General features: G+C 44.9%; 3 protein-coding genes across 5 annotated transcripts in view; all 3 read right to left on the reverse strand.

The window, feature by feature from the left end:
- Positions 1–13538: 13538 nt before the first annotated feature.
- On the reverse strand, positions 13539–20550 carry Fignl1 (fidgetin like 1). 2 transcript variants are annotated; one of them, XM_050141411.1, is made up of 3 exons: positions 20494–20550; positions 18906–19063; positions 13539–15912 (listed from the first exon to the last, which is right to left on the reverse strand). In XM_050141411.1, the coding sequence occupies exon 3, from the start codon at positions 15900–15902 to the stop codon at positions 13881–13883; it is 2022 nt and encodes a 673-aa protein (XP_049997368.1). In that variant the 5' UTR covers positions 15903–15912; positions 18906–19063; positions 20494–20550; the 3' UTR covers positions 13539–13880. The 2 variants fall into 2 exon arrangements, with proteins under 2 accessions (XP_049997368.1, XP_049997367.1); XM_050141410.1 differs by lacking the exon at positions 20494–20550 and adding an exon at positions 20187–20440.
- A 5985-nt stretch (positions 20551–26535) lies between these two features.
- On the reverse strand, positions 26536–115636 carry Ddc (dopa decarboxylase). The gene is made up of 15 exons (XM_050141229.1): positions 115487–115636; positions 96125–96333; positions 91527–91640; positions 88564–88683; positions 80643–80777; positions 79227–79370; positions 59449–59515; positions 50505–50599; positions 46832–46899; positions 40840–40916; positions 37032–37051; positions 33929–34027; positions 31435–31536; positions 27819–28036; positions 26536–26939 (listed from the first exon to the last, which is right to left on the reverse strand). The coding sequence occupies exons 2-14, from the start codon at positions 96323–96325 to the stop codon at positions 27836–27838; spliced, it is 1443 nt and encodes a 480-aa protein (XP_049997186.1). The 5' UTR covers positions 96326–96333; positions 115487–115636; the 3' UTR covers positions 26536–26939; positions 27819–27835.
- A 20801-nt stretch (positions 115637–136437) lies between these two features.
- Positions 136438–144179, reverse strand: part of Grb10 (growth factor receptor bound protein 10) — a 120700-nt gene continuing 112958 nt past the window's right edge. For both annotated transcript variants that reach the window (XM_050141116.1, XM_050141115.1), the window contains exons 12-17: positions 144113–144179; positions 143412–143528; positions 142634–142700; positions 142360–142447; positions 139820–139913; positions 136438–139552 (exon numbers count right to left, since the gene is read on the reverse strand). The exon at positions 144113–144179 is cut by the window's right edge and continues 11 nt beyond it. In XM_050141116.1, coding sequence (XP_049997073.1) covers positions 139406–139552; positions 139820–139913; positions 142360–142447; positions 142634–142700; positions 143412–143528; positions 144113–144179 — 580 coding nt within the window. In that variant the 3' untranslated portion in view covers positions 136438–139405. The remainder of the gene's footprint in view (positions 139553–139819; positions 139914–142359; positions 142448–142633; positions 142701–143411; positions 143529–144112) is intronic.

The raw sequence follows: 144179 nt of genomic DNA on the forward strand, positions 1-144179 counted from the left end.
GGTCCTATGCTGGTTCCTTCCCTGTCCGGCTGGAGTTGGTGAGCTCCCATTAGCTCAGGTAGACTATTTCAGTAGGTGTCTGTGGGGCATTTTCTTGGTTAATGGATTGATGTGAGAGGAGCCCAATTGACCATGGATGGTACCATCCCTGGGCACGTGGTCCTGAGTTAGCTAAAAAAAACAAGCTGGATGAGCCACAAAGAGCAAGCCAGGAAGCAGTGTTCCTCCATGGCCACTGCTTGGGTCCCTGCCTCCAGATACCTGCCTTGAGTTCTTGCCCTGACCTCTCTTAACAATGGCCTGTGATGAGGAAGGGTAAGTCAAATAAAGCCTTTCCTCCCTCAAGCTGCTTTTAGTCATGATGTTTGTCGTAGCAACAGAAAGCAAACTAACACTTACCGTTTAGATGGAATATCTTTCCATGGCCTCAGAACATCCCCAAAGGGCATGTGTGTACCTTGCATGTACTGGCGACTAATTGTTAGAAAGAGAATTTTTCAACCCTCCCTCTTGCTTAACATAACCCTGCTAACATTACCATGTGTCAGGCTGCCCACTGGGGGCTTGGGGTGACGAAAGGTGTGGCTTCCACTAGAAGGGAGAGCTCAGATGTGATCCTCTTCTCTCTAAGGAACAAGGGTAATAGCTCCCTTGTCACGAGTTATTGTCATCAACCTCACAAACATGCTACACTTTTCTCTGTGTTTGTCCCAGACAGATGTTCATGCTGTGACTGCATCAGCGTCCACCAGGAAGTGTTCTGATTCTTCAGATGGTATGAGACAGGGTTCACCCCTGGGCAAGGCTGTGTTAGGAAGGCAGGGCTGGAGAGATGGCTTGGTGGTTAAGAACACTGACTGCTCTTCCAGAGGCCCTAAGTTAAATTCCCAGCAACCACATGGTGGTTCACAACCATTTCTAATAGAATCTGGTGCCCTCTTCTAGCATGTAGAGCACTCATACATAAAATATAAATAAATGAAGTTTAAAAAAATACAGAGAGCTGAGAAAATAATGCCTGACAGGAGAAAACAGCAATCCTATCTTGACTTGATGTCAGAAGATAAGGATGCTATTCATCCAACCACTATAACACGGGGTACCAGAATGACAGGGAAGAACATTTATTTCCTTCCCCACATAGAGCTTCTCTTATAACAATGCTGTGCCTTTGACACGAACCATGTGTGCTATTTAAACTTAATTAAAATTAATTGGAAGAGAAGATCCAGCCTTTTGGCTGCAAACATTCTGGGTAATCAATAAGCTGGATTTGGCTCTGGCTATGACTGCCATCCACTCTTGAATCACACAAACAAGGGGCGCGCCCATCCATGAAGCAAGCTTGCCTTGCTCCTTGGGGTTCCCCAGTGTCTAGCATGGTGCATGGCACAGGAGGTGCCTGTACCTGTAGAGCCTGAGTTTCCTCCTGAAGTAAACCTTGCCCTCTCAGTGATTCCCCGCAGGCCATTCCTGAGCTACTGTGTGCAACTTTCACTTCTGTTTGTGAACGGACTCTTCCCTCCGCCTGGGAGGAAAATGACATTTGCTTAAGGTCCTGTGTGTTTTGCCAGCGTGTTCACACTGATCCGATTCAAAGTGCTGATGATGGAGGCGACCCGGGGATAGCCCAGAGTGCTGCATCTCCCTTTAAGTCTGAGCCCTAGTGGGTTCCAGTGACCTCCAGACCCTCCCACAAGCTAGCAACCTGCAAAACAGAAACTCTGATGGGCAGCAGCGGAGGGTGGGATCTCCAGAAATAGGGAAGAACAGGCTACGCCCTCCTGGCCAGTTCTTGCAGGATCATCCTCCTCCCAGGAGAGAAAGAGGAAAGGAAGGCAAATCACTTTCCACTTGCTTCTGCTTCTCCTAAATAAACTGCTTGCCTAATTTCCTCTGCAGCTAGAGAAATGATCCTTGTGCAAGCCTCTGTTTCCACACATTCAAACCCTGTGGACCCCAGCGGCCTCCCAGAGGCATTTGCATTTCCAGTCTCCCTGGGTCCCTCCGTCCCAGAGGCTTTAGCTGTCTCAGGAGCTTTGTTGGAAGACAAAAATCAACAGCAAGTCACACTGACTGCAATCAGCAGATCCTTCCACAGAGTATTCTGGCTCCACTGGGCTGTAGAGGAGGGCAGAAAGAGCTTCTAGAAGGTTCCATCTTGAGACTCAAGCCCCAGTAGTATGGCCACAAATGCATCCCCAAATGGTGCCGGTTTCTTGGAGGTCCTGCAGCAAAAGGATTTAAGAAAGTCAAATCAATCTAGTTACTCAGACCACAGCAGTAAAGCCTTCTTTCTAACCCAAGTCTGTACCTGGAGAGCCTGTGGGTTGCAGAGAGTTCTCATTTAGCTAATAAAGCATCACTTCTTTCATGGTAAAAACACATCAAATACACTCAGGCTACCGAAGATTAGAACCCTTCCACCTCTGGAGCTGTGAAGGAAGTGCTCATGAAATACCTGGCAGGGAAAATGCAGTCTTGAGTGAGGTTCATCTGTGTGCTGAGGGCTGTGCTGTCAGAGAAACCTTGAACATGTGTTTGCTGAATTAGCAGGCCACTCCCTCCTTCCCATATCACCACAATCCTATCCCCTTGATCTGAAGAGAACAATTCACTCAGACCGGATTCAAAGCACTTTTCGGCGTTTATAGAAACAACATCCAGGGAAAAGCACCCCAGCTGAAAAGCTCACATGGAATAAACACAAGGTGCATGTTGTTAGGGAGTAGAGGACCTGGGTTTTGAGCATGTTCTCCTCTGCATCATCACCACCGAAGCAATCCTCCTGCTTCAGTCTACCAAGCAACTGCAATTACAGACACTTACAATTTCACCAGAATGAAGGACAAATGTAAAAGTTAGATGGAAATCTGTGATCTTATGATCCAAGTAGAAAATACAATTAGGTTCTGTGTGGTGGCGAACACCTTTAATCCCAGTACCTGGAAGGTACAGGCAGGAGGATCTCTATGAGTTCTTGGCCAGCCTGGTGTATATAACAAATTCCAGGACAGCTAGGGTTCCATAGTGAGACCTTGTTTTTCAAAAAGAAAAAATAAAATATAATCAGAAGGAGTAATAGGCCAAAGGTAACAAGTTTTAAGTGGGGAGGGGGACAGGGTGATGAGAACGGAGGAGACGGGAGAAGGAAGCCTGAAGAAGCCTTATGAAAGTCCACAAGTTTGTAAGCTAATTAGAGAATAAAATAAAATACTTTGCTAAAAAAAAAAAAACCTTTCCACGATAAAAACATATTAAAGGAATTTGTGACCAGCAAGCCAGCTTTACACAGGATATCCGAAAGATTACTTAGGTTTAATAAACCCACCTCACCATCAAGTAAAAACAGTACCAAGCTGGGTGTGGTAGTGCACGCCTTTAATGCCAGCACTCAGGAAGCAGAGGCTGGTGGAGTTCTGAGTTCAAGGCCAGCCTGGTGTGTGAAGAGGTTCCAGGACAGTCAGGGCTACTCAGAGAAACCCTGTTTTAGGGGGCAGGGAAAGACAGTACCTTAGGGTAAAGGAATGGCAAAGGGAATTCCAAGCAAATGGAACTAAGAAACATACAGGTGCAGCTATTATAATGTTTGACGGAATGACTTCAAAGCAAATCTAGTCAGATAAGGAAGGCCACTCCACACTCACCAAAGGAAAGACCAGCCAAGAGCATACCACAATTCTGAGCCCACAGACTTGTGCTGCTCCCAACTTTGATTTCTTTTGGCAGTGAGTAGTGGTTAACACCAGCTCTCATGACTTGTCAAAGTACCGCAGATAAGTAATTGTTAGGTTCAGCCTCCTCCATCCAGGGCTCAGGGACCATCACAGAAGAGTGGGCAGCAAGAATGTTAGAGCTGATGGGTGAAGAGAGCTGGGAAATATCGGCTCCTGGACACGCCAGGGCTGCCAAACACATCAGCTAAAGCAGCTGGGGTTACCTGCGCAAGATCTACCCAAGATCAAGCCAGCAAAAATTTCAGCAAAGAAGAGACCCCCGAGGTCCCACCTTAGCGGGGGAGCCATTAGCAGCTGAGGACTGTCGAGGTAGCAGCACTCTACAGAACGACCCCACCCACTTGCATGTGGACAGCAGAGTGGACTCAGGAGCTTTCAAAATAAAACAAGAACAAAAAAGAGTCCGTGAAGTTGAGAGGGTGCTGGGGTGAAGACCACTAGGGAGAGCTGGAGGGAAGTAGCAATGGATGGATATGGTCAAACTGCATTGTTTAAATGTATAGAGATACAATTATTTTTAAAGTTTTATGAGAATTTTAAAGCATCTAAATTCACTGCTAAGATATGAAGAAACTCCCAAACCTGAGGTTTTTTTTTTTTTTTTTAGCAAATCAATGAACTGAAATTTTCCAACGTCCGAGTTGCAATTCCTTGCAAGGGTACCAAAACTCAAACTTTTTTCCAGGGAAGGATGTATAGACCTTCCGGAGCCTTGGCCGAGCCCTGGCGAAAATCTGAGAGGCGCTCGCCCCCTAGTGGCCACGGCAGGCAAGACCAGGAAGTCGATTTCACTGACCATCCCAGTTTCCAGACATCTTAAAGGTAGGGAGAGCGCAGCGTCCACCACCAGGGGGCCCACACAGGATTACCGCCCGAAGTAAATGTGTTTTATCTGCGTCCTTTACTTGTGGGTTGATTTTGAAATGACCTTTAGAACTCAACAGTCGTGTCTTCTGAAACCAATTCTTGTATAAACTCTGATCACGCTAAGCCCACAAGAGCTATGGACACCCTCACTCTGAAGCCCAAAGGCCTCTTGTTCCCCCAACTCTCACCTATGGACAACACTGACCTCTGCTGGTCAGAGTAGGTGGAGTCGGCCTTCCGCAAGAACTTAGCTCGCAGCTGGCTGCTTACCACAATGCAGATACCGGCGAGCTCCCCTGGCCAGTGACACAGACCAAGCCACGAGGGAGAATGACAGGAAATGAAAAGATGTTAACATATCTGAGCTCAAATTCCAAACGAGCAAATCTTAGCTTAGGTGAGCCGTTAGAGGGTTTCACTGCTCCTCTGACTCCAGGGTGGCCTTAGGGAGGCTGAGACGCAGTGATGTAGGAAATCACAGCCAGGTGCACAGAAGGCCTTCTGAAGAGTCGCTCCCTTCCAGAAGTCATTCAAATCTGAGCACTGCTCAGAGTCTGTCATATAGTTATCAAAATGAACTTCACAGTGAAGAGACCCAGAGTTAGAAGGAAGACAAACACCCACTTGGAGTATCGGGTACCAACGCTATCTTCTGGAAGCATTTTCTTGCCATGTTACCCCATTTACTCACGATGGCTCTTGTACATTTTTGAATAGGCACCTGAATTTACACTAGTCATTCAGCTCTGTTTTTCCCAGTTATGTTTGTAAGCTGGAAAATCCCAATATCCATCAATGTGGATAGATTTATTTAAAAAGAAAAAGAAACAACAAAAGAAAGCTGTGATCTATCCATATCGTGGATACTATTCAAGAAAAATGAACTACTCTACATGCACCAACGTACTAATTACATTCCCTCGATGTGTCAAATAAGAGAATATAGTGTCTGATTCTATTTATGACAATTTTTGTAAGAGGGGAGCCGCTTGTTTGTCCCAGCCACTCAGAACCGAAATAACCACACAGAAGTTGTATTAATTAAATCACTGCTTGGCCCATTAGTTCTAACTTCTTATTGGCTAACTCTTACATCTTAATTTATTTCTATTGATCTGTGCATCATCACGAGGTCGTGGCTACCAGCGAAGTTCCAGCATGTCTATCTCTGGCAGTGGATCCATGGCGTCTCTGTGACTCCACCCTACTCCCACCCAGCATTCAGTTCCGTCTTCCCTGCCTACCCTATCAACAGGCCAAGGCAGTTTCTTTATTCATTAACCAAGAAAAGCAACACGGAGACAGAAGGACCTCCCACACCAAATTTTAGCAAATGCAAGCTAATATTTGGGGATTTTTTTTTTTGGCTTGAGTTTTTTTCTGTTTTTGGCCTTTTAAGACAGGGTGTCCCTGTATAGACCAGGCTGGTCTCGAACTCACAGAGATCCACCTTCCTCTGCCTTCTGGGTGCTAAGATTAAAGGCGAGCATCACCACTGTCTAGTGCAAACTAGTATTTATTATGTTAAAGAGCAGTTCAGTAGCTACCCGGTGTTGCTAGGAGACTGGGAGCAGTGAGTAGAATTACAAAAGAACACACAGGTGCTTTTCAGAGTGGTGATATAACGGTAAGCTTGACTGGATGAGGAACACGTGTCGGTGCATCTGTGAGGGCATGCCAGGGGTATGTATACACAGGCTTGGCTGGATGAGGAGCACCTCTCGGTGCATCTGTGAGGGCATGCCAGGGGTAGACAAAGGCTTGGCTGGATGAGGAACATGTCTTGGTGCATCTGTGAGGGCATGCCAGGGGTAGACACAGAGAGGTCAATCTTCTCCAAGTGGTGCATGGAGGGGCTGGGCCAGAATGAAATGAAAGGAGAAGATTAAGTCCATTGCTTTTCAGGCATTCTCTCTCTCTCTCTCTCTCTCTCTCTCTCTCTCTCTCTCTCTCTCTCTCTCTCTCTCTCTCCTTGCTCGCCTCCATGAAACAACCTGCTCTTTCCTACCACGTCCTCACTGCCATGACAGACTGAGACTTCTGAAACTATTTATCAAAATAAATCTTTCCTGCTCAGGTATCTGGTCACAGAGACACAAAGTCTCACTATTATGTTTGTAAATGAACATTCAAAAAAAAAAAAAACCTGTGTCTGCAAAGCCTAATTGACTGGTTGAAACATAAATGGTGGGGGGCTGGAGAGATGGCTCAGCGGTTAAGAGCATTGCCTGCTCTTCCAGAGGTCCTGAGTTCAATTCCCAGTAACCACATGGTGGTTCACAAACACCCATAATGAGATCTGGTGCCCTCTTCTGGCCTGCAGGCAGACATACAGGCAGAACACTGCATAATAAATGATTGTTTTTTAAAAAGCATATATGGTATAATGGTGTGAAGAAGTCGGACTGTTGCTGTTTGAAGAGGCTAGGGACAATTTTTTTCTAGGTGATCTCTGGCCTACTAAATAGCTATTCCCTGCTCCCATCTGTGTTGGACCTAACATCCTGACAGACTTTTTAAAAAATTAGAATGTATTAACAAAACCATAGATTTTCAGTGTTCAAAGGGTTAAGAATATTGTCAGTTAGCATCCACTTCATGGCCTATGGCAGAGTTCTGCCCACCTTGCTATAAGGCCCTACCTGATGTACCCATTAATGTATTGAAGAGTGTCTTTACAAGATTTCCTGAGTAAGTTGGGAGTGGTGTGGGGTCACGGGGGAGGACAGAAGTGGAGAGGGGAGGAAGGGACGGGAGTGGAGAAAAAATGTATAGCTCAATAAAAAACAATTTTAAAAACAAAGCGAAACAAACAGAAAAAGAAAAATGTCTTGATGTGTGGCTTTCTTTGTTCTTATATTTTAAAAAGCTTATGAAATTACTACCTCCTTAGAACGTGGTGTTTGGGGATCTAACTCTATGATCCCAGGCCATGGTCATTCATATTTGCCTCCAGAACAAACCGTATCTTTTATTCGTTTGAGGTAAAACTATTTCTTTCCCCAACTACATACATCTATTAAAAGTAATTAAATTGTACACTCTGTGTATGTGCAGTTATTGTATTTCTATTTTACCTTAAGAAAGCTGTTTTAAAGTCTAAGAAGTCTGGGATTAAATTATTTTGAAACTTCCAAACATTTTTAGGAGTTTTACTCCGAATGCTACCGGATTTCTCATCAGCCATGGTGATTCTCGATACCTTTGTGCTATGATCTGAAGAACTCGTAGTGGACTTTAGTGGCCGTGTGGTGCACTAGGAAGTGATTAGGCCATGTGTGTTCCGTGCTCACAAGTTCTCAAGAGTTCATTCCATTGCCCAGGAGCAGGACAAGGATGTCCCAGCCCTGTGGTCCTCATGTTGCCATCCACTTCCCAGGGGTGTCCAGCCCTGTCCGGCCTTCTACCGTGCTGCCGAGCAGCTAGAAAGCTCTCACCAGAGGTGAAATCTTGGATTTCCCCTTCAAAAATAAGAGAAATAAATTTATTTTCCATATGAATTACTGTATGTGTATTCTATTACTGCACAAGAAAACTAAGAAACCACGATGTCCTGGGAGCTACTCAGAGGCTAACAATGCACAGCTATGAAGCCCCCCCCCCCCCAGTTCCTTTTCTCCTTACCCTATCTCCCCTTTTCCTCTCTCCAGGCCCAGGCCTACTCCTCCATATGCCCCTCCGGCATGCCCCCTTCCCAGTCCTTAATATGTTTCTCTCTTTATCAGCATAGAGAACCTGTTTCAAATACCATCCCAAGAAAGAGAAACTACAAAAGAAAACTGGCTGGGCGAGCAAAAAACAACTCATTCTTCCATCTATATAAATATTGGGCCAGAAAACTGACTGGCTTAGCAGGTAAAGGCATTTACCACCAAGTGTGATCCATCTCTAGGACCCACAGAGTTGACAAACTGATTCTTACAAGTCGTCCTTTCATCACCACACACGTCATGGCACATGTACGCCCACGTGCACACGCACATACAATGAAATAAGTACAATAATAAAACTTTTTTTAAAAAAAGAATTACACATTTTAAACATCAATATCAAGACTAAAAAGCTAGATCAAATGATGAAAGTGAGACAAGTACACATCACACACACATCCAAACAGATGCAGATATATGCCCACACACGTATATACACAGTCATACATATACACATGAATACATGTGCACATATATACACAAGTATATACACACATGCGTACATACATATACATATATACACACATACACATTCATGCACATATATACGTATACACACACACACACGTGTCTAAACTCCTTAGCAAATATTTCCAGTTCCAAGAGTCCCTGAATTTAGAATTGAGCATACAGAACACTTACAAAGGCATTCATTTCTTTGGGGGTCTTCAAATCAGAGGCCTGTATATGTTTAATTGAACTTCTAGCCCTACTTGTAAATTAGGATCCACAATAAACATTTATAAATACTAAAGCTTGGCCTGGGAGTGTAGCTCTGTGGAGTAGCACTAGCCATCATATGTCAGGTCCCACATTCTATCCCCAGCACCCAAACCCTAATGCTAAGGCAGTTAAAGTTCAGGTTTGTCAATTATTACATTTCTTTTTGCTACTTGGAAGCTGATAGCCAGTTCTAAAGGGCCTCATTTATCTTAAACTGATATCATTGACCCATTTTCTGGAAAATATGTTTGGTTTGTTTTTTTTTTCTTTTTTACTTATCTATTTAATAAAATATTACAGGATTGATTTATACTTTTTCAAAATTTATGTGGATGTATCTGTAAGAATTTATGCCACACAACTGCAAGGACCCAGAGACCACCCAATATGGGTGCTAGAAACCAAACTCTAATCCTCCCAGAGTAGCAAGCATACTTACCACTGAGCCAGCACTCCACCCCCTTGTTGGCTTTGTCAAGTGGTGTGTTTTCTCTATAGCCTCATAAACTGCACACATTACAGGACAGCATTCCATAAAGGAAGCATATCAGAGACCCCCAAACTTGCGGAGGAGTTTCAGCAGGCCCTTTTGCAATATATTTTAACTCTACCTCTTTTTAATCTCTCTGCGCTGTACAGGTTGCAATAAGTACACATATGTCTTAATATTACTGCTCAATAAACTACAAATCATCAAGTTGGCAAGTACCATGGCCTTGTAAGGGAATCTGGGTTGGGCTCATCACCATTGCTCTTTTGACTGGGCAACAATATCAGTTTAGTCTAATGTATTTTTTAAATGAAATTATTGACTCTACTATGAAGGGATTCATTCATTCAAAAGAGAACTGTGAACTCCATCCAGTGGTGAGCACTGATCGCCTAGGCAACGCCGGACAAGAATGGTGCAGAGGAGATTATGTGGTGCAACTGAAGTACAACAGAGCCTTTGAAATCAATTATACACTAGGATCAAGCTTTTCCAAGGTACTAGCTTGGCTAGGAAAACAGTTTTTCATTTCTTTGTATACAGCGCTGGGGTAGATAGTGTGCATTTTTTCCACTCTAATTTGGGCAAGTTGAGAGGAATAAATAATGAAGCACTGACATACTTATTTTGCATCAACTAAACTTATCCATTAAAATAGATTTATCTGCATCATTTCCCTTAAATTGTAATAATGCCCTCGATTTTAGAGCAATTTTTGATATTCTGTGAAATTATGTCCACAGGTGCTTATCATGCATTGGGGGTTGTGTTGTTGCTCTGGGTCAGAAGCTTGCATACAGCCAAGAGATTTCTGAGAGCTCACAGAAATCTGTACCCAAACTTGGATGAAATAGAATTTATCCACTTCTGTAGTCACAGATGTAATGTTATGCATATATGTTGCTTGCTCAAATATTCCTTTGTAAAATGGGTTTCTGAACATTCAATTTCTTAAAATGCAGATGAAATCCATCTTTGCCTCACATTTACTTTTTAAAGCCGGTTTGATTGTTTTGCTCAGTTTGGAGCTGGATGAATGACTCTCAGCTATGGATTCTGATTCTTAGGTTTACTTTAAAATACAGTATTATATATGTGCAAAACATAGAGACTTTAAACCTGTTTTTTAAAAAGATTCATCTTCAGTTCAGTCAACCTTTTTCCAGCCCTATTTTCTATAGGTAATGTGAAATGTTCCTCACTTCAACCCCCACTTCTCCCTTAGATATCAACATGCAATGCTCTAATTTTAAAAATTATTCATGCCCAATAGTTTAAAAATAACCTTGTGTGATTTCCTTTTTAAATGGAGCACATTACCATTGTGAACAATAACTGCACTGTGTGTGTAAACTCAAATACTGCTTCCCTAGAGCTGGGATTCAAGGTCTGCACCACCACTGTTGCTGCCGTGTGATCTTAGATTAAGATAAAATGCACCCAGGCTGCAGTACAGTGTTCAGTGCTGGTGGCTGAGTTTTAAATGCCAGTGCCCGACTCTGCAGAAAGAGCACGATGACTGGCGTGAAGCTGCTCAGAAGTCAGCCTGTTTCCATGAAGCTCAGTTCTACAGAGCAAAATCCAAACTTGCGCTTCAAAGGTCTACAAATAATTTCCTGGTTAAAAGTAACAGGGTACAGTGATACAGATTCCCCAAGCTCATTTTCTTAGCTGGACAAACAACTGGATAAACAAATGTCTGGTAAAGACAGGAGACTGAACACTGGAGAAGGCCAAAGTTTTGCAGTAAGACTGCAAGTTCAAGTTCAGTAAACTGATTTTGGGTTGAATGCTTTTTGTTTTTGTTTGTTTAGTTTTGGTTTGGGGTTCTTTGTTTATTCGTTTATTTCTTTTTTTAATTTTTTTTTAATTTTTCGAGACATTGTTTTTCTGTAGCTTTGGAGCCTGTCCTGGAACTAGCTCTTTTAGACCAGGCTGGTCTCGAACTCACAAAGATCTGACTGCCTCTGCCTCCCAGGTGCTGGGATTAAAGGCGTGCGCCACCACCGCCCAGCTTCATTTTATTTCTTTGATATCTGCCTGCCTGCTGCCTCTGGGATTACAACCATGTACCACCATGCCCAGCTTTGTTGAATGTTTTATAGAACCCTTGGATCCTTCCCTTTCCCCTCCTGGTCCTGTTTTGATCCCCACTGCCAACCCATCTTCCCACCACTTTTTTCTTGCAATGTCCTCTGGGAACAAGCAATGACCACCTCACTTTCTTTGTTTACCTATGTCTAACTCTTCCTCAGAAAGTCTGCCATGATATAAATGGACCAAAAGGAAACCGCTTTGCTTCATTATAAATACCACTGGTTGGGGGCGGGGGGAGGGGGGGCGGGTGGGGGAGGGGGTTGCTTTCTGTGCACCACTTGCCTGCCTATCCTCTTGTATCCTCAGAGGCCAGGAATCCCGACACTGGAATTACAGATGGTTATTAGCTGTCATGTGGGTGCTGGGGATCAAACCTGAGTGAGCCTTTAAAATGAAGTAGAGGCCTTACCTCTTAAAAGTTTCTAGAACCTTTCAAAATAGCACCACTATCTGGGCCAGTGACTGAACATATGAGCCTGTGAGGAACATTTCATACTCAAATCCTACAAGGATAAAGTATTGGATGTTAGGAGACATTTTAAGACGTTAGAAAATAAAAACTGCTGGGTACTGGTGGCACATGTCTTTAATCCCAACATTGAGGAGGCAGAGGCAGCTAGATCTGAGTTCAAGGCCAGCCAGGTATATAGAGCTAGTTCCAGGACAGCCAGGGTTACACAGTGAAACACTGTCTTGAAAAACCAAAAGAAAAGAAAAATAAAAATTGAAAACAGTAACTTAAGTTCTAATGAGACAATTACACATTTCACAGGGGAAACGAAAATCAAGTTTTTAAAGCAGCAATGTATAAATAAAAGGTAAATGAAAAGGATGATATATACTCTATCAAAGAGTACAAACTTTTTAAAAAAAATTTAGATTTTATGTATAAATAAAATGATTGAATTTCTTTGCCTGCATGTGTGCATATTCACCATGTGTGTGGATGCTGCCAGCTGAAGTCAGGAACTGGAGTTACAGATTGTTGTGAGTCACCATGAAGTACAAACTTTCTAAACTCGCTCACTAAAAGTGTTTCAAATTCCATTTTAAGATGCCATGTCACAAGACAAAAATATCAACTCTTGTGTTAATTAAAGCCCATCTGTAACATGGGCTCCCAAACAGAAAATTACTGTAGATATGTATGATGACATGCAAAATGATGACATACTTTTAGAAAAAGGAACTGGCTAACTGGGCATGGTAGCACAGATCTGTAATCACTGCAGTTAGAAGAATGAGGCAGGGAGATTGCTTCATGCCAACATGGCTGCATACCAGTCAGAGGGGAAAAGAAAACAAAACGAAACAAGACTATAGAAGGAAATGCATAGTAAAATCACAGTACTGTATAAAACAAAATGAGCTGTCCCCCTCAAAGTAGTAATAAGCAAACAACTATTTTTATTCTTTTTGCTTCTGTCTTCTGAAGTTTCCACAACGAACATGTTTTACAAAACAAAATGATAACAATTTTAAAACATCTATTAGCTTTGAAAGAGGGTGAAATAATAGGCTTTAAAATGGTATCAGATAAAATATTAAGGGAGAACATTCCAGACTCCTAGAAAAAAAAACACACACTGTCTCCTGTTTGGAGCAATAGGTGATACATTGCTGATACCAGATTACATCTTGCTATTTCTAAACATGTTTTTATCAGTTAATTTTGATAGAAAAAAAAACCCACAAAACAGGTTACAAACCAGCACAAGTTAATGTGGCTTAGTTGGTTTGGGGTTCTTTGTTTATTCGTTTATTTCTTTTTTTAATTTTTTTTTAATTTTTCGAGACATTGTTTTTCTGTAGCTTTGGAGCCTGTTCTGGAACTAGCTCTTTTAGACCAGGCTGGTCTCGAACTCACAAAGATCTGACTGCCTCTGCCTCCCAGGTGCTGGGATTAAAGGCTTAGTTTCTGGTGCCTTTGCTAAGATCTTAATTAATTGTATCTAAGCCAGACCACACTAGCAGTTTATTATTACCAAACTAAAATCCTAATGTGAACTCACTTAGAAATAAATGGTCATTCTATTTAAATGAAATGAGCTTACACACCACATAACAAATGGAAGGCAAATACAAGATACTAATATAAGATATAACAATCGGGAGTTAAACTGTTATCATTCTAACCTGAGGCATAGCATTCAGGCTATACAACACAACAATGAAGTAGCACACCCCAAGCTTCCTATGCTAAAGGTAAAAGAACTGTTACTATTAGATGCCAGCTTCTCATTTCAATTGCTGTGTTCACTTTCCACAACCAAATGTTTCATTCCAGTTTTCATAAAGCTCTAAGTCTTTTGGAGACACACTAGGTCGCACAGTTCTAAAAGCACTTTCAAAATCAATATAAGCTATTGCTCGGACTTGATCTGGGCTTATGGTAGCAATGTCAGCAGTGCACAAACTGCGAATAGGACCAAGAGAAGCCTCTCTGCAAAGCTGTGTCATATCTGCTCCAGAAAACCCATCAGACTGCTGCACCACCAGTTCAATTTCTTCATCACTAAGGCAACACTGCTCCTTGGACATGAGATTAACTACTATCTGTTTCCTGGCTGAAGGTTCTGGAAGGGGAATATAAAGTCTTTTCGCCAATCTTCTCCGGGCAGCCTCATCAATCTCTTGGGGCCGATTTGTGGCTCCCACCACAAGAATACGGTCTTCAGAACATGTGGTTGCTCCATCTAACTGAACTAAAAATTCTGTTTTTATCCTTCTAGAAGATTCATGCTCACCATCTCCTCTTTGAGACAACAGAGAGTCAATTTCATCAATAAATATCACAGCTGGCTGCTGACACCTTGCAACAGCAAACAACGCACGGACCATTTTCTCCCCCTCACCTACCCACTTAGAAGTCAAAGATGAAGCAGAGATGCTGAAGAATGTCGCTCCAGACTGACTAGCAATGCACTTGCCAATCAGAGTTTTACCAGTCCCTGGAGGGCCAAAGAGGAGAATTCCTTTAGGGGGCCCTCGTAATCCAGTAAAGATATCTGGCCTCATCATGGGCCACACAACAATTTCCTTTATTGTGGCTTTTGCAAATTCTACTCCAGCAATATCTTCCCAATGTACTGGAGGCCCGTGGTCCATAATTTCATTCATAATAAGCTCAATCATCTTTGGGTCCACATTCTTCAGACGGTCATCAGTGGGGTGTACTGCTGACTCTGCCCTAGTAGACTTGCACTGCGCTCTTTCATTCTGCTCATCTCCATCTTGCTTAGGCACTGGAGGAACAAACTTTCCAAATATTCCTCTCGATTTCCCTGCTCCCAAAGACCTTTTCATACCACCATATGAAGATTTTGATATATGCTGGGATTTGTAGCACTTTTGTTTTTGATCTGCCCATAACTGTTCTTTTGCAGTTTTAAAGGAAGGCAGGCTATTGTCGTCCCTTTGGTCACCATCTTCTGTTTTACTAGAAACCTTTTTCAGTATTGGGTTAGGAAGGTTGTCAATGGTGCCAGAGTCAGATAAAACCTTCCTTTTTTGTGTAGTCTCACAGCCAGAAGGAAAACAAGACAGATTGTATACAGACATATTTGGTCCTGTGTTGGTTTTAGGAGAGCTGTGATTTTCATTTCTGGTATTTCCGAATAATGGTGTAGTGTGAAATGTTGCAGTGGCTGACTCACCTAAAGGAGTTGAGGAGGTGGGACAAGCCTTTGTGGTACTAGCTGTCAAAGGCAGCCGAGCACTCTGAAACCGCGAATGTCTCAAACTGCTGCCTGGGATGGCTTGAATCCTATCTGTGTCATTGGATAGAAAGTCGCCCTCTCCAGAACCTCCACAAACACTAAATTTAGAAGGCTCAGAGACAGTGGGCTCTTTACCGATGACTACTGATGATGCATCAGCAGGTTCCAGCAGGGACTCCTTCCACTTCTTTCCAGCTTGCATCATCTCCTGTACCTTACTCATTTTAAAAATATTATTTACTGACAATCCAGACTGCCACTTGTTACTGTCAGCCTGTTTAGATCCTGCCAAAGCTAAAATGCCCTCTGCATAGTTATTCAAGCCAGTTTCAACATTGTCAGAATCAATAATTGCAGAATATTTTTCTGTATACCTTTTAAACAGTTTGGTAGCACAGACCTGAGAGATCTCAGCGTTGGCCCATGCATACTGAATGTGTAGTATCTGTGCACGGTATGCATCTGCCTTCTGTCCTGGTGTACATGTGCCAGATGTAACTACAAAGTAATTCTTCTGCCAATTGTCCAGTTTCACAGACCTAGAACTGGAATTCTCCATGTCAGAAATTCTGTAACACAAGACAAAATTGAAGACAAATCAGTATCAAGAAAAAAAAACAAGGGCTGGAGAGATGGCTCAGAGGTTAAGAGCACTGATTGTTCTTCCAGAGGTCCTGAGTTCAATTCCCAGCAACCACATGGTGGCTCACAGCCATCTGTAATGAGATCTGGTGCCCTCTTCTGGCCAACAAGCATACAGACAGACAGAACACTGTAAACATAAATAAATATTTAAAAGAAAAAAAAAAGCAAGAATAAAAAACCTCTGTTAAGAAAGGTACACTAGGCCTGGCAGTGGTGGTGCACGCCTTTAATCCCAGCTCTTGGAGGCAGAGGCAGGTGGATCTCTGTGGGTTCAAGACCAGCCTGGTCTACAAGAGCTAGTTCTAGGACAGGCTCCAAAGCTACAGAGAAAGCCTGTCTCGAAAAAAAGTATTTATTTACGTTTCATTTATAAAGATGTATTTGTAAAAGATATATTTATTTAATCATATATTTCAAGCACTCATGACACAAAGATACACTGATAATAGTTTTCAAGATTAAGGACAACCTAACGATGACTTCTTAGATGTTAAAGTGTCTTATTTATAAAATAATTTTTTCTACAAAGAAAACATTCACCAGGTGGTGGTGGCACACACCTTTAATCCCAGTACTCAAGAGGCAGAGACAGGCAGATCTCTGTGAGTTCAAGGCCAGCCTGGTCTACTAAGTGAGTTCCAGGACAGGCTCCAAAGCTACAGAGAAACCCTGTCTTGAAGAAAAGGAAGAAGAAAAAGAAATAAAGAAACTACTCATGGGTTTTAGCAGAAAGGATTTAAAGGTAATGAAAGAAAGGGGTTGGGAAATGTGACTCAGGTGGTAAAGTGCTTACTAACATACCCAAATCCTTATGATTAATCACCAGTACACATATACAGGGTATAACTATGCATGCCTAGACTCCTAACATTTGGGCGGTGGATTCACCACCCTTAGTTACAAAGTTTAAAGCCAAAGTCAGACAGTGGTGATGCATGCCTTTAATCCCTACTTGCGGCAGCCTAGACAACCATCAACATATGAATGGATATGTAAATACATAATGGAGATGTATGCAGCCATAAAGAAAAATAAAATCCAACCTTTACAGAAAATTGGAATCAACTAAATCATACGCTACAGAAAATAAGCCAGACTCAGAAAGACAAATACCTCATTTTTCCTCCTGCAGAAATTAGATTTAGAAATTGTGTGTGTGTATGTGGTATGCATGCATTTACATATATGTTTGTAGAACATGGAATAGAAGATGATCATGAAAGGAAGTAATCTTTAGAGAGGTGGGAAATGGGCTAATAGAACATGTAATAGGAAAGCAGAAAGGATCTACTGAGAAGGAAGGGAACCAGGGTAAAGGGTAGAGAGCAGGAGGCAACACTGAGGGGAATATATCAGAACACAGTTTAATGATATATATATCTATGAAGATGCCCTGATGAAGCTTTAAATCTTAAGCATGCTTTCTAAGAAAAATACTAAGCAAGTCATTTACAATTTCTGGGTCTTCAGATTTTATCTGAAGGAACCATGTGAGAATCAAATGTGTTGATCGTGAAAATAATGTGGTAACTGTTATCCCTGCTGTACAAATGTAGAAACTGAGACTAACAGAATAAAAAAAACTTTAGCGAGAACTCAGCTGATTATGACCAATGTGAGAAGTCAGGTCCAAAGTTCCACATTACTATGTACTGAATACTACTTGATGCTATCAGTGCAGATTGAGCTGCATGAAACATAAATATGAATGATGACATATTTAATATTTTTAATGATTTATCCTGCATAAACACTTGAAAGATGATGCCACAAATCTTCCAAACTTTCCTATTTCTCACAGTGTTAAAATTTAATAATACGCTGAGTGGTGGTGATACACTCTTTAATCACAGAACTCGGGAGGCAGAGGCAGAGAGATCTCAATGAGTTCGAGGCCAGCCTGGTCTACAGAGTAAGTTCTAGGACAGCCAGAGCAACAGAGAAACTGTCTTAAGAAAAAAATTAAAACTTAGCAAAGATGAACTGCAAGAACAAGCCAAACAGTCTACTAGTAAAGGAGTTTTATGCCAGGTTTCCCACAAGATATTCTCATAAACCCTTCACAGTTTTATTCAAGAATCTTAGGAAAATATACAATTGGGCTGAGAGATAACTTAGTACAAGAAGGCACCTGCTTTCAAGCCTGTCAACCTAAATTCTCAAGACCTACATGGTTTCTGAAAATAGTCCCCTGACATCCACATGCACAGTTTGGCACAAATGTGCCCCCACTCACCACTAAATAATGTAAAAAACTATTTTTGTAATGTAAAATCTGCCTACACACTAGCAAGAAAAAATCTTAAGAAAACCTTTTGGTTTCCTAAGATGTATTATGATAAAGTAAAAAGACCAGCTACATTTTAAATTTACTTCCAATTTATCTGGAAGTATAGCTTAATAACCAATACTTCTTATGTATGTGAGCTATATTTAATATAGCTTTGTGGGGGGTGAGACAGGGTTTCTCTGTGTAGCCCTGGTTGTCCTGGAACTCAACTCTGTAGACCAGGCTGGCCTTGAACTCAGAGACTTGCTTGTCTCTGCTCCCAAGGGCCATCACCACAACCTGGCTTAACATAGCTTTTTATGTCCCACAATGCTGTGGAAAGAATTTACCACATTATAGATAGGCATACATAAATCTTTGTTTATAATAGGAAACTTAACATCTAGTAAAACTATAACTTAAACCTAACCTAGTATCAACACTAGAACAACAGTTCTGGGGCAAGCAGCCCTGCTTTCATCTGTTTTAACCCTATTTTAATCTCCATTATACGACACCAGAAATAAGAAACCTAACAGGAGGTGACCTGGAAAATATGAAAACTAAAGTCACCAATTCTCGTCACCTTCTCAAAATTATCTCTCCCACCGCCATCTTTCTAATCAATATTCATCTCCCAAGTTTTACCTCTTTTCCACTTGGTCGTGTCCTGACACTGACAACCAAAAGCTGTCACCACTGCTCAATGGTCTACCACTTCCAAGTTATTTCATGGGACTGGGGATTTAGTTCGGTGGTAGAGCACTTCCCTAGCAAGCACCAGGCCCTGGGTTCGGTCCTCAGCTCTAGAAAAAAAAAAAAAAAAAAAAAAAAAAGACAAAATACCAAGTTATTTCAACAAGTCTAGTCTTGGGAAAACCTATAAATTATGGTAAATGAGTAGGCATCAGAGTTGCATTTCAATCTTCTTAACTTTTTTAATTTTCTGATTAAGCAAGCTACTTGTTCAAACTGGACAGTTGGCTTCTGCAAGCAAGAACTATGTTTTTTTTTAATTGTATTTAGATATTCTTCAGTACCTAGACCATGGTACCCACTAATATATGATTAAAGACCGGAGTGCCTACTATATACCAGACATCATGTTTGACCTTTACATAACTCTATTAGTGGGAAAGTAGCATAGGAATTTAGAGGACAGGATCTAAAGGCGGAGCCTGGACATAAAAGTTTTAACTTTTTTAATTAATTGTATTTATTGGGAAGGGTCCAGGTCTAGGTCTGAGGGCAACTTGCAGGAACCGGGTTTTCTCTTTTCACTTGGGTTCTCAAAGATCCTAGACCTAAGGTTCCCAAACTCAAAAGCTTTTACTGGCTAAGCCATGTCCCACTAAACCATTTCCCTGGCCCGTAAGTGGATGCATGATTTGTTCTTTCAGCAGTGACTTGGAGTCTATCTCTTAAGCTATGTAGGTTTTCATCTGGAAAAAAAAAAACAGCAGCGTGAAACATTATTTAGCTGACAAGTTTGTGAAATCACTGGAAGCACTAAAGAGTACACAGAACTTAGAAATGTCAGATAAGAGATTGTGAATTAATATTCCTTTCCTTTGGAAGGTTTCCTCAGGTCTTAGTGCATGGCCTGGAACCAGCTACCTAATCACACCTGACAAATATCCCTGCCCCAAATGCTTGGAGTCAGAAGCGCGTCTGATTTCCTGATATTAGCACAGATATTAGGTAGGGGACTTCACTCTAAACACAAGACTCACAATATTTAGTATATACCTTAGCCACATAACCGGAAGGTTAATTTATATATTTTAAATAATTCTGTACAGGGCTGAATGATTTAAAAAAAAAAATCTTTAAGTTTGAGTTAAGTGTCATTTCCCCTTGTGATGTTACATTTGCTTCGAGAAGTTCAGATGTCAGGGGAGTTTGGATTTTCGGATTAGGGAAAGTCACCTGTTGTTAGCACTGACAAAAGCACGCTACTCAACGTGAGGAAATTCGGGGGGCAAACCTGCTCCGGCCTTCCTCACAATCGTGGCGGGAGGCGGCGGCTGCCGACCTGACCCCAGGACCGTCCCGCCCACCCGCACGTCCCTCAACCCGGGCCGCCGCCGGGAGCAAGAGCAGCGCCCTCGGCTTCGCAGCCCCCCCTCCCCGCGCTAACAACCGGGGCCGACAAAACGAAACAAGACACCAAAAACACGGCCGAGCCGGCGTCCACGGCCTCGGCCCGCGGCCCTGACGGAAACCAGCCGCCTACCGAGGCCCACCAGCGCTGCCTGCTCCGCCCGCAACCACCGAAAAGCGCGCCCTTCGCACTGCGCCTGCGCCGCGAGTGACGCGCTCGGCCAGCGCCGCGCCTGCGCGTAGGAATAGGGGCCCGAGGGGCGCGCGCGGCGTGAGGGCGGGGCCTGGCGGCCTGGCGGTCTCCGGCCGGACCCTGTGGCGGGAATTCGGTTTTCCCGCCCGCGGTCTGGAAGGGTGGGAGGCTGATCCCGCGTTCTGGCGCTATGGCGCTAGTTTTTTCCAAGCACGCCATTGGCTTTCGCTTCACGTCAGGTTTCGGTGGTTCTTTTTGCAGTGCTAGATGCTGCGAAATAGACAGAGGCAGTGAGAGACGGGGAGAACTAACTGTTAAGGAAGGCGGAGAGCAGGACTCCCGCTGGGAGGCCCAGAGCACCCCCGAAATCGGGGTCCGCCCGCTTCTTCGTTCTCCAGCCCTATCCAGTTCATCAGCAGCTATCAAATAATAAGTCTCGAATTCAGGCAGCTTTGGTAAAGACGACAGCCAGCGTCAGACGTAATACCAAAATTACCAAAGCAGTTGCTGGCGGGGATCCAGTATCAACTGAATAGCTTATGTGGTTACTCATCATAGGTAGCTAAACAGATAGTGACAAGCTTGGCAGTCGCTGATGGACCGTCCCCCCTCATAAACAGCTTCGGACCCCACCTCCCATCTCCCTATTACCAGCTAAAACATCTTGCAATTTGGGTGAGGTCACTAAAGGTTAGGTTCTTAATTGATTGTTTAGGGCATAAGCCACTGGGTCAGGCTCCAAGCAGTCGGGAGCTGATTGTCAGAGAGTGGGGTGGGGGAGTGGGGGTTGCTCTTTATTTTTGTCTCTTTGTCTACAACCCTCATTGCTAAGCCCGCCTGTTTTCACTGAGAAAACTTATCTTTTCTTTCCTTCATTTTATCTTCCTCTTCAGACACTGACCAAAATCCCAGCCCTGCTCGCCCTAGGGTTCTGGGCATTTTCGCTCTGAAGACCTTCCCTACCCCTACGCAGCCTCCCAGGCCTGCCTTGCTGAGCCTGCGCTCCTCTGACCTTTAACTCCCAAAGCCTGGCCTTCCCTTCTCCTCTTATCCCTCTCTCTCCTCCCAGAGACGTCTAGATTTCTTTATTATTTTCTGCTAAGCTCAAAACTGTCTTCCAGTTTCCTATAGAGTCTGTTTTTAAATTCTTATGTTTTTTAGACCAGGAACCCTGCAAAAGGCAACATGATTCCCCATGCAGTTTGAACCCTTACGCTATGTAGAGGCTTCCATCTTCTAAAAATTGTCTTTGTTAGAATTACAACCCAGGGCAGAGTGTGAACAAGTTTAAGGCTTAAGTTATGCAAGGAATAAATTTGCTGAGAGCACAAACTGCTTGATAGACACTTTCTCGTGTCAGATGCTGCATGTGTATAGTCCAGTTAGCTGATTTGTTTTGAGCAGAGAGAGAAAATGATCCCAAATAATGTGCATCCTTTTTGCCAGGGAAAATGTGTTTGGGGGCTAGCAAGATGTCTCAGGTAAAAGTGCTTACTGTATAAGCCTAGTGGCCTTCGGTTGCACTCCAGAACCCGCGAAAACATGGAAGGAGAAAACCAGCTCCATACAGTTGTCCTTTGACCCCTTGGCACATGGGCCTTTTCCACCCATCATACACAAACACGCATTAAGAAATGTTTTTTAAAATATGTTTATAGGCAAGTGTGAAAAAGTAGGAAAAAAGATGGTAAAGAATCAAGCCTGGCTCTTTCTGAGATTTCCTGAGTGTGGTTGGATTTTAGCCAACTGCCACATCTTTCCCCTCCCGGTCTACCTTGGTGAAAGAGGCCCAGGGAACATGGGGGATGTACCCAGCCATCCTGTGGATATGCAGTCTATGGCAACCTAACGTGAACGGAACACAAGAGTTCCGGTGAAGTTTTAATTAGATGGCGCTCTCCCCTACGACCAGAGGCAGGATTTTAACAAGTCTGAGTTCTAATTATATTTAATTAGCCTTTATATTCATGAACAGAGCAGCCGCCGCTCCACAAAATGAAATGAGAACCTGTACTGGGCAAAAGTAGAAGGGTGACTTTTGTAAAGCAGGGAGGCGAGACTCTTGGAGAGGAGCGGCTGGGCTGGTAGCCGCTCACTTCAGCTCTCTTTTCTTCTGAGACCAAAGCAGAAGAACTTCATCAAGGGGAGGTGGCTTGGGCTCTGGCTGCTGTGAATTTCCTGTGTTTGGGGAAAACTTGTCCACGTGTGGATCCCTCTGCTTCCTTGAGTATCCGTTTGAGCTGGCTATGGGGTACATTCCTGTAATCTTGCCCTGACTGTCCGTTGCATGTCTGCTTTTGAGAACCATGCAAGTTTCTTTAAAATGGTCGTTCCAGATATTCCCAGTTTATGCAAGCGACTTGTATAACTCTCAAGTGTTGTAGCACTTTTCCCACTCCTTATTCCTAGTCTGTGTTATGGCACACACAGAAAGGTGCCCAGGAAACAGATTTCGATACCAAGGTAGTGAAAACTGTTAATATTTGGGAGTTTATATGATTCACATAAAACCATAAAGCTATCCTTAGGCCGAAATGCTACTGGGCAAGTACCATGTTCCCTTAACTGCAAACTTTCTGGATAAAATGCTAGTAGGACCATTTTCTAGTTTTTGCCATCAATTGGATTCCCTAGTTAAAAGTTTAATCCTGCCTTCCCTTGGGGTCTTGTCCTTTATCCCTTTTCTGTGTTTCCCTTAAGATGATGAGGTCCCACCTGTGACATCTCCCTGTCCTTCTGCCGTGGGGTTCTCTGCATGCTGACTGGTATGTGGTCAGCCTGACTCGGATCTCTGGTTCCTGGAACGCTGCTCTTTGCTGCACTCTAGACAAGAGATGTTCCTGGATAAGTCTTTTGTCTGCTGTCTGCTGTGTCCAGATAAGTCTAGGGCTTGCCCAACACCAAGAGCAAGTGCCTGAAATCAGCAAAGACCCGAGGCCCTACAGGCAGCATCTAGTACCAGTGCCACCAGAGGTCAGTGTGCTCTAATATGATACTGTATTGGGCACAGATTTAAATACTTGTTGACTATGGGGTAGTCTTAATCCAGGCATACTGGATTCTTGTTTGTTTGGTTTTGGGTTTTTTTTTTTTTTTCAAGACAAGGTTTCTCTTTGTAGCCCTGGGTGTCTTGAACTCAGAGATCCAACTACTTCTAGTTCCCTAGTGCTGGGATTAAAGGTGTGTGCTACCATGCCCGGCTTTGGCAAACTGAATTCCAGTAGATAATGTTTAGGTGGGGTCAGAGACAAGATTTATCTAGGCAGATAAAGATGGAACTTGTCCCGTAAGCACCAAATGTCCCCACTCCCACTTTGCCTAAGAAAATGTGTCCTAGTTTGCTTTCTGTTGTCATAAATATCATGATCAGAAGCAACTTGGGGAGGAGAGGGTTTATTTGGTGTTACAACCTGCAGTCCATCATGAAGAGAATTCTAGTCAGGAACTCAAAGCAAGAACGAGAGGCAGGAACTGAAGCAGAGGCCGTGGAGGAACACTACTCACTGGCTTGGTTTCATGGCTAACTCAGGTGGCGTTTCTATACAACCTAGGGCCACCTGCACAGGCTGCACCATAGCCGGCTGGGCCCTCCCACACCTATCATTAATCGAGAATTTACTACACACACTTACACACAGGCAACCTGAGGGAGGCATCTTCTCCTTTGAGGTCCCCTCCTCCCTCCTACTTTGTGTCAAATTGACAAAAAACAAACAAAAAAACAACACATTAACCAACCCAAAGTTAGGCTTGGGGAGTCCATGGCACAGGTGGCCATACGGTTTTACAGTTTTACAGGAGAGAAGGTGGATTCTGGAGCCCGACTTCCTAGACAGCATCCATTCCTCAGTTTCCTCATCCGTACAAGAGAGGTAGCAGTACAGCTTATCTTGGGGAAATGTTAAGATGAGTATTAAATTGAGCATTTCAAATACAGGTAACAGCGCCTGTCACAGAGTAAGAGCTGGTGTATAGTTTGGTTAACTGGGAGGAAACTCTTCTTCCTGTTTCTAGGAGTGAGTGTTTTGGAGTCTGAGCACAAAGTTGAAGAAATGCCTGGAGAGGCCAGTATATGGGTGTGCTGGCATTGGCTAGACACAACCTACAGACATTTGGCAAGAGAAAACTTCAAATGAGAAAATACTCTTAACTTGGTAAGCCTGTAGGACATTTTCTTGATTGAAGATTGATATGGGAAGGCCTAGTTCATGGGAGGCGATGCCACCCGTGGTGAACCTCATTACTGTAAGGAAACAAAAATGAGCAAAAAGCCCTGCAACATTACTCCCTCTTTGTCAGTTCCTGCCTTGAGTTACACCCTTCACCTCTTTCTGTGATGGGCTGTGATGGGAAGTGTAGCCAAGTCAACCCTTTCCTCCTCAAGTTGATATTTCATCACAGCAATAGAAACTCTGACATGATAGTAAATAAACTAAAACTGAGCTTTAGTTAGACAAGATTACATCCTGAGGTCTTAGACTCTATTCCCTAAGGATTCAGACAGTTTCAGAAAGAAATACTCCAGCCTTTCAGAGAACCCCTGCCTCCCATTTGTACGACGTGTCCTCTGCTGCACGTTCCCCAATGACTTGCTCACACTAACGTCTCAACCATCTTGCCCAAGTTAAAGACCATGCTGACTAGAGCTCTTTCTGCAGCAGAAGAGGGGGATCATGTCAACGGCGGCAGTAGCTCCTCTTGGACAGCGTACACAAGGGCACACTGAGAAGAGAAAAGCAATCATTGTAAAATGTAGGCACATCAACCTCGGCTCAGTAATTGGAGTGTTTCATACTCCTGTGGTGCTATCACAGATGGTTTTGGTGGCCTCAGTATACTTACTGTCCCTTGCCTCCACATCGGGACAAAACCAAATCTGGTTCATCTATAAACAAAGGTCCTGCCCAAATAAGATAGAGAACATGCATGAAAAGCACCAAGCTTTCTGAAGAACAGATTGTACCACCCTGGTACATTTACACAAATGTTAGAGGCATCAGAAATTCAGACTATACCTGCTGCCTTACTCTCTCCTGTTGCTGTGATCAAAACTACCCTGACAAAAGCAACCTACGGGACCACAGGTGTGATAGGCCTGGCAGTTCGAGGATGTGGTCCATCGCGGAAGGAAAGCCAGAGTTACAGGAGTCAACTGTGCTGCATCCAGTCTGGAAGCAGAGACCTGTGACTGCTGTGCTCAGCGAGCCATCTTCTATTTCTGCAGTCTAGGTCTCAAGTCCAGGAAATGATGCCACCCACGTTGGAGGTAGGTCTCACCACCTCAAGTAACCCAATCAAAATAATTCCTCACGGGCATGGCCACAGGCAATCTAATCTAGAAATCCCTTCACACACAGAGGCTTGTCCCCTAGATGAGTTTAGGTCCTATCAAGTGGACACTCAATGTGGACCACCACACGTGCTAATAATCCAGGGACTCCTTTTGAATGTCATTGCCATTTCTAAATGCTCCAAAGGTTGCTAATTAGTCTTGGGGTAAAAACGCATATGTTGGACCTAGAGAGGTAGCTAAGAGTGCACACTGCCCTCGTGGAAGACCCAAGTTTGATTTCTAATGCCCTCAATGAGGTGGCTCCCAACTACTGTCACTTTAGCTCTAGAGGGTCCAGTGGCTTCTTCTGGCCTCCTTGAGCACTGAATGCGCTCACACGCGCACGCGTGCCCACGACCCACGAACTTAAAAATAAATCTACAAAATTTTTTTTTCTAAAATCAGAATGATTCTATATAAAGATCAGAGATTATTCAAGTAAATGCCTAGAAACTGAGCTCATTTCTAAGCAGAACTTGAGTGTTGTTAATAAATCTGAACAGTGACTGACATATACCAGGCTTTTGTTAAACACACGCTGGCTAAATGAACGTGAACAAAGGCGGCGCGTTTGAAAGGGTAAGCCAAGCTCACAAGGAAGAGTCTGATACATTGTAAAACAAGATGCTTACTCAACCCAGTTAGTATTGCACATCAATTGTTTATTAAATGTTGAGCCACACAGAACAAGCTGACTGCCATAGATATAGTCTGAAGGTACGGCCAAAGACTACCCTGGAAAATAAAACAAGCCTTGCCTGCCACCAATGACTTTCTGAACACAAAGACATCTTTTTATCAACAAAAATCACAGCCAAACACAGAACAAAAGCTAGAGCCCCTGGCATCAGCTTTGCACACAGAAAACATTTCTCCCGGGATAAAACAGAAAATATGTCTTCATTGACAAGCCACTGAAAAGTCAATCGCAGGTTTCTGGTTAGTTTTGGAGACAGACACGAGGCCACATATATCCATGATTTCACGAAGGCAGGGTGGTGATTGTTTTTCTCTCATTCCACTTTGAAGTGTACTGCTTTTCAACTTTTGAGCTCTACAGGGAAAAAAAAAATAGCACAAATTTAGTGGCTAACTTAGAAAACCAAGAGAGCAGCAGCGTAGCTCAGTGGTGGTGCACCTGCCTAGAAGGCACAAGATCCTGGTTCCATTCCCGGTACCACATAAAAGAAAAGAAAATAATAAAAAGAAGAGACTTGTGTACTTCTAAATTGAGTAGGAAGAAGGAATATGCTATCTCTGCAGTGACACAATACAACCAATAGTTTTAACTCAAAAATTTAGGCGGGGCAGTGGTAGCACACACCTTTAATCCCAGCACTTGGGAGGCAGAGGCAGGCGGATCTCTGAATTTGAGGTCAGCCTGGTCTACAGCAAGAATTACAAGACAGGCAGGACTACACAGAAAAACCCTGTCCTGAAAAACAAACAAACAAACAAACAAAATGTTTATGTTGCCAATCCAAGATGTGTAATAATAGCTATCACTATAATTGTGCAGTCTGCCACGCTCTCCCCTCTGTAAGCAGCCTGGAGGCTTTGCCCTTCTTTAACATCACAATTTTGATCTTGCCTGCCCGAGTCAATCCGTCACATGACAGTCCCATTTATTGTTATCCTGTATCAAAAGCTTATTCTGATAGCTGCTTTGGTCAAAGCTGTTGGGGGGAGTCTGAGGGGAAAGCATAGAGCATCTCTACTTCGCCGTGTGTATCGTCACAGAAGTGAATACAAATTCGCTCTATGGAATCGTTCCGCGTAGCATTCTTTCTGCATCTCTCGACTGAACGGGGCTACAGCTTTCTCTTCCTTGCTTTACAGTGGAGCCCAGCCCCACAGCACCGAGTGGCCAAGCTGGAACTGAGCTGGAATCCTGCGGCCAGGAGGACAGCATGTTCCTGGCATAGCTGCTTACCTGCAGCGGCTCTGCTTTCACTCCTTCTGGGCTCTCAGCACGCTGCTTGCCAGCTCTCGGATGTGTTCCCAGGCCAGCTGCACGTGGGAAGACTCCACCTTGCGAGAGCACACGGCGAAGCGTAGCACGAACTTGTCTCGGAGACGGCACGGTACCAAGTGGATTTTTTTGGCGCTGTTTATTCTTTGTAAAAGAGTTTCATTCAGCTCGTTGGAGCCCTGGGGTAATTAGAAAGCAGATCCACCATATGACACAAAGTCTGGTAGATAACAAAGAAACCATCTTTACTTTTCATTTTCTATGTAAGAGGCCAGAGAGCTTGAGGACATGACTAACACAGGCTAATGGAACTTATGGGATCGCTTCTCCCCGTGACCCCACTTCTCTAGGATCTGTGTTATCAGAAATTAACCTTCCCATCCTCCAGTTTAGTTGAAGAGAGATGAAGGTCGCTAGAGGTATTGTCAGCACAAACAGGTGAGCGTAAACAACAGAACCGAATAGAGACCTTGGACCCGGCAGCAGGTCTCAACAACAAAGACCCTGGAACACCACAGTCAAGCTGGTGTGAGAATATGCAAAGGACATCTGTAAGTGCAGGAACAGGGAGTCAAGGATGATCTCTATACAACCTCTCTAGAAAGAAAATTGTCAACTAGCTGGGGACAGAGAGGCCAGAGTCCTCCACTCCCAATGACTGACCAGAGATAAGAAGGCCTTATCAGCCAACACACAGAAAACCTTTGCTTTCCATTAGGGCCCCAAGTAGATAGGCTGGTAGCTGTTCTCTGCCTAGCCCTTCATTCCTCTGCATATGCTGTCATGAAATGGCTCCCCATCCGCTAAGCCTTTCTGTCTAGCAAAATATAGAAGAGGGGTTGTCACGGGCTTCGCTCTGGAGTTCTAAGACCCACGCAGGGCTGGACCATTTATTCTGGACATTAAGGGTCAAGGTGTAAGAGGATGCATGGGAAGGAAAGTGTCCCCTCTACCTGAACAATGGTAGCTGAACACATTCTGGATACAGAAAACTGCTCTTCGCCTTGGATAGATTCACACACCTCTAGCTGTGGGTCTGAGTGTGACAACCAAGAAAATCTTAAGTGCACAGTGAAGGAACTACAGGCTATTTAGACTGTTGGTGTAAGTGCCATGTCTGGACAATGGGGTCCTATTCAAGGACGATGGAGACATGAGACGATAACACAGACAACAAAAACCAAGTAGTTAGGGGAAAGTTGAGTACCATTTTCAATTGGGTTTGGGTTAGACAGGACTTCCATCAAGTAGGAGCAGAAGGCAAACAGAAATGAGTAGAGAAGCAATAATGAAAAGGGCAAGAGTAAGCCAAGGAAGATTAGAGGAGTCTGGCCAGGGAGAAAAAAGCAACTATGTGATTGTGAGGTCACCTACTTTATGTTCAATAAGGGGCCACAGGACCAGAAATACAGCTTAGTGGCAGAGCACTTGCCTAGCACATGTGAGGCCCGGGTTCAAATCCCCGGTGACACAGAAATGGATATTGTAGAGTGGATGCTATTGTTAGCCAGCAGAGTGGTTCATGCCTGTAACTTTACCCCTTGAGAGATGAAGATGAGAGAATCAGTTCAAGATCTTCCTTGACTACACAGTCATTGTGAGGGTAGCCTGGGCTACACGAGATCCTGTCTCAATGAGTAAGTAGCCACAATACATTCTGGTTGAAGCCATCAAAGATGATGAAGATTGAAAACTCAAACTGGAGAAAATAAGGACAAGCAGAAAAATTACACTGTGTAGTTATATAGGCAGAAAAATAAGGAATAGCATTTGGCTAATGTGCTTCTTTAAGGAGAAAGGTGTAAGCCGGGAGGTGGTGGCACATGCCTTTGATCCCAGCACTAGAGAGGCAGAGGAAGGTGGATATCTGAGTTTGAGGCCAGCCTGGTCTACAGAAGCGAGTTCCAGGATAACCAGGGCTAAAAAGAGAAACCCTGTCTCAAAAAAAAAAAAAAATGAACGGAAAGAAAGAGGGAAGAAAGGAAGGAAGAAAGAAAGAAAAAGGAAAAAGAGAAAGCAAATGTGTAATCATGGGAAGAAGACAACAAAGAGGGTTTTGCATGTGAGGACTGTACACACTACCAGGCAAGTAAGAAGGAGCAGAAACTGAGGTAAAGTGTATTTGGTATTAATCTTAAATTATACATACTCAGTAATAATCTTAGCCTTGACAACGTCATGTCAAGACTGAAGGCAAAAGGCATTATTATATAGAGGTCTTTGGGGAAGACAAACATGCTCACAGCCCTGTAGTTAAAAGTAAATTACACCTCAATAAAACAATTAAAATAGAAGCATCCTACAAAACTGAAAAGATCCTATAGCAACATCCTACAGCAATGAAAATAAATACCTACTTGAGGGACAAAGAAGTCAACACAATGCCGACACCAATGTTGGTAGACCTGCCACATCCCATGGTCCACATGCCAAACCCCAGGGGCATGGATACCTTGAGGCATCCCATGTGTGTAGGCTACACATCTCCCCTAGACATTCTATTTCATACTTTCAGAGAGCATGGGGCTCCACTCTACCTCTCTCATCACAACACTAGTGCTTGCTGCTTCTAGGATTTCCCAGGGTTTGGAGTTCATCTCAAACTCTAAGAATCAAGATGAGGGGAGGAGATAGGACATGGAGGTGAAGCATCATGAAACTGATGTATCCCAGACTGCTCCTTCTTATGATTGCTGTCTAGACTCAGACAACGAGGTCTCCTGGCAAGACCTATCAGAAACTTCCAGTTGAGTGTCGTGGCATGCATCTGCAGACCTAGCCACTTGGGGGAATTGCAAGTTTCAGGTCAGCCTGAGTAACATCATGAGTTCCTTGTCTCTTATTTTTTGAAAAAAGGGGGGAGGGTGGATGGAGGCAGGGACTGTGGATGTAGCGTAGTGTAGGCTTGTCTAGTATGTGTTAAGTTCTGGGTTCCACCGTAGCACTGTAAAAAGGAGAAGAAGAAAGAGAAGAGGAAGAAAACAAAACATAAAACTGTTGGCCTATTAAAAGGCAGTTCTGTAATGGCCAGAGCATCTGGCTTCGTTTATAAGCCAGTGATGAGCAGGGGCCTTTTGAGTAACGTGGCTGTGTCAGTCTCTGCAAAGATAGCTTACTCCCTTGCCGGTCTTGGCAGGCTTCCCTCACAAAGTGAACACACAACCCAGGTGCCCCCTCTGTGCAGGAATCTTGCCGAGGTATATATAGCCAGATGACTGAGATCGTGAGGCTTGTTTATCTAACCAGTTCCCAGATGTGCTGATGCTGTGTGTCCACAGGTGACCTGGTTCCTGAGGCCACAGACAGCTCAGCAGAGGAGTACAGTTCCAGAGGTATTGGATGGACTCTTGGCCTTGGGTCAAGAGGAAAGCATCCAATCACATCTGAGGAAACTGGGCAACAAGTCCACGGAGGAAAGTCTACGGGACCAGTCAGCCAGCCAGCACCGCCTGCTAAGCACCGCGGGTCATGTTCTGTAGACCTTGGCAACTGGTACACAACTTTGTATGTGGATGTCATGAATAATACTTTATCTCATTCAGTGGAAACAAAGATGGCTGAAATCGGCATAACATACCTTTAACCGGAAGCAGACCAACCCAAGAATGACTTCCGTGCAGATCTCAAAGCGAGGGTCCTGCCGTACCAGAGACTCAAACTCATGAGACAGTGCCACGTGCTAGAAGCAGAGAAGGAAAACTTGCTGTCTTTCTCACCACAACTTCAGCCTAACCCTGGCCTCCCAGCACCTCACAGGACTGTACATCTGTTATTCATTCACATCTTCTGATCTCAAGCCTGTCCCCTCACCAGCATTTCCCATACCGGTCAGGAGGAAGCTCATCGGCCCTAAACTACAAGGTACGTCACAGTTCCCTCAGAAAAACACTCATTATCTTCTGTCCACGGTTCTATGTTTCCACCCCCATTTCTTTAATAATTTTATAGTAAACATCATAAGGAAGTTGTTGAAGATTTTAGAAGAAAGAAAGGCTACATCCTGTTGTCTTGCCTTCCTCGTGATAGCCTAAAATGTTGTGATCCAGAGGTTTTTACTTTACTAATTTGCAGATAGTAAACTGAGACTCAGAAAGAACAAGTGTCATAACCAAGGCCTGATGGCTATGCCTTGGCTCAGATGGGACTCACAGCAGCCGCCTAAGACTGGGACGTCACTTCCGTAGCAGGTTGGGCTGTGGTCTCAGCCTGATACAATGGCTGCCATATTCAAGAGCTTGCTATGTGCTCTCTGGCGTGGTGGTGCACAGCTTTAATCATGGCACCCAGGAGACCGAGGTAGGCAGACCTCTACGAGTCTGAGGCCGACCTGGTCTACATACTGAGCCTCAGGACAACCAATGCTGCATAGTGAGACCTTATCTCCTAAATAAAAAAATGAAGTTTTGTGCTCGCATTGAACACATAAGCCTATTTAATCTCTAGATGTTTATAGAACTCGAACGCTGATTAAAACCACGTACGAACTGCAGAGAACACACTCGATCACTGTCCGTGTGCACGGCTAGCTAATTGGAACCTGCTGGCACCCAGCTCTAGCTGCCACAGGGTCGACGCTTCAGAGGAGCTGAAGCACAGGAGGCTTGTTGGGACTGAAAGACCCGTTGAAGCGACTGTTCCTAGTCGTCACGCCAGGGGGCACCAAAGATTCAGGACTAAAGCTATCTTCTATTAGCTCAGGCCTAGGAAGGCCAGTTTTGACCGGTCTTCTGTCTCTTGTTAGGGCAGGATTTAGGCCTTTCCAGAAAGAGGTGTGGTGTGTTTTTAACCTGGCACAGCCTAATCTCAGTGAGTTGTCCTGAACTAAAAGTCATCGTCACCTTGGACTGATAAACCACTTTGGGACTTTTTCTCATTACACCAAGTTGACTCACTAGGATCAGGGATCCTAGAAATCCGCACACACCCTCAGTTTCTAGTTCTTTCCCCCCACGTAGCCTCTCACAGTGCTCGATGCCTGCAGACATTTCCTCACAACGGTTTTTGTGATCTGACGGATGCCGATTTGTAGCACGTGACGAGCACCCTGGAAATAAATGCTGTTCTGCACCCTTGTCACAGAAGAGGAGCCTGTAGACATTTGGCCCCTGCCTTTGGCTGCACATCTGGTGATGTAGTGGGTACTGGGACTTAAGGGGAAAGCTGTCACCACCCCAGGCTGGAAGCCACAGGCATGCTTGCCTCATCAAATTGATGCTGTGGCTTACAAAGGGCTCGGCTGAAGTCAGGGGGCCCTCTGCTTCTGGCTAAACGGGTGAACAAGTCCTGGCTCATATTCAGGCCTCAGCTTCCCCAGCTGTGTGTGTGTTGGGAGGAGAAGGGGGGAAGTAGGGTAGTAGGACTTGGAACCAATCAGTGGTTCCACGAAGTCACTTAGTGCCTATCGTAGTGATCTGCATGGCTTGTTGAAACAAGCTATGTACAGCCCAGGAAGCCTCCTTGAGACTGAGGGAACTAAATCGTATCCATCTCTCCCAACCAACTCGAAAGTTCTCTTAGTCCGGCTTTTAAAAAATTATTTATTTGCTTGTTTATTTAATTTATTTGGGGGGGGGCAGGGGGAGAAAAACACTGTATTCTCACTACTAGTATTGCTCAGTCAAACTCGCTGTTGACTAGATATGCGGAAAAATAAAATAAAATTTACACAGTGGGTTTAACTAACTTCCTGGAGCTGAAAATCTGTATTCTAACGAAAGTGTCTTAGAAGACACAAAAGGCCCAGTTTGTGGATGCCCTAACCTTAAAATCCCAAACTACACCCTGATTCCAAAATTATGCTTTAGATGCTGTTTCAGACAACAACAGACCACATATCCCTCTGTCCCAAAAGGCCTGTGTTTGCTAGGAAACTGTCTATCTCAGCTTGTATATAAAAATTCCAGTGTCTTCATGTTTAGGGAAACAGGGAAGCGCCTCACGATGGATTTCTCAGAACGTCCCCATTGTTAGGCAGTGTATGATGGCGTTTGCTCACTAAGACCCTTGAATTCATTTCTGAGTCTAAGACCATTACAACAGTACTCAGATAAACAAAGAAGGCGGTTGGTCACCTTGCGGATGTAGGCCTGCAGTCCCTTGACGCCATACATTCTGAAAACAAACCACATTTTCAGAGAGCGAAACCTCCGCCCCAGTGGGATCTGCCAGTGCTGCAGCAAAATATAAAGAAACACGTCAGTGAGAGAGAGGCGTGTTAGTAGCCAGGCTCCTTTCCAACTCCTCCGTTGGCCAGTTTCTTCTGGATGCGGTGTTTTTTACAGAATGCCCATTTCCCAGCCCGGATGGCAAAGACCTTGATGTGTGTGTTGAAGAGAGGAGAGGCAGGAGCCATTTTCTCATCCTGTGGAGATGCGGACAGAAGCCCTGGTTGGGAGGTCCTGACGTTTATTAGGCTCGCCAGACAGACTGAGCACACACCAAAGAAGGTACTAGATTGAGAAATAGAAGAGAGTGGTCCTTCCCTAGGGAGCTTCCATGGGGGCAGGGGGTCATCCGGGCAGAGAGGGGGGTGCAGAGCCCCCTGTGTGTCTGCCTTTCTCTGCCTGGATGCTCTGAAACTGCACTCTGAAGCAGTGTCAGCTCCTTTGTCTCCCTGACCTCTGGGAGTGACCCCAATACCCTTTCACCAAAGAAGCCTTCCTCTGCTTCTCCGAGCTCTCCCAGACGGTCAGCTGACTGGCTGTTCACACTGGCTCCTCACATTCTTCTTGATGGTGATGGATGAGGGTTGGAGATGCAATAAAAGCACGTAGGGAAGGACAGGGATGAGACACAGGCCAGTCAGGAGGACGGCCTTGCACCACTTCCTGGCTTTCTTTGAAATTCTCTACTTGAGCTTATAAAGGGCAGGCTGGGGGAGGGGAGCCCGTTGCTTCTTGTCCCTGGGCTCTGGCTCAGGCTCCCTGCTAGATTGGGAGATGCTGAGAGGCTGTTCTGGTTAGGGAGAGCACTCTAAACTCCACTGCTGTCTGCCACCGGAGATACAAGTCAGAGTTAGCCTCAAGTCAGGGTTTCTCAAGAAATAAAGATTTTTTTTTTAAAATACAGTTGTTTCTCCCTTAATCAGGAGGTGAGTTACAAAATCTCTCCTCTGTGGATGGATGGAATCTGGGACAACACCAAACGTACATGTGCTGTTTTTCCTAGACATATATGCCTACGGTGTAATTTCTTTTGTTTGGTTGGCTCTTTGAGACAGAGTCACATTATGTAGCCCGGGCTGATATGGACTCACTTGGTAGGCTAAGTTGGCCTCAAACTCATAGAGATCCTCGTAGTCCTGCCTCCAGAATGCTAGGGATTAAAGGTGTGCACCCTCATGCATGACTTTACTTCTTATTTTAATTCCTTACTATTAAAGTTTTCCATTTCTTTATTTATTCATTCATTTATTTATTTATTTTGAAGGCAATGATTTGAGACAGGGTTTCTTTGTGTAGCTCTGACTATCCTGGAATTCACTCTGTAGACCAGGCTGGCCTCAAACTCACAGAGATCCACCTATTTCTGCTTCCTACATGCTAGGATTAAAGGCCTGTGCCACCACCTGGCTTGAACTATCTCTCTCTCTCTCTCTCTCTTTTGGTTTTTCAAGACAGGGTTTCTCTGTGTAACAGCCCCATTTGTTCTGGAACTAGCTCTGTTGATCAGGCTGGCCTTGAATTCACAGAGATCTGCCTGCCTCTGCCCCCAAGTCCTGGGACTAAAGGCATGTACCACCAGTGACTGGATTGAACTATTTCTTGATGAAGGCTCTGCCTTTCCTGAGTTACTATGGAGTAGGCACACAATTACCACGCATATAAAATAAAAATGGGACAGTGAGGCCACAGGATGTGCAAAATTTGTGGTTTTTTAATTTTTCTTTAAATTTTGCCTTTGCACGGTTTAAGTATCATTTGGGGAAAAGCAGAGATCTGACCCCATGCCAAGTTCACTTAAAATAATGGAGGCTATGCTGACGATCGCTCACAGACTTGCCAAACTCCGGTTAGCGCAGATTGGGAGCTCTTTCTCAAAAGTCTGGCATTGTACTCCCACGAAGGCAATGCAAATCCAAAGCCCACAGCAGTGTCAGGATGAAGAGACTGGGAATGGTCTTCCCCTCAAACTACTTTTTAATATTATTCTCAAACTACCCCTTAATTAATGCTTTCTAAAAGGTAATTTGGATCCTAAATGAGGATTGTGTACACACAGTTAAATAAGATGAACTGTTCTCCTGGCCATACCCATATCTACACATGTCCTGGATTTTCCCCCATGGACAAGTTTCCCTGAAACTCTGTCCTGGGGGAGCTGTAATGAAGATTCCCTGGTGACCTGCACCTGCCAGCTTGCAGCTGTCACCAGAAGCGGGAAGGGTACTCTCTGTCTATGAGAGGTAATCCTGCTACCTTATTATCAGTGGCTGACATACTGCCCCAAGAATTTAGACACACCACTTCGGACAAGATGCTTTGATAATGTCCTGGGCTCACCATGCACACCCGCCTCCCCACCCAGCAAATGAGCCGGGTCATTTCTTGAGTCTGAGAAACGGCAGATGCAGAGGGCCCCTCGTATTCCGAGAGCAGCAACAGATGCAGTGGGCCCCCTTCATGTTCCCGGCCTGCTTGGCTTCTATTCTTGGAAGGAGCCTCCCAGCATTACTTGCGGTTCCAAATTCCTTTCCAGAGTAAAGCTGGGACAACCTGGTGTTTTCAAACTCCAGAAAACATTTGTGGCAAATAAAAAAAAAAAGGAGAAAGAAGTAAAGCAAGTCGAAGAGAGGCTGCCAAGGCGACAATCTCCTGTCCAAGAATCCAGCTCTTCCCTAACTCCGTTCTAGTACTCTTTAGGGTGCTGCCCCAATCACACCACAGCAGGCAAAAAAGAAGGCCATGGGCTATGAGGACAGACTCTTGCAGGAGCTAACATCAAATCTCCTTCCATTGTCTTAGAAGGCAGTTGGGGCTATGCCTTCTAAACTGGGACCTCTGATGGACTTGGCAGAGCTGCTTACCGCCAAGCCACCTAATATGTCTGCTGGAGCACACTTAGAAAGTGCCTCTTGTAGACTCCCGCTCAGGAGGTGGGGAACGCAGCAACCCCAGTAGAACCCCCCTGTCACTTGCTCAGTTTGGATTACAAAGGACAAAACCACCTACTTACCCTGTAGTCAGTGATGAGTCCTGGAGAAAAGAGAAAGACAAAGAGCGGCCATTAGAGAGGGGGATGTTGTAAATGATGTCTTCTGGGGGCAGACAAGAAACTACCCAAGGACCGGCTAAGGCTACGCTTCCTTTGTGGCTCAAGGTAACAGATTCAAGGGAAGTCCCTGAGAGCAGGATGCCCAGGGCACGTTTGGAAGGCTGCATTATTAATGGCTCTGGTGATACAGAAAAATGCTTCAAATAATAAGCAAGGTGGGGGGAGGTAGTTCACGGGGGTTGGCTGGCATCTGGTTTTGTGAATATATTCTTAGTCAGATTCCTCATCCTGGACTCAGTGTCCCCAGTTGGTTATGAAAAGGTGTTTTGCACTCTGGTGCCTAGAACCCTAGATCCCAGGACAGTGTGAAGAAGGCCGGTGGGGAGTCACAAACCAGTTTCTAGAGTGTCCTGGTCAGAGACTAGGGAGGAATGTTGAAAGGCTGTGCAGCTGGGCACAATATCCTCCACAAACCCAGGCTACAGTTTGTAAGGGTCCCTACTTTTTAGGCAATAGTCACTGCAGCATGGCCGTTTCTAATATACCCAGTATCCACTGCGCAGTAAAATTCGTATCCTATTTACAGGGCATCTAAAGCTGTTACCTGACTTCCATCCGGCCTCAGGAAAGTCTAGGTAAAAGTGGCCGTGTCGGGGGCCATGCATAACAGTCTCAGTCTATCTTCTGAATAACTCTGAGACAGAGCTTGCATTTTACGCAGGGTCCTCAGCTCCCATCCCACACTCTGACCTTTTCTTCGGAGCCTCTTGTCAGTAACGGAGCTATTAAACAAACCCGCCGGCGGTAGTGCGGTGTCAAAAATAACCCGATAGTGACTCACAAAGGCCCAAGGTACCTGGTAAGAGCTCCATGACTCATAAGTGACAATGAAGGGATGACATTTTCCTCCTCGGAGTGTTTATGTCTGAGCCATCTGATAGAGTCCCGCTAGCACCTTCGGCTACTTTAATCAAGTTGTTGTGTGAAACCAAAGGAAATTGAAAAGGTGGTTCTGCCAGATGAGCCATCTCTCAAGTGCCGTCCACTCACGGGGGGGGGGGGGGGNGGGTGGGGGGGTCGTGGCTGCCATGTGGAAAGCTTCCATGGGTGAAAATCTGCTTCTTCGTGAGTCTGTTTCACTGGGGAGGAGTGAGGACTGGTCTCCGCGCCTGAGCTCCTTGTCCAATCACTTAGTGCCAGCAGAAGCAATGGCCGACTCGTCCCCTCACCCAGCAAGCTCCTATGGCTATGGCTGTATCCACACTGCGGACTGCTTAATGTGCCTCACAGACATACTGCATCTCTAAACCCTCGTAATTTAATTCGGTGTGGGCAGCTTTTAAATGGAACATTAAAGCAATCAAATCAAGCAATGCTTAAAACTGTGAGAAATACAATATATTGACAATTGTGGTTTGAATGGCAAATGCCTCCCAAGGGCTCATAGAGTTGAACAGTTGGTCCCGAGCTGGTAGTGGTGTTTGGAGAGGTTATGGAACCTTTGGGAGGCAGAGCCTTCCTTGCCGGAGGAAGTACAAAACTGAGGGCAGGCTTTGTGGATTTATAGCCTGAGCCCACTTCCTGCCCCCTCTCTCTCTGCTCCTTATGGGGGGGGATGAAGTGTGACCAGGTATCTTTCTGTTCCTGTTGAGCCTTGCCTGTTGTCAGGCCTTTTTCTCACCACCATAGGCTCTCTCCCTCTGGAACTGTGAGCCACAGTTAACCCGTTTCTCTTCTAAGTTTCTTTTGTTCGTGATATGTTCTCATGGTAACAGAAAAATAACTAACACAGAAATATTTGCATTTGGAAGGCTGAGTTAGAAAATCTAATTTAGCATTGATTCTTTTCTACTTTGCAAAATGGGTCTCTATTAACACAGATTATATGTGAAAAGCCTACTTAATGAGAGCAATCATTTTCCCTCTTCCATCAACAGAAGCCAACATTTTCTGTTATATAAAAACCTCAGGCTGGAGATACAGGCTCGGTTGGTAAAGGGTTTACTTAGCATGCAAGAAAACCTAGATTTGAGCCCCAGAATCATAAACTGGGTGTGGAGACACATTTCTGTAACCCCAACTCTAGGGGGGAAGTGTAGAGGCAAGACCATCCTTGGCTACACGGTGGAGTAGAACTACTTGTCAGGGAAATCTGGGCTTCCACTCTCTTGGAGCCCCTCAGACCCAAGCCTACCCTGACTCATGATTTCGTACTGGGGGCTGTGGCCTACAAGGAAGGATAATAGTCACATAGAATGTAGTACTTCATGTTTTATAAGAATCCGGCTGCGTTGTTTACCAGGGTTTGATGAGGAGACACTGGCAGAATTTCCCCTCTCTCTCTTTGTCTCAGAGAGAGAACGCTCTGCAGTACTATGGGCCCTGCTATAATTTCAGCAGATCACGGCCTGCAGTGCTGCTATTGGGGGATGCTTCAGAGCCTCAAGAGGCAGGGCCTACCGGGCTGCATTTGGATCACTAGGGATGTACATTCAAAAGGAATTGTGATCACCTACCCGTTTTTCTCTTTCTCTCCTCTCCCCTCTTCTTCCCACTTCTGACGTATGAATATGCCACAGCGTGAGCACTTGTTTTACTATGGGATGCATTTATCTAATTAGTCTTTAACAATAAAAACTTGGGAGTCAGATATGGGGTAAGAAGCTGAAAAATGAGAGAAGCAGTGGAATAGTGATCAATGATCTCTCTCTCTTTCTCTATCTCTCTCTCTTTTCCCTCCCTCCCTCCCTCCCTCTCCCCTCCCTCCAAAAGGCCTGGGGGCTCTCTCTAAGTCCCACCCTACTACTTCCAGTGTCTCTCTTTCTGTCCTCAGTCCCCCAAAATCTCTCTGCTTAATTTCGGTTCACTAGTTCCTAGCTCTGCCCTCTGATTCAAAGCAAATTTTATAGGCAATTTTGAGAGCATCAGAACACAATCAAAATATCACAGAACAACTGCTTGTTCCTGCCAGGGTGTGCTTCCCTCATGAAGGTCCAACTCTACGGGGCTGTCTCGGACTTGAGCTTCTAGAAATATGAGTTAAGTGCCTCAGGCATCCCACGGTCGGAACAGGAGGCTCACTTATGCAGTCCTCGTGGCTCAAACACCTCATTGTGCCTGCTTTCTGTCCTGGTCTCTGGAAAGGACATGGCTAAATTACAGGCCACCCCTGTAACTGTGGGCCTCCTGCTATGGCTTCTGAGAGAAGTCTGTGTGCACGCTCTCACTACTGCTCCCGGCGCGCTGGTGCGGACACCGAGCCTCCTTAGCCGTGGCGCCATCAGCGCCAGGCACAGAACACAGAACCAAATGCCGGGGAGTGCATTGGTGCACAGGCCCCCCCCCCACACTTAAGTTTTCGCCGTATTTTCTCTCCATTCCCCTTCTCTACCCAGCCCTCTTCCTTGCCTCTTGTGACCGTCTTCGTGGTATGGATTGATGCTGTGGAACTCCCGTTTAGGAACGACAGCAGCATTGTCACTACTGTGTTTTCCTTCTTGGAAGACTTGCCTGTGCCTGTACTGCGGCGGGGCCGGTGGCCGCTCTCCTCCTGTCCCTGCCCCCACCCTGTGTAACTCGATGCTTCCAGGGTGAAAAGGAGCCTCAGCCGGAGAAATGCAGCCGCTGCCCTCAGCACAGTGTTGGGGGAGCTGTGAGGGTAAACCGGGGCAGCATGGAACCCCTCAAGCCCCGAGGAAGGCGCATTGCCAACGCAGCAGGCAAGAACACAAAACCCTGACCAGGCAGCAGAGGCGGACAGGCCTCTCACCTGAGTCCTGATGGCTGTGCTTCAGATAAACAGGGTCCATTTTGAAGGCGCCTGTTAAGTCAGTTCTCTTTTTCACCCTGATTTGAGAGAACAAAAGACAGGGCCTCTAAATCACAGCAGGAATAAAAATATTCTTTTTTTTTTCATTTGCACCCTTCCCTGTGGCTATCAGACTGTTAAGAACACCGATTGGATTTTCCCCAGGAATCTCGTGCTGGGAAAAGGAAAATGACAGAAGCCAGGGCCAGCCAGAGGGTAACTTGTCTCCCAGAAACAGGTTTCACTGAGTTCTGAGGACTTGTCAGGCCACTTTTGTAGGGGGACAGTGGAGCCAGGGCCATGATGGGCTGGACCACACATTGACCAGGGCTGCTTAGTTATGCAGATCCCTAGCTCTTTAGTTAAACCTGATTTCCATGTCAGTACCCAGAAAAGGAGGGTGGAAGTGTCGCCGGGCCTCTTTTTGTTTCTCTTCGCAGTGTGGCACACGGAAGAAACCCTTTTTTTCTGTTTAACATTACTATGCCTCTTAATTGGCATATTGAGGGTAGGTGGGCAAGCCTAGCTTGTTAGAGCTGCCGGAGTCCAGGCTCTGGCCCTAATAACTCAGGGGGCACACCTTGCTGGACAGACAGCACCACACTGGGCTCTCCACTGTACTGGCTTCCATGCTCTCACAGTTTGTATGGGGCCTTTGATTTCCAGCAATCGGTAGTGTTTCACTGTGGCTTTCTATGTGTGCATTTCAGCCCTGTTTTTTTTTTTTCTGCTATTGGTGATCAAGTCCAGGGCCTCGTTCATTCTAAGCAAGTGCTTTAATACAAACAGCTGGCTACACCACTAGCTCATCACTATGATTGGCCTTCATTTGCATTTCTGATAATGGATGGAACTGATTGCTTTCTACTAAAGAGGCCTTGTGTTGGACACTGCGTGTAAGCGGTACACATGCGCATCGCACACAATATAAATTAATAACTAATAAACAAGCAAATAAATAAATCTTTAAAAAATACAAACTTAGGGCCAGGCATAGTGTCATGTGCCTTTAGTTTTGTCCTGCAGGTGTATTGAATTTTACCTAATGCCTTTCCTGAACCTGATGGGATAACTCTGTTTCTCATTTTTCTTTAGCATGACAAACGACGTTTTCAAATCTCCTAATGTTCTAACACACACACACACACACACACACACACACTTGTGGGGGGGTACACATGGTCTGGTCCATTATGCTATTTTGTTAAGCACCACTGTGTCTTACTAACATCTGACTTAGAATTCAAACTTTTTAAGTTTGCGGGGTTATCCTATGTTTTTCTTTCCGGGCTTCTCACCTAAATTTGGAACCGAGCCGAAAGTAACATGATGACATAAGAGACGTTTGCTGTTCCCTATGAACTAACTGCATTTGTGCTTGGAACGACAACTCCCCCGATAGACCGCAGAAGGGCCAAATTCGATTGCGTTACAGACATAGTGTACGAGTTTTCTATTTATTCTTAAGTCAGTTATGGAGGGGAAAAAAACGTTTTCGTAGGATTGTATGTGTAGCTGTGGATGTTCTTGACATGACTTCTTCATTTGTGGTGCCGGGGAAGGAATCCAGGGCCTCCATGTGCTGATGGGGAGTCGGGGTTGGGCTGGAGGGAAGTGGGGGTGGGGTGGCAGTTACTGCATCCCAGCCCTTCTTTAATTTCTATTCATCTTTCCCAAGATCGTTTATCTAAGCAGACAGAACAGCAACCCGTATCTGACTTTGCCGGTCGTCCCTGAGGCTCTGATACGGAAGGGATGTTAAGGTCTGAGCAGATCACCTCAGACTTCCTTCCACGTGAAGGAGCCAGAGCACCCAATGAACAGTAAGAAGCTCAGGCACAAAATAATGAATTCATTTAGAGACGTATTTACTGTGCCTGTAGTGATGGCCAGATCCAGAAACCTCCATCATCTTGTCTATTATCGATATTTGAATAAGTCAACCGAAGTATTTACATTTACATTATGGGCAAGCCGTTGGAGAAGTCTCGTTGGAGGAAAGAGAGACGCTGCTGTTTTAAAGATTACACACGGAGCGCAAGACAAACAAACACAGAAATCCCACCTCAAACCAAACTATATTTGCTTCTTGTTTTAGTCGAATCTTAAACCGTATCTGTGAAAAATTATTAACCTGGGACTGTTGATCCGTGTCACATTTTGCAGGGTCTGAGGGTCAGGCACCTCAGAACTCTGGTGTTCGCTTACAGGTTTCCTGACGGCCTGTGCTGTGTTTTGACAGGGCAGATCACATTACTGCAATGATATCAGGGCTAGCAAAAGATTTCTTTCTGTTTAGCAGATAGATGTTCAGGACAGTGCAAAAGACCATTGAAAAAGGTCTCAGATTTCATCCTCTGAGTGACTCCCTGTCACCACCTTACGAGGCGCCATCTTCCCCTAAAGTCCTCTGCAAACACTCAGAAGGGAGCCCCCCTCCCCAGCATGCTCCACAGAACCCCTCCGTGAAGGCAGCTGGGCAGAGAAAGACAGGATGGGGATGTTATGTCTAGCTTGTGACCTTTTGCCTTCAGGCTGTACTTGCTGGGCTAAAATTCAGGGTCTTTTGTAGTGTTCAGAGAGAAAACACAGTCAACAACTGTTTGAACGAAAGTTGAAACAGAATGGCTGCCTAAGTCTGGCCCTCCCCTTCACCCAAACACAGCCCCTTTCTTCAGCTTCTTCTGGGCCCATGATGAATGACCCTGCTCGGTTCCCTGTGCACATCTCTGCATGGGTCTGTTAGATAACGCGCTGTTTCCTGTATCTGCTCCTCCGCGGCGGCATGCCTCGAAGCGCAGAATTCTGTCTTACTCTTTACTGGGGCTTGCGTTTTAAGACACCAGTCCCCCAGCCCTGATACAGATCGCTATGCGCCCTTTCATAAGAGAAAAACATTCCCCCCAGTGCCCCTAGCTCTCTCTACCTATCTCTCCGTCGCTCTGAAGGAATCTGTTTTGCTGCACAAGCTGGTTTCAAACTCCAGGCCTGACTGAAGTAAAGCTCTTATCTCAAATTCCTGAGTAGCTGAGACGGTAGGTGCATGCCACCACGTATTTCTGGATTAAGCCTTAAGCCCTAGCTTCCTCGCCCATAAAATAGGGAGGCAATTCCTAACCCGCAGAGCTATTGAGAGGGTGAGATAAACTGTGAAGTGCTGGAGAAAGAGCAGGCATTGCTCAGAAGGTAAAACTCTTAAGCAAAGCACCCTTATTGCAGTGAATGTCTGACATGGGGTTGTTTGTGGCAAGCCCTTCAGCACTTCGAGCAAGGACCAGAGAAGAGTAGAGGAATTCTGTCCATGCAGCCTGAGAACTCTGGTGTGTGCTACTTCTTGGCAGAAGTCTGTTATTGTCATCTAACTTGACATTGCCTTTCTTCAAGGCAAGGTTTGCTTTTCTGGGCACCTCGTACTTGCTTGGGTAGCTGACTTGTAGGGCTGTGTTGAATCTGAAAGCATGTGCCCTGCCCAGGGATACTCAGCAGTAACCCCTCCTAACGAGGAGAACGACATTTTGAAAAGAAACACATGTCTAGAAAACCACCCATTTTTAAATGTAGTAGCTTATTTGAAACAAATTCAAAACCATCTTCCAACAAGATGATCTGCAACTCTTTCAACCAAATCTGAGCTAGGCGGTGGGTTTGTTCTACCTCAGGGCCTTTGCACAAACTTTTTGACTCCTGCCTGTCCTTTCCCTATTCAGAGGTCTGGTCAAATGTCACTTCCCCAAAGGGCCTTCTTCTGACCTCCCTATCATAAATAACTGACCAGGGAATGAAAGAGCCAATTCATGGTGTCCTGGGCACTTTTCCTTCCTCATGTCAGCTCCCAGGCCCTCCTCACCCAAATATCTCTCCTCATCTTTCCCCAAAAATTCCCCTGATAGCATCCTAACCAAAGGCACTGAAGCCACCATGACCTCCATTTTATGTTCTGTCCCCCTCTATGCTATCTAGTTTTTTTTTTTTTAGCTTACACCAGTTATTATTTTATTTCCTGGCACTCCGTGGCTAAGAGCACTAGAGTATAAAACAATTTTGTTCTTGCTCTAACTTCATAATGCTCAGATTCAAGTGCACCTATATTAGAACAATGAATTTTCTTCTAGCTGCAATCTGAATGTTGACTGAAGTGATTAGAAGTTGTCAGAGACTTCGTGGTCACTAGGTCACGGTGGCGACCTTAATGGAATTACCAAATACCTCTCATAAAAGATCCTAGACAACCTCCTCACCCCTTCCACTAGGGGTGGACACACTAAGAAGAAACCGTGTGTGAAGAAACGAGCCCTAAATAACTCTGATATACCGAGTCTACTGTGGCCTTAACCTTAGGTTTTCAACCTCCTCCACAACTGCCAGAAGTAAACTTGTTAGTAATCTACCGATCCTGTAATATTTCGTTGGAGCAACGTAACTCTACTAACACGCCTGTGATGGTTTGGATGCGTGTGCCTCCAAAGGCCCAGAGAGACAGCTGCTCAACCTGTGGCAGTATTTGGAGTCGGTAGAGCCTTCCAGAGAGGAGGCCTAGCTGGAAATCTTCCAATGGTAAGCTGTGCTCTTTAAGGAAATCATAGGAGCCCAGGCCCTTCCTATCTCTTTGGTGTCTTGGCTGGCTGAGGCACAAACAGTTTCTACACCACGTGTTTCCTCCATGATATGCCGTCTCACCACAAGCCACAAGGCATGGGACCTATCGACCATAGACTGAAATCTCTGAAACTGTAAACCCAAACCTTTGTCTTCTTTCTACGATCATTCGCTTCAGTATTTTGTTCTAACGACAGAAGGCAGGATGGCCAAATGGGTAGAGGTGCTCCCCTACAGGCCTGGCAACCTGAGTTCAGTCCTCAGATTCCACAGGATGGCAGGAAATGGCAAACTCCTGAGTGTTGCCCTCTGACTTCTACACACATTCTAAGGCTTGTGCATGCCTGTATAAACAGACACACACACACCATACACTAAAATTAATAAATAAAATTTGTAGAAGGTTATTAAAAATCTTGGGTGAAAAGACTGTGACAAAAATGAATTTGCTTTTTATAGCTGTTAAAGGATTGCAGATAAGCTAATAAAACAATAAACCGATTATCTGGTAAACTGGGGGACTTGACATTACTTAAATTGAGTGAGAGATGGGTTCCTTCCCACTTTAAGGTAAAGTATCATCCGTTTAATTACATTATACACTGAGTAATTTTGCAAAGCAAGCATCTTGAAAACGTTAACCTTACTTGTTATATGAAAGTCAAACAAAGGTTTTCCCCCCTCTGCTTCTATGGAGTAATTAATCAATTTCTCACTCTGATGGTTTTTTTTTTTTTTTTTTTTTTTTTAGGAAACAAGTTTCTACTGTCCCTACATCACCTCCAGACATTATTTCTTAAAGCATCATTATGTGCTACAATATTATTTGATTTTTAAGCTTGTTTCTCTTACTTAAATATAGCCAAAGTGATTACTGCACTGTTACTAAGAATTTCCAGAGAGTTTTAAAGACATGGCTCTTTTATTTGTCCTCAGCAAGTACTCTTAAGCATTTAGGTTGTTTAAACTCAGAGCTAGTCAGAAAGACTGATGATAAAGCTAAGAATAAATACACAGAAGCAAAATAATTAAATATAAGTGCTGAAGTTCCCTTAGATTTGTTGTCTGCTCAGGAGCGATAAGTCAAACAGCAGGTCGGCTGTCTCCACTCTTCCCTCAAGCTAATCTGTTGCAACAATACATTCTAGATAAAAGTTTACAGCCAGAGTGAGGTTGAGCAAGAATTCCAACAGAGGTTCTTGAAATGGAAGTGACTGATGAACTAAGTGATTAGATGTGTTTTCTCTGCTCTCACCAGGGCCCTGGATGTGTTCTGGCAGGTAGCCCCCCCCCCCCCCATCTCTGCAGAGCAAGGGTCACCGCGGGCAATGAGTATCTGAACAACAAAGAAACTTACCACATGGCAGAGCAGTCAAAATTCACCAAAAGCCACTTGTGGGGATTAAAGTTAAAGGAATCTGCAAACTGCAGAGGAATAAGAACAAAAAGAAAAAAGAAAACAGTCACCACTCTTTAGGGATAAAGCAAGACCCTGTGCCTTCTAAGAGTTCATTACATACACTAATATCACACACGCTTCCCCAGTGCGAGCGTTCAAAGCCGTGGAAATCCAGAATATTTAATTTATAAGTACGATGTCCAGAAAAGACAGATTGGGCCTGCAAATACTTTATGCACACCATTTCTTCAACCACTCAAACTAGCAAAATCCACAGAATTTATGCATCATCGTGAGCCCAGGAAAGAGAAAAAATTTATAACTAAATCGACAGTGATTAGACATTCCCTTTTTATTTAACTGAAGGCTCATTTGCCAGCCAGACAACAAGATCCTACTTTCCACGTACTTAAGGGTTTTCTGCCTCGATTTGAAAGATGATGTCTAAGTTCCCTGAATTCCTGACAGTCCCCCGTTTCTTGACTGGGGGATCAGAGCTAACAGCTGCAGCCTCAGAGACCATGTTTTCAGGGCGAAAGTAGGTTTCAGCTACCGACAGCAGCTGACGGCTCCTGGGTTTCAGCTCTGCACACACAAACCCCAGAGCCTCACAAAGGCTGCTTTCTGCCTTTTCCCAAACGCAGGCCCCGGGTTCCCATGTGACTGATGAGAGGCAATGAGTCCTTCTGAATGTCAGGGATTTGGCCTCCGAGCTCAATTTAGATAGAAGTGAGGCTCAGTCTCGCCCAATTTCCTAAGGAGACATTTTTCAAACTTCCCAAGGCTTTGCGGTGGCTCCTCTTTATTTAATTCCAGGGACCCTCACGGAGGAGGCAGCAAAGCCCTAAGGGGCCTGATTGGTGTCAGCGATAGACTTGGGGCCAGCCAAGCAAGCTTCCATATGGACCCAAGCTGGAGGTGCCGATTCATTTCCTCCCAGGTTTCAGAAAAAGTAATTTTGAGAAGGAGACAGGAAATTACAGCAAGTTTCATTTGTTGATAAAAGGAAACAAAAGGTTAAAGAGGAGCATTGTTTGCTGGGGGATTTTATTAGTTCCTCCGCTGGGGCTGATCTGTTTAAACTTCTTTCATTACGGTACAGTGATATTTTCCTCCCGCTGACAGAGAGGACGGCCCTTATCTGCAAGGGTCGGGCCACAGCAGGATATTGCAGCCGCTTATCTGACCACGGAGCAGCCAAGCCCTCAGCCAGGCAAGGAGAGAGCGGTACCCCTAATGGAGGAAAAATTGCAGCGGCTCCTTGTCCCTGTGAGTGCCGCGAAAGCTGTCTACTGTTGATAGGATCTGGCTGCGGTGCCCATCGCTGTGGTGGTCTGTCTGTCCCGCACTCCTCTGTGAAAGGCGAAACTTTGGAGTTGTCGGTTCAGGCCAAAGAAGAGCCCTGGCCGATCAGGAAACCCTAAACCTGGACTCAGCAGCCTTCGGCCTCGGCCTGACTCTGGGAAAGAAGACGCGCGGCCCTTCTTCCCTCCACGAGGTTGAAGGACAAACGGGCTGAGTGTCCCTTATCTGAAATGCTTCTTTATATTTAAAAGTATTTGCACGTACAGAGTGAAGCTGATTAGCCACTGGCCCCGAAACTAAACATGAAATATAAGTGTCTGTTGGTTCAGCTTGGAGGTAGTTTTACTCAGTGTTTTTAAAATGTCGATGTATGAAATGAAGCTTCACGATATGGAATTTGCCTCTTTGGCATGAGTGCTCGGAAAGTTTCGGATTTTGGACGTTGGAGTTTGGCTTTGAAATGTCCACATATCATCAAGATTAGTGTTCATTTCTGAGACCCAAACACCCACAAAGCGAGCTGTGGGACATGAAAGGGGTTTGGCATCAGAATCACAGTATCAGAACTTCCCACATGTTAACGCACCCCTCAGTCCTTGGTGGTTTCAACCTCTTTCTGCTTCCTAGGATGGATCTAAGTTTAGCATGTGAGAAACACTCAATAAGGAATTACTGGCTGCCTGTGCGAACGAGTGAGTGCTGCACAGATAGAAACCACAGCGCGATTTTGTTCATTAGCAGGAAGGCGGGAGATTATTCTCTCCAAAGATGGGACAATTTGTATTCCGTACCTTTGATGCTCGCTTTTCTGTTATTACAGTCTTATGAGAATCCAAAGTAGTAATTAGAAAATTGATGGGCAAGCCTGATGTGCAAGCAGAAAGAGGTTTAGAGGTAGTTTCCTCAAGCCCTGGTGGAGAGTAGTGAAAACATCTAATGCGTGCTCACTCGCCTAAGCAGCAAACTGGTCTTAAACCCTCTAAGTGCGATTAGCACAGCCCCTCCTTAGGAGAAACCCAGGAGGAAATCCATTTTACGTGTGAGTAGAGGGTACCTGAACTGCCCAAGGTCACATGGTGATTCCAATCCAGGAGCCTAACGCTAAAGCCTGTGTGCTGATTCTGCTTCCCTTAGAAGGTGGGGGCTCAAGAAACCACGTCTTCCACGAAGAAAGCAATTCTTTCCTGGCTAAGGCACGGGCTCTTCTATTTTAGTATTGCCTCCCTTGGACACACTTCTGCACAAGGCCTCTTGGGGCTCTTTAGTGCATTCATCTGCTAGTTGCCAGGTAGAAAAGTTTCCTATCCTGTGGACTGCCAAACAGGAATTCTGCATGAGTCTGGAACGCTATGGGTGATACCTGTGGTAAGTCTGCACTGATTTATGTTCTGTAGTCCTGTGGAGAGAAGAGTCCTAGCTAAACTGTTTTGATTACACTTCTCAAGGAAAAGTTTCATCTGATATGAAAGGACACATTTTGCGATTTTTCAGAAGACTCCGTAGGACACTTAAGTGCACCGGTGACTTTCCATGGGATATTGACTAAGGAGACCGTCTTGCTCAGGTGTACGAGAAGAATGTGAACAACACATTGAGCCATATTGCTGGGAATTGCAAGTTGACAGTTTGAATTATTGTTTGGGTGGGATGCGTAGAAATTTTATTTTGCTCAGAAATATTTTTTTTTCCATAGCTTTATAAGTCTCAGACTAACCTACGGTACACAGCTCTGTCCAGAACTTGTAGCAACTGGGAAATAGGTGTCAGTCTCGGGAAAGCTTCAAAAGACAGACTGCGTGACTAGAATGTCCCTAGCCCCTTTCCTGAGGAAGTATAATTTCTTTTTATTAAGTTAGTTTTCACTTTTAAAAATTATGTGTGTGTGGGGGGGGGAGGCATGGGATAGATACATGTGACCGCAGGTGTGCACAGGCTAGAGACATCAAATCTCCTAGCATTGTAGTTATGGGAGTGGGAGTAGATGCTGGAAATCAAACTCAGGTCCTCCGCGAGAACAGTACGTACTTGGAATCACTGATTCACTTCTCCAGCTCCCTGGGGAGATGTAATTTCTAATAACCATTGCAGTTGGCTAGAAAGTAGTTTGCTAAAAGAAACCAAAGCAGTAAGAGTTGGGATGTCCAATTCTTACAAAAGCAGAATTCACTGATAACACATTGAGGTTTTTTTTTTTTTTTTATGATCTTGAGTAGCACTGCTGCTCAGTGGCTGAATACTTGCCAGGTACACAGGAGGCCCTGGGCTTGATTCCCAGTGCAAAAAGTCAAAATAAAAGACCTTGTTAAACAGCTTAAGGCATACTCACCTCCACGCCATTCAGAAGATACCTGAACTCAGGACAGATAAAGGCACTGCCCGCATAAGCAGCATCAATGTGCAGCCATATGCCCTCCAGGTTGCCTAATGGTCAGAAGCAAATGGTGAGATCACACTTGGACACACCCCCACCTCATGCAGAGCAAGAAATGCCTATCTAGAGTCTAGCAAACCTCTTATGTATAGCATATCAATAGTATTTGTGGGACAAATAGCTGGATCTCCAAAAGGCCCCTCCCATCAGGAGGCTGTAAAACTGATGGCAGAGATACTTGCCCAGAGAGCTGTCAGAAAGTGGTGTGTGGGGGGGGGGGCATAAATCTTTTATCCCATCATTTGGGAGGAGGGGTAGATCTCTGTGAGTGAGTTCAAGATCAGCCTGGTCCACAGAGCAAGTTCCAAGACAGCCAGGACTGTTACACAGAGAAACCCTGTCTTGAAAAAAAAAAAAACAACCAAAAAAAAAAAAAAAAAAAAAGAAAGAAAGCAGAGGGAAACACAAGCAACCACCCAGTAGTAGAGGGCAGAGCCCAGCACATGACATCCCTACTGTGCTTACCGCCTCAGCTGGAGTGTCTTTCCTCAATGTATTCACTAACCCTTCTCAAGGCCTCTTTTGAGAAATATCCTTCACGGAAAGTTGAACACATAATCCCTACTCTGATGGCCTTGGTTGTCAGTTTGAGCAGATATTTGGAATCACCCAGGAAGACCAAGCTCTTGGCATGCCTGTGAGATCATGTCTAGGGAGCATTAACTGAGGATGCAAAGAGCCATATGTAGAAAGTGGGTGGTACCTTCCGTTGTGTAGGTCTCATAGAAAGAGGAAAAACACTGTCACCTCCTTGCCTCCAATGCTGTCTTCTAGCTAGTCACTAGTTAGCTAGTCATTTATTGCTGGGCTGTTCTCTGCTGACTTCACACCACAGTTTCCTCTCCCTTCCCCTATGGACTCAATACCAGAAACTTTCCAGGTATCTCCAAGCTTATAGCACTGAACTGGAACTCCTGAAGCATCTACGTTCTGGGTTCCTGAGCAGTGACTGAGGTCCTTGTGTCTCTTTCTACATGGTGGCAGCTGCTGTAGATAACCTAATTGATCCTATTTTTATAGCACATATATGTATATATGTGTGTGTAGGATATATGTGTATGCAATCTATCGGTTCCATTCCTCTGGAGAACTCTGCAAACCCATACACTGACATTGATCTGCCTCCTCCATGCCTACCACCAAGTTAGGTAATTTTTCTTACACTGTCTTAAACTACCCTTGGAGCTTCGTGGTGGTGGTGCATGCCTTTAATCCCAGCACTCGGGAGGCAGAGGCAGGCAGATCTTTGTGAGTTCGAGGCCAGCCTGGTCTACAAGAGCTAGTTCCAGGACAAGCTCCAAAGCTACAGAGAAACCCTGTTTTGAAAAAAAAAAAAAAAAAAAAAACAAAACCAACCAAACAAACAAACAACAACAACAAAAAACTAACCTTGGCTCTTGTCATAAATGGCTTATGTTTCCTAACTGGATCAGTCACTTTCATAGTCAGTTGCTATGAAAAATACCATAAAAAAAGCAATTAAAAGTGTGGTGGCGGCGGCAGTGCACACCTTTAATCCCAGCACTCAGGAGGTATGGACAGGCGGATTTCTGTGAGTTCAGAGCAAGTTCCAGGACTGGCTCCATAGCTACTGAGAAACCCTGTCTTGAAAAAACAAACAAAACAAAAACAAACAAAAACAAAAGCAATTTAAGGGAAGATGGGTTTACTTGGCTTACAGTTCAAAGGTAGGACAGTTCTTACATCAGGTGTCTGAAGCAGGCCATCCTGTTGAGTCTATGATCGAGCAGCAGAAAGTGATGAAGACTTGTCTTCAGCTAGCTTTCTCCTTTTTATGCAGTATAAGTTCCTAGCCCAGTGAATTGTGTTACCACTTTTAGGGTGGGTATTTCCACTCAGTTAACCTACTCCAGATAATCCTCCAAAGGTCTAGCCAGAGGCTAACCTAATCTGAAAAAAAGTACAGGTGTGCCTGAAAGCTTGTCTCCTAATGATTCTAGACCCCAACAAATTGACAGTCAACACTAACCTTCACTGCAATCACACCTAGAGGGCTTTCTCTGCAAGCATGCTCTCTCAATATGTATGTATCTTTGCTCACTGCTCTGCAGAGTCTGTCTGCACCCATCCATCCTCCTAACCTAAACTTCATTCTTTCACAAGCAAATGAAGGTAAGGGTGCTACCTATAGCTTTGAGTACACACTAGATAATACTCCTACTTTGCCTATACTATCACTTAGAAGTCAGTGAAAAAAAAAGTAATACTGCATACTTTTAATCCTAGCACTTGGGAGGCAGAGGCAGTTGGATCTCTGTGAATTCAAGGCCAACCTGATCTACAATGAGAGCTCCAGGACAGTCAGGGCTATCACACAGAAAAACCAAAAGTAAAAAAGAAAGAAAGAAAGAAAGAAAGAAAGAAAGAAAGAAAGAAAGAAAGAAAGGAAGGAAGGAAGGAAGGAAGGAAGGAAGAAAGAAAGAAAGAAAGAAAGAAAGAAAGAAAGAAAGAAAAAGAAATTGTTGCACTACAATTTTCATACAAATTAAAGTATCTCTTAAGACTCAGGAAAAAAAGAAATCTCACATGTCTCAGGAAGTTCCTGAAACTTGTAAGATTTACAAGACCCCCTACCCCATATTATATAAACAATAATGGCTACTAGGGAAAGGAGATTGGACAGCAATGCTGCCTACAAGCTCTGCAGGGAGCTCCAGGGTGCAGGTTCTGTGAGATATCACCCAGACTCGTGTGGGCTTTTCAGTGATGTAGCCACCCCTGAGTCATCCATGTTCCTGTGAGTAACCCCTCACCCAAACTCCCGTAAATAACCCCAATAAAGTCAATGGTTCACCAAGTTGGACTTTTGTGGGCTAATTTGGTCTTTCATTGGTTTCCTTTCTGGGATGAGTAATGCTTTCTATCTTTCTAGGAATACTCATACAACATGAAAAATAGCCCAGCCACCAAGTATAGTCACGAGGTGGGTAAGACCTAAAGGTTGAGGCTACAGAGAGAGTAGTAGGCAGCCATTCCTGCACAGGCCAAGATACTGATGTCCTCATATTTATACAAAATGATGGATCCACCACTGATTTTTTTTTCATACATGATGACCATTATTGTGTGTGCTGCGAGGAAAAATGAGTCACTCTGAACTCTGCTGATAAAAGAGGTAAAAGACATTCCAAAGCTTTGATTCAGTTTTCTCTTCAAACTAAGACTCTTAGGAAATCAAGGTCAGATGAATGATAGGCGTTGTGGCTACCACTATGCCAGAACGCGGGATTTAAAAGCCAAGGTACTAGGAGAAACTCAGTCATCAGAAGCAAGGGTGAAGGTGTCAGTCTCAGCAGCTGCTCACATGACCTCAGTTAGTTGGATGAAGCAAGAGACAAAGCCCTTAGGATAACACAAGACTCTCCCCGGGGAACAGCGGGATCATGACGGATGGCCATCACAGCCATTACTCAGATTAGCTGTGAAGCCAGAAGAACTCTATACTCTTTTGTAAGACAAGACAGGCTGTAATTTGAATGTCCATTAAATCAAGCTGAGGATATTACCTTTGGGAAGTGACCAGATTATCATGGTGGAATTCAGTTAACACCCTTGTAAAGGAGACACCGGAGAGACTGCCATATCTTCTACCACAGGAGCACACATAGAAGGTGCCACCCATTAGCCAGGGTGTGAGCTCTCTCCAGGCATCAGATCCACCAGTGCTTTGATGCTGCATGTTCACGCACCAGGAATTTAAATAATGAATCCTGTTATTTACAGCCCCTGGGTGTGTGGACTAAAACAAGATGATTCTGTGTTTTCCAGGGGTACCACTTGGGTCCCACTATCTGTAGCATTTGCTTTTTTTTTTTTTTTTTTTTTTTTTTTAGCTCAGGTCCTCTAGCAGAGTTTCACTAATGCCACACTGTTCATGTTTAGTTCAGGTTGTTGAATGAAAGAGTAAAATCAAACAAGTTGGAAAGTCTGCATGGGCCCACAGTAAGAAACACTCATACAGCCGGGCAGTGGTGGCACACACCTTTAATCCCAGCACTCGGGAAGCAGAGGCAGGCAGATCTTTGTGAGCTAGAGGCCAGCCTGGTCTACAAGAGCTAGTTCCAGGACAGGCTCCAAAGCTACACAGAGAACCCTGTCTTGAAAAACAAACAAACAAAAAAGAAACAATTATACCATGGCATAGGGAAGGTAAGGGTCGGGAAGGACATTTAGGTGTCTTTTTCTCTCTCATCCCTCTGTTGCTCCCCACATATCCTCCACCCTTGAGATAAAGGCATACTGGGTAAGCCAGTGAGACCTTGAAAAGAAAGCAGGTCATTCAGCTGCATTCCTGTGTCTCGGAGTTTGTTTCATAGCACCCAGATGAGGGACAGCTCAGTCTGAGTCTCACCAGCTAAGGGACGAACAGCTAAGGCCACCCTAGAAGGCTTTTGGTACCTTCACCATTAAACCTGGTTCAGTAGGTAGAAAAAGACACAATGGAGTCTTGAAGTGCTGTCCCTTGGCTGATTTTAATCCCTATCTTCAACCATCCCTGTGAACTAGTTCTCAGTAAGTTTTGAGTCCTCTAGCAGGAGTCCTGAAGCTGTAGCAACTGTCTGAACTGGGGTTCTCAGATGCAAGGACTACCTTGTGGAGACTGTCTTCTTCATGTGGATTAGTTCTAAACTCCAACAAAAAATAACTCTCAAATGTTCCTGAGATGCATCTATATGGAGACTGGAGAGATAACGAGGTGGTTAAGAGCACTGACTGTTCTTCCAGAAATCCTGAGTTCCCAGCAACCCCATGGTGGCTCCCAACCATCTATAGTGGGATCTGATGCCCTCTTCAGGTATGCAGGTATATATGCAGACAGAGCACTCATATATAAAAAGTACATAAACAAATAAAACTAAAGAAGGAAAAAGAGGACGAGGGAGGAGGAGGAGGAGGAGGAGGAGGAGGAGGAGGAGGAGGAGGAGGAGGAGAAGAAGAAGAAGAAGAAGAAGAAGAAGAAGAAGAAGAAGAAGAAGAAGAAGAAGAAGAAGAAGAAGAAGAAAGAAAGAAAGAAAGGAAGAAAGGAAGAAAGAAAGAAAGAAAGAAAGAAAGAAAGAAAGAAAGAAAGAAAGAAAGAAAGAAAGAAAGAAAGAAAGAAAAGCAGCAGCTATTTCTATATGGGCTTCTCCTGGGCCCTATGAGGAAGTGAGATGGGATTGACACTGCCTCTGTGTTCTACATGATTGGCTGATCCAGCCCCATCATCCAGACGTAGGATACACATGTAGGAATTATGTAGATGCAGTATGAACATACACCAGCTAGATATAGGGAGTTACACATGCCAGGCATATTAGCACTGAGGTCACACCACCTTTGGCTTCTGCAGCCCTTGGCTTCCTCCTTCCACTAGAACCTATTTTCTAAGATGCCACCTCAGTTTGCAGAAGCCAGGCCAGGCTGGCCATGGTGCACAGCCTACTTACAGCCCTTCTGGCCCTCAAGATGAAGCTATGGCAGGCTGTAATACATCCCTCCCCTCCCAATTCCCTGAGACTGCCTACCTTCCTCAGCCAGACCCCTTCCTCAGTGTCCCCAAGTGTGTACCCAGCTTCTAAGGTTCCCATCTATCCATCTGCTATAACCTAACCTCTTCTTAATTGACACCTCCTATGGCAATTGATCCATCCAAGTGAACTAATGTCACCATCCTCTCTGGGGCACCATTTTCAAAGGGGCTAAAAAGAGCCTGAGTTTCCTGAAGCAGAAGCTAGAAGAAAGTCATCTTCTGAGAGATGGTGAGTGGAGAACTCGGTGTTGTCATGACTAGGTTATTGTAACCAATAGGAGAAGGCCAAGCTGGGAACACAGTGCTTGGTGGTGAAGCATACTAATTAGTGATAGCTAAATAAAAGGCTGGAGAGATGGCTCAGCGGTTAAGAGTACTAACTCTTCTTCCAGAGGTCCTGAGATCAATTCCCAGCAACCACATGGTGGCTCACAACCATCTGTAATGAGATCTGGTGCCCTCTTTTGGGGTGCAGGTACACATGCAGGCAGAATACTGCATACATAATAAATAAATCTTTAGAGACAGTGGGTTCCAAAGGTCTTAACTATAAGACACGACCACTGGTTATTAATATTGCCCTCCAGGATGAACACTGGCCATGCATGAAAGGGCTTGGTGTTGGCCTTGTCAACACCCCCGACATTGTCCCCAGAGCAATCTCTGGGATTGAACCCAAACCAGCAAAGCACACATCAGGCTCTGCCACAGCCCCAGACCGGCCTGACAGAGGGAGCTGCAGGACAGCATGGCAGCCTGAGCTGTAATCACCCAGGACTGTGAGGGCTCATGGCAAGGGCCACCTGCTGGCTGTCATCTTCCTGCTCCTGTGGGGAGCCAGATTGAGTTCAGGGATAGCAGCCCTGTAGGCTCTAGCTGGCAGAAGACTTCAGTGCTTTAAATCCGATAGCCCTGGGGAATGACATCAGCCGGCTGTTGGCCAGGACATTCAGTCCTTGGCCTGACATCTGAGTCAGAGGACTTCGACTAGCTTGGCTGAGCTTGTGAAGGTCTGCAGCTAACGAGGCCCACAGTACAGCCATAGCTGGGGATGGCCAGCTAGTTCAGTGTGTTCTCAGCCTGCTGTGTGTGGCTGTCTTTAGCCAGTAATAATCACAGCTGTGCCATAGCTCATCACAGGTGGGGCCAAATTCCGAGTGAATGGCAAGGCTGTGTCTACCCCACTTTTTCACTGTTGGTGATTAGCCTCACGGTCCTGGCAGTACAAGCATGTTCCACACGTAGTCCATGCCTTTCCTACAGCCCATTGTCTGCGTGAACTCCCCTGAGCTGCGCTGTGAAGGAAATACTGTTTTACCATTATGAGAGCCGTTTTTCTTTCCAATTTTTAGATAGGGGAAAATGAAGGTCAGGATTTAAGACATGCAGCTGTAAGCTATAAGCTCCTCTGCTGCTTAAGGTCATGGCCAGCCCCCACCACCACCACATCAGAGTGCCTGCGCTACCTCCATCCCTGTCTCCCGCTAGCCAGGGAATAATGGCCCAGGGGAGAAGAACCCAATCCTGAGAAGAGACCACAAGCAAATGGGGTTAGGAGAGGTGGGAAACGTGCTTGGCCCACACAGACTGACAAAGAAGCCAGATGCCAAGCAGGTGGCGTGATGTCTGGCACCAGTCAAAGGACTGAGGTCAGAGAGCTTGCTAGGGACAGCTCCACCCGAGCCTTCACATCCCCCGAAGGACAGAGAGGAGTGAATTTCATGAGCTGATATATCCTTGGTGCCGTAGAATGAGTTCCAAGGCCTGCTGAGTTCCCAGCGCGCACATCAAAGGTGAAACTCTAGAAACACAGGCGTTTATTCCTTTTGCAGCTAGCACAGAATTCTAGTCTCAACGGGGAAAGACAAAATGTCCTGATTGAGGGAGGAAAGAGAAGAGCACGGGCTCTGGAAATGATCTGAAATGGAGCATTCTCTGCAGAAGTTTAGCTTGACAGTATTGATTTGCTAAATCAATACTAAGAGCCGCATGCTGCTTAATGTCGGGCAGTCTGAGAAATGTATCATTCCTCAAGGTGGCCATTGGGAAAGCTTCGTAGAGTGTGCTTGTACACACCCGGGGTGTAGCCTATGCCATCCTAACTGGTGTTGACCCTCACTGAAAACATTACTGCACATCACAATAATGTATTTATTTGTTTTTGTTTTATTTATTTATTTATTGGTTTTTTTTTTTTTAAGACAGGGTTTCTCTATTTAGCCCTGGATGTCCTGGATGCCGCTCTGTAGAGCAGGCTGGCCTCAAACTCAGAGATCCGCCTGCCTCTGCTGTCTTAATGCTGGGATTAAAGGTGTGCGCCACCACTGCCTGGTTTACAATAATTTGCTTTCTTTAAAAAAAATAAAAATGCAACAGGCAATGGTGGTGCACACACCTTTAATCCCAGCATTCGGGAGGCAGAGGCAAACAGCTGTCTGTGAGTTCAAGGCCAGCCTGCTCTACAGAACAAGTACCAGGACAGGATCCAAAGCTACACAGGAGAAACCCTGTCTTAACAACCAATAATAAGAGGAGAGAGAGAGACATAAAAATGCGCTGGGCAGGGGTGGCTCACACTTTTAACCCCAGTACTCAGGAAGCAGAACCAGGTGGATCTCTGCGTTTGAGGCCAGCCTGGTCTACAAGAGCTAGTACCAGGACAGGATCCAAAGCTACACAGGAGAAACCCTGTCTTAACAACCAATAATAAGAGGAGAGAGAGAGACATAAAAATGCGCTGGGCAGGGGTGGCTCACACTTTTAACCCCAGTACTCAGGAAGCAGAACCAGGTGGATCTCTGCGTTTGAGGCCAGCCTGGTCTACAGAACAAGTGCCAGGACAGCCAAGGCTACACAGAGAAACCCTGTCTAGGAAAGCCAAAAACCAAAACAAGCAAAAAAGGGGGGGCATGACAAAAGACTGGATTCAAACAATACATGCCATGAACACACAGGACCTTCATGTTGGGGTAATTGCTCCAAATATGGAGGCGTTTAGTTTCCTCAGCATGGCCACCATTTCCTAAGCATTATATTCCCACAAAGTACTTGGACATTTTCTCCCTTTCAAATAGTATGTTGGTATTGTTAAGCTCAGCTGTTGTGCAATTAGTTCAAACTCTGAGTTTGTAATTTAAGTCAATGGGGTTACATTATTGTAAACAGAGGATGAGGCGTGCAAATCAAGACGATTAGAATTAATGAGGAGGAGCACAGGTCGGAGTGAAAGGGTGGCTAAATTCTCCCCTCCATGGGAAGAATACTTTAAAAAAAAAAAAAAAAAAAAAACAAACTAAATCCGATACTTACAGATGGGTCCCACTTCTAGGAGATTGTCAAAAGAGCAGCAAGATGTGGTCCCCAGTGTAGCAACCACCTAGGAAGTAATAAAACAACCATTTTATCTCCCAGGTTGCCATTTTTATAACCCAGCCCCACTTCCACAGACATTGCTAGTGGATAGCCCAGGCACAATGTTAATGAATGTTTATGTGGAGATGGAAATCCATGAATCTGTGTTTAATCTTTTGGTTAAAGTATTTTAGCAGAAAAAGAGAGCAAACCAATGAACAACATTCTCATCTGTGGACTGGGGAGATGGCTCTGTGAAAGTGAAAGACCTGAGTTCAAATCCCTTGCTTCCAAATAAAACCTAGGCATGGCCCCGCATGCTTGTAACTCCAGCATCAGGAGACAGACACCAGTGGATACTGGGGACTTTCTAGTCAGTTGACTTGGCCAAAACAGTGGGCTTCATGTTCAGCAAGAGATCCTACCTAAAAAAAAAAAAAAAAATACAAGCGCAGGAGAGGGGGGTCAGCAGTTAAGAGCACTTGCTGCTCTTATAGAAGACACAGGTTTGAGTCCCAGTGATTCCCAGAACCCCCCATGGCTGCTCACAATTGTCCATAACTCCAGTTTCAGGGGATCCAGTGGGCACCATGGGCACCAGGCCACACATGACGCACATACATATATGGAGGCAAAACATTCACACTATATATNGAGAGAGAGAGAGAGAGAGAGAGAGAGAGAGAGAGAGAGAGAGTTTTAAACATAATGTATGTGTATACATATATATATGTATACTATGTGGTGTGGAAAGTCCTTCTGTATATGTGTTGCTTTTATTGGCTAATGAATAAAGAAACTGCTTGGGTCTCTGACAGGGCAGAACAGAGCTAGGAAGGGAAAACTAAATTGAAGCTGGGAGAAAGAAGGCGAAGTCAGAGAGACGCCATGGAGCTGCCATGGAGCTGCCAGAGGGGAAAGACACGAGCTGCTAGTTGGAACCTTGCCAGTAGGCCACTAAGTTTGTGGTAAAATATAAAATAATAGGAATGGGTTAACCAAAGATATAAGAGCTAGCTAGCAATATGCTTACATGATTGGTAAAGCAGCGATTTAAATAATATTGTTTCTGTGTGATTATTTCAGGTCTAAGCGACCAGGAATGAATGAGCAGTCTCCCCCAACAACTATTATTCTATATACTTTTTTGGTTTTTGAGATAAATAAGAAAAATAAATAAAATTCATTGGTTCACTATTTTGGATTTTAATAATGTTCTTTCTTTGATCTATCATGGGTTCCCAATCTAGAGTGAGTAGATGCTTATTCAAGTGTCTCCATAAATAGTTACACACCACACACACACACACACACTCAACCATAAATATACACCAGTCTAAACTCTGCCCTATATGGACCCACACATCAGAACATTGTTCAAGAGTGTGCCTCAATGTCCTTACTCTGGGACTTTTCTTATCCAGAATTCCATTGCTCTCAAAGATTTGCTTCAGGACTGGAGAGATGGCTCAGTGGTTAAGAGTACTGACTGCTCTTCCAGAGGACCTGGGTTCAATTCCCAGCACCCACATGGCAGCTAACAACTGTCTGTAACTCCGAGATCTGACACCATCACACAGAGATACATGCAGGCAAAATACCAATGTGTGTAAAATATAAATAAATTATATTTAAAAAAAAAAAAACAAAGATTTGCTTCAACCTTCAAAAGCTGCGTGAGAAAGTTCTACTGGTGCTGGCCGTGACGCTAAAGAGTGTTCTGAGAAAATATGGAGTACTGTGAGTCATGCAATGTGAAATAAAACCCAGAATTCACTGTAGAATCCATCCTCTCAGTACCTTGTGCTGCTGGTACACATGGTGTTCATTTGTGTGACTGTCTCTTTCTCTAGGCCCACAATGGTCTTAAAACCAGGTCTTTACGTTGGTGGGAATTTGTACCTTGCTAGACCTGGAATGGATGCTAAAATGTATTTGCTGAACTGACACGTTCCAAATGACAAGAAAAAGTCTTATTTATGAAAGCCAAGGGCCATCTGGATTCATAGAAGCCCTGCTGTAGGGAGAGTGAACTTTCTCCTCAGGCTTGATGGAAACATGAAATTTCGTGCACCTTGTGTTCAGCACACGTCAAATGTCAAGGGTGCATAACTGTTCAAGTCTCTCCAGAAATAGTGTCACAAAAAGCTATCTGAACAAAGTCTGCACCCTTGTGTCAAGTCCCCTCTCCAATAATATCAGCTACACCGCAGGACCCAAGTGTTACTTCGGTAGGTCAGAAATTCAGGCATAGTTATCTGGAACGGCCTTTCTGGCTCCATTACACAGATGACCACCTCTCTTTGTTCTGAAAGCCAAACCTACCTCTCGGCAAGATTCTACCGTCTTGCCAGGTAACCCGGCATCTGTGGGTCACTCACCCGACTGCCTGGGCCCTGCTACTCACAGAGAGGCCTGGGTTGGTGGAGATACTTGGCACTATTTCTCCTGGGTAGTACCTTTGACTACTATGGGGGACTGACTACCAGGGACCAGAGTTTTTCTGTCCCCAGTTGTAGGAGAGAGAGGCAAGGCAGGTGCTGGCTAGTCTCTGACAGCCTCTCTCTCTATCAGTCATCTGTATCCACAAAGATCAGCTCCTAACAGACCTGGCCTCAGGCTCAGCAGAGGCAAGCATTTAAATATAGGCTTTGCAATTATGTGTGTCTCTGGTGACTCAGCAGATGATGAAGTCACCCCCCTGAAGGTAGTTTGTTATCTTATTCACAGCCCCAGGGAAGAGGAGCCTGTTGTGCTGAGGGTGGACTATAGGGAACACGGAACACGTGTAGAAACTCCAGGACCTGTTGGAGGTGGGGGCATGTGGCCTTTCCCTTGGTGCTCATGGGAAGTTGCAGTCAAGGCAGGCAAAGAGAAGCTGCTTTGACTAATTTTTAGAGGCTCAGGCTGCCTTTAATTATTTGGAACCTGGCTGTTTCAGAGGTAAACAGGAAGACAGCACCCTGAAGAAAGAACTTCACTGAGGCTCTTCCTTGGCTAGTGCGCATATAAATAGCATATGAATATTGGATTTGCTACTCCGTCTTTGATTCAGAAGAGGAAGGCTCTCTAGGGACATCATTGCATCAGAAAAGCAATAAAGGCTGTGAGCGGTGGTGACACAGGCTGCTATTCTAGCTTTCAGGGGTGGAGGCAGTGACATCTCAAGTTTGAGGTCAGTTTGGACTATGTAGGAAAACCATCTCAGGGCAGGGAAGACGGCTCAGCAGGTAAAGATTCTTGCCACCCAGCTTGATGACCTAGGCTTGGTTTCGGGGACCCATGTGGTGGAAGGAGAGAGTTGCTTCCTCCAAGTTATCCTCTGGCCTCCACATATACAAAAAACAAATTTCTTTCTTTCTTTCTTTCTTTCTTTCTTTCTTTCTTTCTTTCTTTCTTCCTTCCTTCCTTCCTTTCTTCCTTTCTTCCTTTCTTCCTTTCCTTCTTTCTTTGACGTGGGAGTGATTTCTTATTAATAAAGAAACTGCCTAAGCCCCTTGATAGGCCAACCCTTAGGTGGGTGGAGTAAACAGAACAGAACGCTGGGAAAAAGAAGCCTAGTTGAGGAGTCGCCATGATTCTCCCACTCCAGACAGACACAGGTTAAGATCCTCCCTGGTAAGCCACCTCGTGAGCTACACAGAATATTAGAAATGGGTTAGAACAATATGTAAGAGCTAACCAATAAGAAACTGGAACTAGCCGGACCAGGCAGTGTTTAAAAAAATACAGTTTCCGTGTAATTATTTCGGGCATAAGCTAGCCATGTGGGCAGCCGGGTGCCCGGAACGCAGCCCCACCGCTCCTCCTTCAACATTTCTTTTCTTCTTTCTTTCTTTACAGAAAAACAAAAACAAAAATCAAATAAGAGAGAGAAAGTCAGACCTGGGTATGAAGCTCAGTTGTATTGCCTTGCTGGACTGCTTGCCAGGCCCCATCTTCCTCACTCACAATGTAAAATAATGGACACAGGACTTGTCCAGTGTGCAAGGTACCAGTGGGCTTCCAAGCTCTCTGTTTCCAGGCTTTCCTGAAGCCTCAGACTCCTCTAGATCTCAACCTGGTGTCTTCACTTCATGCATTCAACCTTCTCCACCCTTGCCTCATTTGTACAAGATGAGTCACGTCGTGAGCCTCAGGCACACACATGTGGCTTTTCTCTGGTATCTGTAACCTCATCCTGATATTTAACTGAATATTAAATAAAATGCCTTGCTTTAGGTACCTGGATAGCTAGTTCAGTTCGTCATAGGACTTTTAAAATGCTTCATCTGTGTTATTCTGGGTAAAACTGCAGTTTCAGTAAAAACAGATTGACTCGAGACATTAATAGTGCGTTATCGCCTCCATTTGTGTCTCTTAGAGATGACATGACTGCCATGTAGCAATTGCTGAAGCTTCATCTCATTTTCTCATCTAAACACTAATTGGCCTAAGTACAATAATTTCTGCTGTTAAATTCAGACACGCTAAACATTTGCTTGTTAAAATCAGCTTTTATCTATTACTGGGTGCACAAAGAATACAGAGGATGATTTCTGCCAAATATGATTACTGCTTATCGCCTGAGATGAGCTTTTGGTCAACATAAACGTTCATTCTTTGATATGCACACAAAGTATTGATTTATTTATAATGAGCTTGAAACAATGGCGCACAAACAATCACATTCTGGAAGGAGCCTTGCTGGAGAATAAGAAATGAGTGACTGTTTTTAAGGCTTCGCTGGTGAAGTCTGGTTGCTCTGAGTGTCTCCTGAGTAGATCATCACAATGGCCCGTAATCGTCCAAGAGCGAGTGGCCAGGGACAGATCAATGGTGATACCACTAGCCACACCTTTGGGACACAGTGGTCCCGAGTGCTTGCCACAGACCCCTGTCCACTTGAACTGCGGAGGAGTTGTGAATAGGCAGGGAGACCTAAGATGGCGAGGCATCAGGGGGCTGCATGGACAGTGTTCTAATGGCTTGTCCACGTGCCACAGAGCTACAAGTCAGCCTGTCCTAATTCTCAGAAGCCATATTAAAGCTAGCACCTGCTCTGCTCCAGGCTCTGATTACCCCGGCTCAGCAGCGCTCAGTGACGCTAACCTGATTTCAGTGTGCTCTGCAGAGCCCTAATCACATTTGTGCAGCAGGAGGGGGCAGGAGCCAGAGCAAGACTCTATCTTCAGAGCCTGCAGCCTTTCTGCTAGTGACAGAGCCTGGGTGACCTCCTCCCCTGCTGTCTCCACCCCACCAGCTCTTTTCCCTCACGTACGTGCCTTGCGGGCATTGCCCTTTGCTGATGTTATTAGGTTGGCTTTATTGGAGAAGCAAACTATCATGAAGAAAATAGAAAGAGAGACGCTTTATTGTAGGACTCTGGTCCATGGAAGGACAGAGTCAGTGATCTTAGGCAGATCAGACTCTGCCAAATATGCCTCTTATTCTCACTAGTGGGTATCCAGCTTGAGGGGCCTGCAACTCTTGACATATACTGAAGGTTACATACCTGTAACACACGTGTACACATGCAAATACTTCTGACCACCACGGAACATTAGGGAACTAAGGCAAAGCCTAGCTCCTACTGATTCTTCGTCTGGGGCAGGAGGCTGTGTCCTAGGTGAACAGTCCCAAGCTTGCACCTTGAAATAGCAAACCATTTGCACTGTCTCAAATATCCTGTGCTCGTTCACACTGATGAATGTTGTCAGTCCTCATTCCTTTAACAAAAAATGCAATGCACCATGAATCCCTGCCTGTCCAACCTCTAGGATATAGTTGCTATAGTGTTGCTTAGCAACAAGGCATTATTGATCCTCTTCAGCATTGATGTGAGAGTTCCTTCTGTGTGCTGTGATTACCATTAACAAATAAAGAAAACTGTTTTGGACCTATAAGAGGGCAGAACTTAGGTAGATTGGTGGGGGTGGGGGGGGAACTAAACTGAATTCTGGGAGAAAGAAGGGCAGAGTCAGAGAGAAGTCATGTAGCCCCGTTGGAGAAAGATGCTGAAACTTCAGCCGGTAAGCCACAGGCAGGTGGTGATACACAGATTAATAGAAATGAGTAAAATTAATATGTAAGAGTTAGCCAATAAGAAGCTAGGAAACAAACAAGCGGCCTCCTTCAACTTTGCATCTTCTCCTCTTGTCTGTGTTTGTAGTTATCATGAAATGGTGCGAAGACCAGGCATATCTATTATCTTTGCTGTGAAAAACCATTCCAAGAGGAAATAGATGATGATTGGTCAGATACCCTCAGGGTTGGTAAAGGTACACTGAGATACAAGCATTTGTCAAATGTTTGAATGCTTGAATGAACTGTGGCACTTTCCTTTGTGCCAGTGCGTAGGACTGGTGATATCTGTGACTTCTGTCTGCAAAACGGCAAGGTTCTTTCTCCTCGAATATTTTCTCCAGTTCGGTTCATTAAAGCACAGTTCAAAAAATGGCATATTGTTTCTCTCTCCCCTCCTGCATGAAAATAAAATTTGACTCTACTTCCATGAACCGTGCAGTCTTCACTTCAGTGCTTGTGTTTGGTTTCTCCAACTGAGCACACGAATACAGTTGACCCTCTGTATCTGAGGTTTGATTTGAGGTTGAGTTCTAACAACTTGACACTGCTTAGGTGGCCAAGAATCTGAGACTAAATAGGCCACGGACCTGGGAGAAAAACCAAACACTACTGCTCTGTGACACGAACATACCAATACAGTGAGCCCTAATGACATCCTGCTCTACTCATAGGTCACTGTTTCGCTCAGTCCTCATCAGAGAAGCTTCCTCCCGCAGTAAATAGGAGCTAACACAACTGGACAGTGTGAAGAGAGTGGGAGGACTTGGGACACTCAACTCTAAAAGGGAGGTATTCAGCCAATCACTCCCCTATACACGAGAAGGCAAAAAGGTTGTAAGAGCCAGAGAGGATGAACGGCACTAAAGAAGCAGCATCCTCCAGAAACAACAGGACTAATGCACATATGAACTCGCAGGGACTGTGGCAGCGTGCACAGGGCTGCACAGGGCTACACTTAGACAGGGTCCCAGTACTGGGCTGGGGAAGCACACAGGAACTTCCACCCACGGCTAATCATCTAGCTCTAAATAACAACTGCTTGCAAAGGGAAAATTAGTCTCACTGGGTATGCAAACTGCACGTAAGGGCAGGCACATGCGCAGCAGGAGATGGCCAGCGCAAAACCAACTCGAGAGTGTTTTTGTTTTGTTTTATTTTTTTGTCTCATCTTGCTTTATGTTGACTCTTTGTTTTTCTTTCTTGTATATTGTGGCTTCTAATTTTGTGGTTTCATGGTATGCGTGTGTAAGTATTTCTTGTGATCTTTCTTTGTTTCTCATTTCTTTTTTTTTAAATTTTATTAACAGTAGTAATTGTTTTTGTCTTCTTTTTTTTTTTTTTCAAGACAGGACTTTTCTGTAGCTTTGGTGCCTGTCCTGGTACTCCCTCTATAGACCAGTCTGGCCTCAGACTCACAGAGATCCACCTGTCTCTGCAACCCGAGTGCTGGAAATAAAGGTGTGCATCACCACCACCTGGCCCTTCTTTTTTGTTTGTTAGCTTGTTCATTTTATTTTATTTTTGTTTTTATTATTATTATTTGCCCGCTTGTTTTCTTAAGAGAAACAATGTGTGGGCTTGGAAAGGTGGGGAGGTGGGGGAACTGGGAGGAGATAAGAGAGGGGAAGCCATGATTAGAATATATTGTACAAAAATAGCTATTTCCAATTAGAAGTGAAAATTTAAAAGTATTAGGAAAAAAAACCCAGAAAGTTCTAAAAAGAAACACTTTTATTTGTAGGGCATGAAGTATCGTGTGCCGAATCATGAATAAAATGATGTGTAGGCATTTGCTTTAGACATCAGAAGCCCTTAAAATACATAGGAAGACACCAAGGTTATGTGCACATAGTGTGGGCTCTCCTACAAGGCACCTGAGCATCCACAGGCACCCTGGGAACAATATCCTGTGGAGAGTGAAATACATCTGTGTGCATAAACCTCTCATTTCTGTACATTTTCCACAAGCCCAATGTATATATTGAATGTAAACATTTCATTACAAAAAAAATGAAACTGAGCCCAGCACTGCAGGAAATTTGAGAGTGTGCTGGTTAGTTTTTTGTCAACTTGACGCAAGCAAGGGAATAGGGAACCTCAGCTGAGAAAAGGCTCCTATCAAATTAGCCTGTAAGCAAGTCTGTGGGGACATTTTCTTGATTAATGTGTGACGTGAGAGGGCCAAGCTCACTATGGGAATTACTACCTCTGGGCAGAAGGTCTGGATTGTATAAGAAAGCCGAGCACACCACAAGAACAAGCCAGCAAGCGGGATTCCTCCGTGGCTTCTGTTTTCCTTCCTGCCTCCAGGTTTCTGACTTGAGATCTTGCCCTGACTTCCCTTCAAATTGACTGTGATTGGGTTGTGTAAGTTAAATAAACAGTTTCAGCCCCAAGTTGCATTTGGTCAGTGTTTATCACTGCAACAGAAAACAAAATAGGACAGGGGATATTATACACCATCTAGACAGAAATCAGAAAGGCAGAAGCAAGTCTCTTCCTATCAATCATCGCTAGGAAGAACAGACGGACTGGGGAAATCACTCGGTTAATAAAGTATCTGCCATGCAAGCCTGAGGATTGGAATTTGATCCCCAGCGTCCATGTAAAAAGTTGGGTGTGGCGGTATGCGCCTATAATCCCAGAGCTTGGGGAGGGGGTGACAACAGGTGAGGGCCTGGAGCTCACTTCATCACCTAACCTAGCTCCAAGTTCAGGGAGGAACCCTGTCTCAGAAATTCAGACGGAGAATAACCGAAAAAGATATCCAACACTGAAAGCTGTTTTCCACATGTCCACACACAAGGACACTTGTACACATACTACTTACTGCATATACACACATGCATGCACATGGACATGCATACATGACACCAAACACATACAAAAAAAAAAGACTAGAAACTCTGGTATATGTTACAACATAGAAGAACCCTGAAGACCTTATGCTACGTGAAAGATATCTTTCATGAAAAGAGGTATTTTAAGGTACTTGAAGCAACAAAATTCATAGACACACAAAACACAAGGGATTTCTAGGAGCTTAAGGGAGCAGGCATCACTATTTAATGGACACAAAATTTCAGTCTTGTGAGAAGAAAGGAATTTGATGCATTGGCAAAGGGTAATGATTGCATATATGCTAATCATTTGAACATTTGTTAGTTTAGTAAGTTGCCCATGCAGGTGCAGAGTTGCACAGAAAACTTGTAATATTAGCTTCTAGAGTAAAACAATAGCAATGATTATTTTGAAAGCTCATATTTCATAACAGACACCCAGATGGTTCCTGGCCTACAGTAGTGTGACTCCAAACTTTTCAAACTCATGGCAGTGTGGCAGTGATACACAGCCGAAACCTTAGGTCTAATGTACTAAACAGCACTGAAATACACGTTTGAAAGTGGTTAATGTATTTTATACTATGTGTCTTTCCCCTAAATCAAAATTTAAAAAAAAAATTCACAGAGGATAAAGTGGGGACAACATAGCAATAACAAAAGAGTAACTTTTCATGATGCCAAAGGATCAGTTCCCCCAAGGAAACAACAGCCCTTATTGGTATGCATCCCTCGACAAAATACAGGAATTAAAAATTGATAGCCCTATACAAAGAAACAGATGAGCCAACCCTCGCAGTTAAAGACTTCTTAATACTCTTCTACCAGGAATAGATAGATCCAAGAGACAGAAATTTGATAAAGATGTACTTGAATTGAAAAGTACCATCAATCATTTGACCTAATTAAATCTGTAACATACTTCACGTAATGATCATAGAATATCTTCTTCACATGTTTACGTGGAACATTTACTAACGCAAGCCACTTTCTGGGTCATGAAACACATCTTAATAAATTTGAAAGAATAGATATTGTACAGGATACCATCTTAAATTACAGTGGAATTTAATGAGAAATCAGTGACCAAAATATAGCTAGATTACACCCCAAATTCTGAATAATCATAAAACCCATTTCTAAGTGTCTTAAGAAAATTCTCAAAAAAAAAAATACTAAAAGGTACTTCAGCTCATAGAAAATGGCACTACAATTCAAGATAATCTATCACCAAGTGAAATTGCTTAGAGAGAGATTTATAGCACCGAATGCATCTACTTGAATAAAGAAAATCTAAAATCTATAGCCCAAGTGATCACCTTAGGAAATTAGTAAAGGAAGATAATTAAGTGCAAAGTGAACATAAGAAAATAAAAAGAAGTGTCAATAAACCAATGAAATGGAAAATAGTAAAAAAGTTGATTCTTTGAAAAGATCAATAAGTATGATGGCCTTCTAGCCATATTAGCTAAAACAAAACAGTAAAGTCACAAATTACTAATATTAAAGTGGAAACTGGAATCATCACTGCTGATCTCATTGACACTGTAATGATGATAAAGAATATGATGGGCTCTAATCTCATAGACATTAAAGGAATAATAACAAATATCATGGGCTCAGTGTCCACAAATTTAAAGACGCAAATGAAATGCATAAATTTCTTGAGAGACTTAATGTAAATATTACATAAAGATAAATAGATAACCTCAGTAGAGCTGCATGTATTGAAATTGTGTCTGTAGTCAGTAACTTCCAAAAAAAGAAAAACATAGCCCACCATGCCCAACTGGACTCCTTGGTTGCTCCACTGATCAACGTGATAATGGCCACGAAGTCTCATGATGGATATTGACAAGTGAATCTAAAGTTTATAACCAAGAGTCAAAAACCTCAAAAAGAAAACAAAATTATTTTTGAACAATAATATCAAGAGTTCTGATTCCACCTTAGCCAACGTACTACAAACCTGCAATACCCAAGGCAGTGTGGTTTTCTAGAAAAAGAAAGAAAAGGCCAGACCAACAGACCAGAAATAGGTCTACACATATAAGCCAAGCGTTGACAAAGGAGGAACGGTTGTTTAATGGAGGAAGTGTAATTTTTCAACAGACGACTCTGGAACAACGGCCCATCACAACACACATACACACACACACACACACACACACCCTCAAAGGACTCTAAACACATTTTCCTTCTTTCACAAAAATCAGCTGAAAGTAGATGATAAATTTGAGGATAAAGTAGAAAACTACAAAGCTCCTAGACTGTAACTCTGGAGAAAATCTATCTGGTCATGGTGTTGAATCAGTTGGCTGGAGTTCTTTTGTTCTGTTTATACAGAAATAATGTGTAGCCAAGGAGACAACCTTCAAGTTCTGCGCGCTTTTGTTCCCCTTGGTGTTTTGCAGCCGTGAGTGATGGCAGCAAGCAGGTGGGAGCAGCAGCAGGTGGTACCTTCTAGTGTTACAGTCTTCATGCATGCCTTGGATATTGGGACTCTAAGCCCTGTACGTGCTCCAGCCCTTGTGTAAGCCTAGAAAGCTGGGATTTTTCAGCCCTTGGTTGTAATTAGGGTTGAAGTTTGTGGGCAGCGGGAGAATAAGGATTTCTCAGCTCTTGACAGCAACCAGTGTCACAGATCTTGTGTAGGCCAAGGAAGTTGGGATTCCTTAACCCCATACCCTGCCCAGTGCTACGTGCTAGCCCTGGGGCATCTGAGCCCTTTGGTCCTAAAGATCTGACAGTTCTCTGGAATTCCTCTGGCAACCAGGGCCTGCAGTTTTTCTTTTCTGACACCGTCTAGTCTTTTATCCTCCTTCCGTCTCAGCTGTCCACCCTCTCCTGCCGCCCCTCTCCTTGGGCCCTTCTTCAGCCTGCCCTAGCTGCTCTCAGACTCTTCATCTGATTCTTCCTCAGCTGTCAAGCAGCTGCCTTGCCTCTTTCACAGCCCGGCCTGCCAACTGCTCAGCTGTCACTGCCACTACCACTCTGCTGCCTTTGCCACCATTGCTGCTCTGCTCTCTCTCTCTCTCTCTCTCTCTCTCTCTCTCTGTCTCTCTCTCTCTGCCGCTCGGCCACACTACTGGAGAAAAAAAAAAACACTGGAGAGAATTCCTTTATTAGGCCCTAATATTGCAACTCCAGGGAAGGCAGCACAGGAGAGTATGTGCGAGCCGATACACTTAGTGGTCTGGAAAACCTGGGAGCACAGCCCGAGGAGAGCATTTAGGCAGACACTGCCATTTGTTTTGGCCCCACGTAGCTTGGTCTCAGCACCAGTCACACCACTGAGACTTCAGTGGGATCAGTCACACAGCCTTGCTGTTTCACCACCAGTCACAGTCGTTCCATTGCTAGGCCAGCGTAGGTGTGGTTTCCTTTCGGCCCAAGTGAAAATGGTTGCGGGGGTTATATAGAGCTCATGGAAGCATGGGATAGCAAGAAGGCTGCCACAAACGGTTTCCATCAGCCCTTGCTGGAGTAGTCGGGCAGTCAGCTGAGGCTGGCTGTGTTGGAGCTTTCCTAGGGTGTCGGTGAAATGTTCGCCATGGCTGGTGCTAGCGTAAGGGTAGCTGACTACTTGACGGATGGTTCTGATGCAGCTAAGGCAGCAAAAGGGAGTCTCGGGCTGCTAATTAGGGAGTCAAACTATGTCGTTTGTCTACGTGTTTAATTATTTATGAGAAATGAGTACCGCGAGGAGTTCTTCAGGACTTTGTCATTAACACTAACAGTGTTTGCTGTTGCTGTGAGCTTTTTTTTTTTTTTTTTTTTTTTTTAATCAGCAGTGTTTAACACTACTTCAGGAAGGGAAACATCCCTCTCACCATCTTATGTATAACACCAAAGGCCTGGCCTGCGGGAAGAATTGATAAATTGCACTTCACTGAAATTAGATGTTTAACCAAAGACAGAAGACACGATTCAAAGAGTATAATAACAAGCTACAGGCTGTGAGCAGACGTTTGGAAACCACCAAGTCAGTATGGAAACTTTGTGTTCTATTTTTCTTCTGGGAACCGGGGCTATGGCTTGACTGTGGAATGTCCCTCACAGGCTTATGTATTTCAACACTTGCACAGATGGTCATACAGCTTTAGAATGTTGTAGAACATTCCGGACATGGGGCCTTGCTATGGGAGATGGGTCATTGCGGGGCAGGCCTTATGGGTTCTTGGCCAGCTCCCTTCTTGCCTGAGCTCTCTGCTTTTTGATGCTGATATGATCAAACAGCTGTCTCACATTCCAGCTGTTCTCCAAGCAGCTCCTGCTGCCATCTGATAGGCTGTGTCCCTGAAACCACGTGCCAGAATAATCCTTTCCTTCTTGAGTTATTTCTGTTAGGTATTCTGTGGTAGCAGCAGCCTAAAACTGCCCTATCAAAATCAATCTGTTACTTAAAAATAATAATAAAAAAAATCAACCCAGGTTTGACATTGGTGGTTTTTGAAGGAGAAAGTCAATTTCTTTAAGGGTGCAGCTCCTGGTATGTCAACTCTTCTCCAGTAGATGGTCTCATACCCATGGGCAACACAAAGTAGACTCAGTGGGTTATTAAAAAAGAAAAAAAAACACAAGTTTAGGAGTAGATAGACATGCGGGTAGTTCTGAAAAGAATTAGGGAGAGAAATTGGGGGTTAAGATGATCAAAGTGCATTGTGCAAATGTCTCAGGGAATTCATAAAAATTTTTATTTAAAAAAGAAAGCATTTAAAAAAATCAACATAAGGGCTGGAAAGATGACTCAATGGCTGAGAGCACATACTGCTTTCGCAGAAGATCCAATTTCAGTTCCTAGCACCCATTAGGAGGCAGCTCACAGCCGCCTGTTACTACCTGTAGCTCCAAAGGAACCCAACACCTTCCTCTGGACTCTGGGGGGTACCTGTATAACCCCCATACATACACATACATACAGATCTACACACATATACACATATTCCTGCACACAGACACACACACTTTAAAAAGCCTTTAAAATTCCATCAACCATTTAGAACACGGACAAAAGAAATGGCTTCACATCTAACAAAAAAAAATGTATGGATGGCGCGTATCCATATGAAAAGACATTTAACCCTGACAGTAACCAGAAAAATGATTATGCCCCTCAGAGATATTACCCTCCTAGATAGAGCTAAACAAAAAATGACCGCATCAAAAGGCTTGCGAGGAAGCAAAAGCAGCTAATTTTTTTCAAGCTAAATAGTGGGTATGCAAAACAAGACAGTCAGTGCAGAGAACATTTTGTTAATTTCTTTAAAAATGTATCCCAAAGAAATAAGACTATTTCTCTATACAAATACCTATGCATTGATATTCACAGATATTTGATTTGCAGTAGTTGGAAAATGAAAGCAAATCAAAGCATCTCTCAGTAGGTGATGGGCGAACAAGGCGTGGGTTAAACATAACCTGGTACCAAATCTGTGGCGGAGCAGTAAAAAGGAAGACATGCAATACCTGGGGGGGGGGAGGGGGGGTCGCAAAGGCACATGACTGAGTAAAAAGATGCTAATCTCAGTTTTTCACACACTATATGTTCCCATTTCTATAACATTTTCAATATTGCAGACTCTTAGAACACAAACAAGATTGTGAAGATAATGGGAGACAAGAAGGCAAGAGTAAAAAAAAAAAAGGAACCACAGGAAATAAGATTATTTCAGGGGAAAAAAAAATTCAGCATTTTTGTTTTGTTTTGTTTTGTTTTGTTTTGTTTTTTTTGAGACAGGGTTTTACTGTAGCTTTGGAGCCTGTTCTGGAACGAGCTCTTGTAGACCAGGCTGGCCTCGAACTCACAGAGATCTGCCTGCCTCTGCCTCCTAAGTGTTGGGATTAAAGGCATGCGTCACCACCACCCAGCAAACATTTCAGTAGTTTAACTAACTGAGTAGTTGGGGGATTCCATAGTTCTAAAGATACAAACACAGTAAACAAGTGCCAATTTCTGGGTTGTAATGTTATAGTGCAATTATATGACCTGTAAGCCAGGCGTTGATGGTGCACGCTTTTAATCCCAGCCCTCGGGAGGCAGAGGTAGGTGGATCTGTGTGAGTTCGAGGCCAGCCTGGTCTATCAGAGCTAATTCCAGGACAGCCCCTAAAGCTACAGAGAAACCCTGTCTCAAAACAAACAAACAAAATAAATGACCAGTAATATTTGGGGCAAAATGGGTATAGAATCCCTTTGTTTTCATTTTTAAAAGAGTTTTCTCTTATTATTTTAAATTATATGTTTGTGTCTGCATATAGGTACATGCATATGAGTGCAGGCATCCACAGAGGCCAGAGCCATTCAATCTCCCTGGAAGTAGAGTGTAGACACCTGACACAGGTGTTGGGAACCAAATGTTTTTTTAAAGAAGGAAAGCACAGAAAAAGGGATACAAGAGAGTTGACACTCAGGGGAACAGATGGAAGTCCGTATAATCATAGCCCTAAAATGAAAAGAGGGGGAAAATGAACAGACATGAACTATGAAGAAGACCATGGATACTTCCCCAAACTGGTATCAGAATCACCTTAGACTCAAGAAATTTCATGAAACGGAAATAGAAGAAATACAAGAAACAATTCTCTTTGAGTCATGGTAAAAATAAAACTGCCTAAAAGTCAAGACGACAAACAAATCCTATAAGCCACTGGGAAAAGGAATGCCGCTTTCCCCTGATCTCCCTGCAGGCAGCAATAACCCTGACATCACAGAAGAAAGTCAAGAAATGGAGATGTGCTTCCTCCTTAGCGTTCGATGCTCAGCCTTAATGGTTAGTGTCGATCCTCAACTTGATCTAGAGCCACCTGAGAGATGGGCCTCTGGGAAAGCCTGTAGAGCATTATCTTGACTGTGCTAACAGATATGGGAAACCTATCGTAATTGTAAACAGGACCATTTCCTGGGTGGGCAGTTGGACTGTTGAAAGCGGAAAAGCCATGAGCATGAGTGTACATGCGGTCATTGCTCTGGATGCACTGCCCTTGAACTGTGAGCTCAAAATACCCAAGCAGGACCTTGAAAGGTGGCCAGGCTGTTAAGAGAACTGGCTACTCTTCCAGAGGACTGTCGTTTGATTCCTAGCACCCACACCGAGGCTCACAGTCATCTATAACTCCGGTTTCAGGAAACCTGATACCCTCGACCACGAGGGACACTACACACAAGCGATGCACAGAGTCCATCCAAGTAAAATGAGAAATAAAATAAAAATCTTAAAAATCAAGCAAAGCAAAAGCACCCTTCTGTCATTAGGTTGTTTTTGCCAGGGTATTCTATCAGTAAAATTATCTTCCAAAAGCAAATGGCAAAGAAAGATGTTTTCATGAAAATAAAGCCAGAAGACCACATTGTCGATTCACTAGAATAAATTCTAAATGTCTTTCAAACAGAAGAAAGTAAGAAATATAAAACATATGGGCGTTCATGGGCTGATATGGTAGATTTACCTAAATTTATGTTGCTCTTGTAAAATTGCAATGTCTAGTAGACTTTAAGCACATATAGATTTAAATGTATACTAATAATCACACAAAAGGTGATGGGAAGGTATAATAAAATAATATATAACCAGCAAGATAAAAAGGAAGAGAATGGAACAACTTAAAAACACTCAATTTTTAAAATGTCAAAAAAGTAGAGAAAAAATAAGTGAGCCAAACAGAAAACAATTACAAAATGGTAAATAACATTTAAATCCATCAGTGATTAATTTTGGTGATTAATAATCAGTGATTAATCAGTGGAGAACTGGGTAGCAGTTGTTACAGAGGAATGAGGTACTTCTTAACAGCAAGACTCCCTTAATTAAAAAGTGAGACTTCTAGTTTTTCCAGCACCATTTGTTAAAGGTGCGGTCTTTTTTTTTTTTCAGTGTGATTTTGTCTTTTTTTTTTTTTTTTTTTTCGAGACAGGGTTTCTCCGTAGCTTTTGGTTCCTGTCCTGGAACTAGCTCTTGTAGACCAGGCTGGCCTCGAACTCACAGAGATCCGCCCACCTCTGCCTCCCAAGTGCTGGGATTTTTAAAGGCGTGAGCCACCACCGCCCGGCTTGTCTTTTTTTTTTTTTTTTAGGATTTATTTATTATGTGTACAGTGTTCTGCCAGAATATACGCCTGCACATCAGAAGAGGGCACCAGATCTCATTACAGATGGCTGTGAGCCACCATGTGGTTGCTGGGAATTGAACTCAGGACCTCTGGAAGAGCAGCCAGTGCTCTTAACCTCTGAGCCATCTCTCCAGACTTCATGGGGGTTTTGTCTATTTAATCTTTGCCAAAATCAGGTGGTTGTAGGTGTCATCTTACCTAGAAATTTGATCCTTATTTTATACCCTGCAAAAAGATCAATTCTCAATGCACCAAAGACCTCAACGCTGTACTCAAAACATCTAAAGGGAACAATAAGAAGCATAGTTCAGGATATAGACTCAGAGACATGGACTTCTCATGGGCCCTGACTGTACAGAAAATAAGGCCAACAAATGACAAGCTGTAGAGCATGAAATTAAAAAGATTCTATGCTGCAACGGACATGGAGGGAAGGAGCAGCATAGAGAATATGGAGAAAATCTTTGCCAGCTATGCATCTGACCGAGGATCAGTGCCTAGGATGTATAAGGGGCTAATAAACCGAAACATCAAGAAAACAAACAACCCAATTAAAAGCGGGCTAAACACGGGAGAGAGTTCTCAATTAAAGAAATACACACGGCTAAGAAATATCCTAAGCCATCAGGGAAATGCAAATTAAAACTGCTTTGGTATTTCACCTTACCCGGTCCCAATGGCCTAAATAAATAAACGACAAAAAGATACTTCCGAGGCTGTGAGAAAAGGGGAACACGACTCAACTGTTAGTGGGGATAGAAACAGGCGCCGCTGGGACATGGGAATCAGTATGACGTTTCTCAGAAAGCGAGAAGTAGAACTGCCTCGTGACCCAGCTACGTCATTCCAGGGCATCCGCCCACAGGGCTGAACATCCTACTCCAGACACAGTTGCTCCTCCGTTTCCATTGCCCGCCGCCCACCTCACGATGGCTAGCAAGTGGGATGCGCCGCCTCTCCGTTCACCAAAGGCTAACGAAGATGCGGTTTTTACACACGGCAGAGTTTCGTTCCACTTTAAGGAAAAACGAAATTTGCAAGCGTGTGGATGGAGTCAGGTAACCCAGACCCAGAAAGATTGCAGCCACATTTTCTCCCCCGTGTTTGGACCCTAGCAGCCATCTTCAGATTTGTGTGTTTACCTTGGAGCCCTTAGAGAAGCCAGAGTAGTAGGAAGGGCCTGCTGTGGGGGACAAGGGAGAAATAAAGAGCTTAAGGCTAAGAGGATACCAGAACACAGGTGGTGTGAGGTGGACAGGAGCCTAATGAGACAGGGGGATTACATGGGGAGAGAGAGACGGGGGGTGTGGTGTGAAGCACAGGCTTGGGAACGCATCACTTCACACTGAGAGTGTTTTAAAAATCCACATGGAAGGCAGCTATTTTATATGCTTACTAAAAATCATAATAATAGGGTTTGGATGTAGGCACCCTACTCGAGGAGTTAAGGCGACTCCAAGAAACCCTGGGTTCCTTCCCCGGCACTGGAAAATAAAAGGGAAAAGGGGTTTCTGAACAACCTCCTGAAACCCAGATGCACACTAGAATTGCTATTAAATATGACCTATGCCTGGTTCTACCAACAGACACGCTTCCAAAAATGATCCTAGAGCCTGCATTCCTGAAGCTCCCCTGGTAACACTCTGTAGCCAGACAATATCCATAGAGCCAAAGCCATGACACTCCAATGGCTTCAAACATGACATATTAGTCCCAGGCAGAGCATAGCGCTGTGGCTACGTCAAGAACACAACAGTTCTCAAACTCCAGGTGCAACCCCCGCTAGAATGCATATCTAGGCACAGAAGAGCCAGCCCGCCATTTGACTAGGTTTTGATATTTTACACCGGAAGCGTAATTCCCCGTTTGCTCATAAGCCTCCCACAAAGGAACCTTCTTAGTATCAGCTGAGAGCAACAAACCCAGGCAATAAAGCCTCAAGTGGTTATTTTTTAAATGTAATAAAATATAATTTTTATTCTTTGACAATTTCATGCATGTATATAACACATTCTGGTTACTTCCAAGCCCCCATTCTCTCTAATCTCCTTTCTCCCTTAGAAGTCTCTTTCTTACTTTCAATATTGTTTGACTTTGTCATGTGGCCCACTGATTTTGACCGTGGCTGACTGTGTGACTGTAAGCTTCAGGGCATCCTTTGGAGTGTGAGGAGTTGTAGGTAGCTACCTGTAGGTAGCCGTGTATCTCAGTTACTTTCTGTTGCTGTGATCGAGCACCATGACCAAGGGGGAGAAGGAAGACTTGATTTGAGCTCACTGTTGCAGAAGGTTAGAGTCCAAAATGTCACCTTGACAGCATGCAACAAACATAGCGGCAGGGGCAGGAAGGCAAGAATTCACAGCTTGAACCTCAAGCAAGAGGCAGAGAGAGTGAACTGGAAATGGTGTAAGGCTTTTTTTTCCTCACAGCTCACTCCTAGTGAAAGGCTGCACCAACTAAACTCCATGTCACCAAATGGGGACCAAGTGTTCAAATGCCTGGCCCAAGAGGGGTCATTTGTCATTCAAATCACTGCAACAAGTGAAGACAATGACTACCTCTTCCCAGAACATACACACGTGTGTACACACACACACACACACACACACACACACACGCGCACGCACGTACACTCATGCATGCCTCGAACTCTACCCTAGACCCACGCAGGACCCAGAGGATCCGATCCCACAGTGCCATATCCAACAAGCATTGAACTTACAAAGAATGGAATCAGGCCAGCAGCTTTGTCTTGCTCCAGGGCCTCCCGAAGGGCAGAAGCTCTCATGGAAAAGTTGCCATCCGAAGGGATTGCTTTTAACTTTACTCCACCAATTAACCCAGCTCTTTCTACAGAGCTGTGTGCCTGCAAGGAAAATAAGTAGAGCTGAGTCTAAGGGTGTGTTCCCATGGCTCTTGAGCCTGCAGAGCGCCTGACCCGGGCTCTTGATGCCCCATGAAGGTGGCAGAGTTGGTTTCTTCTCCTCCTCCTTTATGAAGTCAACTCTTTTCTGGACTGGTTTCCATCCTGGAGTCTTGCTTTTCAATCTAATGAATCAAATACTCCCAAGAGTGAAGTGTTGGCTCTCTATTGACTAAGTTTTTCATTCTTTTGTGTGATTTTAAATATATGTAGACTTAAATATGTAGCAATATACACATCAAAGGTGATAGGGCTGTATGATGAATGTGCAGGGCACCGGATGGCACACGTCTTTAATCCCAGCACTTAGGAGGCAGAGACAGGCAGATTTCTGAGTCTGAGGCCAGCCTGAACTACAGAGTGAGTTCCAGGACAGTCAGGGCTACACAGAGAAACTCTGCCTTGAAAAAGGAAACAAACAACAATATATAAAAGAAAAAAGCCAACAACTGGCAAGGTTAAAATGAAGAAAAATGGGATGGAGAGATGGCTCAGAGGTTAAGAACACTGACTGCTCTTCCAGAGGTCCTGAGTTTAGTTCCCAGCAACCGTATGATGGCTCACAACCATCTGTTATGAGATCTGGTGCCTTCTTCTGACCTTCAGACATACATGGAAGCAGAATGTTGTATACATAACACACAAATAAAATCTAAAATAAAATAAAATGAAGGAAAAGGAACCATATAAAATAGTTAATCAAAAAGTCAAGAAAAATAAAATAAGAGAGCTAAAACTACTACATTTCTGTCTGTAGGATTTTATGAGCATGATAATGGTCATAGTCAGTCCTCTCAAGCCACAAGTTGGACTGAGTGGTCACAGCAAGCACGGTGCTTTTATCCCTTTTGCTAATAGAAAAAAAAATAGGCTTTGAGAATGTACATGATTTACAAAGCTGGGATTTGGCATCAGGTTGGAGCCTCACTTCCAATTTTTCCACAGCGGAGCTTTAAAGGCAGGCCACAGGGGCACAGTGCAATTCCACACTGCAGAGATGGGAAGCAGCCAGTTGTGCGGGCTCGCCACATGTGTACTTTATTTCTGACTGCATCTATCAAGCTCCCACGATAGAATCAGAAGTTTCACCCCTCCTGATCCCCGGGGAACTGCTCTTGGATTTGACATGATGCTAACTGTTCCTTGGATTCAGCCCCGGGGTCGGGGGGGGGGGGTAAGGGAGTGTTGGGCCAATGCCCACCCCAGCACACTCACCTGATCAGACGTGTAAGCGACCAGTTTTTCCATGATAGCAGCTTGTGTCAACTCTGGGGAGGCTGCCTGCAGCTGGCGGGTCACTTTGGTTCGAGCAGCCAGTAGGGCCACCAAGGTGGCTTCGCTGGCACTCCCCTGAATCCAAGAGAGAAAGGTCAAATGAAATTGGAAACTCTGCACAAGAACCTCTGTCTAAACTGTTGGGAGACATATTATTGTGTCCATAGTTTCCTTTAAAAGCTGAGCCAGAAATTGCAAAATTCACTCGTTTTTGCATCTCACATCTGCAGGGGCTGGTTTAGCTCTTGTAATTAGTTTGACATTGCCTTATCCATATTATGTCCCAGCGAGCTAACATTCTGATCCTGTAGCATATACAAGACTCTGCAGGTGTTCTCTCATGGGCTCTTTAGGCCTGGTCTGGGACACACTGTCTCCACTTCCATCAGAGGAAGAGACTGATCCAGGGCACCCTGCCCAATCCCTGCTCTGTGTTCCTATGCATGTGGACGGAACAATTTGTATTTGCTTATAACATAGGAATGCATTTTCCTTGACACACGGAGGTGGACTTGGACAGTTTCTCCCAATCCTTCATGGAACAGGCTGGGTTGTGCTCGCTCACTTCCTGCACTCGACATATTGAGGCCCTAGGCCTCAGCATCTCAGAATGTACTGTATTTAGAGAAATAAGATCTTTAAAGCCAGCCATGGTCTGCACGGCATGATGTACACACATGTAGTCTTAACACTAACAAGCCTGAAGTCCAAGGATAATTGTGAGTTCAAGGCTAACTTGGGTTCCAGCTAGGGCTGCAGTATGAGATTGTCTCAAAAAATACCTGTAAGAAAAGAAGGCTGAAAGCAAGGAAGATAAGAGGAAGTAAGGAAGGAGGGAGGGACAGAGGGGACCTTTAAAGTAATAATTGAATTTTTTGGGTAGACCCTAATCTAATCCGACTGCTGTTCTGAGAATAAAAAACTAGCCAGCAGACATAATGTACACAGCGGTAAGACCACAAGAAGAAAGGAGTGAGAAGCCAGTTAACAAAAAACTCAAAACTGAACTTCAGGAAAACAATCCTGTTGTCACTCTGGTCTCGGCCTTCAGCCTCCAGGACTCGGAGGCAATGGATGTGTTGTTTCAGCCGTCTTTGCTCTGCGCTTTGTTGCAGCAGGCCTAGTGAGGCACTGCATGAAATCTCAACCACCTAGCTCAGCAAAGTAAAAAGGAATTGTACGCAATTCCTCTTTCGAGCCTGAGAGTGATCGAGAGAAATAGAGTCAGTGCCCATCGTGTTACCCCGTTTCATTTGTAAGATAATCCTCTTTTTAAAGTTTTTCATCTTCAGGTGGGTTTCTGTAACCTTCCCTGGACCTTCAGCACGAGTTAGGGATGGCTAAAAGCGTAGCTCCATTCGGTCTTTCCTGGTACCTCCTAGCATTTGTGCTCAGCTTCCTCGGTAGACAAATCCTGGGGTGGGGGGAAACCCATCATATTTTCGCTGATTCCGAAAGTTTATAAGAGCATGGAATTTTCCAGATAAATGTACAGCACAGTGGATTGTGCAGAAATGAAATTTTTTGTTATTAATATTTTTTTCTCCTTCATCAATCATGATCTCCCACTTTGATCTCCCAGCCACCGTTTTTACGTTCTCTTCTGAATCAACTCCTGTTCCCTGAGGAATGGGGTAGGTTTTCCAGCTAGATACGTGTGTTCCTATTTCTGCAGCACTAACGCATGAGTTCAAATAAACAGATAGACCACGGTCTTCACTCAGCATCTGAGTGACTCACACATCCCCTTCAGGCTGTACTTTCACAAGTGGTTGTTTTGCACAGTCTCGGACCATGTCAAAGAGGCCTGGCTGACCAGACTGGCAGCTATTTCAGGAAATTCAAGCTTCTGAAGGCAGAAGGGGCATCTCCCCCTTCTCCTGCGCATCCCAGTCCTGCTTATCTCTGTCCCTCTGGCCACATTTTGTTTTTCAAAGAAAGTGTGTAGAACCCTTCTGAGAAGAGGAAGGGGGAGGGAAGAGGGGGGGGAGGTAACGGGGCAGGAAGTAAGGGGAACTGCGATTGGTATGGAAAATGAAAAGTAAATCTCTCTATATATATTTTAAAATTTATTTATCTTATGCGCATTAGTGTTTTGCTATGGGGCTGTCAGGTCCCCTGGAGCTGGAATTACAGGTAGTAGCGAGCTGCCATGTGGGTGCTGGGAATTGAACCCTGGTCCTCTGGAAGAGTAGTCAGTGCTCTTCACCACTGAGCTATCTCTCCAGTCCCGAAAAGTAAATATTTTTAATAAACAATTTTTTTAAAGAGTGTAAAAAAGAAAAACCTGGAAGTAGTGGCACACGCCTTTAATGTCAGCACTAAGGAAGCAGAGGCAAGCAGATCTCTGTGTGTTCAAGGGCAGACTGGTCTACATGGTGAGTTCCAGAACAGCCAGAGCTACATTGTGAGACTCTGTCTGGGGAGTGGAAGGGGGGGGGATAGAAAAAAATTCCATCCTCTCTTCAGAGCCCTGGACTTCTTTTGTAATGAATGATTCTGAGTGGCCATGCCACACCAAGGCAAGCCAAGCTCACTGTGAGTTCAGCGGGCACTGTCTACATTCTGAGAGAAAATTCTTTATTTTGTCAACAAAAAACATGATTTAAGAAACAGCAACGAAGTCCAGTGGAAAAAAAAATAATCTCTGAATTATTGAGATTATCTTGAGCACTGAACCTCAACGTGCCATTACAGATCGGTTTCGGGCACACTTGAACATCAAGGTGAGTGGACTCTGTCTCTTACTGCTGAGGGGAGAAAGAGAGAGCAATTGTTCTTTGTTAAGAAAGCAGTGGCTGACCATTGCGCTTCGTGGCGGAGAAGTGGGGAACTGAACAGACCTGAGCTGCATCCAGCTAAGCCCACACACTCGCTGCCTCCTTTACCTGGAACCACTTTCCCCTCCACGTCTTTGTGTGGCTCCCTGATGCCTTTGCTTCAGGCAGACAAAGGTTGCCATGGCGAGCCTGCTCTGAGGTGGGAGGGACCTTTTGGGAGAGTGGATGCTCAAGGCTGCTGATGGCGGGAGCCGAAAGGTCCTTTCATCTTCTAGGTTTTACAAATGTCACCTCACACAGGGTAAGAAATTGGCAGCTTTTCTTCCACGAGAGCTTTCAAACCCAATTAAGAGACCCATTTTGCAGGTCTCATTTGTCCTGCCTCACAATGATGGTGTGCCTTGGGCTCAGACACCCACTGCTGCGCCAATGCTAAGCTGTGATTACAGCTCTGAGGGGATCGATAAGGCAGGCTGCCTCGCTGGTTGTCACTGGGCTCCGGCTCTTTAAGGCTACACAAATTACAGACAATCAACCCCGAGAGCTGAAAAGGGCCAGCTCCCTGCAGCAAAGAGAAGGAAGTCTGCTTCTCCCCCTCCCCAACCCAAACTAAGTGGGTTGAACTCACAAGGGCTTTGTTGAAGCCTGGTCTGAGAGATGCCAGAATTAGTCCTAACCTAAGGCTGGAACTTCTACAAATGAGATTGTCTTTAAAGATGGTTTAACCCATGGTAACATTCAAACCTCCACACAATGTCATAAGCAAAGAGCCTGGGCAAGTTGGCATTAACACTCCGAATCACCTTTTACACACTCTCTTTGATTAGTTTCTGCCTCTGTTTTTTTTTATTTGCTATGAAAACTATGGTTGATAATGCAATGAATCCTTATAAGTATTTTGAGGATAAAAATTGATTATATAAAGCACAATAAATAGACTAAACACAGGTTTGTTTTGGTCATTCAATATACTTAGCTACTTGTAAAATCCTTTGAGAAGTACCAAACTAGAAGATCCATCTTTGGATACTAAAGACTCAAAAAATTAAATTGGCTTTGCTGTATGACAAGCGACCCCGAAATGCTTTCTTCTGTGGTTATGTTCTGGTCTTGGTGAATGACAGATGTGTCGCACGAAGGAAGCTGATGGTCTTGGAAGACTGTTGCCCCTTATCCTAAAGACTGTCCTCTGAAATCTTGCAAGACTGAAGAGTGCAATGTGACATGAATATCTTAGGTAGCATTTACATAAATTGTGACACATCATAAAAAATTGTACAGTAATATTATTCTCAAAAAAATATTTGGTCAAGAAGGAGATCAGAATGAGAGGAATAAAAAGGACTAGGTGTTGGAGAAAGGGGGTGGATGAAAATAAAGTATAATACCACGTGTATGGAAATGCCATAATGAAGCCCATTGCTTCATTTTCTAACTTAAAATGCAAATTAAGATAAAGTTTTAGAAAGTTTTAGCCGGGTGGCGGTAGCAGCACACACCTTTAATCCCAACACTAGAAAAGCAGAGGCAGACAGAGGAGAGTCAGATGGATCTCTGTGAGTTTGAGGCCTGTCTGGTCTACAGAGAGAGAGAGTTCCAGAACAGTCAGGGATACACATAGAAATCCTGTCTTGAAAACCAAAATAAAGGGAAAGAAATATCTTGGTTTTAAATGTCTGAGGGCCTGTGAGATGGCTAGGCTGCCCTGCAAGCCTGGTGACCCACATGAGGGTGGAAGGAAAAACTGACTTCACAACGTTGTCCTCTGACTTTCCCATGAGAGTCATGGCATGAGTATCCACACACACCCAACATGCACACACACAATGGTAGTAATAATAATAATAATAGTAATTAATAATGATAAAGTAAATATTTAAACGGTGCAGATATAACAAAATAAAACATTGTGCAGAAAACGTGTGTGTATCGTATCATCTCGATTTATGCAACTCACAAATATAAAGATACTGGATAAGACCTAGAGAGAATTCTACTCTAAAATAGTTGCTGCATTTTCCCATTTCTCCAGCGAGTGCCCATTATCCATAAATACAGAGGGCACAATAATTTTTAAAAGTGAAAAAGTGTAATCAAATCTGACATTGAAGATAGTAAATTGGCAATGTGGAAAATTACAGAGATACACAGAAAACCATGAGCAATTATTGAAAATATAGAGGAGAAAAATGGCCAAAAAAGGGAGGGGGAACTATTTAAAGAGAGAGGGAGCGAGAGATTATGGAACAGGTAGAAAAGGTACTGAGTCTGGAAATTTAAAGCCCCTGAGAAGCATGGAGGTGGCCTACTCCCTAACAGGGCAGAGACTGCCCCAGGTAGACAGAAAGCTCGGTCATGAGGAGGGCTTACCAAACGCTAAGCTCTCAGCAGAGTGTGGAGCTACAGGGAGAGCTTGCTCTGGGGTCAGGCCGACTGTGAAGAATGAGATACTTGCCCAGAAATAAATCAGCCAGAATTCCAGGCCCTGCCTCTGCAGACAGCTCTGCTGGCCTCGGCAGCCCTGACCGGCTGTCTCTTCTCTGGACACTCTGACTTGATTGTCCTTGTCAAGGACAGCAAGTGTATCTATCCCTGGAAAACCAGGATTTCAGCATGGGAGCCTGGTGAAGTCGCGGGGTTTCACCTAGTGGAAATGGCTCTGATTGCATTTCAGGGACTTTGTGTGGTAGCCCCTTCTCAAGCGGCAGCAAAACCTGTACAAGGCCTTTTAGCCAAGGAGGTTTGGCTGCGCGGCACAACCTCTGAAAAGAAGAAAACGGTCCTCAGAAATGATAGTGGGACTTCTCTAGAACATTCCTGCCGCCATTTTTAGTCTGGCCCACAGTCTTCTTTTGTGTTTCTGTTACAGGACGGCATATATGAACATTTAGTAGAATGCTTTTAGATAGGGTCTCACGTTGGACCAAGCTGGTGTGAACTCCGTGAGGGTGACGAGGAACTCCTGATTCTCCTACCTGAACCCCTCAGCTGTTGGTATTGCCGGCAGTCCCATCCCACCCAACTCTAGTACTTCATTCCTATCCACTCCCTCCTTGCAGGGACTCAGCTATGGCCAAGTAACCTAATCAAGGAATGGAAAGTGGTTTGAGCCGCCATAGTACTGCTGGCCTGCCCACAGATCTCTGCACCGAAAGAAAAAGAATTTACATTTCCCAGCCCACTCCCCTTTCCCCCCCCCCCCCCCCCCCCCCCCCCCCCCCCCCCCCCCCTCGCTTCCCCCCCACCCCGCCCCCGAGCCCTGCTGAGTTTGACTCTCTCCTGCCTGGCCGGCGCAAAGGCTAAGGAACCCTTTTAGGACTCTTCTGCAGACAGCGCGCAACACAACACAGACCGCTTTTCCCACTACCAAGATACCAGGCCCCTTTCCCAGGCAGTGAGCTTGTTTACCTTTCAGGGGGAAAAGGGACTCTGCTGATGTGATTAACATTAAGAACCCTGACTTGGAAAGATTATCTTGGATTATCGGAGTGGACCCAATCCTATCACACGGGTCCTTAAAAGTGGAGACCCGGTTTCACATCTGCAGTCAGAACAGGACAGGGGAAGAAAGGTCAGTGAGATGGAACACAGCTGCTTCTGGAGATGGAGATAGGAGTCACAGGCCAAGGAATTCCGGCGGGCTTTAGAGAACTTGAGGAGGTGGGGAAATGGATTTTCCCCTTGGGCTTCTAAGATGACAATCTCGATTTTAGCTCATTAAAACCTAAGTCAGACTTACAGAGCCATAGGAAAATAAATGTGCTTGAAGCCACTAAGCTATGCGTAGCATCCTTAAGGAAAAGGTCATATGTTGGAAGGTTAAAACGCGAGGTCTTATTGAAGAGTCTCAGGACTAGAAATCGAGGGCCTTGCTTTCTATTTAGTTTGGACACACTAGACATGTGATCTTCCACAAAGACATTCTCCTGTCGGCCCCAGGGTTCTCACCCATAAAATACGTGGAGCCATCACTGCCTGACCTTATACTGGGAGCTACAGAGAAAACAATATATACATCTAAATCCTTCTTTCTAATCTTAACAATCCTTACATTAGCATTACAACCGTAAACTTGACATGAGAAAAATACATAAAGGGCGGTGATGAGTTAATGTAGCTCATTGTGTTACTCTAAATGTTTTTTTTTTTTAAAAAAAAAAAAAAAGCTCACATTTGCTGGGGCATGGTGGTACATTCTTTTAATACCGGCCCTTGGGAGACAGAGCAGGTGGATCAAGACCAGCCTGCTCTACATAGTGAGATCCAGGCCAGGGCTACACAGTCAGACCCTGTTTCAAAAAGGGTGGTAGGGGGAAGGAGGGAGAGCATAAATTCCAATCATTCACTCTGAAGATCCTGGCGGAATGGAAAATTCACCACGGCTGTCATTTGCATCTGTTGTGCGCCCTCATGTAAGCCTTACAGTTGTTTGCGCGAATATGGAGAATGAATTAAATGTATGCATAGCCATAGCTAGAGACTTAGGTAAGCTGCTGGCTGGCAGACAAACGGCACATACAGCCAAGTAGCACATACAGACGGGGGAAGCATGGCTACAGCTGTCACTCGTGGTAAAGACAGGATCCGATGGTGACAGCAAGATTTTAGGTTCTGGAATACACAGACATAAGGTCTATAATCTCCCCGCTAGAATAGGGGCTGGGGAGGGGCGGTGTAAGGTATCAGTTTTCCGGTGCCTCTTTTTCCTCAGTCGTAAAATAGAGCACCTAATTCACAGTGCTAGGAGGAGTCAGTGTGTCTGGAGAGTGCTTAGGCATGGTGGCCGGCCGTGGATAGCCCAACAAAAATATTCGCTGCCTATGTGGTAGTCACTGATTTATCTACCAGAAGGGCCTGTGGAGATAAGTGCTCGCCCACAGCTTGTGGAAAGCCACACCAGGATCTAAATCCAGATTCCCATCAAGTCCTTGCAGACCAGGGTGTCCCAGCTTTCCTGTTCTCTGGAAGACAGCTAAGGGCACAGCTAGCGGCGGCAGGGGCCCTGGTTTCTGTTTGCAGCCGAGGTCCTTTGTGGCGCCCACAAGCCCAGAAGGCCGCCTTCCCCACTTCCCCCGTCTTACCTGGATCACTCCTCCCCCTTCACCAGCTCTTCCAGCCAAAAAGGCCTCTGGCAACTCCAGCATCTTCCCCAGCCAATCCATCATCACTGTCTCCAGCTCTGTGCACGCTGGGCTTGCAGCCTGCAGTGGGGGTGGGGGAAAGTGAGGCCCTCCGCCGCCACGGGGCAGCTGGCCTCTGCACAAAACGGTGACACGGGAGAGCATTGTTTCTTTGGTAACTTTTACTTGATCAATTTGACAAAAATTTCACTTTTGTTTTTGTCCCCCCAAATTTACTCTTGGTAGGGGGAATTAATCCCTTGGTCGCCGGTTTTTTTTTTCCTTTTGAGCACGTCTTCCCACATTCCTTTGTTGAAACCTGAGCCCTCTCCAAGAGTATTGAGAGGTGGGGGATGTTACGGGTCAACCAGCCTGCGTGGCTCCTTGGTCATGAACTGATGGAAAACGGGAAAACGGGTCATCTCAGGAGTGGACTAGATGGAAAAGAGGATGTTCACCCAAATTCTTGTCTGTTTCATGGAAGCCTGCCGCTGGCTGCAATCACAGGGCAGGCTTCGCTGCCAGATGCCAGTAGCATGTTCCTCACACCCTCAAGTAGACTTCTAATGTTTATAAAGGATTCGGTCTACGGTATTTTGTTCTCCCTCAGCAAATGGATTGAGACAATGCTGTGTTCTCATTTCCCAGAGATCTGAAGGAGCCTTGGGGGTTAGCTCTGCCAAGAGGCCTGGACGCAGGGCCTGGGCCTGGCAGCACTGAGAGAACTTTACAAGGAGGAGATTTCTCTGCTCTTCCTCAACTCCTTCCAGATATGACACAGGGAGCCACGGTGGGTAGCTCTCTCCGGGCCCCTTCTGACTTACCTCACTATCCCCATCCCCTCTCCATGACAGAAGGTCTCAGGGCGTAAGCTGAGAACAGTTCTTGGCTACATCAACCTCCCCATCTCCACCACACACACAGCCATGAGTCTTTAAGAACCAACGCTGAAGCAAGCAAGGTCCCAGATACTAAGGAATTTGGGGTCAACTCTGACTGAATCCCAGATTAAAATCTCCCAAACTCAGATGGACCTCAAGTGCCTGAACTCAGTCTCAGACTTAGCTTCTTTCATCCAGATTGGTGCAAGGAGACTAGCACCCTCGTGAACCTCACTCCACCATGCCTGCCTGCTGTGCACTGTGAGCTTGATCTATAATAGAATCCAGCAAGGTCTATTTGTAGACCTTCCCCTATGCCTACAAGTGAATTGTAGCATGCAGGATTGAGCCAAGGAAATGGGCATCGGCTACTTTCATCTGCTAGGTAACACCAGACAAGCTACTTGTCTTATGTAGTCTTTTAATTCCTCAGTGACTTGGTGTCTGGCCTCTGGCCTCTCATTGCACACAGGAGGTGATGCTGTACTCTTAGGTCCAGGCAAAGATGAAATGAGTCTCCACTTTCATTTGGGTCTGTACCTAAGGAGCACAACGTGGTGACCCGAGTTGTGGCATAATTCTGGCATTATGACACATGGATGACTGAAGGAATTGAGGACTTTCTCGCTGCTGGTCAGATGGTCATCCCCATCCTGGTGGGGTCCTACTGCAGCCAGGATAATCCGAACTCCAGGCATTTCCCGTTATGAACCACAGCTATTAAATAATACAACTTCTGAGACAGGGAGGCGGGCGTTTCCTTGTTCAAAGCATACGAGACCACTCCGGAGGGGCAGATAAATCAGAGGTTGTTGCTGGGTCTCCAGACAGACATGCAGAAGCAGCAGAACGATCAGTGAAACCTGCCGCTACAGCATCTAATTTCAAGCAAAGGGTACCCTCAGCCTAGGCCAGGCCTGTCCCTAGGAGAAGGAGGCACCAGTTGCCTGACAGAAGAGTGATGATGAGAGGTAGGCCTTCGTAACTCTTCCCATAAGCCGAGACTCCCACTTGCTCCACTCCTAGGAGCCCAGCTTGAAGGAAAGCAGGTGCCATGTAGTGAAGCAGCCGGCTCAGCTGGACTCTGCTGGCTGCTGAGAACCATGAGCTGCCCTTCCTTCCTACATCCCAAGTCCTCAGTCAACACTAGTCAATATGAGTGGGCTCCGGTGCACACATCAGGGGGACACTCCACAACTAGAGAGTCAAAGATAGTTCTAGGCTTTGGGGAACTCTTCATAGTGTGAGGAGCCCCAGAACCTAAGAGTCAATGGCATCTGCTTTGAATCTCTCCAGAAGCACACAGCTGGGACACAGAGAGCTGGAAGACCTAGGCCGGATACTTTCAGCGTAGGGAACTCACACAGGGAGGGTTGAAGGGCCTGCAGGCAGCCCTAAGCCTATTTCCAGACACTTTTGCTCTGCCTGCTTGCCCATCAGATAGGCTGGGCAGTAGCCTGGTGGGGGACAGATGGAATGAAACATCTGAGAGGTGGTAGCAATCTCAGACTTCAGCCTGCATAGAAATCTGCTGGTCTTAGGGAAACGAAGATCCAGCTTTGGGCTGCAGAAACCTTGGATCAAAATCAAGTGCTTATAAAAAAAAAAAAAAAAAACCCAAAACAGCCCTGTGCGGAAATCTCTTCTCTTCTCTTCTCTTCTCTTCTCTTCTCTTCTCTTCTCTTCTCTTCTCTTCTCTTCTCTTCTCTTCTCCTTTCCTCTCCTCTCCTCTCCCCTTCCCTCCCCTCCCCTCCCCTTCTCTTTTCTTCTTTTCTCTTTTCTTTCCTCCCCTCCCTTTTCTTCTCCTCCCACCCTCTCTTCCTCTCTCTCTTTCTCTTCCTTCTCCTTCTTCCCTCTCCCACTTCCCCTTCAGAATTTCTCTTCCCTTAGAAACTCCCTCCTGGGGGCCCAGACTCTACTCTCTGCAAAGTGGCCCTGCTGCCTACAGGCGACAGGCAGAGCCACCCGTTTCTGTCCCGTGTATAAAGGGATCACCTCCCCATGCAAGCACAGACCCCACCACAGGGTCTTGGCAATACTCACCCAGGAGAAGCCAATGCAGCCGATAGCCCCACACAGCATGTCTGCAAGCATGGCTGGGTACGAGCTAGCCGTGGGGAAGTAAGCGAAGAAATAGGGGCTGTGCCAGTGTGTTACCTGTGGGGAGGCGGAACAGTTACTCTGGGCCAGAGGAGTCAGGCTGGACCCGAGGATGCACACAGAAGACAACTTGGACAAAGCTTATCAAATGTAAACGTCCCACACTTTCCAGCTTCGCCTCATCGCCACGGTAGTGGACAGACCCCCTGTTTTGCGCTTGACTATTTTTGCTAGCCCAGATGAAGATGCTGTCTTCACAAGATATCAACTGTCATACCACATGAAGTCTCGAGGCAGGAATGAGAGCAATACTGCTTCAGGTTCTTGCTGGGTGCGCTAGGCAGAGAAAGTGCTGCAACCAGACATCTGAGATCCTGGAGTAAAAAGCTTGGCTTTCCCAAAATGGCTCTAGCAAATTCAGTTGCTTTTGTTTATTTTTTTTATTTATTTATCTTTTTGTTTTTAATGCGCCTCTTTTTTTTTTTTTTTTAAAAAAAGGATTTCTTTAATGTGGTCTCTTCTCACTGGTAAATCAGCACCCTTAAGCGGAGCTGCTACCTCTGTCTCCCACAATGGCCACTGCCTCTCCTGCCTCCTCTAGCCCAGAGGGAGCAAACAGTTGCTCTATGCCAAGCCTGGATAAGGGGCAGAGGAAAAGCTCAGGTTGAACAGGGAGGAGATGCCCTAATGTGGTGCTCCTGGGAATCCCAGGGATGATGGAAACCAGGGCAGTGGTGAGGACACACAGACCCGGATTGGTTGTGGGTGGAATCTTCCTCTTCAATGTACGTGCTACAACCTTATCGCCAGCCCCAAATGACAGTATTAGGAAGCCTTGGTGAGGGACTTAGGTCATGAGAGTAGGGCTCTTGTGATGGAATTTGGGACCATCTAAGAAAAGATCAGACTGACCATAGCTAACAATTCCTGAATCTATGGAGGGCAATGACATTGTATTTGTATGAAAAGTTCTAACACTTCGACCCCACCCCAAACTTTAACCAAAAATGTGTAATTTTGGAGCATTGAAAGTTGTTGTTCCGATTTGTCGCTGACTAAAGAAATAGTACTCTCTCCAAAGTTCAAAAGGCTTATACAGTTCTGAACCAAAGATTCTGGAGAAAGGGTTTCTTCCTGATTCCCCAAATCCAGGAACTGGGTTTCTTTCTGCATTGTTAGGCAGCGAGACCATCTCTAGCTTTCTCCTCCAGATTCCAGTCAAGAAAATTCTTCTTGTTCACTGATTATAAAACAAAACTCTGCTGAGCCTTAGGATCTCTGAAATCAGTATGGTTTCTGTAAGAAACAGCCACGTGGAAACTACCCTCCGTTATCACCAGACTCCTGTGATGAGGCCGTTATGCACAGTCTTAGGCTGACATTCTTTAAAATGATAGATTTATATTTTTTAAAGGATGTGCCTGTCCTGGGGAAGAGATTTCACAAAGTGAACTGGGGGCAGAGACATAAAACAAGCACTCATTCTTCACCAGGGTCTAAGGAAAGACGATCCCCGAGAGCAGGAGGGGCCGAGATCCTGTCGCTATAGAAGCTGGGAGCTCAAATCACTCCGTGTAAACATTGAAGTAAAGATGAAAGGAAGGGTCTGCAGGATGCGAGGAGCCTTGGATGTCAGGAGCAGGAGGAGCTGTTGGGAGGAGCAGGCTAAGTGTGGTGGTGGAAGAGGAGGAAGAGGAGAAGACCAGGGAGCTAGCTCCTTACCACTGGAGGGTACAGAGCTGCTCGCGGTAACCTACAAAGCCCTCATCTGAGCCCAACCTCTGGGTCTTTTTTGTTTGTTTGTTTGTTTTTTCGAGACAGGGTTTCTCTGTGGTTTTGGAGCCTGTCCTGGAACTAGCTCTTTTTTTTTTAATATTTATTTATTTATTTATTATGTATAAAATATTCTGTCTGTATGTCTGCAGGCCAGAAGAGGACACCAGACCTCATTACAGATGGTTGTGAGCCACCATGTGGTTGCCGGGAATTGAACTCAGGACTTTTGGAAGAGCAGGCAGTGCTCTTAACCACTGAGCCATCTCTCCAGCCCCTGGAACTAGCTCTTGTAGACCAGGCTGGTCTCGAACTCACAGAGATCTGCCTGCCTCTGCCTCCTGAGTGCTGGGATTAAAGGCGTGCGCCACCATCGCCCGGCTCAACCTCTGGGTCTTAAGAAATGTGGACGTCACCTAGTCCACGTGTTTTCTTATAACATCTGGCTAGGGTCCAACTCTCAAGAATCCCCAAAGCTCCACATGTCAGAGTGCCAAGGCAGCACTATCGGGAGGTAGTGAGAGGCCTTTAGGTCTTTGGTGATGAGCCCTCAAAGGAGACTGGTGGTCCCCATCTGGTGGTCCCCTCCTCTTTCTCTGGGTTGCTTTCCAGCCATGAGGCGAATAGATTTCCTCTGCTCTGTGCTTCTGCCATGATGCCCTGGCTCACCACAGGCTAAAAGCCATAAGACCAACGAGTCCTGGTTAAACTCCCAAAGCTATAAGCGAAAATGGACCTTGTCCCTGTGTGTTTGTCGTCTCTGCTGTCACAGGGTCGGAGAGCTGACGAACGCGTGGCCATTCTTCATAGATTTGGCAAAGACATAAACATGTCTTTTCTCAGTAAAACCGCATATCAGACATTTACCGGCCAATATGTGGCACGAGGAACCCCGATTATGATTATAAAGATAACCAACCAGGATAGCTCATTAAAAACTGGAAGATTCCAGTAAGACGCATTACATGCCTGTCTCCAGGCCTGGGCGTGGGACAGAGCCAGAGGGGGATAAAAAAAAAAGTGAGAGTGAAAGAAAATCAGGGTTAGCAAGAACAGGAAGGGGGAGGGAGGGAGGGAAGGAGGGAGAGGCTGACAGTGAGTCTCAGAGGCTCTGGAGAACTTCACAGGCTGAGTGATGTGTTCAGCAGAGCAGGAATGGGGCCCATGAGGCTTTAGGAAGAAAAAAGAAAGAGAGAGAGGGGAAAAAAAAAGAATGTTCAGATAAAAACCAAAACATCTGTAGTGGTAACGTGCTTGTCTTCACGGAAATGCCTTGAGAAAGTGGAACTTGCAAGGGGCCAGCAGAGGAAGAGGCCAAAGACTGCACAAATGCACGGGGCCAGGGGGCACAGCTGGAGCCCAGGGCCTCAGTCTCTTCCAGGTACCTGGAGGGCTCCACACTGCCTGCAGCTCGCTCTCCTCACTACCCGGGGCCTGGGAAGGCCAGGGTGATTCTTGACTGGAAGGGACGCTCCTCAGCCTTGCTCTCTATGACTAGCCAAGCAAGCGGACTGGATAGTCCCACACCCGGCTCCGCACAACCCAGAATTTTCATGTAGCTGCGGGTCAGCCACAGGGCCAGCACCAGGCTGCCTGAAACTGTTACCCCGGGGGAGCTAAGCCCAGAGCACTCTTGCTCTGCCCAGTAAACACTCCTATAGAGTGCAGACCCCCGCAGGGAGACTGCACATTTTGCCAGCACCACGCTCCTGTATTCCCCCGTGGCCTGACATTTGACTGTACCTCCCTGCACGGGCTTTGTGCTGACTGGCTTAGCTTATTTGTTCAACTTGTAGGCCAGAGTCAGAATTTTTTAATTTTACTCAGAGAACAAACGGCAGGGGAAATCTCCTGAAGACGAAACTTGACAGGGGCTGTGAGAGGTGTTCTGGAACAGAGGCGCTGAGGCTGAAGACCAGCTGCCTCCCCAGAGCCTCCATCTTCTGTCTGAAAACAAGAGTGAGTACCCGCTATCTCAGCTCCTCCCCCCCCCCCCCCCCCCCCCCCCCCCCNCCCCCCCCCGCCCTGCAGATCACGTGTTTGTTTCTCATTTTCCCCTTAGATCCGCAGCCACCTCAGTGCTGGGGAAGGGGGCAGAGACCCAGCTCAGACTTTACACGTGATTTGGTGATCAGGGTCAGACCCATTTGGTCAGAATCCTGTTAATGAATAGGCTTTTAGGTAAATTGCTTGATGGGCAAAGCAGTGCTGTGGAGACACACCACTGAGGTTCGCTGCAGCCCTTTGATCCCTCTCTATCAGGGATGCTCAGCCATTCTGTGGCCTTGGGCAAAAGCAGTGGACACGGGCCGTACCCAACCAAACTGAAGAAAATGTTTCCTCGGTACATGAAGTACCTTTGGATAGACATAAGAATGCTACAAGTGCCTTTATTTCTTTATTTAGGATAATTAATTAAACTATTTGCAATCAACCATCAGGAGCTTTTTTTTTTCCTTCATAGGATAACTAGGAACCAAGTATGGTGAAGCAAGTACTGAGTTGTGGGGGCCTTGGGAGAAAACCCTCACTCTACCTTTGGAGCCCATGTAATTTGGATCTATCATTGACTAGCCCACGAGAACTTCACAGACCACATAACTTCTCTAAATCTCAGTTGTCTTAGTTGAGACTGAAAAAAAAAAAAAAGGTAGGCATTTCTCTCTAACCTATCTGCTTCCGTGACCCCATGACACCGGAACTGTAGCTTCCAGTCGTGCTATATTAGCATAAACCCAGCCGTCCTCTGAACTCATAGACATACTCACCCCTGGCATGATTATCTTCTCAATATCTTTGATTATGTCTTCATATGCTTCCGGTTCCTGGGGGGCAGCGGTGGGGATTAGGGGCCGAAGGTAGCCAGGCTCCACATCAGGGTACACTGGGCGTCTCTCAATGCCTTCCAGATAGTCAGCTATGTAATCCACCATCTCCTTCCCTCTCCTGCGGAATTCGCTCGAATCCATGTTGAAAACTGAGAAGAGAAATCAACCCACAAAACTTTAAGTCTCTGAACCAGAGGGGCAGGTCCAGGGGGCTGTGACTACATCCTAGAGACCACTCAGCAGCCCTTGCTTTCTTCCACATCTAGACGAGACAGACAGGCCACCGGATCCACCCAGGGCACCACAATGCTGATTCCACACCTCACAAGACACTCAGTGAAGACCCCACAAGCACCTTCATCATTTTATTTATTTTTATTTCAGTAAAATGCAAGAAGCACACATTCACGGATCCTTCCAAGTTTAAGGGCAAACACTGGCCCACATTCTGCCTGTACCCTGCATGATCATGAGAAAGAACCCTGCACTTTGAGGCTCCCAATCCCCACTCTCATCAGCTGAAATGAAGATAATAATGCCAGCCCCTAAGGAGTGGGGTGAGCTCAGCCCAGAGCCCAGGACAGCACAGCCCTGGCCCAAGTTAGAGATGTTTTTTCCTGGCATCCCATGTCCTGGGGACCTGCACCTTTGCCTACAACCTGCTTTTCAGAATGGCGCTTTCTTCGCATCACCCACGCCATACACACAGGCAACTATCACCAACACCACAACAACCTGAACGACGCTGGCTACCGTGGCCATTTTCTCCGTGGGGCTTACTGCGGCTTGCTAGGGCTGAGGATCCCCACACTTTGGCAGTCCATTTGAAGTGTCATTTTAAACAGTGAGATCACTAAGGAAAAACAGTAACAACATAAAGGATGATGTCAAAACAGATCGTGAAAAGAAAAGAAAAAAAGAGGACTCGTATTTACATCACAGGAGCTGAAATACCAGACAGAGTATAGCCTTGTCCAACCTCAGAGGGATTGTGTGCTTCTGGTGATTCGCACAGGTTCCCCAGCTCTGCACTTGCTCAGCAAAGCACAGTGAACCTTAACTGAGGATTCAGATACAAGTTAGCAAGCAGGAGAATCCGAACATCTGGAATTTATGTACAATAAAAAAAAAAAACAAAGCGTATTTGAAAAACAAGAAAGATGGACAACCCCCCCTAGAATCCTATCATCCCCAATTGTAACATGTGTCTTTCCTGAATAGTTCCTAAATTTGTGAGAGACAATTGAATGCTAAACAAAGGATACATTTCTAAATCCCTCCCTTAGTCCAGAGCTTTGTAATTGAAGATGGATTTTCCATCAGAATAAGTACTGGGGATGAGTCAAATCCATTGTGATTAGCAATGGGGCTGACCTTCATGTCATGTTCCCAGCACTTCCCCATGCTCCCCATTGTCTGGGATGGGAGGGGGGTTGGACAGATTTTGTGATGTTAAATGCGTTAGAAATGATTCATCAGACACTTTTTTAAAATGGGAAGACAGACTTTTTATTCAAGAGTATTGCATACGGGAAAGAGTTTGACCTCAACTTTGAAACACCAGGGACAGATGGGGAATTGTAGCCAAAGGGGATTACTCAGGGCTCTCCAGAGGAGTGAAACCCACCATATACATATACTTCTAACTACAAAAGGGAGTTTATTGGATTGACTCACATGCTCAGAGGCTGTTTATTTCCACAATGGCTGTCAGCAAGCTGGAGGGAGGATTGGAGAAACCAGTTGCCACTTGAGTCCAGGGAGACCAATGATGCAGGCCCAGTCAGAGGTCAAGGCCCTGAAGGGGCTTCAGGGAGTCATTGGGTGCTGGGACTTACTGAGAGGCTGAAGAAGCTGGAGTCCCATGTCTCAGGTGACCGGAACTGCAAAAGTCTATGCCTGCTGGGAGAAAGCAGTGGAGCTTCCTCCTTCCGCCTTTCTTCTGCCTTTCGATTCGTCTAACCCAGCCCATTGGTGCTGCTCAGACTCAAAGCGCGTCTCCCTTAGTTCACGAATCATGTCTAAAGTTTTCTGGTAGTGCCTTTTCAGAAGAACCAAGAAATGGGCTTTCCCAATTTCCCAGATATCTCTAATTCCAACCAAGTAACAACCAGGGACAATCATGACAGCAGCTGGTAAAAACCAGTGGGCAAGAAAAATTACTGAGACCGTGGGAGTTAGTTTTGGGGGCCGGGAGGGGTAGCACACTCCATCAGATACCAAGGGTAGAAGGAGACGAATCTGATTAGATACTAGCAATATCCGCCTAGTAGATTTAGCCGAGCTTCTTTGTCAAACTCGGTTTAAGCTGACTATGGTTGTGTTAGGCGGTAGCTGGTTTCCAGGGACAACCTGCTTGATCAGGATTTTCCTACCTCCAGTGTTCTCCCCTAAAGGACAACACACAGGTACAGAGAGCCCAGCCCCCATTTCAGTTATTGTTTGGGTGAACATTTCAGTCATGAGTGCTTGGGAGCCGATGGTGCATAAGATAAGATTTAAATGATAGCAACAACAAGTGCTAAACATCCTGGTAAATGTATTTCAGTTATGTGCCTTCTACACACTGTGACTGGGCTGTAGTTGAGGAATATTACTGTCATTACCTGCTTCCTGTTCTGTTAGTGGGAAGGTGTATGTGTGTATGTGTGTGCGCGTGCGTGCGTGTGTGTGTGTGTGTACGTGTGCATGTGTGTATGTGTGTGTGCGTGAGTGTGTGTTTAGGTGTATGTGTGTGTGCGCGCGCGTGTGTGTGTACGTGTGCATGTGTGTATGTGTGTATGCGTGTGTGTGTGTTTGGTGGGAGTGGGGGGCGGTTTCGGGGTTGATGCTCAGGGTTAAGGGCTGACCTGCTCAGACTCAGGCTGTACACTAACACCCTACATGAGCTGCTGACGCACTAAATGAAAAATTTCTGTGCCCCGATAAGCCTTTCCGCCAACGCAATAATCCAAATCAGACCAAATCAAACCGAATTAGAAAAAGCCCAGGTTTAATGAATACAAATGCTCCCGGATGGCTTTCCAGCTCCCCAGAGAGGAGATGGGAAAGGAAGATCAGAAAACTAGGAGGCAGTTTAAATATCCAGTGGGTGTGGTCCTGAGCATCTCTGGAGAGGGGTCATCATTTGGCGGGGCTTTCTCCCCAGTAGAGTCTGGACTGAGGCAACTCCGAGGGAGAGGGGACTTGGGGTGGCGCCTCCGCCAGAGCACTAACCCCTGTTTTCCTTAACTAAAAACAAAAATGAAGATAATGATAGTACCGCCATAAGAATTTCGTTGTGAAAATTCAATAAACACCTAGCAATAGCCTTGAACAGTGGTACGAAATAATCACTCAGGAATTGTCAGCCATAGTAGCGCACCATTGTTTGCCTTTTCATCTTCTGAGGTTTCAGTTACTTGCAGTCAACTGCAATCGGAAGACATTCCATGGAAAATAGGTAAAATTTCATTCTGCATGACGGGATGGCATCTGGGCCTTCCTGCTCCGTGCCACCCAGCACAGGAGCCATCCCTTACCACAGTGTTTCCCCACTGCTTACACCACCAGCCTGTCAGCCGCTTGGTAGTTGTCAGACTGTCACAGCATAGCAGTTCTTTCATTCCAGTGAGCCTCGCGCGAACACAGTAGCTGCTCTGTTGCAAATCAGGTACCCTTAGCTTCTTTCTGTGCCTCATTTATTAAATGAGCTTCATCCCAGGTGTGTGTGCACAGGATCCATTTCTGTCCTGAGTTTCGGGTAGCCCCCCAGAGGTCTTGAACTGTATGTCTCTGTGAGTGACAGGCAACTACTGTCGGAGCTTTTCCTTACGATTCCAAATCCTACCTCCACTTCTCTGCTCCTGCACGTTTTCATTTTACGTTAGAAAATCCTAAAAGTGGAAAACATTTATTTTTTTTTAAAATCATTTCTTTAGGACAGATTTTTCAGAGATATATGGCTTTAGTGTTTTTTAAATTATACTGCCAAATTTCTCTGAACACATGGCTTTATCGAGTTACTCTTCTAATGGGGTGTGCGGTACAGTCTCTGAGGTTAATTTTAAACTTTACCCGTCTCATAACCATGAATGGCTCCCTTTTAATGTTGGCTGTTAAAATCAAATAGTGCTCTGATGTTTCTCTGACGTTTGGATTTCTTCATTTATGAATTGCTTATTCATTATATTTTTTCCACATGGATATTAGCTATTTTTTTTATTTAATTGCAAGGATCCTAACATATTAAAACTTCTACCTTCGTATCTGTGATATGTTTTATGACATTTTCCTCCTTTAGGCCTGTTCTAGTTTGGCATGATGGCTTGCAAGAGTCAGAATAAAGAAGCCTTATAAGAGCTTTAATTTTTTTATGGCAAAATCTCACATATTTCCCTTTATGATTTAGACCTTGCATGTGATTTTTATAATCGCCTAAAAGGGACCATTTTTTTGCAGTCTCTGTCCTACTAAGGGTGTGTGTGTGTGTGTGTGTGTGTGCATGTGTTGCAGGAAGCTGAAGTCTCGAAAAGAGAAGCCGTACAAAGTCGCGAGAGCCCCTCAGCCTCTCAGAAAAGCAGCAACTGAGCCTTTCTCCTGGGAATAAGAGAGTTTTATGGACAAAGCAGGATGTGCCAGGGAGAAAACAAACAAGCACGCCCCGACTCACTCTGAAAGGAAATATTCCTAGTCAAACTGTAATATAATACCTGGTTATTCTTCTCAAACCATCTTGTCATTTATTTGAAGATTATTTCCCACTGAAACCTTTACAGAAGGTACTTAGGGCACAGCCTCAAGAGACTCTCACGCTCATTTTGGAGCTGCCTGATATTCATGGCTCCAAGTTGGGCAAATATTAGCTGGAAGATGTAGACTGTGATAAGGGCAACGGCCTAGGCTTCTCCAGACCCCTGAAAGACTTTCTGTTGACACAACCTGATCTGTCTGGGCAGCAGCTGCACCGCGTGGCGTTCGCATGGAGCCCCTGTCATCGTCGGTGCATGTGTGGTGAACCGGCCACCTCCCTGGATGTTTTATTATATCAGTGACAGTCAACACAGCTCCCTACCCACGGGCGTCAGGGATATATGAACTCCCCCTGAACTCTCGCAGGGCCCCCCAGTCAACCCTCCGTTAAGAAGTTATTATTATGGTTGTAATTTGCCGTTCTACCACTGCCCTTTGGTAACTGAGAATGAATTAATGAATGAACAAACGAATAAGTAAATAAATAAGTTTGGCCTTCTAAATATTTTATTTCTGTTCTATTCTATATTGGATCCTACCCTGCTTTTGTGACAACTTCCAACACCAGGTCACCACATCTGTGGTAGAGAGAGAGTCATAGCTACTCAAGTGAGGCCCACAACCACAGCCTCATCTGGCCTTCAATTTGGGTAATTTTCACCATGCCCACGCTATAGAGTCTCTACTCTCTGCAACTTCACTTACTGGAGTTCTCTGCCATAGGCATTTTCTCAGAGCTCCATCCAGGCCCCTGCTGACATTCTTATAAGCTGTCGGGGATAGCATAGGAATTCTGCTTCCATGGGACGTTGGTGAAGAATTTTGGCGGCAAACCTAAAGCTCACGTCCTACCACGGTGTACTCCAAGGAGCGAGCTCCTGTGTGTTCTGGAAGGGCAGCAGAGTTCCGGGCACCCGTGCGTACATAGTCTTGCCTAGCATTTCACATTTTCCACACTTCTACCCAAGACCGTAACAAAGTGTCTCTAACAATCTGAAGAATGACTATATGAGGCTTCACCTCACAACAGCAACGAAACGCCACGTCCCTGAGCCTTTTTCAACTCTTAAGATGCTGGCGAAGTGGTGTGTTTCTAAAGGAACTTGGGGTGAGTGTTTTTACTAGTGACTGCGTTGCACAGGAATAGTCAAAACTGGCTCAAGAGCAGCCTTGGTATGCGCCAGTGTCAGGCGACCCAAGGTCAAGGGTACTTCTTTAGTTACCATGGAGCCTCCAACCTTCAACCTTTCTAAGGTTTCCTGTCAGCTCCTGCAAAGGCAAACAGGCATGAAAGCACCACCAGGAGAGCCGTCGGCAGGATGAAAAGAGGGCACATGTTGAGTGCCCGTTGCACAGTCCACACTCAGGAAAAAACTTTTATTAGTAATCAGGCAAGTATTGTGCAGAGGAAGGGGGGGGGACATGTGGGAATGCCTTCCTCTCCTCTCCTCTCTCCTCCCCTCTCCTTTCCTTCCTTCCCTTTCTCTCTCTTCCCCTCCCCTTCTCTTCCCCTCCTGTCTCCTCCCCTACCCTCTCCTCTCTTATTCTCTCCTCTCCTCTCCCCTCTCCTCCCCTACCCTCTCCTCTCCTATTCTCTCCTCTCCTCTCCCCTCTCCTCCCCTACCTTCTCCTCCTCTCCTCTCCTTCCTCCTCACCTTCTGCAATCCAGGCTAGACTGGGACTCACTTATGTAGCCCAGGGTTGGCCTTGTACTTCTGATCTTCCTGCCTCCACTTCCCAAGTTCACAGACCACAGCCTATTATATAACACACTAGACACAAAGTTGGGTGTTCTAGAGTTTTAAGTCAAAGGAAAACCACTGAGCAGAAGTGCCTTGCCTTCTGGCTTTAGAGACCACTCTCTCAGGTTATCTCAACCGCGTTTCTGCCCTACAACTCACAAACTTCCCTTCATGGGACGGAAAGCCTGCTGTTCTACAGCCACCATTTTCTTTCCAGTCTCGAGAAGAGGGCCGCCCTGACCACAGATGTTCTAAAAGTCAGAGCAGGGGAATATGGGGCCAGAATGTAGAGCCCAAATCTCTGCTGGCTTGGGTCTTTCTGTGAGTGTCCTGTGTTTCTGGTCGCTGGTGATGTAGGAAGCAAAGAGGGAAGAAGAAATCATCTCCCCACAGTCTCCTTCACAGGCAGGATCCCAGTGACCTAAGGACCGCCCACTAGAGGTCTTGTCACCTGCCAATAACGCCACTCAGGGGTCCAGCGTAACAAGTAGATGTCAGGTGGACGCTCCGCTGTAGCAGAGAGTTTTGTCAGGATTCTTAACAAGTAAGGGTGAGGCACAGAGAGGCCGACTGCTAGCAAGGTCATGTTTCAGCTGAGCTCTTGCTACCACTGGACTCGAACCCAGAGCATCCTAGCAGCTGTTGCAAATGCCCCTTACTTAACAATCCCTAGAAAAGTGACCTAAAAGAACATCAGAACTTGAAGCCCAACCATTTCTTGAGCCTCAGGGACAGCCATGATTCCCAAACGCCTCTCAGGGCCCCTAGCACAGCAGCTTCCAAGGCATCTTAGTTGGTGAGAGGCCATGCTCATCACAAAGGGAAGCAAGAGGATGCTGGGTTTGGGTAGTGCTCATTGAAATGTAACCACAATCAGGCCCTCACTTGGGTCCATTTGTGCTATTGCAGAAGAACATGGCAAACCAGGTGGCTTGCACTCCGCAGACAGTGGTTTGGCAAAGTCGCAGAAGCTAGGATTCTGAAATCATGTCTGCTTTCTGGTGAGATGCCTCTCCCAGGCCTCACACTGCTAACTTCTTGCAATGTCCTTGGACAAAGGAACAGGGGCTCACTTTAGGACCTCTGCCATCTTCTAGACTGTATTCTTTTGACCAGTGTGCCTCATAAGGCTTCACTTCCTAATACCATCAGGTCCTGCCATAAAACTTGAACATAGGCTCATGGACGATACAGGTCACAGTCCTTTGAACACTGCTTCCAATCTGTGAAACATCCATACTCCCAACCCCACACAGAACTATAATGATGCCACAAGATGCTCAAAGTCTGCCAGGGTGCCCTACCCTTGCCCTTTGGCACACGTGACAAGAGCCACTGTTTCTTTTTCATTTCCTGTTTCATAACAACCATGCTGCATCTAAGCATTTCCCTGGCTGACGATGCATGGAGTTTAACGCTTTTCAGCCATGTTCTCACGGGAAAATACTGTTCCTAATCATATCTCCGTCACCATACTGTGCGATGCAAGTTAGAGAAACCGAGAAAAATGCATCGCATTTGTGACTTTAAAAGCAAAAAGAGACTATTGGGGACAGAGACACAGCTTTTTTTTTTTCCTTTTGCATTTTTTGCACTTTACAATTTGCTTTCTCTACACATCGGTGTGCAAAAACAGAACACAACCAAAACTGAGACCTCAGCGTTCCTTTGCTCTCATTCATCCCCACTGACCAGCCAGCGCCTGATGTAAGGGATGGGACTGCCAAGGGTCAGGTGGGGTGACTGAAGCTCCGTGGGGCAGGTGACACCATCGAGGGTGTCCTGGAAGGATATGAGCTCCTGCCGTGCACGGAACGGGTGTGAGTTGTACAGTTCCTTTTGCATATTATTTAATTCTTCCTAGGAAACCAACAACACCACAGAAAGCTTAGCTCTACATAAGAACAATCCAAACATGCATCTCAATTAGCTTTTCTCATCCACCCAAATTTCAAATAAAAACATCGAAGTCTTCCCGCTTTTGCTCACGTGAGCTATTTTTAAAGATTTACCCAAGAAGCATCAGGTGATCTTCATTGAAAACTCCCTCCTTATTTGACAGCACCCCCAAGAGTTCTTTGCAGAAGGAACGCTCCTCCCCCACTCTGTGTTTTCCCCTCGATTCGTCCCCCCCCTTTTTTTTGCTTTTGACCTTGAAGTCACATAAGTCGTCGATGAAAGATCATAGGCCACTTGCCTTTTCTATAGGCCAGAGACTCCTCTGACCGTGTTCCAGTGGCTGCCTCTTGGTAATTGTCTCATATTGGTTTATTGTCTTTGCAAACACAGACACCTGGCATTGTGAGTCTATTTGGTGCCCTTTGGTACCCGCTTCTGGTAGTCTCAATTTTCTCTCACGAATGAGGTCAGTGGTAAACACTGACTTCTCGGTCCCTCATTATCCCTTGTATTGCACAGATGCTGGCCTGTCACTGTGTTGCTAAGAACCCTGTATTTCAGGCTCTCCCCCATTCGGTTCTGGGAATACATTGACATTTGGTTGGCATATTCTATTGTCCGAGAAACCAAACAAGTCAGTATTTCTTAACCTTCTGCTAAGCGCACGGAATTCACAGTATCTTATTTAATACCCAGTAACCCTGTAAGGTGAGGATTATTATGACTGCTATTACCAAAGTCACACAGCCAGCAGGAGGGCGCTGTCCTCCTGCCTTCTGAAACCAGCCTCTTCCCAGTCAGCCCTTGGTCTGGACGTTCCACACTCCCTGAAGGCTGAGAAGCACAAGTGGACCCCAACAAGGTCTCCTGCCAGGACTGGCCCCAAGAGCAACTGCAGGGGTCCTGCCTATGCCACTGGGGTCCTGCTTCTCCTCTCATATTGGAGATCAGAAGAGAAGCTTCAGCAAAAGGGCTGAGTCACCACACTGCCCACCCTCCTGGGTGCATCTCCATGGGAACGGGCTGGCCGTTGTCCTTCATTCCCTCCATTTACACAGGGCTCTACAAAACAGTGACAAGGTTACCTCCCCTTCAGAAGTAAGACAGCAGCTGGCTTGCCTACACCTGCAGAGATCAAAGGGGGCTTGCACACATGGACCTAGCCCAGCAACAAGGCAAACCCAGTTCCTTCCCACCTCATGTCGCTCAGGCACTGGAATTTTAACCTTCCTTATAAACTTGCTCTGCTTGCTTTAGAGGTACATCTGTGCCCATGAGGGTCTTCCTGCCAAAATGCCTATCAATGGGAGAGGATTTAAGGATTGTTCTAAAATGCTGGCGAGCATTGCTTCCCCAACACTTCCTAAAACTTAACACCAGACCTAAGATGAGTTTGTAACAGTTCAGGGTAGAGCCTTCATGGTAATCAATAGCTCCAAGAGCAGGAAAAAGATGGAAGCAGATCCCTGGACATTTCTCTTTGGCTGTGTGGAGGCTCAGAGAATAATTTCATTTTCTTTATCTTATTAGCACGGCCCCTGTGTGGAGGCCCACACACCATGTGCCCAAGGGGAGAGGAAAGGATGCTATCACAGAGGACAAGGTCTTCTCTCTCTGCGGACATCCAGATACCCCTCCCTGGTTAGTTCTTCATTATCCTGGGATATCCTGATCCAGGACTCTGCAGGCTGTGGCCGAGCTTGGGGTAACCCTGAATGAAGTCTGTTTTCCTCTGGCAACCCTGAAAGTTCCAAAAGCAGCCAGCTTTCCTGAGATTGTCACTTTTGCTTTGATCCTGTTTTGGAGAGGAAACATGGTGTTTCCAAGTAAGAACTTGTGTATAAGGAGCAGAACTGGAAACCTTTGAGGGGGAAAAAATAAAAAGGCAAGAAAGAAGAAAACCCAGGTAACTTGGCTGAAGTTGCCTTGGAAACTGGAGCTAAAAGGATGCAGAGGGCAGGGAGGATGCACCCTTCCAGCGTGGTTGCCTTGCTCATTTACAACAGAGCTCCCAGATACTATCTGTGCGTCCATTGCATGCACAGCCCTTTAAGAGCAAGGTTACTGCAACTTGTGGGAGGCTGTTGTTCGTTCTCCTTCACCAGCAAAGCACACCCAGGTCTGTGACCCCAAAGCTGCCTCCTCACTTCCATCCCACAGGTACAGGAGTCTCCTGAAAACCAGTCCACTCGCTTGCTACAATACTTCAACTAACAAGGGCTAAGAAGCCACCAGAAGTTCCAATTCTCTACTGGACTCATATAGAAATGATTCCAAATAGGCAGGCAGAGGCTGGTACCCTTAGCAGAAAGTTCCCTTAGCAGTCCTGCCACCTGTGATGTCAGATGCCTAAGCCTTCTCAGCCAGCAGTATCTCTGTCCCTAGAAAGACACCATGACCAAAATCAACCAGAGACGCCCACTCCGGCCCCGGGGTCGTTGTCTGGCAGAAGTGGGTGCTGGGGTCTGACCCTGAGCCATGTAGACAAAGGGCTGTACTCACAGGCAGCTGGAGTCGCCTCCTCTCTATTCGCTCTCTTGCTCTCTCTCTCTCTCTCTCCTTGGTGACAGTTAAAAGGCACAGAGGATGCGATTGCCATTTATGTAGACAAAGTGTCCGCCTCCCGAAGCCAATCAGCAGCTTTCTCCGCATTATTTACCCAGAGCCTCTCCTGCTCTCTCTCTGTGTTCCTCCTGCTCCACAGGATGGAGCCCAGCAGGGCAGAGAGGGAACAATGGGACCTGGAGAGAGGCCCAGGAAAGGTGGGTCCTGGGTTCCCTGTCACTGTGTGGGACCCAGACGAGGGACCAGTGCTCCTAGAGACTCCTAGCAACTCAAACCCTAGGCTCCATTCTAGGGGAGAGCCTGACTCACACCCTCCTTCTTCCATGGGCACCACTGGAATGCTGCCTGACACAGGGATTGTCAGGGACTAAGAGCACCAAACCTAAATCCCACTCAATTCCTTCAATGAACAGTACTGGTTCCTTTGACCAATCACCATCCAAACTCTGTTGGGCTCTGTACACTTATGTTTAGTGTGTAGGGGTGAGAAGAGGCAGACCTTACATCCCGCTAATCAGTGGGACTTAAGGGTCTTATTATTATTCTAGAACAGGAGCCTGGGCCATGCAGATAAGGAAAAGATGGAAGAAGAGTCATTCTGAACAGTATCAATATTCAGACATTTCTATCAGAACCACAGATACACATACACAGAGAACACATATGTGCATAGAGAACACACATATGTTCAGAGAGTACACACCCAGAGATACGTATACACCCAGAGATATGCACACACAGAGAGCGGAGCACACATATATGCATAGAGGGTACCCACACGTTTACAAAGGGCACACTCATGCACATATTGCACACACATATCAATAGAGTATACACACAGCCAGAGAGAGCAGACACATGCACAGAGAACAAACACATGCAATAGCACACACGTTGCATACAGGGTACCCACATGTGTACAGAGGACACACGTATGCATAGAGGGCACATATATTAACAGAGAACATCCATCGGCACAGAGAGCACATATATGCATAGACAATACACACATGTAGAGAGAGCACACTCATGTATAGAAGGTATCCACACATGCACAAATGTCACATACCTATAAACAGAGAACATATATACACACGCACAGAGAGCACACACGCAGGGGCACATGCAAATGTGCATGTATGTGTGTACACACACCAGTACAAATGTATACATGCAGTCACTATGCTCATGCATGTGTACACATAAAATGGATATGTATGCAGACACATGCATACACTGACATACACACACATATACAGTTACACATATAACACACACGCACCATGTTCAGGGTCTGTATACAGTCCAGAATCAGGGATTCTCCAAGGAGAACTGATCATCCGTGGTGTGGCCCCAGCAGGATCTCTTCACAGACACCTTTGGGACAGAGGCAGTGGCTTCCAGGACAGCAGAATGTACCAGAGGTGAGGGCGATGTAGCAGGGGGAGCCAGCACATGGTTGTCGGCCATGGTTGAGGAACTCTGACCCTCAGCGCAAGCAGCTCCCTCTATTACCAGTGCAGACGGCAGACATGCCCACAATGGAGGATGTAAGGAGATTAGGTCCATCTGCACAGAGGGAGCTCCCCAGCACCTGGTACCATCATCAGTGGAGCCTAGCTGAACGGGCAGGAGACTGGCAGCAACCCCCCCCCGCCCCCGCCCTCATTACCAAGACTATTGGAGAGAGCCACAGTGAGGTGGGAAAGGCAGTCGCCAAGTTGAACAGACATCCTCAGACTGACGCCTCCCCAGCAAGTCTCACTGTTGCCTATACTGTTATGAGGAAGAAGGGTCCCTGATCAGGGAGGACTGGCCAGGAGCAAGGGGACAGGAAAGATGACTACACACACTGGACTCTAGGAAGATCAGACCCATGGGAAGACACAGAGCTCTACCTGGAGCAGGGTCCTGAGAAAAACTGGCTGTGTACAAGAAGCCCATGACCCCGGGCACAAGTGTCTGGAGATGATGTCCGTGGGCAAAGGGGAATCCTCTGCTTAATGGAGACTGTCCCTGGTAGCACTTGGCATTTTAAGGCTTCTGTTCTAGACTTTTCATGTAGATTCCCTGAGCCTCACAACACCTTTCTCTACCAGATGATGGGGAAACAACCTCAGAGTTCGGGGTACGTGCTGAAGATTACAGAGCTGCAGACATTTGAGGAAATAGGCATCTTAACTTCTTTAAATACATGTATGGAAACATTACCCCAATATCATCATCATTGTTTGAGGGGGGGGGAGGTGTTCAAGACAGGGTTTCTCTGTATCATCTTGACTGTCCTGGAACTCACTCTGTAGACCAGGCTGGCCTCAAGCACACAGAGATCTGCCTGCCTCTGCCTCCTGAGCGCTGGAATTAAAGGCATGGGCCACCACTGCCCAGCTTACCCTGACATTATATAAAATGTTTCTATTCTTAAATATCAGTCAACAGTGCTGGGTGGTGGCAGCTGCCCATGTTTTTAATCCCAGTACTTGGAATGCAAAGGCAGGTGAATTTCTTTGAGTTTGAGGTCAGCCTGTTCTACAGAGTGAGTTCCAGGACAGTCAAGGCTACACAGAGAAACCCTGATTCGACCCCTGTCCCCAGACAAATTTCATTCAACAAAATAAGATCGGCGATGGCAAAGCCTAGGAAGAGGACGGGGACATCCAGACAGCACAGGGACCATGCTTGTGTGCTTGAAGGGCATGTGGGCCCTCAGAAGTTTGAAGCAGAATGTGAAGGTGTCTCAGGTTCATGTGTAGAAACTCCCTGAGCAGCTCTCAGGGAGAAAACTGGAGGTTGGACAGGCAGGAATGAGAGCACCCAGAGATGTAAGACTTATTAAAAAAGAGTAGAAGGGAAAAAAGACCCGAGGCAGCCTGGGAAGGGCCTGAGGTATGCAGTCCGACCAGCAGGCCGCAGGTCCTGGACTGAAATTTGCTCTGACCACCTGTGAGGGAGAGTTGCGCTTTTTGCGCCACAGTGAAGCGGATAGGTCAACATTTACAACAGAAGCAAACCAAGAGGAACGGAGCCAACAAAAGCCGGTAGAAACTCTGCAGGGCTGTGGAGAAACACACAGGAAGGTGAGACTAAATGGAAACAAACCGGTGCTGAATAGGAACTGCCAAGGTTATAAATACTTGAATTCTTCTCTAACAGGCGAACAGTCTCAGTGCCACCGTAATAAAAATCCAACACATGTCTCGGGCTCTGAAATAGAAGTGGAAAAGCGGAAGTCTAAGAAAGGCCAGTGGAGTTCTGAGAAGGAAGCTCCTGATGGCAGCAAGGTGGGGGCTGGGGATGGCTGCGGCGTGGGGGCGGGGAGGGGGGGGGAGGAGAGGAGGGGCAGCAGTCTCCAGACTCACAAACACAGTGGTGCCGTGTGCAGTGTATGGAATGAGGTCTGCAGGGTGCAAATAGACTCATGGGCAGCTAAATAGAGTAGAAATTCCAGAAGGGAGAAAACAGAGCCCTGAGTGTGGAAAATTGACAGGTGCACATTGCAGACCAAAATGGAAAGGGCGGGGTAGTAGACGCTGCCACGGCGACAACTGTGCTCCACTTGGAAGGACGTGACTCTGGATGCTTTCCTCGCTGCATCCTGACGGGTAGGGGCAGCGTCTAAAAGAAACCGAGGGGCATGTCTTTCATGATATTGGAGCAAAAGGACTTCTTAAATGGTTTACTTTTCCAGCTAACCATAAAAGATGGACAGATTTGATCCCCCTCCCCCTTCTAGTACTTCAAACTGCAAGAGCTAGAAACTAGAGGGAGGCTTTGGAGGCATCTTCCTGACTGTAGGTGAGCAACTATGAATAAAAAATAAGAACCGGCCAGGAGGTGGTGGCAAGCAGAGGCAGGCAGAGCTCTCTGAGTTCAAGGCCAGCCTGGTTTATAGAGTGAGTTCCAGGACAACCAGGACTACATAGAGAAACCCTGTCTCGGAAAACCAAAAAGAAATAAAGAAGGAGGAGGAGAAGGAGGAGGAGGAGGAGGAGGGAAGGGAAGGAAGGAAAGGAAAGGAAAGGAAAGGAAAGGAAAGGAAAGGAAAGGAAAGGAAAGGAAAGGAAAGGAAAGGAAAGGAAAGGAAAGGAAAGGAAAAATCAATATAGAAAAACAAGCCTTTGTGAGACATAGAATCCAGGATTCTCATGAGCATGGGGATACAACCTTGTGGTTGGTATCAGAGAAAAGACTATTTATTAGAAACAGTTAGGGTTGAGACTGTTTTATAAGGAAACCTATGTCTTGACCACTTATCTATGCTCTCTTTAAAATTTTAATATCTTGCTTATTAATTCAGGTGGATTTCCAGGTCGACAGTCATCCCTCCTCTGAGTGTAACAGGTTCATGCCTCCCTGGCCTTTCCTGTCAGTGTTTTCTGGCCTCCCTTTGCTGCATGTTCCAGCGGGCCCTGGAGCTCTCAACAATACACGCATGTAGGGAGAGCACCCATATGTATAGAAGGTACCCACACATATGGTACCTTCTATATGTATGCACAAAGGTCACATACATGTACACACAGTGCAACCAAGGCTATTGGACAGACATATGCTCAATCTAGTTTACATAAAAGCCATGTAACTATGTCCCCCATGAAACACAATGTTAGTGTAAAACTACAATTGAATCGCATTGAAAGGATCTGTTTTTCCTCCATTGTGGTAGTGATATACTTTTTACCTTTTGAGATATGGCAACCAGAACACTTAAAATTGGAAATTACCCATGTGCCTGGGCCTGAAAACACTTATTCCTAAACACTATGGTTTAAAAGCACTTAGCATGCAGCCTGGTCCTACTGACTTTGAAAGGAATGCCTGTAACATTTTTGCTGTTAATTATAACTGGGAATTCAGTATTCCTTACCCAAACTGTAGGTGTGATGAGTAACAGGCGGTTTGGATCTGGGGTGTCCCCCAGAGGTCACTGGCTGAGCCCTGGGCACCCCTCACCTACATCCTGCCACCATCAATGGTGCTGTTTGGAGGTGGTGGAAGCTTAAGGGTTTAACCTACTTGAAACTGGCTCATTGGGAAGGTGCCCTTGAAGGGGATATTGAGGCCTCAGCCCTGTTCTCTTCTTTTCTTTTGTACCTGGCTCTGAGGTGAAGGGATTAGATTTCAGGGACATATGAGAGAACTGAAGGTTCCATGCATGTCCAATAAACTCGTGGGTTCTTCAGCTGTGGATTTGACTGTCTATGTGTCAGAAATGAGCTTTAAAATTATTTAAATTTTAAATAAAGCTACACTGAACACATACATTTTTTTTCTTGTCATTATCTCTGTACAATCAAGTATTAACAACTGCTCACATTGTATTAGGTATCATATGTAATCTAGAGAGGACTCACAAGTATAGGAGTACCTGTAGGTTAGAAGCTGAATAGGCCAACCAATTTTTAAAAGGCACTTGAAAATTCATGGGTAACCGGTGGTTGTCGTGTATGCCTTTAATCCCAGGCAGGCAGATCTTTGAGGTTCAGGCCAACCTGGTCTATAGAGTGAGTTCCTGGACAGTCAGAGCTACACAGAGAAATCCTGTCTTGGAAAGAAAAAAAAAAAAAACAAAGAAAAGAAAGACAGGAAAGAAGGAAGGGAAAGGGGGGGGGCTTGGGAGGTGGTGGCACATGCCTCTAATCCCAGTACTTGGGAGGCAGAGGCAGGTGGATCTCTCTGTGTTCCAGGGCAACCTAGTCTACAGAACAAGTTCCAGGACAGTCTCCAAAGCTCAGAGAAACTCTGTCTTGAAACAACAACATCAACAACAAAACAAAAAGAAAGAAAGGAGGAAAGAAAATGAATTCATGGGTGTTGGCATCGTCAGGGTTCCAAAATCCATCTCTCACGGGTGTAGAAATAATTATAAGTAGTAAAGACATGCTGGAATTTTCCGTTCTGGTGGCCTATTTATAATTTCTCCCTATAATTGCACTAAGGTTTCTTGTATGTATTTGAACTTCTATGTGTTTAGAACTGTACTATACTCTTTTTTCCCCCCTAACATACTATTTTTATTAATTATTTGGAAATTCTGCAGTACACCTCAATCACACTTCTCATCCTCCCCTGGTCCATCCTCATAACCTTGTACTCCCCCCAAAACACAAACAAAGAGAAAAACAGCAACCAAAAGCCACAAAGTCCAATCTCTGTGCTGCCCATAAACTCACTGGAGCATGGTCAAACGCCCAGTGGCCAGCACTTTAAAGAATACTGAGTGCCCCTCCCCCTGGAAGCCATCAACTGTGAAGAGCTACACTTGAGCATCTTTACCACAGCTTTTAAGGGCTCTCTTCAATAACCGTCCGTCTGTTTAGGACTGTTTCCTTTTTGTATTATACTCTTGACAGAGCGGAATGTCATTTGATTTACTGATACACCACAATTACTGAGTGGATTACTCAAAGAACTTTATTCAAATTTGAAAATCTCCTTTTCTTCCTCAGCCCCCCCCCCCAAGGGGGTGTCCTCCAGGCTGGAGACCCTTCTGAGGTAGCTCAGAGTTTTGTGAGGGGATTGTCTCAGATCTGGGAGCATGAGCCCTCTGAGGTTTATGAGTAGACCCACCTGAGGATGACGGTTTGCCACCTCATCGCTCTGGTGGCACCAGTCCCGTACTGCATGCTATCTTGAAAGCCCAGAACTGTTCCCTCCAATCTGGTCCTGCGCTTCTGGCTTTCTGGCTGGGCTCTAGCTTCACCCCTGCACTTCCCACTCTCTCTACTCTCATCTCACTCTCCTAACCACAACCCTACCTTTCCTGTCTCATCTCTCTGCATGGCATAGCTTGATTCTTAAAAAAAAAAAAAAAAAAAAAAAAACATTTATTGCTTCCTTCTTATACTTCTTTTTTTTTTTAGATTTATTTATTTATTATGTACACAGAGTTCAGCCTCCATGACTGCAGGCCAGAAGAGAGCACCAGATCTCATTACAGATGGTTGCGAGCCACCATGTGGTTGCTGGGAATTGAACTCAGGACCTCTGGAAGAGCAGTCAGTGCTCTTAACCTCTGAGCCATCTCTCCAGCCCCCTCCTTCTTATACTTCTATGACACTTCTTCCTAAAGCTTTTATGCAGTCCAAGTATAGTAAAATTATAGTGATTAACTAGAAGAGCTTGTATTGAAAACAGAGAATAAATTCAAAATAGAGTTGGTCACAGATTCCACAGAGAAGACAGCTAGATTTCATCAGTGAAGAACGCTAACCGGCAGGGTTTTGACTTTCGAATGCTGATGTTTTCATTCATTCAAACATTGGTGATGATTTTTCATCTTTGGTTCTCCCATAAATAATAAATCACATGCATGTTTAATATTTAAGGGACTCCGAGGAACTTTCATATGAAGCCACTATAGTATCTGGGCCCCAGAAACTGCTTCAAAAACACATCTTTCCGTGAATGAATGGCAGAGCAGAACATGCCAGGCTACGAAGTGAAAGTCATTGCTGTTCTGATCCCATCACATTCGCTGTGAGAAAGATCGCATGCCATCTTCCTCGCCTCTTCTGCCTTAGTCTATGCACCGGGGAGATGGAGCACAACATAAATTCTGTTTTTGATGGAGACCAGGACAAGCCAAACGCACAGCACTTGTTTTTACTCATACAGATGTAGACCGTGATTTCTTTCCGTGGATTCTACTTTTCTTCCTCCCTGTCTTCTCTCTCTTTCTTTTTTAAGACCAGGCTGGCCTCAAGCTCACAGAGATCTGCCTGCTTCTGTCTCCCAAGTGCTGGAATTAAGTGTGTGCCACCACTTTCTGGGGGGGGGGGATTCTATTTTTCAAGGAGAACTGGAACCAGTGATGTAAATTAAAATGTCTAGTAAATTAAAGTATTGAAAAAAGAGAGCCCCTTAGAGAACCACAGACACTGTTCAGGTAAGAAAGATTTCATATTTATCAATCATCTCCCATGTATGTGATGAGCTCATTCAGAGCAGAGTGTTTAATCTTCCCAGGAACCTGGCAAGGCAGGTTCCACCAACACCCCCATTTCCCGGGTGACGAGGCCTAGGGGAGTGAACGCCTGATGCCCCCTTAGTGTGTATTCTCTTGTGAAGGAGACTCCTTGTCTTCATCTGCTACCGAACAGCCAACTGAAGTTACCGTGGCCCCACTGCGTGTGAGTTCCAGCTGAGTCTGTGTGTGTACACACATGTGCAACCAGCCCTGCAGTCACAATAGGACCAAAAGGTTTGCCAAGGCTTCAGCGCAAGAGGAAGCATTTTGTCATCAGTAGTCCCCATTCTCAGGAGAGCCATCCTTTCAGCACACATTCAGTAGCGCGGAGCCCAAGAGCCACAATGGACACGGCGCCTTTTCAGCAACTAGAGTCGGACAAAATACAACACTTACTTGCTGAGGGTTTGGATTCCTTGCGGCTCCACTCTGCCGTTAGAGACTGCCCTGCTTTGCGAACTGAAGCGAGGGTGGCAACTCAGCTGGGAACGTGGTGCTTGGGGCAGTTACTATCTTTGCAGCTTGGCACCGATGCATTTCTTCGTCCTTGCATTTTAGCCCCGTATTCTGGTTAAACATTAATTGCAAGTGGTATAAAGGTCAAGGCAGTCTAAAGAAAGCCGCACACACGCTTGGGGGTTGGGGTGCAGTTCTTCTTTGGACTCCTAAGAAAGGTTATCGGGTGAGTCTGATTTACAACAAGCCCTGACAAGTTGGGTCTTTCTTACTGAATAACCCTACCGTCTATGCTGGCCTACATTGCCTCAGTTTCGTGTTGTTAGCCCCGGTAGGCGATTCCATAATTCCAAGTCCTGTGCCAGGAAAAGATTGTCCTACAAAAGGTCCTTCCCTCTGCCCAGAGCCTTTAAATTGCCTGGATATCTCCCGGGTCTCTAGAGCTGGACCAGGCAGAACCCATCTGCTTGCCTTCCATCCCAACTCATTGACACTTGTGATACAGGGCACAGTATAATGATTGAGATTTTGATTAATTTCAGGAAATCCAAGCTGACAGAGTTTCACTGGTGCATAAAGGAGAGCCAAGGAAGTGTCATTAAGGAGGCACATGGGGAAAGCCCACAGAGCACTAAGTGCTGGCCTTCCAGGCAGGTCGCCAACTTGGGCCACTGGGAACAAAGAACAGAATGGGTGTGAGATTGCGTTCGGCAACTGGGAAAGGAATGGACACAGGCAGCTGAAGACAGAATGGCTGTCGCCCGAGGTAGCTGCCACAGACTAGGGGCTGGGTAGAGCTGTTTGTACTCCACACTAGGGACAGGAACAACGGTGGTGGGAGTGGGTTTGGACCCAAGGATTCATATTGTCAGAACTGGGACCTGGGAGAGGATCCGGTTGGCACTGAGAAGACTCCAGATCCCTCCAAGAATCACTGGAGGAAAGACAGGGGGAATAAATAAAGGGGGAAAAAACATGGCAAGGCAGTTGCACGGGGACCTGTCATAAGAGGCCCCATCCTTCACGTCTTTGCTCAGGCCTGAGAAGTGAAAATTCTCAGCAAGGGAAGCGTGAAGGGAGGAGTCCTGGTGGGAACCAGTGTCTGCGTCCAAGCCCTTCCAGGCCTCAAAGAAAGCCAAGCCCAGAGACCACCCATGGCGAGCCTTGTAAGCCACGTTCTGTGCATCCCTCAACAGCAGTGGAAGACACTGGAGTTCTCTAGAAAGCAGTTCCCTGGCTTACTTATGTTTAACCTCACTATGGCTCGTGGGTGGAATCCAGAGGCAAGGGAGGGTAGAGTGGGATTGTCTCTGCTTTCCTGAAGGGAGGAATGTTCCGAAAACCAGGAGGAACTAGAGGATTCCCTGGGGAGAGAAGAAGGTTGAGATAAGGCAGACGGGTCTGAGACACGCATGTGCATAGGTATGCATGCGAGCACGTGTACACACATCAGGAAGCTTCTTGGGAAGAAGAAGGAACCGTAGAGATGGATTCTGGGCATTAAACCCAAAGGCAATAGCTTGTAGTTATGGACTAACAGAACATGGCAGATGAGACCAGTTTGGGCTCAGGATAGATGGAGGACACTAAGCATTCACTTTGGGAATTAAATTTCCGATACCTTCTTCTTATCTAAGAGTAAATATCCGGTAGACCTTTCAGTATCTGAGCTTAAATTTCAGAAGAGGTGTCTGCACAGGAAATCAAGTTATGAGTGGGGAGGATTTGGCAGGAAGCAATAAGAAGCGCATGACTTGAGCAATAAGAGCTGAAGCAATAAGAACACAGAGCTTAAAAAAAGTTGCGTCTCAAAATAATAATCTCAGCTCCTGCATAAGCTGGGTCCTTGCATGAACCTATCACTCCAGTTCTGATGGGAGTGGAACAGGAGATCACTGGGGTAGTCTGGGTGTGATGGTTCCAGAATCAGGAGCTCCGAAGTCCAGGAGCAGATGATGGGTGTCAAGCTAAAGCAGAAAGAGAAGCTTTGCCCTCCAGTACCACTCGTTGCAGTTGATGTTGTGGGTTATGTGGCACCTTGATGAGGATGGACACTCCTTTTATACATTGTGTCATTTCACAATTTCATGACTGTAACCTAAGCACATGATCCCTTTCCCAGCTAACTTCTACTTCCCTCCTACCCTGAAAAGCCTCCCTCCTCCCTATCAATCTCTTTTCCCTGTTTAGATGTTTCTGTTCGGCTTAGTGTTTCATGGGTTTAATCCGGGCCATTTATACGATCTTGAGTTTGGAAGGAGCTAACCATCAGAGCCTGGCCTCGCCAGTGGTGTACAGCTAGATGTGATGTCTCCCTCTCTTAGAATCTGTGGTTGCCAATAGAAAGGCAGAACCTGCGGTAGGGCCCCAGGAGTTTTTCCCTCTCTGTACTGACTGTTAGAGAGCCCAACTTCTGTGGATCCGATGCTAATTCTACCCAGCTGCTGTGAGTTCATGGCTGTTAGGGCTGTGTCATGCTTAGAGGAGGCAATGTTTGGAAGCCTCTCTCCCCTTTCCTCTGGGCTCTCACAGTCTTTCTGTCTCTTTTCCTGCAATGTTCCCTAAATTCAAAGGAGTGGTGTAAATGTGGCTTCAACTATATCCTTTATTCTCAGTGTCTTATACAGCCATGGGTCCTTGCATTTACCTCTGTTCTCTCTCTCTCTCTCTCTCTCTCTCTCTCTCACACACACACACACACACACACACACACACACACACAGGCTTCTCCATCTAAGGTTGAGAGAATCAATCATGTCTCTGGTGTGTATAAAGAGATACTATGCCAATTAAGCTAAGCAGCCATCTTAGGTTACCATCCCACAAGGTCTAAGACCTCTTTAGTCATGGGTTCTGGACCAGGTTTACAATATTAGGCATGGATTCTCTCATCTATAGCAAGCCCCAAATCCACTTAGGGAGCAGTGGTTGTTACATCCATAATAGTCATGCCACAATTGAAGTGATAGGTATATCTTGCCTGGAAGGTTGGTATTATAATTTGTTAAGTTCTCAGCTGGGCTCAACTCTTGGTGCTTTTCCTGGCACAGGAGCCTTGAGTAGCACCATCTGGAGCCATGAGAGCCAACCAGAACGGAGAGTTCTTCTTGCCTGGTTCCAACTTGGTTTGTCCACATCTTGCACCTGAAGTGTACGCTGTCTATAGTAGTAAAGGCTCATAAAATAGTTCTGGTGAGAAACGCAGCTGAATTGTAAGAGCTTATTTTGAGGGTTATCTCTGACTAATAACTCCTCTCACACTTGGTCTTAGGCTTTTTGTTTCATGGTCTGTTACTTCTAGCACCTGCATTCTCTCGTCTTGCTGGGCATCTGTCTTCCTACTCTCTTGTGTTTTTAAACTGGCTTACCAGAGAGAAAGTTACGGAGTGATTTTCTCATCCCCCTTTGTCCAGTTTGACCCTCTTTCTGTTCTCTCACTGCTTCCATCCTTCACCATTCTACCTGTTTGAGCCTTCCCATTCCCAATGTGTTCCTTCTTGGCCCCTATTTAAACTATGCGGTACTGTGGTCCTGTCTCTCCTCCCATCCTCTTTCTGCCTTTTAGGGTTCTTGAGGTGAGGATAGATACTCTTTATTCAGTCTCTGTAGTCAAACGCTGATTTCTTCTAGAAATACCCTCACAGATACACTTAGAAATAACGCTGTACCGGTTATCTGGGCAGTGCTTCCACTCACACAGACACACAGAAATACCATGTCAGCACCATGGACAGAATGGAGAGCAGGAAGGGAGCTATCTTGGCATTGTAGGATGTTCGGCCACATCTGGACTTTGTTCACTAGGTACCACCCATCCTCACTGTGACAGCCGTAAGTGTCTCCGTGCATTGCGCATGTTTTCTGGTGGCAACATGATGATGGGTGAGAACCGTCGATGTAATGCGACCTTGAGGTGACCCAGGGAAGCAGGAGATAGCACCCGCCACAGTGGATGCTGCTCCTCAGATGGGGTGAGTGGGCTTTGGGCCATCAGGGACAGCACTGTGTGTGTTGCAGGAGCAAGGTTGGGAGTGCTGACTTGACTGAGAGAGATGGTTTCAGGGCGGAAGGATGGGCCGCCCTACAGTACCAACCCTGCGGCTGAAAACACAGAGGAGGAATGCCAAGGGAATCCGGTATTCCCGGAAAAGCTACCCCAATGAAGACTGGATAAGGATATGAACTCAGTTGTTCTTGCAGAGAAAATTGAAAATTGTAATGTATTTATTCTACGTTTGCATGAGTGGCCAGTGCAAGTATGTATGTACCTTGGTGCACGTGCGGCAGTCAGAGTTCAACCCTGGGTGCCAGTCTTTGCCCTCCATTTTCAAACATGGTCTCTCTATAGTTTGCTGGTATGCATGCCATGCTATTTGGTCTGGGAGCTTCCAGGTATGTCTCTACCTTCTGCCTTACAGTTGGAACCCTGGGATTCCAGATGCAAATCACAGGGCCTGGCAAACACGACCTCACTGATACATCTTCCTAGTCCTTACAGAGAAAAGTTTAAAGTTAATAAAGCCCATCTTACCTCCCCTTTGCTTTTGGATTTTCTTCTAGGAGTTTTATAATTTTGCACTTGGATTTGATGTCTGTGAGGCATTGTGAATTAATTTTGAAAATAGTGTGAGGTCTCAGAACTACATCTTTGCTTACTGGTTGATTGCATGTGGCTGTGCATCTGTCCTAGCACTGCCCAATGCAAAGGCTGCGCCCTTGGTGGCATTATCTTGGCTCCTTTGTCAACAGCCAGCAGGCTATGTTTACATGGGTATGTTTCTGGGCTGCACATTCTACTTCATACAGTGTTTTACAAATTGATGGCCTTAGCTTACCAGTGGGCCATATCATCAGTTTTGAAGGTCTTAAGATGAGCCTTTAAAAAAAAAAAAAAAAAAAAAAAAAAAACAGGAACAAAACTGAATAGAAAAGAAGGAATATTGCACCTACTAGTGAGAATATCCTTTTCTGAAACTTAGTTTCAAGTGCATGCGTTTATGTGCACCCCATGTCACAACATATAACATCTTCCTTACTGTAACAAAAACCTCCAGAACACCGAACACCAGTGACACTGCCCTCACGCCCTGCCCTGCTTTCTCTCTGGGTCTCATAGTCTAGGCTGGCCTGAGCTCGCTCTAGAACTACTGCTCTTGCCCCTTCTACATCTGAAGTGCTAGGATTGATTCTAAGCGTGAGCCTCCATGCCCAGTTAAGAAGTGATATCTGTCTATAGATGCAGAGAAGTCCAGGATTTGTCCAATATGAAAATTAGGTTTAAACAGTAACTACAGAAAGCTAGAGGAGGCAACTCCCATAGGTGGCCTGGCTGCTCCTATGATTATTAATTTTTACTTTTATGAAAATTTCACGTATGAGCCACACTGTCAAATTCATAGCCTTGTCTATAATTAATATTGAGATAGACAGACAGACCAACATGTTGCCCGTGTGTACATGTGTTTAGGGTTGATGGCTCAGGCTTGAGAAACCTAGATCATTGTTGTCCTCTCCTGAGGAACAGCCATTGATGGCCTATAGCTCTTCATCTATGTGTGGGGCATTATGAAATTCCCCCTGTACGTGTTGGCATGTTGACCTGTGTGCTCTTGTGTAGACCCTGTACTGGTGATTATATTGCTGAGAAGAGAATTCCTTGTCTTCCAGCAGTCATCCCAGTCCCCTGGCTCCTACTATCTTCTCTCCCCCTGTTTCATGTTTCCTGAGTCTAAGGTGTAGGGGTCGATGTCCCAGTTGGGCTTAGTTATCCTGGGTCTCTTATTCACTGCATTTCGACAGTTGTAGATCTCTGTAATAGCCTCTGTCTTCTGAGATGAAGGAAGAGAGTTGTACTCATCTATGGATGTAAGGATACGTATTTGGATAGTAGGTTACCTACATTCATTTAACAAATTGGTAGGAGTAGGATCTCCTTTAGGGTCTATGACCACACAAGGCTGTGGGTTCTTGGTTGCACTTATAGTACCAGGCATGTGTACCCTCCCAATGAGCAGGTTTTTTGTTCAATTAGATAGCTGTTGGTAAATGCCAATGTGTAAATCCCACTCTTGCACTGTTGGGAATACCTTGTCATGATGGATGAGGGTCATCTGTCTATTTGTTACTTTCATTGGTTAATAAAGAAACTGCCTTAGCCCTTTACCTTCTAACTTTAATCAGTGGTGATCTGAGAAGACACAGGTGGACACTGATATTTTTTTTGTATCTGTGGAGGTTTCCTTTGTTTCCGAGTATGTAGTCAATTTTTGAGAAGGTCCCATGAGCTGCGGAGAAGAAGGTATATTCTTTCCTATTTGGGTGGGGTGTTCTATAGATGTCTGTTAAGTCCATTTGCTTCATTACCTCCAATAATTCTCTTAATTCTCTATTAGGTTTCTGTCTGATTGACTTGAATTAATTGTAGTGGGGCGATCTGCTCTCAGAGTGGTGCGCCAGTCCCCGCTGCTTGCATATGCGCTGCGCAGGTCCCTGCCCTCTTGCATCTGCGCCACGCTGGTCCCCACCGCCTCGGTTATGGGGTTTCTTAAAAGCAGCCTAATCCAGGAAATATCTTAACCTGCATCTGTCTGGAGTGGGAGAATCATGGCTACTCTCTGCTTTGGCCCTTTAATAGGACAGAAAATTAGGTAGGCGGAGTAAACCGAACAAAATGCTGGGAGGAAGAAGGCAGGGATCCAGATGCCATGGGGCCAGCCACCAGGTCAGACATGCTGAATCCTTCCTGGTAAGCCACCAGCTTGTGGTGCTACACAGATTATTAAAAATGGGTTAAGCAAGATATGAGAGTTAGCCAGTAAGAGGCTGGAGCTAATGGGCCAAACAGTGTTTAAAAGAATACAGTTTCCGGGGGGGGGGGGGGCTGGAGAGATGGCTCAGTGGTTAAGAGCACTGGCTGCTCTTCCAGAGGTCCTGAGTTCAATTCCCAGCAACCACATGGTGGTTCACAGCCATCTATAATAAGATGTCTTCTTCTGGCCTGCAGGCACATGTGGGAGGAATGTTGTATACATAATAAAAAAAACAAAAAAAAGAATACAGTTTCCGTGTAATTATTTTGGGTAAAGCTAGCCATGCAGGAGCCTGACGCAGCCCGCCACTCCTCATCACTACACTACATTGTCAGACTGGTCAGTATTGTTGGGTAGCACTGTTGATAACTCTTCTCCCGCAGCTGCCTGTTCCCATCTTCTGATATTAGGAGTGCCAGCCCCCAGGTCTGTTAGTACTAACTGGATTTTGTTTCAAGTCCTGCCACCTAAGTATTTAGCATCTTTACTAATAGGGACTTATCTTTAAATTTGGGGAGACACTGTGTTGGTTAACTTGACACAAACTAGAGTCATCTGCAAAGAGAACGTCAATTGAGAAAAAGCCTTTATGAGACTGGCCTGTAGGGCATTTTTTTGATTGATGATTGAGGTGGGAGGGCCCAGACCACTGTGGGCAGGTGGTCCTGTGTTATGAGAAGAAAGCAAACTGAGCTAGCTAGGAGTAAGCCTGTACACAGTTTTCCTCCACGTAGCCTGGGCTTCATTTCCTGCCTCCAGGCTCCTACCTGAGTTCCTCTTCATGCTGGATGACAAGCTGTAAGCTGAGATAACCCTTTCCTCCCCAGGTTGCTTGTGATCATGGTGTTTCTCACAGCACCAGAAGGCAAATTAAGTAGTCACGAAGAGCATTAGCAGTAGCCTATATTTTTTTTTGGGGGGGGGGAGTTCTCTTGGACTCCCTTATCAAACTATTCTAAGGGAGGTATCCCTTACCTGGTTCTGGGATCCTGGAGAGAACACTACTCCTCAGTGTGGAGTAATTTCATTTATACACAGACGTGTGTATGTATTTTTCATATATTAATTTTAAAGTAAGTTTATAAAACAATAAATCTCTCTATGGGTGTGAGCGCATGAGTGTGCATATGCGCGCGCTGCTAATTAAATCTCTTCTTGTATCCCCTCCCCCTCCTTCGCCTTGTCACAGCACCCTGGCCCCACTCTTTAGCTCTCTAGAGCTTCTTCTTCCTGCCTCCCCAGTGGTTCTTTTCTGAATGCAAGGGGCTCAGTAAAGAAAATAGCCGCTCTGTGGGCAGAAAAGGGAAAAGTTTATTCCACAGTATCAAGGCTGTCTACCTGAGAGAATCAAGAGGGGGATAATCTCCAGGGTTACGAGGGAATGGGTACCTGAGAGAAAAGGGAGCCTGTGAGGTGGAGTGGGGCTTTGAAATGTCTAACAAGTACCTGTGAGTACTTTGAAGTATATAACAAGTACACCGAAGGGGCTTACAAGCCAGCACACACCTTGAAGTGTTGAGAGGCGCCACAGGCCTGTGCTAATGGAGAGCCATACTTCCCTTTTGCTTTCGATAAGAAGAATGACTCCTTTTGGCAAGTGAGAACCAGTTTCACAAGTTCCTGAGAAATGCTGGCTTTTGTCTAACCACCAGAATTTGGGGGGAAACTGGGGTTTCCTTCAGACCCGACAATGTCTACTCCAGCTTCTACAGTAACTTCAAGTTTATAAAGTCAAATCTAAAACTTTAGAGCTAGGTGTCACAAATAAGAGATACCATGTGGCATTTGACTTTTCTGGGTTTGGGTTACCTCACTTAATATATTTTTCAGTTCCATCCATTTCTTTACAGATTTCACGGTTTCAGTTTTCGTTAGCACTGCATGTATGTACTACATTTTCATTACCAATTCATCAGCTGACAGACATCTAAGCCGCTCTAGTTACTAGCTATGGTGATCAGAGTAGCAATGAATACAGTTGGGAAGTACTGTTATAATAGGATTTTGAGGCATATAGTAAGGAGTTAAAAAGATGGATCATATGGTACATCTATTTTTGGCTTTTTGAGACCGCTTCACAGTGATTTCCATAGTGGCTACACTTGTTTGTAATCCCACCAATGGTAAAACAGAGTTCCCTGTAGCCACTCAGCGCTTGCTGTCCGTTGTTCCCTTCCTTCCTTCCTTCCTTCCTTTCTTCCTTCCTTCCTTCCTTCCTTCCTTCCTTCCTTCCTTCCTTCCTTCCTTCCTTCCTTCCTTCCTCCCTTTCTCCCTCCCTCCCTCCCTCCCTCCCTCCTTCCTTCCTTCCTTCCTTCCTTCCTTCCTTCCTCCCTTCCTTTTTTCTTTCCTCCCTCCCTTCCTACCTTTCTTTCTTCCTTTCTTTTTTTTCCACTAAGGATGTTGAACACTGTTAGAGATATTTCTTAGCTATTTTTATTTTCCCATTTGAAAACTCTATCTACAGTCCATTTTGACTGGATCATTTGTTTTTTTAAATTCTTTGTTTTTTTATTGTGTGTATTTTGAATATTAATTCTCTATTGGATGTATAACTGATAAAGATTCCCTCCCACTCTGTGGAATTCCTCTTCATTTGATTGACTGTTTTATTTGCTGTACAGAACTTTTTTATTTTTATGAGGTCCCACCCATCAATTGGTGTCACTAATTATTAAGTGAATGGGCGTTCTATCCAGAAAGTCCTTTTATTTCTATATCCTGTAGGGTACTTCCTGTTTTAGGCTTTTACACTAAGACCTTTGATCTATTTGGAGTTGATCTTTTGTGCAGGGTGAGAGATGAGGGTCTAATTTTATTCTCCTACATATGGGCATTGAGTTTTCTGAGTACCATACGTTGAAGATTCTGTCTTTTTTTCCAGTGTATATTCCAGGTATCTTTGTTGAATATTAGGGCTGTCATTCTGTGTACTTATGTCAGGGTCCTCCCTTTTGTCCCATTGATTTACATATCTGTTTTTGTGCCAATACCATGCTGTTTTTATTGTTATAGTTTTGTAATATAACTTGAAATCTGGTGTAGCCATCCCTGTTTTTGCTCAGGATTGTTTTGGCTACCCAGGGCCTTTTGTGCTTCCATGTGAGCTTTAGGGTTTATGTGAGGAATAGAGTGCGATCTTTTTTTTTTTAATTAGAATTGTATTGCATCTATAAATTGCTTCTGGCAAAAACGATCATTTCAGTGTTAGTTCTTCTAACCCCCGACCATGGGAGGCTTCTCCATTTCTCACATCTTCCTCCGTTTCTTTCCTCAGAAACTTTAAATTTCCACTGTGAAAGCCTTTCACGTCACAGATTTTTATTTCATGTCTCTAGATATTTATTTTTTTTTAAAGTTTTATGTTAGTTTTAATCATGGAGTAGAGAGTATGTGTGAAGGTGTTTGTGTGTGAGTGCAGGAGCCCATGGAGACTAGAGGCATTGGATCCCTTAGGGATGGAGTTACAGGCAGTTGTGAGCTGCCTGTCAGGTGCTGGGAATCAGGTTGAATTCTCTGGAAGAAGAAAACCTCCTAACCGCTGAGCCATCTTTCCAATCCCTGATCTTTTCTTCTCCCTCTTCCTCCTCCTTCTCCTCCGCTTCTTCTCTCTTTTGAGGCTAATGTGAATGGTAGTGTTTCCATGATCTTTTTCTCAGAGTGTTTGTTGTTCACTTATAGAAATGCTACTGGTTTTTCTAAGTTGATCTTGTATCTTGCCACTTTTCTGCCACTTCTAGATGTTTGCTGGTGGAATCTTTGAGTTCTCTTATGTACCATATCAGATCATCTGCAAATATAGAGATAATTTAGCCTTTTTTTTTTTTTTCCTATTTGTATCTCTAAGAAAAATGAGGCAGAGAAGCAGATAGACTCAATTCCAACAGGCCGAGGCTGCTTTATCAGAACAGTAAGGGGCTGCAACCATTCTGTGGAATGAGGGTTAGTACATTTAGAAGGGCACATGTATGAAAACTACCAGGAAGTTGTGGCTAATGTTTTGTGGTTTGACTGGGAGTTATTTTTGCATCTCTCAAACTTGAAAGAGGCTAGTGAGATAAACTGGCCGATCTACCTCAACTAACAAGACAGAAGCACCACTATTCCCTGCCCTAAATAACTATTGAATCATATAGAATGAAATCTGCTCTAACTTATTTAATGCTAATTAATTGATTAACATCTGTAACTAAAGGTTTCTCATCCTGCCTGGTCCCACAGCTGCTTTTAAAATAATCACTCGGAGGCTTAATATTAATTACATATTGTTTGGCCTATTAGCTCAGACTTATTATTAACTAGTTATTACAACTTAAATTAACCCATTTTTATTATTCTATATTTTACCACCAGGCTTGTGGCTTATTATTATTATCAGCTGCTGGTGTCTCCCTGACTCTGCCTTCCTTACCCACTTCTTTTTGCTTGAATTTTCTTCCTAGCTATATTCTTCCTAACTATTGGCCAAACTTCTTTGTTAATCAATGGTAATAAGGCATATTCACAGCATATAGAAGGGCATCCCACATAATTATAATCTTCCCTTTTCTGCCTAATTAAAAAGGAGTGTTTTAACTTTTTGTTCTTTTTTTTTGTTGTGTTTTTGATTTTACGAGGCAAGTTTAGCAGTCATTTTCCTGTGGGTCCTGCATGTCTAATTTATGCAGCATATTGTCAAGCAGTTCAGACAAGTGCAGTTTCTTCCCCAAATGCCTAGCCTTGCCATATTGAAAGCAAACTTCATAGGGAACTTCTTCAATGCCTATTATCCTCTTGAAGTAATTGGTACTGCCAGGAGTAGACCTCTTAGTCAAGAAAAGTCTAAATTCTTAAAACATTTTAAATGCCATATTCTGTAGGTCTGTAAAGTGTTTGAAGACTACCTATCAATCACAAATATATCTTTGTATACCTAGAAAACCTAACTAATGTGTCTATAAATTTAACTATTAAAGATGACTATTAATTTGCATTTCTTAACTATATATTACATTTTTAAATGAGCTGCATAAACATAATACCTTAAACAAGAGTAGAACTAAACATACAGTATAACAAAATTGACCTTAAATTTGTATCAATAAACCAAAATCTATACCAATGTAAAGTACTTTGAGATTAACAATTGTTTTTGGTTTAAAGTAGATTTAATAATCTACCTTTTTTCATCATTTCTATATCATATCCCCCCTTTTTCTGTAGAAAGAGATTTACTATTACCATTAACCACTTATAACCAATCCCCTTTAAATGAAAACAGACATTCATACATAATATTTTTGGAATTTGGCCATAATTTATGCTACTTTCTGCTGATTCAGAGTGCTGGTAGTCTTATAGGGATCCTGAGAAAAGTTAGAATTATGGTCAAGTCTTGGCTGTAGTAGTCTGTGAGGCTGCATCATTTCAGCCAGTTGCTTGAAGATGTTCTGGATATTGGATCACATAGGCCATCATTCCCATGGAGACCTCTCAGGGTTCTTGCTTGATCAAATCATATTACCCTGGAAGGAATCCATAACTTCTCATCTTCTGTGGAAACAAAAGCAGAACCTCTTTCCCAAAGCAACACATCCTTAGACCCAAGTTTGAAGTCAAGATACCTTTATGTTGGGTTAGCTTAGAAGCCCCCACAATGAAATGTCTTTCTGTAGTTAGCTCATTAACAGTCAAAAAAATTAAAGATAACGCAATAGTATGCATAATCTAGACTCTGTGAACATTCCATCTTTTTTGGCTTATTATTTTTATATTACTTTTACTGTCTCTTTAAAGACTTTATTTTTATTTTTTAGAACTTTTTTTTTATAATTACCTATACCTCCTTTCCTCTCTTTCTCTCCCAAGCCTAAATACATTTTTTTAAAAATACACTATGACCCATTTAGAGGTTTTTTTTTTTTTTCCTGAATCTGTCTTTATGGTGTACCTATAATCATTTTTTGATCACTGTTTTAAACTGGTAAGCAGGCCTGGCTAAAATTAAAGTGCCTACTTTGGCTGTTGGTTCTACCCTACTTGACGTTTTATCATGGTGGAGGTAGCAACAAACTTCATGCTTACTCCCTTCTCTCAATACTGCCATTAGGTAGTGTGCAACGGGCCCACAAACTTTTTTGTCTGTATGAGTACGAGCTAAATCCATCAACAGTACAGGTTGATTAGTCTTTTTGTATCAAGGCCTGTGTGAGATTATGGAAACGCACCATGCTGCTTAGCTCATGGTGGCTGGTGACTGACTCTATATTGCAGTCAGCTATTGGGAGACATATCTCTTTATGATGGCCAGCATGAAAGACTAGGAATCCCAGTGCAGCTCTGTTTCTGTGCATTTAGAAAAATTTTAAAACTTTCTCTGGCCCTATGGAAATTTGAGAGCCTCATACTGGTATGCCATTTGTAATTGGAGGTTTCTTCTCCTGCCTGGTCCTGCAGCTCCTTTTAAAATAACCACTCAGAGACTTAATACTAATTACAAACTATTTGGCCTATTAGCTCAGGCTTATTGTTAATTAGCTCTTACAACTTAAATTATTCTATTTTTATTATTCTATATTTTTACCAGGAGGGTTGTGGCTTGTTACCTCACATTTTGCTTTCCCAGAAGCTACTGGCATCTCCCCAACTCTACTTTTTCTTCCCTAGACCCTCCTGCCTCTCTTCTTGGATTTTCTGCCTAGCTATATTCTGCCTGGCTATTGACTAAATCAGCTTCTTTATTAATCAATGGTAACAAGACATATTCACAGCATATAAAAGGGCATCCCACATAAAATGTCATTCTGCCATGTTGTCACATCAAATGTATTTGTCAAGACAAGGCCATCTTTTAAGAAGTTCTGCCAACCAACCTTTTTCTCTCACTCCTACAGTTGTATCAGTTGACTTTGTACAGGCCAGTGTGATCTATACTGAGACAATCCATGCTCCAGAAAGCCCCATTGATGGCAATGCTTGGGGAGTGGTGCCTAGCTTGAAGAATATAAAATTTACATTTTTGATCTCTGGCTCACGCTTGCTTCTTGTCAGGCTGATATTTAGTTTAAAAGAATGTGCTTTTTTTTTTTCTATTTTGTGTTTTTTTTCATTTCCTTCTCTGAGGTTATTGGGGTGGAGATCAGGTTCAAACAACTGAATTTTACATACAATATACACCTATGTTGTGACTGTCAACTGAATGTTGGCATTCAGTTGTTAGCAGAGAGTAAAAAGACCAATCTGAGAACTGACAGTAGGCTGTTCATTAAAATGTGGATTAATCTGACCCAGCCATGCATCTTACCCATAGGATGTGATCAGTTGATGGATCAGTCCTCAAATCTAGAGTGAAGCTTTGCAGAAATAGATTAACAACCTGAAAGGGCATTGTAGGGGCAGATTCTCAGAGGGATCACTGCTCACTCTATCCCCTGTTACCACTTCTGTTCTCCAGTCTCTCACTTATTCTAGTGCCTTTTACTTGAATCTTTTATGATGACAAATTTACTTTCTCTGCACTCTCTGCAAAGGCTACTATCTACTTATTGCAACTCGGAACTTAAAACTCAGGAATCCCTGAGGCTAAAACTTTCCTTTTCTATATTAGATTCTTTTTGGACAGGGGACAGGACATTTCTTGGCTTTGATCTCATAATCTTGTGTCTTAGAGTGATGAGTATAGGGGAACACTACTATGGTGTCTTTAATAATTAGTTATGTGTGTATTGTGTGTATATGTATGTGTGCATGGAGGTGTATGTTTATAATGTATGTGTGTGTGCACACACGTGTGTATCCATGGTGCATGGGTAGATATCAGAGGACAATGGCAGGGGTTGGGTCTCACCTCCCAGCTTCTTTGGAGGCAGAGTCTCTCCTGTTTTTATTGTCTTGTATTTTATTTGGAGGCATTAATTTTCCTTTGGTTCTCACCTGGCACCTTGTTTTTGAAGTAGAGTGTTTCTTGTTCTAACCTTCCAACTTATTTTCAGGTAGTCTTTCTTGTAGTTCTCACCTTCTGTCTTGTTTCTGAGGCAGAGTGTCATCTGTTCTTGTTTGACACCTTGTTTTCAAGTAGTCTATTTTCCAGGCTAGCTGGCTCACAGGCTTCAAGTGATACTCTTGTCTCCTCTTCTCAACTCACCATAGAAGTGTTCAGACTGTAGATGGGTACTGGGTACTACCTTTAAAACAGTGGTTCTAGGGATCAGAACCAAATTCATCAGACTTGCACAGCAAGTACTTTGACTCATGAAGCCATCCCTTAACATTCTATTCTGCACCCCTCACAGACACAGTGTATATGTGAGAAAGCACACAATGCTATTCCTGTTTATCTATGGGGGATTGGTTACAATATGTCCTATAGATAAAAAATATCTGTACATTCCTAAATCTGTACACTCTCAGGTTCTATATACCAAATAGCATCATATCTACATATAACCTAAATATAAACTCTTATAAACTTTATGTTTTCAATAGGACACTCATAGTGCCTAATGCAATATAAAAGTTGTATAGTAATTGTTTTACATGCTGTTGAGGGAATAAGGAAAAGGGAGGCTGTAAATATTCAACATCTATATAACCTCTGTGAACCTCACTAGAGAGTTCACATTGGCAGCAATGCAACAGTTTCAGTTCGGTTTTACTTAAATCTACGGAGAGCAGCGGATTTCAAAGGTCTGGCTATAATTCCATCAGAGATTTTGTTACTAAGAGAATTGGCCATAGCTTTTATTTCAAACAACAAGCCTCCAACATGACATCTGATTAATATGCAATGGAAAAACCAAGTAAAAAATGTCTTTTGGTTATAAAATTATTGGACAGCATTTCGGGTGAGTCATCTGGAAGGGAAGGGCTGAATCAATGAGATGATCAGTTATAATGGCCTGTGTGCCTGGCTTTTGAACTTTTCACACAGTCAGTCCTTTGTCACAGGGCTTGCTGATTTAGTTTGTGTACCAACATCAAGGAGCAGTTGAGGGGGCAGCAAAGAGTTGAATGGACACAAGTGCCAAAGGGTTTGGGAAAAACAGATGCTGTAAGCAGAAGGTAAACGTGATCCAACATAGGAACAATTGTGCTCTTCAAAACCAAAATAAGGGGTTAGGAATATAACTCATTGGTAGAGTGCCTACCTAGCATGCATGAGGTCCTGGGTTTAATCCCTAGTACCATTTAAGAAAAAAATAATAAGAACAAACTAAAACAAAAAAACCCCAGATGTCATACATGAACTAGTCCCAGGAATCAAACCTTTAGTTTGAAGACTTGCACTGTGTTCCAGAAAAAAAAAATGATACCAATCTATTAGAAAAGGACAGCTATATTCACTGCCTTTTCTGGAGATTGTCTTGCATGGTTCCTCAAAGCTATTTTTTCTTGAAGATGCCTTCTGGGGCTGGGTTGAGATTGGTGGCATGTCTCTCTTTTGTCAGCCTGATAGCAACCCCACCTCTGTGGTAGATGGAGGGATGACACATAAGACCTGTGTTGGTTAAGCTTCTCTCTCTCATCAACTAGACTTATCTGAGCAGAGGGAACTTCAATAGAGAAAATGCCTCCATTGGATTGACTTGTAGACAAGCCTGTGGGGCTTTTTCTTGATTGATGATTGCCGTGGGAGGGCCACTTTGTAGCGTGGGTGGTGCCATCCCAGGTCAGGTGGTCCTGAGTGGTTTAAGAAAGCAAACCAAACAAGTCAAGGTGAGCAAGCTAATAACCGGCATTCCTCCATGGTTTCTCCTTTAGCTCTTGCCCCAGTTGCCCCTCAAGTTGCTTTTGGTCATGTAAAGTGGTTTTTTGTTTGTTTGTTTGTTTTTGAGTCAGGGTTTCTCTGTGTGACAGCTGGAGCTGTCCTGGACCTCCCTTTATAGATCAGGCAGGTCTTGAAGTCACAGAGATCTGTTCGCCTCTGCCTCCCGAGTGCTAGGATTAAGGGCGTGTACCACCATGCCTGGCTATGCACGTTGGGTACCCGGTGTTACTATCACACCAATGGACACCAGGAATATGGACTGTTGCTATGAGAGAACTGACCATATTTTTCTTTTGGAGGAGGATAGGTGATTGTGGAAGTGTTTAGGACTTTGGCCTGGAAAAGCCATTGAGTTCTCTAAGCTTGCCAAGTAGTTGTGGAAGCTTAGAAGACGATGTTCTCAAAAGGAAATTGGCTTGTGACGCTTCTAGAGGTAGTGTGAGAGTCTCTCAAAGACTTAGCAGGGCCGTTCATGTGATAGATTTACAGTAAGAATCTGTGATATCTGCTCAGCAGGATCTGAAGGATCACCAAGATCAACAAGAGACCAGCACCACTGAGGCCAACCCTTTGTTTTACTGCAGTGGGTCTCAACCTTCCTAATGCTGCAAGCCCTTAAGACAGTTCCTCATGTTGTGGTGACCCCCAGCCATTAGATTGTTTCTGTGGTTACTTCATAACTGTAATTTTGCAACTGTTATGAATTGTAATGTAAATACCTGATATGCAGGATATCTAATATGTGACCCCGTAGAAGGGTCTTTTGTCCCCCAAACGGGTCACGACCCACAGGTTGAGAACCACTTCTTTACCAGGACAGTTGATGCTGGTCAGCTGGAGCTGAGAAAATCCACTGTGGTTAAGAGGAGACCAATATCATTGAAGTGAAATCTGGCTGTATTTCTTCAGGGTTAACACATGGAAGTTGGGATCCAGAGAGTACCAAGGCCCGTATCTCATGTTGGCAGCTGAACTTGGCCATGTGTAGGAGTCCCCTAGGTACTACTGATTTTGAAGCCATGAAGGGCCATAGAGAACGGCTGAGTCTTGGCATTGTGAGAGACCAGGAGAGATCACTGGGAAGGTGTGTCCCAGATGCGGGACTTTGAGCTACAAGATTTAATTCACATTGTTGAATTTTGATTTTGCTTTGATTTTTTTCTTTGTTCTGGTTCTTCCCTTGTGGAATAAGAGTTTGTACCTTATTTTTTATTGTACAGGAAACTGCTGTTGAGCGTTTGGACTTTTTAAGAGGCAGTGTTTGTTTTTTGTATTTTTTTTTAAAGAGAACTTCGACTTTTAAAGCATTGAAGTCTTTATAAAATTATGCTTTGTTTTATCTTGTGATATTAATATTAACATGGATTCTTGGGGACAAACAAGAAGGTAAAGTTTATGGTGTAATAGTGATGTGGTGGGTGTCAGGGTGACCAGGAGTCACAATTGTGTTGGTTAATATTTCATCAGTTGGACACAAAACCTTAACTGAGAAAATGCACCCATCAGACTGGCCTGCAGGCAAGCCGATGAACGTTTTATTTCTGTGGGCGGTGTCGTTCACGGGCAAGTGGTTCTGGAGTGTGTAAGAAAGCAAACCGAGTAAGCCAGGAGGAGCAAGACAGTGAGCAGTGTTCCTTCATGGCTTTGGATTCAGTTCCTGCCCTGGTTTCCCTTTATCGTGGACCATAATTGTAGAATGAAATAAACCCTTTCCTCCCCAAGTGTCTTTTGCTTCTAGTGTTTTATCACAGTAATAGAAACAAATTAAGACAAAGTCCAACAGTGCCAGTTCCGCATTTTCCGTTGTTGTTCCTAATCTTTAAGAGTGAAGTCTAAGTGCCAAGGGGCAAAGTGATATGAATGAGTTTCCTACTTTAAAAACAAATACTGTTTTTACAATTTAATAAACTTTCCTTTACCATTAACTCTATATAGCTGTCCTTCTTAGTGGCTTTGCTTGATTTTTTTTTTTTTTTTTTTTTTTTTTTTTTTTTTTTTTTTTTTTTTTTTTTTTTTTTTTTTTTTTTTTNTTTTTTTTTTTTTTTTTTTTTTTTTTTTTTTTTTTTTTTTTTTTTTTTTTTTTTTTTTTTTTTTTTTTTTTTTTTTGAGACAAGGTTTCTCTGTGTAGCCCTGGCTGCTCTGGAACTCACTCTGCAGACCAGGCAGGCCTGAAACTCACAGAGATTCACCTGCCTCTGTCTCCAAGTGGTGGGATCAAAGGCACGTGCCACCATTGCCAATACATCCTTCTTAGTATTTTAATGGTCATTGAAAACATGTATTTTTGAAACGATCTCATATAATCCAAGTTGGCTTCTGGATTGTAAGTCACTATGTCGCTAAGGCTAGCTTTGAGACTTCTGATCCTCCTGCTTCCGCCTCCCAAGTGTTGGTATTATAAGTCTGTGCACCTGTGTCTGGCAAAGACGATGTATCTAAAGTACTTATGATGTAGTGAAATCAAGATTCAGGTTGTGCTCTGGGCATTTTTTTCTTCCCCTGTGTGCTCTGTTTGGCTTCTGTCATTTTATCTGGAGTGACCAAAGTACATTTGAAACTCTGGTCTGGTGGCTCTCACCCACCCTCATTATCATAGACTCGTGAGGGGCCACAGGGCTGTGTCATGGTATGCCATGATGAGGAGGGGTGTTGTCTGTTTCTGTGAGGGGCTCTTGTAGCAACCACAGATGCACATTGTGTGAGTATGTGTCTGGGATGCACCTCAAGGTCTAAAGTAGACATTGGTTATTCTTCCTTGATCACTCTCTAATTCACGGAAACAGTGTCTCTCATAGGACCCAGGGCCCACCAATTCTGGCTAGGCTGGCTAGCCAGCTTGTTCCAGTGATTCTCTAATTGCTTTAGGAATGCTGGGATTACGGCGCTGCCACACTTGCCGGGCTTTTATGTGGGTTGGAGAGATCCAAACTCTGGTCCTCCAAGTGCTTTACCCACGAGTCATCCCCATAGCCCCAAGGACACATGTCACTGGAGGTGACAACATCCACTTTCCCTAAGTGGGCTGTAGGTTGAGACTGCTCATTTGTTTCCCAGCCTATTAGCTCAGGCTTCTTATTCACTAACTCTTACATCTTAAATTAACACATTTCTATTAATCTGTGTATCAGCACGAGGCTGTGGCCTACGGGTAAGGATCTGGCGTCTGCTGTCTCCTCCTATGGAGGGATCATTAGCTGCTGAAGGAGATAGAAGCCAGATCCTTATCAGTAGGCCATAGTCTCGTGGCCGATACACATCAATAGAAATGGGTTAAGATGTAAGAGTTAGTGAATAAGAAGCCTGAGCTAATAGGCCAAGCAGTGTTGTAATTAATATAGTTTCTGTGTGATTATTTGGGACTGGGCTGCTATGAAACGAGCGAGCAGTCTCTGCCTACAGTGAGTGACTGGGGTAGGTTGTGGAGGAAGCATGAAGTCAGCAAGTGACGCTCCAGAGCACACGGGTGGGGACCTTCAGTCATGTGAGGGCTTAGGACAGCAGTGGCAGAGTGCATCATTTTTTTTTAATGTGTCAGTTTCTCTAAAAAATATTGTTTTGTGTCTGAATGTTTTGCCCATATGTATGCCTGTATATTGTGAGCATGCCTGAAAAAGCGCCATCAGAGTCCCTAAACTGTAGTTAACAGGCAGTTGAGAGCTGTCACGTGAATGTTGGGATATAACTGGAAGAGCAGCCGCACTCTTAATTGCTGAGCAATCTTTATAGCCCCCTCGATTTCTTGACAACCTGGGTCCTTGATGGTTTAATGCCTTGTCAGATGTGTGTCGTGTTTTGATTTGGAGGTGACTGTTAAGCTTTTGTGGATATGTGACTCTCTGAAACCTTCTAAAGTCCACCATGCCTTGTGTATGATCACAGTCCTAGGTGTATAGATGGACAGGAACTTCCGTGCTCCTTTGTACCTGGAGACCAGAGGTTAACCTTGGGTGCTATTCACTTTATTTTGTGAGACCAATTCCTTGATTTGATCCAGAACTCACCAATTAGGCTACGCTGACTGACCAGCAAGTCCAGCAAGCCCGGGAGCCCCGACTTTCCCTCCAGCACTGGGATTATAAGTGTGTGCCACTACTGACTTTCCTGTGGGTTCTGAGGACTGAAACCATCATGTGTGGTAAGCACTTTCCCCACCAAACCATCTCTCCAGCCCAGGCCTGTCTTTTTTTTTTTTTTTTGTCTTGTGGGGAGGAGGGACAGGGAAGAGGTCGGCAATCTGAAACCTGGTTCTCTTACATTCCCAGCGAGCACTCTGAGCCACTGAGCTACCCACCCCAAGCCTAGTCTTCAGATACGGGCGCAAATAAAAAGACAACAGAAAATGAAGAACACTGTATTAATGTTTATTTCTAATAACAAGAAACAGAACATCAGTCCCTTATTTGTACAAAAATACCTGAAAGTTTACAATTAGGTTCACGAGCCAAAGAGCTATATAGCACAAAGTGAGGCAAAGCACGCGGGGTAAAGGTTTTGTCTGTTAATTAACACCCTCTGCATTCCCTGAAAACGTTTACATGTCAGGTCACTTTCTGGTCACTGCGGTTTGCACTATGACATCACAAATCTACAGTGAGCTACTGATGCTCACGGAGGCGCAGCGATCCGACAGACTGTCAGGTATTTAAGTGCAGAAAGGAGAAGACAAAACATCTAAGCTGAGGCACATATTTCTTCAAAGTTTAAGCAAACAAAAAAAAAGAAGAAAAAACACGTTCAGAAACTCTAACACCTAATAATATAACAGAGCCTACCTATTGAAACTCTAAAAACCCAAAGCATTTGGCATTTTCCTTCTCAACTTAGTCCAGGTGGCTACACGGAGTTCTCATTTAGAAAAGAAAATCACAGGCAGAGATTACAAAGTCAAACAGGCTCCAAAACAACCCTGAGCTGTCCCCTTTACATTCATGTCAATTAAATACAAAAATAAAAGTCAAATGTCCTTCAGTCTCTGGCTAGGGGGGCTGGGTACCCACTACCCCAGGGACTAGCTGTTTCAGGTGGAATTCCCAGCTGCCTGTGCAAAGGCTGGCGAGCTCGGGGCCACTGAAGTCTGCTACACTCAAGGCGGGTTGCAGCCTTCGACAATTCACTTCGGCTAGGGAAGTACAAAATACTACGTCAAACCAGCTACATACAAAATTGTGAACCAGAGTCAAGCCTATACTTTCCTTTTAAATAAGATGCATACTTATAAATATGAGATACACGTCCTAGCCGACTACTGTAGAGGCAAAAGAGAAAAAGATTATGCACTGTGGGGACTGGTCTGTGTAAACTGGAGAAAGAAACCCTAGAGTTGTTTGCTGTCTGTTTTGTAAAGTTCTGACCTTAAGTCAGCAAAAAAAGAAATGAGTACGGTAAAACTGAAATGTCCGTTATCTGTCCCAAAGGGGAAGATCAGTGGAAACCTGCTGCCAGGCATGAACTTGAGAATTATCTCATTGTCAACTGAATGATTAACTAGCTGCGAAAGAAAGAGAAATGCAATTGAGCACTTATGCTTACGAAAATGTCTTACTAAAAAAAAAAAAAGATAAAAGATAGATAAAAAGTTAAAAAGTAAAAAGAAAAAAATTCTTCATTTGTTGTAATAAACATCGCGTGGAAACACGGGTTGCGTGGTCTGTGAACTACAGTGTTTCTCTAACTGTGGACCAGCTTGCAGCTGACTCGTTTTTTACAAAGCGCTGACACATCTATCTTCCACTAGGCCGTCAACCGCAGGGCAATCAGGGGTGCTCCCTGGGGAGCACTCCAGTGAGTCGGGACTGGCAATCTAGTGGCTAGCTCAGGTTCAAAGGGCCAGTCAGGGGTGGTGTCAGGCAAGGAAACCTGTTCACCACGTTTGTCTGTGTGTTTCTCACGGGAGTCCTGTCTGCTACCCTCATGCCTGATAAATCAAGGGGACAACAGAGGGTCCTCCAAAGGGTTCAGGGGACCCATTGACAACTCCAGCCACCTTCTGACTCCTCTCTTGGAGGAGGAAGCAAACATCATGCTGCTAAAAAACTGTTCAATGTTCACAACCACTGTGAGGTACTTCTCGCCCGAAGCCAGTAGAGGCAGAACCTCTGCATACCCTGCTCCTGCTGGCTTAGGGGGTTTTCAGTAGGGCGCAGGGGTCATCAAGCAAAGACTCAAAGCCAGCCGATGCCAGTGCCCTCTGCAGTGTTTCCTTATCTTTATCCATAGACGCTCAGATTGACAGAGCACAAGGCCAACAAGTTGACATTTTCTCTTTAAATCCTTTAACCCCACGATCCCACCCCACCCCGGTGGGAGAACTGAAATGACTGAGGCTACTGCAGAGGGTAAAGGCAGCAATTATTCTACAACAGTGGGTGGCTGTGAAAACGTGAGGCACAGGGCACCCCAGATGGACTATGTGGCATCCACAATGAATACCAATGTGTTCCAAGAAGGCTTGCTGACATCAGTTTAAAGCTGAGGTCATGCAGCTGTGCTGTGCTGGGGGAACAGCGAGTTTTCCAAAGTAACGAGGTCTCCTGCACTGTGGAGAACGAGATACACGAATAAGAAATGACCAAACACCAGCACAACAACAATGGTGACCAGACTGTGGGAGCTTGACGGAGTCCACAAAACATGCTTGGTGTCACCCACAGTCGACACCTTTGATTATTTTATTTTATTTTTTAAAAAAAAAGCTTTTCAAGTATGATGGGGAGGACTGGGGTGTCTATAATGTAGGAGCCAAATCCACACTGTGGCAACCTGTGGCAAGCAGGATGCCCTCAACAAAACTTTGGGGACCCATTTTATTTTTTCCAAGCTGAAATCTGCCAATTCAAAATTCTTTGTCCCATCTGGGTTGCAAAGCCACACCCCCTCCCACCATAGGCTGAGCACAACATTGACAACGAAGAAGGAGTGCAAAAAAGTGATACAAAAAAGTAAACATCGCGGTTGTAATTGTCAAGATTATTCCAGGGCAAGAGTTCATTTCCAATTACTTCTCTGCGGTTTTCACCCTACGTGGCCTAATCAAAAATCGTCATTCCAGTTTCTTCCCACACTTGCACTGGATCTCAACCCTCCCCCAATTTAAATGGCTGACGCAGAGGGAGGTGGTCCTGCTTGATCCGCAGCGGCAAATCTTTGTGAAGTCCAAATAACTAATTGATGTTGGTCGGTTGGCACCGACCGAAAAGCCATGTTGTTCTGAGTCCTTAGGTGGGAGCAGGTGTGTGTTCTCCCCTCATGCAGGCGTCTCCTCTCCGTTCCAGTGTTGCTGCCTCCAGCCTCTGAGTGAGGGCAAGGAGGTCATAAGGCCACGCGGATGCAGTGGTGCTTCAGCTTGCAGGGCAGAACACCTTTGTTGAGCTGGTAGAAGTCGACCAGCTGGATCAGGTCGGAGAACTTGGTGTTCCCATCATCCAGAGTGAAGAATGTCTGCCCATCATCCTCGCACTGCAGAGACATAGGAAATACTTGCCACGTTAGAGGAGGAGGTGACCTTGGGGGACAACCCATGGCCTGTGGTCAGGAGCCAATTTGCCTGCTCATGGTTTTGTTCCTGAGAGCCACACACACAAATGTGGCAAGGTAGGTCAGAAAACACGGTGGGTAGGGCCGTCTGCTACACTATCTATAGTTTGTTATATTCAAGTTGGGACTGCAACTTCCATTAGGAATGGAAGCAAAAAGAAGGACTGGTTTGAAGGGATCAGTACTTACGGGCAAGATCTGGAAGTTTTTAATCTTCTGGTGGTGGCACAGAGTCAGTACGAATGCCTTTGGATTACTCTGGCTGTCACGGAGCAGGAACAGCCTGTGGAGTGGAAAACCAGCAATTGATTATTGATTTTTCTAAACCCAAGTGTATTTCCCATGTATGAGTATGCATGTAAACACAGGCACATCAGCTAGACCTGCTGATAAAAATGGGCTTACAGCCATGACACTTTGGTGTTTGGGCACCTGAGTGGTTTTCAGTGGCAACAGCATCCAGAAGGAAGTTGACAATGTCGTTTGACATTGAAAGGAAACTACAAAGACGAAGGTGAAATGTCCTATGTTAGAGGGTTAGAAAGTGCTCGCAGTCCAACAGGAACATGCCAAAATTACCCAAGGAAGAGAAGTTTTTCCTTAGAGAAGTGACCTAGTGAGCGGTGGAAGACTCACCACACCCTTCCCTCCTGGCAAGGGAGAAGTGCTTCTGTGGGAGCTAAGGGGATGTGACCTTGAAAAGAAGCAGTATTTCCCACTTCCTTACACTTCACAAGGTGAAATATCAGCTGAGGGGACAGGAACCAGACTGAGACCATCTTCATCAAGTATCAGACCATCACTATGGGGACAGAGCTAACGGACTTCAGATATCTCCCATCGTTTCCTGTGTACTCCTGCCCTAGATATGCGAGCCAGTTCTAGCCAAGGGATGCTGGCTGGACTAAGTCCAGACACCACTGGTCAGGTCTGGCTTCTGCTCACAACAGGAGCTGACTATAATGCCTACAAGGAAGGCAGATACAGCACCTAAGGTTGTGGATTTTCCCCCTTTGTTGTAAAGCATACAAGGAGGAGCACGCTAAAAATTTAAATCTCTGACAACTGTATCAGCGTTTGCTTCCTGGTTCTCATGATACCACTGTGGTTAGGTAAAACCACACAGAGCTTCCATTCAAGAATTACTAGCAATAAAAGGACATCAAGCTATAATTTACTTTTAAATGTTAAAAAAGGGGGGGGGGGAAACAGTGACAGACTAAAAGTGCTGTCCTATTATCACTAGAATCCTGGGTAGAGTTACACAGCAGAATTGAGTGAATTCTTCTTGTAACTTTTCTACAACTTCCAAACAATCACAAAATAAAATGTAACAGAACAGCACAAAGAGGCCTAACAATGGTGCTCTCCAACCTTGGAGTGCAAGAGGTAGTCCACACACTAGGAAGGAAGAAAAGCAAGTTTCCAAGTTCTGCTTGGCATCACGAAGAGGAAATGTCATGAGATATTAGATCAAAACTACTGCCATTAGTGGTGTCACCAGCTTGTTGAGTGTAATGTTAGACCAGAAAGTATTTAAATAGGACCGGGGAATCCACACTTGAAACACATTTGTTAACTTCCCAGTGCCTTTAGAATGCAAATATCCAGAATTTGTACACTCTGGGAAACACCAACCAGCACGTTACTCCATGGCTTGGTGTGGCCAGACTTCCAGGGAGAACGTTATCTTGGACTCAAGATATGTAACATGTTTCTCTTGTATGTGGAATCCAGACTTAACAATATATTTTTATCTTTATCTATGGCGGTCACATGGAATCAGTGCAAGCAGAAGGGGACCTATTTGGGGGCAGGAGAGGGACCACTGGGAGACAAGGGACAAAGAAAGGCAAGAAGGGCAAATAATGGAAAAAGTACAATGGCAGACATGAAATAAAACTCCATAACAAAGCCCTTTGTTTTGCAAACCACATTTGTCTGGCGTGGGGTGGTGGTGGCACGGCTAGGGTGCCATTGTTGTGGAACATGTTCACTGTAGGCAGGATGACACGCTTACTCACTCACAGAAAACTTTGAGCGTGGAGTGTTCCTGTCTCAGTCATTTATCTACCTACCATTTCTATCTGTAGATAGGGAGCAAGGGCAGGATGAAGGCAAAGGTGAACACTTGCCCTGGGCTGCGAGGGGCCACTGGGATTATAGCAGCTAGAGTTTGCACCCTGTGGTCCAAAGTCTCTTGCTGGCCCTGGTTACCCTGTGACAGCTATGACATGAGTGCTTGTAGGTCACCTGCTACAACCATGCTTCCAGTCACTCTGGTCAATGGCTGCCACCATCCGCTATACACACATGAGTGAAGCCAACCTCTGTTGCCCTGCCCAGCTTTGTAGAGATAACCTACTTGAGCAGTCACAACTGCAGAAGCAAGCCTCTTGAGGTCTAAGTCATAACAACCTTAGTAAAAGCCAGTTTTATAAAGTGTATAAATAAAAAGGTGTTGGTGATTTCTTTCTTTCTTTTTTCTTTTTCTTTCTTTCTTTTTTTTTTTTTACTATTTGTTTACTGCCTTAGAAAGAAAAAAAAATAACTAGCCTTGTCCTTTTCTATTTGAGGGGTAAAGGGCACATCTGGATACATCCAGGACAGGAGAGTTCAGAGTCATCTCTGCCCTTAACTTGGCAAGGCCAGCATACTCTGAGTTGGCTTCTGCAGGGAACTGTGAGCACTCAAAAAGTCGTAGCTTCGATCAGTGGGAGTTTCCTTACCCATCCACGAGACCTTGTTGCTTGATGATCCTGTGGGACTCCTCACGGGAGATACGTCCATGAAACCAATGCTGAGTTCTGTGAATCACTGTGGGGAAGATGGAGGCAGACAGAGGGTAAGACCTGGCTTCCCTGCAGACAGACCCCAAGAGCCAGCCAACTCCAGTCAACCTGGATCTCAGCTCTAGCAGCACTGTGCAGAGCTCAGAGAGGTTGAGAGAGCAGGGCTCTTCTTTGCCTTTCCATCCAATACAAAGTGATTAGCAGTGCTTACCCGAATTCAGGGTAGAAGGATGAAGGGGGCTTTGGCTGCTTAGAATATTCATCCTTGTGCTTCGCTTCTGCAAAAGAGATGCCTACTTTAGCAAAGATAAGAGACTGATGTACCAAGTCATCCACTGCCCAGGACGGGATGATTGAGCAGTGTCCCCACACTCAGACTCTGATGGTACCACCTGACTATGGAGAATGAAGAGTTTCTTGGCCAAAATGGTAAAGCATATGCATTTTGGTTATGTCTAGCCAACCGTGCAGTGAGGCATCAACGTGTTTCTTACTCTGACTACCTATGATGTAAATCCTGGAAAGTCAGCAGAGCAGCACAGGCTACTGCGTTGACAACCCTGGCAGTTGTCAGAGCACTGTTCTCCAGGGTTCCTGTGCTGAAGACTTTTGCCCTTTTCCTACACTATGGCTGCAGGACCGGGAATGTCTCCGAAGCAGAGTCCTGGGCAGGTGTTCTGCACATGGTCTTTAAATTTCAGGGAAACCTGAGCTGGGAGATAATCTTCCCATCTGCAGATTCAGCACCGGAGCTTAGTGTGAGAACTGTTCCCTGTGGAGCCCTCCACAAACAGCCACTAGTAATTCATCAGCAGGAGCTGCTCAGGACAGAGTGGTGTGGAAGGCCAACAGCAGGGAGAGCTCCCGGGGCAGCCACTTCCTGCACTTACTCCCATAACTCCCTCTCACCAGGACCAGAAGAGCCCTTCTGGCAAAACCTGGGTGTTTGTGTGTAACCAGTTTCACCCAGACTGGGGCTAGTGCCTTACCCGCCAGGCATGGCCCTCTTCCAGGGCAGCGCTCTGAGCTTCAGCCGGATTATCGATCACTCTTCCAGTCTGTCCAGAAAAATCCATTGCCACCAGAGAATTCTCAGAAACGCTGCGCTGTAAGACAAAGGCCACAGATACTAAGATACAAAGAAATCAGCCAGGGCAGCATGCTGGAGACCACCCCATGAAACAATCATAAAGACACTGGGAAGGGAGCTACAGAGTTCCCTGTTTCAGGCGGAAAACTCAGTGATTTAAGTGGGACCAGGCTAAAAATGGCAAAAATGGCTTTGGGATTGGTTTAAAAAGATGGGAAGGAAGGGAGGTTGGTTGATCTGTCCCCAGCTCCTCACTGTAGACCATGTTTGGGGCAGTAGTTCAGGGAAGCAAACACTAGACTCTTCTATGACATGGCTTGCTTTCACTCGCTCCTGGGAATAGGTACCAGAGGACCTTTAAGATCACATTGGTAATATAGAGCATGTCTGTACTTTTAGAGAGTAGGAGTGGTTATACTCTTAATATCCTCACAAGAGAATGACTTCAGCATCTATGCGTCCCATGACTTAAAGGAACAAAAGCCAATAGGTAATATGGCTCCCTGAGAGCCGGAAGTGGCTGTTGATGTTTTCGCAACAGGTTAGGTGTGCTACAATGAGGTTCCCATAGCTCTTGACTGTCGAAAGTCCTCTACTTACCACAGGGGTGTTGAAAGGAGAGAGCAAAGCCTTCCTCTGCTGAGGGATGCGATAGTTTTGGTACAGG

This window comes from Alexandromys fortis, unplaced genomic scaffold, assembly GCF_014885135.2.
Source record: "Alexandromys fortis isolate MF-2015 unplaced genomic scaffold, M_Fortis_MF-2015_v1.1 scaffold_7, whole genome shotgun sequence".
In the NCBI taxonomy this organism is placed as follows: Eukaryota; Metazoa; Chordata; class Mammalia; order Rodentia; family Cricetidae; genus Alexandromys; species Alexandromys fortis.

Coding starts and splice junctions, on each gene's coding strand:
- Fignl1 (XM_050141411.1), bottom strand. CDS start 15,902: ATGGAGAATTCCAGTTCTAGGTCTGTGAAACTGGACAATTGGCAGAAG.
- Ddc (XM_050141229.1), bottom strand. CDS start 96,325: ATGGATTCGAGCGAATTCCGCAGGAGAGGGAAGGAGATGGTGGATTAC. Junction 91,641..96,124: donor AGAAGATAATCATGCCAGGG/GTGAGTATGTCT, acceptor GCCTCCCCACAG/GTAACACACTGGCACAGCCC. Junction 31,537..33,928: donor TGCAGGCCTACATCCGCAAG/GTGACCAACCGC, acceptor CTCTGCTTCTAG/CACGTGGCACTGTCTCATGA.